At 43.2% G+C, this 143,006-nt stretch overlaps 5 protein-coding genes and 2 non-coding genes across 18 annotated transcripts; 6 read left to right on the top strand and 1 right to left on the bottom strand.

Annotated features, from left to right (window-relative positions):
* The first annotated feature begins 32,086 nt into the window (after positions 1-32,086).
* Positions 32,087-32,159, top strand: trnar-ucg (transfer RNA arginine (anticodon UCG)). The gene has a single exon. It is a non-coding gene; the product is annotated as a tRNA-Arg (tRNA).
* A 681-nt stretch (positions 32,160-32,840) lies between these two features.
* On the top strand, positions 32,841-32,914 carry trnai-aau (transfer RNA isoleucine (anticodon AAU)). The gene has a single exon. It is a non-coding gene; the product is annotated as a tRNA-Ile (tRNA).
* A 20,021-nt stretch (positions 32,915-52,935) lies between these two features.
* map3k5 (mitogen-activated protein kinase kinase kinase 5) lies at positions 52,936-113,404 on the top strand. Its single transcript, XM_069715442.1, has 30 exons — positions 52,936-53,946; positions 70,889-71,028; positions 73,734-73,757; positions 78,235-78,428; positions 80,561-80,729; positions 81,816-81,922; positions 86,922-87,092; positions 89,316-89,428; positions 90,880-91,039; positions 91,978-92,131; positions 92,260-92,367; positions 93,236-93,288; positions 94,866-94,961; positions 97,408-97,489; positions 99,217-99,350; positions 100,672-100,799; positions 100,917-101,053; positions 101,567-101,672; positions 102,921-103,078; positions 105,264-105,441; positions 106,251-106,268; positions 106,589-106,766; positions 107,386-107,554; positions 107,666-107,851; positions 108,775-108,880; positions 109,827-110,076; positions 110,186-110,298; positions 111,149-111,270; positions 111,411-111,487; positions 112,174-113,404. The coding sequence occupies exons 1-30, from the start codon at positions 53,502-53,504 to the stop codon at positions 112,232-112,234; spliced, it is 4,137 nt and encodes a 1,378-aa protein (XP_069571543.1). The 5' UTR covers positions 52,936-53,501; the 3' UTR covers positions 112,235-113,404.
* A 533-nt stretch (positions 113,405-113,937) lies between these two features.
* On the top strand, positions 113,938-121,712 carry lrp11 (low density lipoprotein receptor-related protein 11). Of its 2 annotated transcripts, none has more exons than XM_069715480.1 (9): positions 113,938-114,710; positions 115,799-115,989; positions 117,147-117,288; positions 117,365-117,490; positions 117,587-117,781; positions 120,906-121,073; positions 121,190-121,246; positions 121,343-121,435; positions 121,545-121,712. In XM_069715480.1, exons 1-9 carry the CDS (start codon positions 114,134-114,136, stop codon positions 121,697-121,699), a joined length of 1,704 nt encoding a protein of 567 aa, XP_069571581.1. In that variant the 5' UTR covers positions 113,938-114,133; the 3' UTR covers positions 121,700-121,712. The 2 variants fall into 2 exon arrangements, with proteins under 2 accessions (XP_069571581.1, XP_069571582.1); XM_069715481.1 differs by having other exon boundaries at positions 113,939-114,710; positions 115,832-115,989.
* Positions 121,713-123,810: 2,098 nt separating this feature from the next.
* pcmt (protein-L-isoaspartate (D-aspartate) O-methyltransferase) lies at positions 123,811-130,870 on the bottom strand. 3 transcript variants are annotated; one of them, XR_011311671.1, is made up of 8 exons: positions 130,786-130,870; positions 128,204-128,308; positions 128,052-128,083; positions 127,671-127,775; positions 127,435-127,555; positions 125,904-125,989; positions 125,569-125,809; positions 123,811-125,020 (listed from the first exon to the last, which is right to left on the bottom strand). XR_011311671.1 is itself a non-coding variant. In XM_069715494.1 (8 exons), exons 1-8 carry the CDS (start codon positions 130,838-130,840, stop codon positions 125,008-125,010), a joined length of 687 nt encoding a protein of 228 aa, XP_069571595.1. In that variant the 5' UTR covers positions 130,841-130,870; the 3' UTR covers positions 123,811-125,007. The 3 variants fall into 3 exon arrangements, 2 of the variants coding, with proteins under 2 accessions (XP_069571595.1, XP_069571596.1); XM_069715494.1 differs by having other exon boundaries at positions 125,640-125,809; XM_069715495.1 differs by having other exon boundaries at positions 125,684-125,809.
* A 28-nt stretch (positions 130,871-130,898) lies between these two features.
* Positions 130,899-135,087, top strand: nup43 (nucleoporin 43). 3 transcript variants are annotated; one of them, XM_069715487.1, is made up of 8 exons: positions 130,899-130,971; positions 131,860-131,982; positions 132,285-132,362; positions 132,598-132,760; positions 132,885-133,020; positions 133,154-133,305; positions 133,424-133,540; positions 134,621-135,087. In XM_069715487.1, the coding sequence occupies exons 2-8, from the start codon at positions 131,908-131,910 to the stop codon at positions 134,845-134,847; spliced, it is 948 nt and encodes a 315-aa protein (XP_069571588.1). In that variant the 5' UTR covers positions 130,899-130,971; positions 131,860-131,907; the 3' UTR covers positions 134,848-135,087. The 3 variants fall into 3 exon arrangements, with proteins under 3 accessions (XP_069571588.1, XP_069571589.1, XP_069571586.1); XM_069715488.1 differs by lacking the exons at positions 130,899-130,971; positions 134,621-135,087 and adding exons at positions 131,257-131,494; positions 133,669-133,865; XM_069715485.1 differs by lacking the exon at positions 130,899-130,971 and adding an exon at positions 131,259-131,494.
* A 519-nt stretch (positions 135,088-135,606) lies between these two features.
* On the top strand, positions 135,607-142,618 carry lats1 (large tumor suppressor kinase 1). 7 transcript variants are annotated; one of them, XM_069715444.1, is made up of 8 exons: positions 135,607-135,817; positions 136,365-136,874; positions 137,378-137,492; positions 138,052-139,526; positions 140,051-140,633; positions 141,060-141,242; positions 141,840-141,946; positions 142,065-142,618. In XM_069715444.1, exons 2-8 carry the CDS (start codon positions 136,530-136,532, stop codon positions 142,578-142,580), a joined length of 3,324 nt encoding a protein of 1,107 aa, XP_069571545.1. In that variant the 5' UTR covers positions 135,607-135,817; positions 136,365-136,529; the 3' UTR covers positions 142,581-142,618. The 7 variants fall into 7 exon arrangements, 6 of the variants coding, with proteins under 6 accessions (XP_069571545.1, XP_069571544.1, XP_069571550.1 ...); XM_069715443.1 differs by having other exon boundaries at positions 136,362-136,874; XM_069715446.1 differs by lacking the exon at positions 135,607-135,817 and adding an exon at positions 135,875-136,166.
* Positions 142,619-143,006: the final 388 nt, after the last annotated feature.

The following is a 143,006-nucleotide window of genomic DNA, read 5'->3' as shown; positions in this document are numbered from 1 at the left end:
GTTATTTCCGTTTTGCGAGCTAAAGTCGCTCCTTTTTTCTGGCGGTCCATCTGAAAATGATCCCGTCATTAACAAGACAAAATGCAATGTTTTTGAGGGCGTGTCTGTGTGATTGACAGGCTTTTGGTTCAGTCAGGTCATAGCTGTTGGTGGGCGGGACGTAGTATCGTTGGGTTTCCAATCAGATCCGGTCAGATCCACCCCTCGCTCACCCCCGACTTCTTCCAAACATGGTCACTACCGGCTATAAGCAAATCAGAACTAGCCAGATGGCGCCGGCCAAAATCCAAACTCGAGGCTTCAAAATGGCGACCGATGGGCGACGTCGCTGTTGGTTGCCACTTGGGAAGGCCCAGCCCATACCTTCACTGTTGTGGTCATCATACCTCTTAGATGGCTTTTATATCTGTTCTGGTTTTAGTCTATGTTGAGGGGCATCGCTTTTTAATTACCTAGTAGATTGACTGACTGCACTTTAAAAGGAATACATCACTTTTTGCACTTATTAGCTATCTTACCACAAGATTAAAACCGCTGTCGTACTAATTGGTTGAATATGATGCTGGTTGCCTGGCATTACACTCCACAGGAGCTCGTTTCCAGTCGTTGCATCTTACTGGGTGTAGACTTCTGCTTAATTTTGAAACTATTGGAGCAACCTTTAACCAATCAGCATTGACCACCGTAAACGCTGCAACTGAACCAGCTGCAACTACATACCGGAAAAACCACTGGACTTCAGTATTTTTTTTTTTTTTATTGCAGTGAATGCACACCTACTCTATTGAACTTGAGCTTGTGTGTGTGTGTGTATTATTAACTCTCTATTTACCCCTCCTCCACCCCCCCCGACGTCCACACAGTCCCCTGAGAGCCAGTTATTAGCCGTGTTCATTGTTGGAGGCATGCTTAGGTCATACCGCTTACAGACTCATAAACAGGGAGGCGAGACCTGTGAAAGGGAGAGAGGAACCTCACGGCAGGAGATCAGACATGAGACAAGAGCAACGGTCGCAGACAAGATGTTTCAATGGGAAGGAAAGAGAAAACTACTTCAGCCGAAACACAGAGAGCACAAAACTCAGAAAACACTCCACTGTGTGAGGAACACGACGACAACGGAAGGATAAATAAGGCAGCAAAATGACGCTGTTAGCATTAATCAAAACCACTCGTTGGTGAGTGAAATTGTTTTTAGAAAACACAACATCCTGCCAGGGTCATGAATTGATTTAAATTCAAAAGCTACATTTGCACAGTTTATCTTTAATCTTTTTTATTTAAATAAACAAACTATGTGGTTGTGCCCTCAGCTGGTACACAAACTCGGGCCCATATGGCTGCCAGATTTGGTTATGTTGTGGGACAAAGACTGGATGTTTATTTCGGTGGAGAATCAGCTCTAGTTTGGAGCAGGCAAGCTAAGAAAATGACAGTGTTTTTTTGTAACTGAACAGGTTCACAGCTTCAGGATTTTGTACCTTTGCGTGACGGCACTGTGCACATTTGGTCACTTATGTGTCAGACAAAAAAAAAAAAAAATTCACAACACAAAAGCAGATTTACCCCGAGAGTGTCTGGTATGTCGTCAACGGCCAACAGGAAATTTGTATCGTAAGAGCAGTCCAAAAGTCTGACATTCTGTAGATAAGTGAAACCCAGTCATTCAGCTATGGTCTCAGTCTGTGAGCTGCCTGATTTGGATTGGACGATTGCTCCCCGATTGCTACTTCCCTATCGTCTAGTAATACAGACATTTCTGCAGTTAGGTTTTGGGGAATCGTTCAAAAACTAGTCCTGATACTTTGACTTTATTGCCGGTTCCAGAATTTGTTTTCCGATACCAACTTGGTAAAAGTCCATTTTGAGAAAAAGAAAATTACACACATTATGGGTCCAAAATTTTAGTTTTCATGCATTTTAGAGGGGGAGATTGTAACCCAGGTTGTTTTCTGTAGCTACAATTTCCCGATGTTCTCCAAACGCTTCACATGCAAGTTATTACTACACGCTAGAATCACGATATTCCCGAAGCCCCTCATGTGCTAGACACTATGCGCACAGAGAATCATCCATTTACTGCAGTACAACCAAAAAAAAAAAAAATTGCTTAAAAAAAGGTAAATAAGTATGTAATGGAAGATTTATTAAGTGTACTTTACTTGGTCTGTCTGCACAAATAAAGGCTACTTGTGACTCACTGATGCACATGTGATTTACTCCTGTGTAAAAGTAGCAAAAGTTATGCACTTTAAGATGAAAATGTTTTACTGTGGATGGAGCCGAGGTATCAAAATTTGGGAGTGATCGAAAAGGCATTTTTTGACACAAGACCGTACCGAAGCGACGTATATACGTTCGGCCTTAGCCGGGGATACTGTCAGGATTAACCATGTGCTCAATTTTAAATTTGATGTGATTGTCACATCTGGTCCACAAACCCATTCAGCTACAACCTGATGTGTATCTACATAATCTAAAGGGAGTGCAAACAGAGAGGATGTGATCCAAGATATGAAAAAAAAACTGACAATCCAGACAAAGATTAAAAAAAAAAAAAAAAAAAAAAAAAAATGAGGGCTGCTGTTGATGTGTTATAGAAGAAGACAATGAGGAAGAAAACAGACAAACTATTGTATTGTCAGTTACAGATATAATAGGAATCCTTGCTTTGGCTCACAGACTGTGTGAGACAGTCAGAGAGAGCGATGTGGCCTCGGGGCAACGGAGGTCTCTGTTCAGTGTCTGAACAAAATCCCGAGTCTGATCGAGTGAGCAAGGCCATGAACTAACCATCAACCCCTATAGCATCCAGCCCACCCTCACAACACTTATAACACTGTGTGTGTGTGTGTGTGTGTGTGTCTGTACAACCAAGTGTGTGTTTGTGTGTCAAGGGGAGACGGATAAACCGAATCAGTTCTCTGACAGTTCCTCTCTAATGAGACACAGCCTGAGCTATCAGGTGTTTCAGTCTACAAAGCACAATTTCACCTTCGTAATACTGATATCAGCTGAGCGAAGTGAGTATCTGTGTGCGCGTGCGTGCGTGTGCGTGTGTGTGCGTGAGATGCAGGACAAGGAGACAAAGGGGACACTGGTGTGGCCGACGGGTTGCTTGTGTTAGTTCGGATGGCAGCGGCAGGGCTTTTTTCTTGACGCTGAACCAAGAGGACAGCAAGAGGACCAGCAATGACGTTCATCACATCTGAAGCCCCCATCTGTACTGGTGTCTCCCCACCAGTCAACTAGCCAACACACACACACACACACACCAACACACTTGGCTCTAATGTCTTCTGACAGTGCTCACATTCAGTTAGGCCCCACAGTGCTTCTGCATGTCACTGACCATAACCAAAACATACACTTCCTCTACAGGAGACGCAGCGTAGGACGCGTGGCGTGGATACCCGAGAAAATACCACAAGACAGGGGTGTGTGTGTGTGTGTGTGTGTGTGGGGGGGGGGGGTTGCGTTGCCAAAGTGTGTGTGTGATGGTTATGATGCGTGTTTGCGTGAAGCTTCCAGGGAAGGAGAGCAGATGCCTGCAGGTCATGTCATATCTCTGACATTAGGGCAAAGTCAACGGCGGCCGAGCCAATGGAAACAAAGAGACGCAAGTTAGCAAGCAGCCGGGCCGAGTGCAGCGTGAGGTCACGGCATCGCATTACCCTGTGAGGGTTGTTTTTTAACCAGTAAAACAAACTTTGAGACGTCTGGAACATCTTCAACCCTCACTGAACCTCCACGACTGGAGCCAAAAACCAAAAAGTTTCTTGGCGTATTATGGTCATTTGATTATAAATCATGTCTTGGTGCTGGATAAAGACGGTGAAGGAGTGAACATGCTCAATCCAGAGAAAAATGCACAGCCTGCATTCAGCAACCGTGCCGTTGGGACTTCCGAAAGTTTGTGATGTCACAAACCAACGCTCGTGTCATCCGTCTGCCCTCAGCAAGGCCGATCTTTTATGCGGAAGTTGAGACTGAGCGGTGACTCTGTTGTGGAGCTTACAAGCTACAAGGCCAAAGAAAACCTGTGGTTTGCTTTCACGTGTCACTCAAAAATCAGTCAGCCAATCAGAAGAAACTGACGTTGATTTACGTTAAAGAAACAGACACAAAACAGCCTGTTCTCGGAGAGAGCCAAAGAAAAGCTTGAAGAGATGTAAATCTCAAAACAAACCAGATCAAATTTATACAAAATTACAAAAAACATTTACCTTGGCCCAGACTGTCAGGAGTAAAAAATATCCTAAAAAAAAATGTCCAACAGCTGTAGTAGAAGTGTGTTAGCTTCAGATGGCTAGCTAAATGGCTAGTTTGGTTCACAGGAGACTGATCACAGAAAAACAAATCAGCAATCACAAAACAGCTCAAATAAAAGTATACCTACAGACAAGGGATCAAAAAAAAAAAAAGACTTTTTAAAAAGTGGATAAAATACCCGTGAATGAAGTGCCTGCTCACAGGTCTGACCAAACGGTGGGTGGGACAGAGTCAATTAACCTGTAACTGCTGATTGACTGTGACGTCACCGGTTGCTACCGACAACGGAATATTTCAAATGGAACGGAGACGAATGAAACTCGCCTTTCTGCATGAATTCGTCCAAAACCCAAACAAATATGGACGCCGCACATGAAAGCCCAAGTCAGTACTGGTTATTAAGACAAATTTGACCGTTGCGGTCTTCATGCTTCATAATGTTTCACCCTCAGAAGAACAACTCTGCAATCACACTGTCTTTGAGCTGCCAGAAGACTCAGTCAAGTATTAAAAAAATAAAAAATAAATAAAAAATCCACATGAATTGCGTTCATATTTCCATACCTCATCATTTATGTCCATTGCCAAAGTTTAGTGCCAATGCAGGAAGCACTGTGCCCTGCATTTACACGTTCATAAGGTGGATAGTATGAGTGTTCAGGTTCACATATGATGGACGTGCAGAATGTCTTACTAAGCATAATTAAGATCTCACCTTACTTATAACCAAGTGTTTTAATCACCTCACCTGAGACACACCTGCGGCCACTGGCAGGTGACCCATCGGGCATAATACAGCAGACCAGCAATAAATACTCACTTTATGAGGATTATAGCGTTAAGTTTTTAAATCTGATTGAGAGCTGTGTTGATTTATTTTAATGGTCTTTAATGCGAGACAGTAATCTGTGGTGCTGTTGAACTGCACTGTGCTCTACCGAGAGCTGTTCCTAATATTGTGTCACCCAAATTCACTTCATGGGGAAACAAGGAGCGACGTATTCCCATATCTTTATCAAAAGTTAAGAAAAATGATATTTTCAAAAATGAAGGAAATCATTTTCATCATGTTTAGAAAAAATATTGACACACACGCTCCCCCTGAGGTCGTTTTGTATTTTTAGCGACTGTCAAAAATGGTTACTTTAGATTTTGGTGCTGTGTTTTGCGTAGATGAGCTTCCAGTGCGAGTCCCTGGAGAAGAAGTTTGAATCCCACTGCGCCGGCTCTTTAGCTGCTGGCTGCTTAGTGAATGGAAACAAAGTCAGAAATGTTCCCCACCAGAAAGAAAAAACCAAAAAAAAAAGAAAGGAAAAACGACGGCGCTGTTTACAGACTGCGTTACAGCGACTCTACTCTCACCGAGTGATGCACAGTCGAGGGTGACAGGAAAGAGAAGATGGCATAAACAAAAGATATGACGCGAACCAAGAGCGTCGTGTACATGGCGTGTTCCCTCAGATCAATTATTCAGTTCAACAAATCCTCGTACCTAAACCAAAAAGTAGAACATTTGTCAGTTTATTCTAAAACAACTCCCAAAATTATGATAAAGTTTAGGCACCTTTAAGTACTCGGTGAGGTTTGGGATAAGATTACGTTCATGGTTAACAGAAATAAACAATGACTGCCGGAAGAAGATTAAATATAAAGGGATGCTTTTCAGGCTGAAAATAGCACAACACACAAACACAAACAAGCAAAGCTCCATTGTTTCGGGTGTGTTGCTGCAGGTACAGGTGACAAGATGAAGTATGAGCACTGTTATTCTGTTTGAGTAAAACATCCATACGTTTTAAGGTTTAATGAACATAAAAAAAATGTTTTAAAAAAAAAAAAGCATTATAAACTAGGCTACCCGATTCTGGATAAAAAGGGAAAGACAATTATTTTTGCTGAGAATTGAGATCCCGGTTGTTTTTTGTGTTTTCCTTTTCAATATAAATGTTGTTGTTGTTGTTGTTTTTAAACACTCATTTACCTCAACATAACGAACAATATGATGTCTGATATGGGACCACAACTCAACGTCAGCCTCTTGTCTTCTACGTAACTTTTGTACACACTTAATGACTTTTATTACAGTGGAAACAAAAACGGGCCTCACTTCAATACCACAAAACGTAGAGTCTGCACCGCTTAAAAAGCGCTCCACCTCACAGGAAGTGAAGCGAGCAGGGACATTTTCTTCAGGGCTGATGGACAGAAATTTTAGTGGCTAACGCTAAGGCTGGCTTTATGTGGCTTTTTTAAGTCAGCGCGCACACACACACACACACACACACACACACACACACACACACACACACACACACACACACACACACACACACACACACACACACACACACACACACACACACACACCAGATTGGACATTGATTGACAGCTCTGACCTGAATGTGCACATGGCTCTTTACCCTCAAGCTAAAGGCAAGTATGCGCGCGCGCGCGCACACACACACACACACACACACACACACACACACACACACACACACACACACACACACACACACACACACACACACACATTCATATGTCCAGTGACAAAACCATTCACTGTTCCATCTGCGTCAGTATGTGTAATATGTGCTATGATATACTATATGTACAGATACGTGTATCTATGCAGGTCATGTGCATTCATTCATCTGTCTTTAGTATCTTTCTGAAGCTACTGTGCCTCTAAAATTGAAAACATGACTTCCAGTGAATGTGGGTTTGTGATTATTAACAGTGTTCTGTGTCGAATGGCGATAACACATGTACAGTAATCTAAACATACAGTCGCGTTTCATCGTAGGAATTTTAAACATCAATTATCCACTCGTTATACGGTCTTAGACTGAGGCTCTTTCTGTTAATATTAAAAGGCACGCTTCATAACTTACAGCTCCGTATGGCATTAGCAAGTGCCGTGCAACTGCTAAAGAATGTTTTCTGTCACTTACATGAGGAGTTGAAGCCTCGACAATACTTTGAGTAACAGAAGTTCTTCATTTGCAAAGAAAAAATAGAAATACTGTTTGGTTAGTTGTGATACTATTAAAGCGTATAGTAAAGCTCTTCAAATGGATAAGGCTTGTGATATTCTATATTTTTTGTCAACAAATCCCATTAAAAGACCTAAAAGAAGGGCTCTATAGTTTTTACAAAAAACTAAAGCAAAAGTAAATAACACATTTTTCGAGGAGGGACTATTTTCAGCTGCGGATTTATACAAATTTAGTATGTGTGTGAGTATTTCCATTTCCAGGTGTATGGACTGAAAATAAACTACAGTGTCCATGTTATTCAGTGCAACAGCTTTGCTCTTTGATGTGTTTTAATAGTTTCTGGTCAACAAAATGTTTCATGCCAGAGAGGCATAATCTCTACCAGACTTTGGAAACATAAAACTCTTCTGAGTAGCTTTTGATTGTTTCTTCCCGTTTCTTTTCACGGGATTTGCTGACAATATAAACTGATGTAGATATAGAAAATTCCAGACCTATCCTTTTTTCACATATATATATATATATATAGTGTACATGGTTACACAAAGTCCAGACTGAGAGTTGTTGTGCAGTAGGAGCATTGTTTCCTCTCAGATCTTCCTTCAAATGAGCCACAGGCGAGTGAGTGTTAACAAGAGGAATACCAGCCACTTCCAGCAGTGAGCTTCGACTCGCCCGCCAGACCCAACAGCGGGCGAATATTCATCCCTGCTCACGTAATCATTCTGACTTCAGTGTGTTAGATCTGAGGGGCTGTTCTTATGACCTGCAGGGCCTCGGGGAAACTACAGCACAGTGACTTGTTTGGATCATGAGAGCTAGGAGGAAGTAGATATATATAAAAATAATAATAATGTGTCATGTCCAGTGGAGGAAATATTTACTTTGGTCTTTTACGACTTTATATTTCAACTTCAGCTTTAAGTTCTTGAGGAAAATGCCTCTGTTTCCTTAAATTAGCATTTTTATTAGCATCCACTGGATGTTTGGAGGATTTGAAGGGGAGCAGATGCAAACGTTCACTCCACGTATCCCAGTTTTTTTTTTTAGGCAAAAACGGGAGAAAATTACCGCCTCATTATCCTAAAATCACTTTTTAATTTGAATGAATTGACTCAGGCACAAAAATTTTACATGCTATGTTGCGACTGTGACATGCAAAGTAGTGATAAAGTGTAATAAAGCAGACATGCCCTATTTCTAACTTTTTTTTAAAACAGCGCAGCGTAGCATCCACACACACACGCACACGCGCACACACACACACACACACACACACACACACACACACACACACACACAGAGAGAGATAGCAAAGGCGGAGCAGGGAGTAGCAAAGCAGAAAGCGAGAGGAGGGCTCACCATCTTCTCCGTTAAGCCTGGCTGACTAATTCTTGCTGCTAATTTGCGTTTGGTTAATTAACTAATTACTGAGGATGTCTGAGGGCGAGGCTGTCTGTCAGCCTGTATCAGTAATTATTTTCATCGTTTTAATTAGACTCACACACTCCTAGACTCAATTTCTCCCTTCCCACAGAACACGAACACGAACACACACACACACACACACACACACACACACACACACACACACACACACACACACACACACACACACTGAAGCTTCCTGCACTTTGTAAACAGTATGGAGTGCCTATAATCTCTATATCTGGACTGCTGATAAGATAAAGGTTCATGATGATCTGCGTTTACAACACAGTGTGATACTTTATAAAGAAGAGGATTTTTTTTTTTTTTTTTTTTTTTTTGCTGATGGGATGTTATCAGCTCATGAAAGTACTGCAGGGACATCCAATTAGAAAGAGACAGTTTAAGTCGATGCCGCTGCCTCCCTGTGTGGTGGAGAGTTTGTTTTAGCTTTAAAAGGACTGGTTTGAGATTTGTTGTCAGAGACATATTCGTTCGGGTAATACAATCAATACCAGTCTCACATTCAACCATTTGTAATATGAAAGTGGCTTCTTGAGCTGGTTAACTTAGCTTATCGGGAAGTTTGGAAAACAGGTGGAAGCAGCTAACCGAGGTCTGCCTGAAGGTACTTGAGCTGTGCCAGCGCTGGAGAAAGTTCTGACGGAAACATTTTAAACTGAAACAGAAACAGTTTTTAAAAGAGGGAGCAGTCATGTATTCACGAACGATGTTGTGCTCCTTTTTTATGGTGCATTTATTATATATCAATGTGTCATATAATTGGTCGTTAACTTTTGTGTTTCGATTGTGTATGCTTATTGTTGGGTGCATGATTTGGATTGTCTCCTGTGAATAAGAGTCGTTGATTTTCTGTATTTTAAAGGTCCATGTAGGGACGGACATTGCAAATTAGCTTAGGCTATAAACGCTGTGGTGTGTCGCATTGTTTGTGCTTCATACTTGTCCCTACACAAATAAACATTAAATAAATAAATGAACAATATATCTTTATGGTTTAAAGGGGGTAGGGGAAACAGCTTGTTTGTATTGATTTAAACCAATCAGTCAGGCAGCGATAAGCGGTGGCTTTTGTGCGGCGGTGAGCCCCGGCAGCAAAATGGCTGCAAAAGAACCAAAGAAAACCAACCAAGCAGGCACAACTTGCTTTTTTTTCTGCATGTACAGTAGCTTGTTGTTGTTTCTTGTAGGAATTTCGAAGAACGGTAACACACAAATAGCAGAAGGTGGAGGAGAAATATCCGGCCAGCGGCAGGATTTAAAGCAACACCCTCCAACCCGGTGAGACGGTCAGACAAGCCTGAAGGGAACAAGTGCCTCTAAACTGCTGTAACTGTACGCAACGGCCCCAACGACACAACCAGCTGCAGGTGACATCACGAGCTGCCACTTCACGTGTAACATGTCAATGATATCAGTATTTTCCCCTATTTTAAATGATTGCATTTCACATCGGAAAATGTGAAAGAGGATCCAGGAAGTGCAGTGATTTAGTAATAAATCTGTCGAGACGGCAAAACACTGCGTAGTACTTCGAGACAGGGTTTTACAATTTAATAACTGTGTCGTCATGTGATGCCAAAGCACATGATTTCACATCAGCTTACGTCGTGCCCGGTTCAGCGTTGTTTGCCAGATCCGGAGAGAGTTTTTTTTTGTTGTTGTTGTTGTTTTTTTGCAGCATCCATGTTCTGCTTGTGCTGCGACCTCAGTGAACTTCATGTGTCTGAACAAAGCCTGGTGAGAATTTCTAGTTTCCTCACAACGGTCCAAATGGCAACCGGTTCTCCAATCTACAAGACGAAACGCCTTGTTTGTCAGGATCCTCGTAAATGTCACACATTCCCGTTCCAAAAATAGCCGACATAAGTGCTTCAACTACTATGTTGGAAACCATCACGATGACTGATTTAAAAAAAAAAAAAAGGGGGGGATGCAAAGTGCAACTCGTGCTGTTTCAACGCTTTTCTACGCCCAGAGAAAGTCCAAAACACAATTTTGGGCTTTTCGTTACAGGACAGACGGATGTTTGTCGAGTCAATGTAAACAAAGGTCATTCACGACGCAGACAATGAGCGCCGTCGCGTCTCCGGTGAGGACGGGCCATTTCAGAGGCTCGACCACGCTGACAAGAATCACGTCAGAGGGGGAATTCAATCAGCGCGACAGAAAAACGAGGGCGGCTCGGGTCACAGATAGACGCAGATCAGACAGGTGCGATGACTCCCGACTGCACATCATTGGAACAATGTGGCTTCTTCAGTGAAGAAAATCCTACGGAGCTCATTATTTCCTGCAACGCTCTGAACGTGCTTTACTGCTTCGGTGTTGAGAGGATTGTTATTGTGTTGGCCTGCGATGTTGTTGTTGCTGTTTAGATGTTTCATGCCCAGAATAAAATGCCTCATCAGCTTTCTGTCGGGTCGGACGCTGGCAGTGAGAGTGAGCGAGAGAGAGCGAGAGAGAGAGAGAGAGAGAGAGAGCGAGTAAATGCAGAGCAGATTTCTCTGGCAGAGCGGCCGCACAGCAGATTTCATCCCAAGAAGCCAACTTTAGTAAACAGGCAGAACTAATGAGGACACTGAATACACACACACACACACACACACACACATAGGCAGACATCCACACCCACATATACGCACACTCGCGCACGCGCACACACACACACACACACACACACACACACACACACACACACACACACACACACACACACACACACACACACACACACAACTCAGTGTCTGAGCATTTGGAGGCCCCGGGGCCCCGGGGCCAGAGCAGCCCAGATACCTGATGGGAGCAGGGACATCAAAGCTGCAGGATTAGAGAGAGGAGAGAGGAGAGAGCGCCGCGGGGAGGAAATGCTAACTTATTATCCGCTTCCCAGCTAATCCTGTTATCTACAGAATATAGCTGTGTTTAACCCCCCCTACACACCTCCCTCCATCAACACACACACACACACACACACACACACACACACACACACACACACACACACACACACACACACACACACACACCACCGAATTCACTGTTCGGGGGGTTCAACAGCCTCCCAGAGGGCCCCCCTCCTCCTCCTCCTCCCCCCTCCACCCCCCCCCCCCACCTCCCGTTTCCACACTGGACCCCCAAACTCCATCTGCCTGTGCATCATAGTTTAAGATCATGTAGATGCAGCTCGAACCTTCGCCAAGTCTCGTTCTTTCATCTAGATCCTTCCCAGCCAACCCGGTCAGGTAAATAACGCGCAACCAAACCGCTCTGGAGTTCCACGTCAGTGTTTGAGGGCTTCCAGGTGATGCAACACGCCCCCCCACCCCCCCGGCAGACATAACGGAGGTCCACGGGATCAGGGTCGCCTCCGGCCGAGTGAGGCACCGACAGCTGAATGCGATTTAGTTCCAATCCGTTTTCATTCACGCGCCCACATTCACAAACAGGTTTCAATACAGAATAGAGATTTAAACTACGTAGAAGTAACAAAGTGTGTTTTTGTTTAAGTCACTGTTTAATTGAACTGATGTTGAATTTAGCTTTAAATAATCTGTAAACAGTCATCAATCAAATCTATCCAAATTAAAGTCCTGCTTCAATTTTCCTTTTCCAGGGTTGCCTCGAGGTGAAAAGAAAAAAAAAAAAAAAAAAACTTCGGGCTTCAGGGGTTAAAGAGATGTTACCTGCACACAAACAAGTTTCAAACTGGAGTTTCAAACCGTGTCAAAAAATATTTAATACAAGCTCAGGATTTCAGTTTTGATCAACTCCCTGATTAAATAAAGATATATTCTTTGGAGTGATTTTTCCGCGAAATCACGTTTCTGCTTTGCAGAAAGTCGGAAGTTCCAGTAACAAAACATTTGTTTCAACGGTACAAAAAAGTAGAAACGCTTCACTTCGGTGGCGTTTTGGAACGAATGGACGAATCAGCGGTTCACGAGTTGTGTTAAACAATACGAAGCGCTTGTCAGTAGAAAAGTCTGCAGGTCAGATTTCGGCTTTTTATATCACAAACCGTGCAGGTAGATATTTGTCATTCTGAGTCTCTAGTGTCTCTCCTCAGTTGACCTCAGACGAAGCTTTTGTTTAGTTTGTGAACCAAATGAGGAGGAAAAATATAAAGATTCAAATGTAAGCGATACTTTAAAAGAAATATTGGACACGTGATTCATTAATCCAGAAAAATTGGAGAGTTTTATAGAAAAATTAAATTTTTGAATCTTTTCCGCTTGGCACCCACAGCGGGGTAACTTGAAAACTGCAATATGAAGATTCCAAAAATGATATCAACTATTCCAGTGATAGAAAATTATCTTTGGTCAGGGGCTCACAAACAACACAAAACCATACACCAATGAAAGATAAAAAAATTAAAAAAAATTGCTTTAGGATACAGACATTCAATAAGAAATAAGAACATTTGTGAAAAGCTTCATTAAAAAGTGTTTAACATGGATGTTGCGGTAAAAATGATCCGATTTTTGTAAGTTTGGGGCAGACGGTCTCTGAAACAACCGAGTAACGTAACCCTAGAAGTGAATTTGACTGTTTCCTGTTTAATTATAGGGGTTAAAACGCCTGAAAAGGTAATTACATACCAAAAGAACAGCAACTTATTTTCCCTCCATGCAGCCATGTTAGTCAAAGGTATAACGCCGAATGCTCCCGCACAGTAATTTACTGCAGGTACAAGAGCTTACTTCTGGCCATAATTAGTTCATTGTCCTTTCTGACCATAACACCTGTAAAATAAAGAGCAAAGAGGGGGGGGGGGGGAAGGAAGAGAGAGGGAGAAGATGAAAGAGAGAATTCCTTGCAGATAATGTTTATGTGAACAGAAGTCGTAAAAGAATATGGTGCTGCTAATACATGTAGATGAAGTGAAATTGTCATTAGGCTAATCAGCACTAAACTAATTGGGAGTCATGGACCCTCCTATCTGCTAATTCTAACCCTAAACCCCGGCACCATATCTGTGAGCAAATGGAGGAAGGGAGAGGGAGAGAGAGAGAGAGAGAGAGAGGGAGGGAGAGAGAGAGAGAGAGAGAGAGAGAGAGAGAGAGAGAGAGAGAGGGAGGAGGAAAAGTGGAGGGAAAGAGGCGAAAATGAGAGTGAGGTAAAGAGAGGAAGAGAGAGATGAAGCCTAATTAAGAGTGCTGGGATTTATGCAAATGAGACGGTGCTGATATGGTAATCAGAGCCTGCAGGGCCGTAACAGGCCGTGTGCTGTACACTGTGTGTGTGTGTGTGTGTGTGTGTGTGTGTGTGTGTGTGTGTGTGTGTGTGTGTGTGTGTGTGTGTGTGTGTGTGTATCTAAGAGGCTGACAGCTGGCTGTGAGGAAGGTCAGAGCCAATCAGGCTCTTACTCTAATGCACACTGCCCTCTGGCCACTGGAGCATCTCTCTCTCTCTCTCTCTCTCTCTCTCTCTCTCTCTCTCTCTCTCTGGCCTGCTCGCTGTTATCCTAACCCTCTCCACCCCCTTCCCTCCCCCCCCTCCCCTCTCTCTTTTTCTTTACATTTCGCTGCTCGTCTGTCATGATGCATCTTGACACAGCACACAAACCCAAACCTACACACAGCAATTGTTTTCACACATTTACTGACAATTGGACTTAAATTCACGTTCGGAATTTCCATCTGGTCTCAAATTTGTATTAATAATATGCTCCGATTTCTTTCTGCGTATGCATATGCATGTGAAAAAGGCTCATTCATTGCTGTAATTATGACTGTCGTCCATTCTGGCGACATACACTGAAACTACACTGTTCAAAATCCGCTGCCGTCACTTTGTGTAAATATGCCTTTTTTTTTTTTTTAAGTTCAATCGAAGTTAAAATGCAGTTTTCATTAACTTTTTTTTTAGCACTACGACTGGTCAATAAAACGATCTCAATAATTATCACGAGAAACAATCCTCTCAGAAACGATAAACTGATTTGTAATGAATTCATCTCTCAATTCAGCTGTCATTTCTCAATCAGGCCACAGCAGCACGTCAATTGTACGTGTTGGGCGAAAACTATGAAAACAAACACGCTTACAGATGGAAAAGTAAATAAGAGCAACCGTGAGGACAATTAAATATCATCACTACGATGATGCTCGTGATAACGACGATAATACTTTACTGTCAAGGCTGAAACAGCTTCATCTGTAGCATCACAAGGACTTAAAACAATTACGCAAAAGATACAACGATATATACATTTAAGGATGAGGAAAAATTAAGATGATAAAATTGTGGCCAAGTAAAAAAAAAAAAAATTACTTAAAAGGGTCTCAAAATTTAGCGAGAAGGTCACAAAATTTGCAACACGGGTTCATTTCAGAGAGCGATTCAAATCAAATCCTTTAGTTTTACGTAGTTATGAAAGTGAGTGATGTAAATAATAATAATTATACTAATACAGAGGTGTAAGACTGTTCGCCTCCACCGTCACCTGTTAGACCCGGAGGAGGATGTGGGGTTAAATTAATCGGACCCGAACTGCGGGTTTTTGGGGGGAAATTAACGACTGAAAAAATAAAATAAAGTTATAAAAATACACTTCTCACGATGGTATTTTCTCTCGCTAACTACCAGGTGCGGTTTTGTGAAGGAAATGACCAATTAAGAGTTTAGCGATCATGATATTATTAAATGGGGAAAATGTTTAATCTTTTATTTCATCGTGTGTTTAAATCAACTCTTAAACTGCCGTCCGACCGAGAAACACATGAGCAGAATTACTGGCTAATGGAAGGAGGTAAAACTAAATGCTAATTCGCTGTGATTGTCGGGCTTCCTGGGAGTGGAGGATGACTTTGAATGACGGTCTCGTCACTGAACTCGAAAGTCAATTTTCGGAACAACCCTTTTAAGTGCTGCGTCTTTAAAGCGTCTCTCTGCCTCGTCAGTCGGAGCGTCTTTACGTGTCACTGTGAGCTCTCCGGACCTCACAAGTGGAACGAAACACACTGCTTCTTGATAATTGTTAAAAGCACGCATATCTGCATGTGCGCGCGCGCGCACACACACACACAACACACACACACACACACACACACACATATCCCAGGGCCATGTGGTCATATCAACACATCTGAGTGTAATCCAGTTAACAGAGTATCCCAAATGACTAAATTAATCAGAGAAATACTATCTGGCTCATCTCTCTGTACGGCTTTGATGTGTGCACACACAAGAAACACACACTCGTTTACACACATGGATACACATATAGGGAAGGAATTAGTGTGGAACATTGGTCGAACTGAGAAATTACTTTACCTGCTCTGATAATAAGGCCTCAAAACCCCCATGGAGGGGCCTCAGAGATACTATCATTATACAGACAACCCCCCCACACACACACACACACACCCCCAGGGGCAAGGAAACACACACACACGCGCGCGCGCATGCGCGCGCACACGCTGTATTCATGGGAGTGAGAAAGATCAAAAAGACGCATTGATTCACAACTCCAGATAGAGAGTACAATAGCAAAGAAAAACAACAACCATAACTGCGTTTCTGCCGCTCCGCTGAAGCTCAAGTCGTCACCGGTGACATTACTCCTAATTGATGGTTTTGCTTTGTCGGTGGAAAAGATGTTATTGTTCCGTCAACAGAGCTCCGACTTCCTCATCCTCTTTCCTCCAGATGTTCCAGCTGCCGATCAGCAGGAACAAAAGGTGTCTCAGTTCTGTTGTGTTTTTTTTTTGTTGTTTTTTTATGCTACGAAATCAGAAAAACGACGCCGTGAAATGCAAAATTTTACACATTCGATCAGCGGTAATTAAATGTTTGTCGTTTAACCCCAAATTCACGGCACTCGGTGGTGTAACACAACGAGATTTGACAGTAGAAAAAAAAAAGTGTATTTGCGATGTTAAGAGAATTTTTGCGTTTTCTAATCCTGCTAATGTCAAATACAAATTTTGTTTAAGCCGTGTTTTCCAAATCACCGTCAAAGCATCGGGCTCCATTCAGCACCCAGTAGGCACCATGTCAAATTCCTTTAAAATAATAATAATAATAATACTTTCAATCAAAGTTTGTTACATTTTAGCGATTAAGCAACATCAACTAAAAAAAAAAAAAATGTGTCGTACCATCATCTGCCAATTAAGGCTGTGGATACATTTGATTAAGACTAATCAAAGTAATTAATGACTGCTAAGTTTCATGGCAGCTGTCCCTAAAATCTGAAATTTCAGTGTCATAAATTTAAAAAAACAAAAAACAGGATCTGAATATTTTTGAGGAAAGAAATTGACCCGGTGTTTAAAAAAAAAATGTTGGCACTCAAGATTTCAGGGTTGTTCAGGAAGTTTACATGTTGATATGATTTGGTGTGAAACTGCCAGCACATGTGGCGCAGCCATTTCCTGGTGCAAACTGAGTTCATCAAACGTGGGGTGGCTTTGAAATGAGGAGCAGGTTACTCGTGGATGGATTTGATTGGTCAAAAAACAAACATGTATTTCTTTCATTTTGGTATAAAATTTAAGCAGCTCTTCCGTCGGTGCCAACGCGGACGGGACTCTAATCAAACTTTTAATTACATGACAGAGTTTCGGTTCCCTTCAGTGAGCCTCGGTTTTTAAATGATCTGAAATGTTGCTTCCGAGGTGTTTTCCCTTCCTGCCTGTAAAAAAAAAAAAAAAAAATCGTTCTGGTTGGTCCGCTCGCGCTCCAGCTGACCGACGGTACGACAGCGTTGCAGCATTAGCATGTGATCCGACGTCTCTGGGACCATTTGGGGCTTTTCTGCATTGATTAAAAAGGAGCATGTTAGCAGAACCAGCTGGCTTTGAGCTAAACCAACACTCACGAGCAGAAAACCTCCATTCAAATAATGAAAGCAATAAAAGCAACAACAACAACAACAACAACAATAATAAAACCTTTGGAAAACATTTCATAAACCATCAGCAGCCAATTAGAGGAGCCGGCACAGGCTGTGCTGTGCTTTGTGTGTGTGTGTGTGTGCGAGTGTGTGTGTGTGTGTGTGCGCGCGCGTGTGTGTGTGTGTGTGTGTGTGTTGGGTATTAGAGCGTTACAGCGCCCAGCCCGGCTGTGCCCCGCAGGCCCGACCTTCTAATCATTATCTGTCTGTCTTATTACGCTCCAAACCGGGCCACTCTTAAATAAAATATGCAAAGGTTTCTTAAATGATGACCCGAGGCTGCGCGCGCCGCCGCTGCTCTACATGCTGTTAATCTGAGAAATGCAAATTCCCTTCATCTCGCACTCGCCTTTATTAACTTTTTTGAATTTAAAATTCCACGAACAATGAGTTCTGTCAGCTTCTGAAATGATATTTTCTCTCCTCTTTTTATGTGCGCACGGAAGCGAGTTTAGAGCATGAAATTACCAGGGGAAATATGAGCGGTTTCATCTCTCCCGCACAATTTAATTGGCTGCTTTGCAATTATTAGTTTTTGCTGCTAAAGTTTTTTTTTTTTTTTTTTTTTTATACTTTACTGTTACTGTTTCCTTAAAGTGCCAGCTCAAAACAGTGTTTTATTTTTCCGCGCACCTGCGTGCAATTCCACCGCTAACCGTCGGCGAGCCGCTCTGATTGGACGGCCGATTCCACGTGATTCGCGCTGCGATTTCATGTTCAGATTTCGAACTCGGTGATGCTGAGAGCTAATCGGGAAACTCTTCGGCAGATACAAATCACAGATACACATGTGGGCAACCACTGCAGATAAGCAGCAAGATTTATCTACTTTATGATGCACAACATGTTTCACGGCATCTTTCTTCTTTTCTTTTTTTTTCTTCTAAATTCAACTCAAATACGTTTTTGCCGCTCTTCACCTCCAGATTTCACACACGGGAGGATGTCTAATTCTCCAGTTTTTCATCACGCGCGTCTTTTCTCCTTCCCGCTCCGTGTCCACATTTTCCTCTTTCTCCATGACGTTATTCACCCGGTCCCTGTGTCCTCCGCCTCTCCTCCTCCGTCCCTGTCTGTTTCTCCCGCTCACAGGATCAAACGCAGCCGCAGACGAGCGTGAACTTCTCGCTTCGTCTCCACAGGCTGTCAAAGCAACGCGCTGATGTGTTCATCACTGCATTTTTCGCATTAAAATGATCATTCTGAGATTCCCATTCGTTTTAGCTCCATTTAGGACTCCCCTATAGAGTGTATATCAAAATTAACACGCAGTCTCTGGGTCTGAAAAGTGAAGCAAATGTGAAGTGCCTTAAATTGCATTACCACAAAGAGCCACTAGGGGGTGGCTAAAAAAATAAATTAAAAAAACATTTGTTTTCATAGACTCCCATTCAAAAAAGCGTCAACTTCACTTACAAAATACAATGTCATTTTTTTCCCCCCTCAAATCATTATGATGTGATTCGCAAAATTCACTCCTTCTGGTCATTGCTCTGGTGATACTTCTGAAAATAATTCAAAAATTGACTAGATATTAGGCCTCAAAGAGAGCTGATTGATGTTTGGAGCCATTGATTTGGAGCCAGTATGATCGACAGGTCTGGGGTGCAGCCAGGTCGCCAGGAGAAGGGGGCGGGGCCTAATGTCCTCAGATAATCCACCGCTTGCTCCTCTCCAGCTCGTCCAAATATGGTCACTTCTCGCTCCAAAAATGCCAAGATGGCGACGGCCAAAATGCCAAACTCAAGACTTCAAGACGACAGTTCACAAATGAATTCAATTCGATTTAATTTCATAAAGTTTTGCCACTTGCTCTGTGTTCACCCGCTAGTCGCTAGCAGCCACTGCTCCCTGACTGGATGGAGTTGATAAAAGCAGAAAATGAGACAAACCAAGTTGTGTGCCGCAAATCCAAAACAATGATTTAAATGGTGCAAAAAGGGCTCAATAGAGCTGAGGACTAAATATTCTCACATTGCACTTTGATCAACTGTTCATTCAAAACGAGTCTAACTTTAACCCGAGCATAAAACACTTATTTGTAACAGTTGAAGGCGCCAACAAACCATGTTTGGATAAGGCTTTAAATCAGAAAACGTTCAAATGTTGTATTTTGAAAGGCAACAGCAAATTTAGGTTTGGAGAACGTGTTGGAAAAAGACAACAGTCCCATTGCTTTAAAAATTTCTAGAAATCTCTGCTTTTCTTTACATTTAAAAACACAGAATTAAACTCAAGAGGTTTTCAAAACTTTATAAACCTGTTGATATGCTTCCCGAGCATCACATGAAAACGTCTTCGATGACGTGAAGGAATGACTTAAAAATGTCAAGTGAAACACTTCTATTCTGCACTAAAAATAATTTCATCCCGTCCTCTTCACCCCCACCACCGCCGTCTCTCCTCCACCGCCTCCTGCTGCTCGGCAGCAGAGGCTAATGGACGAGGTTATACATGTGTGGAAACACACACACACGCACACACACACACACACACACACACACACACCAGCTTCAGAGGCATAATGGCTCTGAACTAATGTTGATTAGAAAGAAAGAAGCAAACATAACGAGGACTCACGCTTCATTCCCCTTAATCACCCTCCTTGTTTACCTCTCTGCCAGAGAGCTCAGCTCATCTTAAATCTCAGTTTAACAGTAGCGGGGAAGGACGATGTACACTATAAAAAAGCATTACATATTGACATAATTAAGGTGATTTTAGGTCTCTTCTTCTTGCGTCGCGTGTTTCTACCAAATCCTTTCTCTTCAAAAAATGTGTTGTGCCCACGTTTTGGGGTTAACTTTTGATCACAGCACTTTCGTTTTTAAATAAGTGTTTAGATATAAATCGACTGAGATTAGGCTAAAATTTCACAGCAGTTGCATCTACTTTTTTTTTTTTTTTTTTTTTTTTAGAGGCATAAAATGAAGATGTTTGCATCTTTCCGATAATCCCTATTAATTTAAAAGTTTAAGGTTTTCGCTGTGGTTTCAGGGACAAGGATAAACACGCCGAAAGAGATTTGTGAATCTGATTTTTTTTTTTTTTTTTTTTTTTTCACAATCTTGACGATCAGAATCTGAAGATCTGTTTTCATGGGAAGAACAGTTACTTTTTCCTCTGTGTTGTAATGCAATCGCAGATATTATATTTAAGATTTAATATTTAATCAATGACGGAATTATTTTAAGGAGGACCACCAGAGCACTGATGAGCAGGAGTGAACTTTGCCGAGAACACCAACATGATGGCTTGTGGAGAAATGTATCGACTCATGAGAGCCCCTAGTGGCCCTCAGCGGTGTTGCACTTTAAGGCTCTTCGGTATTGTCCATTTGAATATCGAGTGTATGAGTTTGACTAAATACACAGTAAATTTACATTTTGGCGATCAAACCTACTACCCGAGGTCATAATACTAAGACAGTTCATCCACCCGAGAGATTTCACAGCTCTCATGACTTCCTTCTTGTGTGGTCAACGTCATTCCTGCTGAATGACAGAGTTATTTTTGGTAAGAAAAGCTGAAACCTGCACCATGAAGTAAAAACATTGAGGGTCAAGTGGGTATTTCAAGCGAAACCACTATTCGAAATTCGCTCTGAACTATTCGACTTTTTTTTTCAAATATTCGCATTCCCATCCCGAGTAGATAGTCACGTTTCAGCTTCCTGCACCACAAACAAAGAGTCAACCTCAACTTTAAGCAATCAAGTTGAAGTGAAGGCAGCAGAATGTCATCAGCGACAGACGATGAGGAAAATGATGCAAACCGTTTCAAAACCAAACTCACAGCACCGGACAGCCGAATCTCGCTCCATGTTCCCAAACGCCATGTACACAAAGACAAAAGCCCAGACCTCCTCTGTACCGTCTTGTAATTTCACTCTGCAAACATTGTTTCATCGTCGGCGTGACCCTCCCCCCCCCTCCCCCTCCTCCCAACAATTACACCATTTTCTCCGCTCTCATCAAACTCTTTCTTTTGTCCTTGCCGCACAACGCCCGTACTTCAAAGTATTTCACCCGCCAACCCACACACACACACACACACACCCACACACACTTCTCCGCCTTCCTCTTCCCCACAATCCATTTTGTTTTGCTGTCAGTGTTAAAAAAAAAAAAAAAAAAAAAAAAAAAAGAAGAACTTTCTGGCTGCTTTCAGACGTGCCGAAGATGCTGACGCTAATTCAACGCGGCAAAGTGAAGTAATGCTTTTGTCCTCGAAAACTGTGAATGACAGGTGCACACAAAATATGATATATGCATATCAGTTCTAACTTTTACAGGTCTTTGGAGCATCTGCAGATTGTTGACGGTGCAGCAACGGGTGCTGTGTCGCCGCCATGCAAGCAAATGAACGGCTGCCCGTTGAAGGATGTTTGTGTCCGTGTGTGATGGATGGTTGTGATGCTGCGGAGAGGAGTGCTTGATTAGCCCCCGCCATATCATTGCCAGGAGTGCGGTGCATTGTGGGTGATGGAGAGTGTGGTGTTGGGAGTGTACAGTGGCACATGCGCACAAACATTTTCACACACACACACACAGACACAGATTTATCTAGCCTCAGATATTGTTGGTATTGAATAATTCAATGATTTTATCAGCCTCAACCACAACAAATGACTTAATTATGGTAATCTGGGCAAGAAACTCAGAGACATGTGTGTGTGTGTGTGTGTGTGTGTGTGTGTGTGTGTGTGTGTGTGTGTGTGTGTGTGTGTGTGTGTGTGTGTGTGTGTGTGTGTCAGCAGGATTGACAGGAGCCTACAGGCCTTCAGCACCGAAACGCTGATCTGGAATTTCACATCCTTATCCTGAAAGCCTTAGGAGACACACACACACACACACACACACACACACACACACACACACACACACACACACACACACACACACACACACACACACACACACACACACACACACACACACACACACACACACACACACACACACACACACCTGCGCAAACTTGTTCTCTCACACACACACACACACACACACACACACACACACACACACACACACACACACACACACACACACGCAACACAGTCACTGCTCAAAGAGCCACCGGGCAATTAGCACTACCCTACCTAGAGTCTTTTGATTTGCATACCAAGTCAGAGAGAATTCATATCAGTGTGCAGCAAGTGTGACACACGGTATGCACAAGCAAAACACACACACACACACACACACACACACACACACACACACACACACACACACACACACACACACACACACACACACACACACACACACACACACACACACACACACACACACACACAAGGAATGTGTAAAGTGAACACAAAGCAGTTGTGAGTGCGTCGCTGGCTCCTCAGCGAGGTAATAATTCAACGTGATGGACTGTCTGTGTCTGCAGTGCATCACCGTGGGGCAGCATACACACACACACACACACACACACACACACACACACACACACACACACACACACACACACACACACACACACACACACACACACACACACACACACACACACACAGTCATGAGACAAACACCTGTCTGCTCCACACTGACAGAAGAAAATAAACTGTACATTTCTGGATCGTTACTTCTCTGGTGTACGGAGGTGAGTCAGGTGTTTGTGAGTCACAGGTGCAGGAAGAATTAAGAGACTTAAGTTGTATGAAATATTCCACTACAAGCACAAGTCCGGCATGCACACGTCAAATCAAAACATGTCCGCGTTAGCAAAGTGCACCTAAAGTATCCAAACTTAAAGTACTCACAATGCGGTGTGTCACACATCAGTGTATTATTATTAAACCACTGGTGCAATAATGTCTACGTAACATTTACAACTGATTGACATAAATAATTTCAAGAGCCAAATCGATGCCATCAAATATCCCGTTTTGTCCCACTACCCAGGAACCAAAACCCAAAGACTTCCGATGTATTATAATGTTATGATCCCGTCAACATAAAATACGCCGCTGAACACTTCTCAATATGATGCAGTTCACTGTAGTTATGTTGTGGTACTAAATTGTACTGGATTGCACGGGTGGTTCAATAAAGTGTTGGTGAGTGTGTGTCTTTAATTGAAAAGATTAAACAATTACAGCAAATTAAGCAATGAATGTCATATAAAAAGAGTATAAAGTAAAGTGATGTTTGCTTTTCAAGTCCAGCTCTGATACCAGTTCAGACAGGAGTTCGCTGAAAGTGGATCCTTTGAATCTTGAGCGCTCACAGAGGGAAACAAATGACTTTTATTTTCACAAGATAAGATGGTCAGCTGTATCAATAGAGACAAACTTTTGCAAAGTCATATTTATTGCAACATTTGTTTGCTTGTTTTTCTGTTCCTACTTAGATCATCGGTGAAGCAACAAGTGACTGGATTGGAGTCAAGATCTTGTAATGTGTCAACAGAATGCAAAGAAGTCGAATTTGCAGCATAACTGTTGGCCCATCTCTGATTTCAATAACAGACTTTTGTCCTCCTTCCTGTCTTCTGTTCTCTTTGTGTCCTGTTTTTACATCCGACCGGCCTGAACAGCTAAAAAAACACCCAAAGTTCTCAATACTGCCTCAAAGGGATCAGCATTATTAGTGGTGTCTGCACCAATGACGACTTCTTATTACTTATTTTTCCTGATAATTCTTGCTAATGTTGCTAAAATAAATAATAATAAACAAAATATATAAATATATATATATATATATATATATAGCTGAACTTCAAACACCAGAGCTCAAACACTACATAATTCATTCTTACCTTAAATTTAAAAATTTAAATACATATTTGTGCATAATAAGCAACTAATTCTCTTTTTTTCATCACTTTCTTTTACCAAAACTTATTTTCTGAGTTGGAAATATCGCATTCAGTATGAACTTGCGTTTCTAGCTGCAACAGGAAACTAGAAGTCCGCATGTGATGGGGGATAAAGTTTTAATAAAAACAAATCCAGAAAAGTCAGTAAAAACTGAAAAACAAATCATCTTTATATGGCAAGAGAATTTTCATTCTTTTTCGTATGCTTAGTCATGACGGATCTTCTTACAAATAAGTTGGACTGTCTGCTCTCTGCCTGTATATGTTGTTCTCCTGTTGAACATCCAGGACCCCTTCAGCTCAGTATGTTGTATACATCAACAGTCCAGCTGCACAGAAACGCTTCAGCTGACGGAGGCCACGAACGGTTTTATGGAAACCAGCTGTATTGAATCTGTTCCAGCACTTTTTTCTTTCCACCTCATGAATGAAATTTCCCATGCTGCACTGCTCCGGGCTCTGGCACATCTCGGAGGTAGAGCGCACTCTCTTTGTCTCTTCCCTTTTAATGCCTTCACACACCTTATAGCCGTTCGTCAATTACTGACACACATTTTGGCAACAAACACACCATTAATTGAAACATTTAATTAGCATTAAAACCTGCAGTAATTAACATCTTTTCTCCAGCGCTCTCTGAGCTGGGCTCAAATTCTATTAAGGCTTTAAGCAGCTCTGCTCTGACTTTTTTTTTTTTTTTTTTTTGGTAGCGTCTACAGATGTGTGTGTGTGTGTGTGTGTGTGTGTGTGTGTGTGTGTGTGTGTGTGTGTGTGTGTGTGTGTGTGTGTGTGTGTGTGTGTGTGTGTGTGTGTGTGTGTGTGTGTGTGTGTGTGTGTGTGCACTCAGGGCCCCAGGTAAGGAGCCTCCGTGAGGAGATGAGCACCAAGGCCGGGCCTGCTGGGTGCCCAGGGGAGAACAAGAAGAAAGGCGGCAGAGGAGGGCGGTGAAGACGAAGAGAGGAAAAAAGAAAAAGACGCGGGAGGAGGTCAAGAGGGAAGGAGAGGGAGTGGAGTGGGGGGGGCTTGAAAGGGGGACGAAGGGTTGAAATAAGGTGGGAGGCGAAGGGGAGACGTGAACGAGGAGGAGAGAAGGAGCGACAGAAGGATTAAAGGAGGAGGAGGAGGAGGGTTGTGATTGAGTGAAGAAGAAGTAGAAGAAAAAGAAGAAGAGGAGGTGGTGGGGGAGTGGGTGTGGAGAGGCGGCGGGGCGGGGGGGGGGGCGTGTGAAAAGACAAGCGAGAAAGAAATAATGGTGAAATATACACACTGAGGATTAGCCAATGCTCTCATGTGTGTGTGGCAGTGTGTTTTACATACAGTTTGTGTTTGCACATACTTCTGTGTGTGTGTGTGTGTGTGTGTGTGTGTGTGTGTGTGTGTGTGTGTGTGTGTGTGTGTGTGTGTGTGTGTGTGTGTGTGTGTGTGTGTGTGTGTGTGTGTGTGTGTGTGTGTGTGTGTGTGAGGCCTACTTGGAGCCAAAGCAGGGGCCTGGATTAGTTGCGTTTGCCAGGGCTGGGGGGCAGGATTAGCAGGCCGGGCTGCTGTCTGACGCCGCTCTACCACCACTAATGGCATTATTAATAGGCAGCTAAAAAATTCATTAAAAAATCCATTAAAAATAAATGTGTTTTACATAAGACTTTGCCGCAGGTAGAAAGGATGGGGAGGCAGGGGGTGAGACGGGTGCACGAGGGAGAGAATAGTGTGTGTGTGTGTGGGGGGGGGGTACGAAATGGGTGACTGTTAGCTTTGAGGTCAGCTGAACATCACAGTTCAGATGGAGCAGAGAAAAGCAGCGAGAAGTAAATACACAAACACTCATCTGACTGGAAATGATGTTGGATTTGGGATAATGAGGCTAAACCAACAACACCGACACACAGCTCAGAGAAAAGTCTACAGAGCCGATGTCAAATACACAAGGTTCGAATGTTAAATACAGGTCGGCACGCTGTCAGTCTTCCTGTCAAGCACTGACACGTCAGAAGCGCTGTGTAAATATGCCTTCAGTCAAATGAAAATGCAAGTTAGACTCAAAATATATCGGATTTGTGTATTTGTCCACATAATTCTGTGGCAAATTTGACAGGTCTGAAATACAAAATATTGGGCTACGTTGAAATGCTAACTGTGCTTTCCTGATTGGATTTGGGTCAGAAACAAATTGTTGACTGTCATTCCTCTTCTCTCTCAGCTTGCCTTTGAATGAAGGCAAAAAGGCAAATCCAAAAATCCACAAAAATCTTTATACACCAAAAAAAAAAAGCTGTGGCTAGACAGCTCAGTTCTTCTTCCATATTTTTCCAAACCCCCAAAAAACATCTATCTCATCCTTTAGTAACTTGAGAAAAGACAGATTTTGAGGGTTTTTTTCAACAATTTTTCAACAATGTTTAAAAAGTCTTTTCACCGTTTCTCACAGTTTTCCCTCGGGATCTTTGTTGGTCTGGGATTGTATATGTTCAAACTTTCATTTGTCTGTTCACGTTTACGGATTTCTTGTCTATTTTGACAGAAGAAAAATAATCATTTCATCGTCTAAATTTCCGGGCCAACTATGCAAACTCTCTAAAAAAAAAAAAAAAAAAAAAAAAAAAAAAAAGATCAATGCAGGTCTGGTTTTGTGATAGTTTTAGTGACAACAGCATATTTCACAATAGAAAAGCTAGAAGTGCACTGACAGCACAGACTTCCGTCGAGGCCAAAGGCTGCTCTTTTATAATATACAAATCTGCAGCTGCAACCGATATACATGTGTGGATATATTTTATTATTACAATCGAGGCGATTGTGCTACAATTGCATCAGTTCCAGTTAACGACTGCTATTAAATCCATATGCATCCCAGAGGATTACTGGTACCCGTAAAGGTGTCACATTTCAAATATGGCCTATGTTGTTGTTGTTTTTTTACTATTGAAGTGACCATCTACTGAATTTAAGATGTACTTGGATTCTTCCCTGGCTCATGCTACACCTTTCCAACAAGTTTGATTAATTTTTTTTTTTTTTTTAAATGTTATTTATGGAACTCGGCTGACAAACAAACCGCACTGAAAACACAACCTCCTTAAAGGTAAACAATAATAGTAATATCAGTGATAGAGTGTGTATTCAATTTGATTTTCTGAGTCAATCATAAAGGTATTTGCATATCACACATCAGGTGCATGTCAGCAAATGTTCCACATGACGTACATAGAGTTACAACTGATTGACTTGAGACGGGATATTATTCTCAGCAAGAGTGTTCAAATAGAGAAGAAACTGGGCTGAAAAAAAATTCCCCACACAAAGAAAACACTGGCGCACTGAGCTTACGTTCACACGGTGCCCCAGAATATTATCTGTATCAAAGTTCTTAAACTGATTAGCCTCTTCAAACGAGCGAGACGGTCGGGGATTAATAACTGTGAAGAGAAAAACGATGAGGAGGAGGCGGGTTAAAGGTGAGGAGGTTCTGCTTTGTGTGTGCCCCGGGGACATTTAACCAAATCAGATTAACAACAATAGATGCATCTACCCATGCATACGCACGCACACACACACGCACGCACGCACGCACACACGCACACACACACACACACACACACACACACACACACACACCGATGTGGATGTATAAAAGAGTGGGCGTAGGGGCCTCACAACGTGCCCAGGGGCCTTTGCTGTAGCCGGAAGGGAATCAGATGTAGGTAGAGTCAGGAGGGGGAAGGGGGGGTGGAGTTTCTGGCAATTGTACGCATACTAACTCTGTGACATCTCTCAACACACACACACACACACACACACGCACACACACAGACATATGCATCCTGCACATTTGAATGAACAAGCAATAAGATGCAGCTTCCACAGCAATCACGCAGATTCATTTCCATCAGGTCGCGCTGCTGCTCGGCCTGCAGCACATCACACTGACGTACGGAGCGACACTCGGCACACACCGCTGTTCAGTCACACTCGCACTGTCGACCCATAACAGCCGCCAGGTGAAAACTTATCGTCGCGTTGTAAAAAAATTTCAGGACGTGTAAAAATTCGTACTCCCATTTATATATTCTACACGCAGTCACGAGAAGTCAGCAAAAAAAAAAAAAAAAAAAACGGCAGCGGTAAGTTATCATGGATCTGAAATAAAATGGAAAAATGTAAGATGTGAAGCTCTTGAGAGAAAACAGATGATGCTGACGAACTTAATCAGATTTTCCCATTTTCTGTAAATATTTAAACATTGTTCGGATATTAGTGCGACCGTCCGCACCAACAAGACAGCTCTAAAATACATGGATGTGTTGCACAGATTTTGTTCGGGGTTACCAAGGCTGTTTGAAAAAGACACACTCGATGTCCAGAAAATTCTGACGGCGTCAAACGTGCTTATCACAAAAACAGTGAGCTAAGTAATCAGTGAAATCAGTGCAGTTATGTAACCAGCAGCGCCTCCCCTTGAGCAACAAAAGAAAAGATAAAGTCTCTGCTCACACTGGATTATAGCCGAGTTTAGACAACATCTCGACTCTACGTGGTTTTCATCAGGTAAATGGCCAACATGACACGTGATTTAGGTATATATATATATATATATTGCACAATTATGATACCATCCCCCAGAGAGCGTCAAAAAGTTAAAAAGAAGAAAGAAATGACAAAACAATACTTTAAAGTACTGTTCAAATGGGATTAAAAGGAAAGTGGGAATGTTTTCAAAAAACTATGCCATGAATAGTTGTTATTTATCAATTAACTCCATACAAAGTCCAGTAAACAGAAAAAAAAGAAAAAGAAAAACTCAAATCAATATTTGGTGTGACAACCCTTTGCCTTTGAAACAGCACCTCTCCAGGGTACACACAGTTTTCAAGGTATTTGGCAGGTAGGTTGTTACAACCATCATGGAGAGTTTGCCACAGGGTGTTTTTGGGGTCACTGTCGTGCTGAAGATTGAAAACTGGATCAGTCACACGAATCCCTGATGGTACTGCGTGATGAATAATATTCTTTGTCTCTTTTGCGGAGTAATATTGTGTATTTCTAGATATATGTCAAACCCTTTTCACAAAGAGGGATAAATCAGAAGATGACAACACCACACAATACGCAATATATGGCACCAACTACCAAACAAGTGAAGCAAAAAATGAAACTGTTAAGTTGTCCTTTAGTCAGAGAAAGATTTAAAACAGGCAATTTAACTGTTGACAATGAAACTGGGTACAAAAATCCAAAAGAGGCACGTAAAAAAAAAAAGATGGATTAAAGTATCCTGCCTGTCCCACTTTATCCAGCACGACAAAGTGATCATTTAAAAACATTGTTGACCCCTTGACAAATCCGATAGCGATGAATACCAGCTTTTCATCTTGCATAAAGCAATAATAGTATTGAGTAACAGGCTATTTCTATGCATCTTTTTCTACATTGAAATGTTCTAAAACTACATGTTTTAATCAAAATAAATAGGCTGTTATTCCTACGCATCACTTAGACTTGAGATCACGTCAATCTAATTTGGTTGCTTTATTTTTTAAAGTTACTAAAGGAGGAAGGCATGTTGAGAAATGCTAATTATTTGTTCCTCGGCATTTTGCGATAACTTGCGTTGACGTTGTGACCATTTTTTTCCTCAAATATTACATTTTGAAGCAAGAGGCTCTTCCGCAAACGGACAAGAAGTTAGCAACATGGGCTAAGTTTGTGAATGTATGTGCGCAAGAGTGTGTGCTTGTGTTTGGGGCGAGGGGAGGGGCCAAAGGAAACCATCTGCACCGGGGCACAACAAGCACCGATGAAGTTAAGATACTGGTCGAAGAAATGCTAAATAATTCATGAGCAATTAAAATCAACATCAAGTCAAAATCCCTTAGACGGACCGCGCACGTAAAACAGACTGATTGGGGGAAAATAACCCAACATAAAACCATAACACTGAATAATGACAGGAAATACAAACTGGCAAATGAGGATATTCAGGATCTGAAATCAAACATCTCAGTGGTGTTACTTAAGAAGTTTCTGAGGGCGAATTTTTACTGATTCACAATATTACATTTCAAAGAATTTGTGCCACTTGGGGCAAGAATTGAACTTGGCCTCCTCCTCCTACATCATCACCCCGCCATCAAATGCTTGTTGAGTAGATATCATGAGGTGATTAAGAATATGTCAGCAAAGGGATTCTGAATCAGAGCCGGAAAAAAAGTAAAACGCAACTTACCAAATTTGGGCGAGGAAGGGCAGAAAGTAAAAGGCAGGAAAGAGCACCTCCCGCTGTGCAGAGAAAAAGACAGCAAAAAGTCAGCAACATTCACACTCAAAGCAAACATCAAACATCATCAAACACACAGAATGAGACACTTTGATCTCCCTGGCTCCACAGGAAGCCAGCATCTTTAGAAAATCCTCCAAATGTAAATTAATTTACTACAGAGAGAGATCCCGAGGCGCTGGTGTGCAACCGAACATCAGACATCAGAGGGTTAAACCCAAACTCGGCAGCTCGGCCTACAGAGACAGCTCAGCCCTGGTGAGAAGATTTTAACCCTGAGCCATGTACGTAGGTCCCCACCGACAGCCAAGCTAACACGCATGACTGAATGTTACGTTACTCCTGAGTCGGTTGCCAAACACACTGGAAATCTGTTTGTGTTAGCATCTCAGCTCATCATTACTGATGATGAAAAACTGTTTTTCCTCAGCAGACTGCGTTTCCAGCAGAGGCCTTTTTTTTTGTCACTGCTGAATGTTGGATGAGAATTTAAGACGTGGAAGCAGACAGATCGCTGCAGGCATTTAGCGAACACTTCAGTTACACACCCAGATGGAGATTCTCCTCCATTGCACGATTTCGTATTGCATGGCAAGTGTGCATTAATGGTTGTGCGTTTGTACAACAGTTGTCGGCCTGCAGTTAAGCAGCGGTGCTAGTAACACGTACCAGCTAACTATTGCATGATGGAAGAAATATTTGAGTTTTAAAAGTGGGCTAAAGCCGAAATGAAAGGGGTTTGCCACCCGCTACAGTGTGTGAAGCTTATATTCTGTATTTATAACTAGTTTTCAAATATTTTAGTGAACGTTATCTCTTACAGATGATTCATTTGCAGGTGATTCTTACCTTTGTTCCCTTACACAGGTTCTCTGGCAAAATAACCTGAAAAGTGGGAGAGCTTGCCTCTTAAGCCCTGCCCACAGGAAGTGGAAGAGACCAAGAGTGAGATTCAGGAGGGCGGGGGGTGTCTGATCAGAAGCGTGAGGGTTCAAATCCTTTTGTGGTTGGTAATTCTGCTGGTTGGAAGCAGGATTGAAAATGTAAGCACGACTTGATACTCTGATGTTCTGACTTCAAGGTACACGAGCCGTCTCATTTAAGGTGCTGGACCCAAACGTCTTTTGGAATAAAAATGGCCTAAAAAATCAGTAAAACAAGGGCAGTTAGCTCAGATTGTAAGAGTGAGTTGCTAATAACACCAAGATCATGGGTTCAATCCCCATACTGGCCAAGAACCAGCAAAAACCTCAAATTTCTTTATCCAAGATTGTCTTGCATTTGTTATTTATTTCATGTCTTGCATACTGATATTTGTATGTGGTGTACTCAAACTTGACGAAAGGATTGTGCTATAAAAGGGACCACGTGGCCTAAAGGATAAGGCGTCTGACTTCGGATCAGGAGATTGAGGGTTCAAGTCCCTTCGTGGTTGATAGATCTGATGGTTCCCTAAATGCTTTAAAAGGGACTCAGCACTTAGTAATCTGGAAACATGTCCTCAAGGTAAGGATTTCTTGGTCCCATTTTAGGTGGCGGACCTAGGCTTCTTTTAGAATAAAAACGGCACGAAAACCTTGAAAATTAAGGCTGGTTAGCTCAAATGGTCAGAGCGTGGTGCTAATAAATCCAAGGTCATGGTTCAATCCCCATGCTGGCCAAAAACCTCAAATTTCTAAATCCAATATTGTCTTGCATTTATTATTTATTTCATCGCTTGCACTGATATTTGTATGTGGTGTATTCCAACTTGACAAAAATATGCAACTAAAACCAAGGTCATGGGTTCAAGCCCCGTACTGGCCAAATTTCTTTATCCAAGATTGTCTTGCATTTGTTACTTATTTTGTCTTGCATGCTGATATTTGTATGTGGTGTACTCCAACTTGACTAAAAAATTAAGCTCCAAATTGTACCATGTGGCCTAATGGATAAGGCATCTGACTTCAGATCAGAAGATTGAGGGTTCAAGTCCCTTCGTAGTTGGTAGATCTGATGGTTCCCTGAATGCTTTAAAAGGGAGTCAACAAAAACCTCAAATTTCTTGGTCCCATTTTAGGTGGCGGCCCTGGGTTTGTTTTTAGAATGTAAATGACCCAAAAACCCTGAAAATTAAGGTCGGTTAGCTCAGATGGTCAGAGCATGGTGCTAATAATGCCAAGGTCATGGATTCAATCCCCATACTGGCCACATTTCTTTATCCAAGACTGTCTTGCATTTGTTATTTATTTCATGTCTTGCATACTGATATTTGTATGTGGTGTACTCAAACTTGACTAAAATATTGAGCTGCAGATGTAACCAAGTGGCCTAATGGATAAGGTGTCAGACTTTGGCTCAGAAGATTGAGGGTTCGAGTCCCTTCGTGGTTAATAGGTCTGATCGTTCCCTGAAGGCTTTAGAACAGACTTAGCCCTTGGTGCTTTGGGGATTCATCCTCAATGTAAGCGTTTCCACTTGATTGACAAATAGCACATACTGCAAATTGTCATAACTTCTTTAATTTAAAGCCTCTCCATTGGTCCCATTTTAGGTGCCAGACCCAGGTTTCTTTTGGAATAAACATGGCCTACAAAAACTAGTAAAACAGGGCCGGTTAGCTCATGGTCAGAGCGTGGTGCTAATAACCCCAAGGTCATTGGTTCAATCCCCCCAAAAAAAATTTAAAAAAAATTAAAAGTCTGCCATAAAAGCAGTTAATTAAGGTTGGTTATTCTTCAAGACAGTTACCAGCTCAGTTTGGGTCATTGTATGTGTACTGTTCTTTAGAGCCACTGCACAGATCAGTCACATCATGATTTAAAAACAGGTGAAAAGGGTTACAGACAACATCACTCCACATCACATCACCTCCAACAGGATTTCATCAGGGGAATGCCCTGCTTTCTGTCTAAACATCTGTCGCTCAGGTTACGGTCAGGCATGAGCTTATCCTTCGCTGACTGACATGCTTGTCTTTGCCCTGTCAGTGTAGAATAGCAGGTAAATGTGAGAGCAGGACACTGTTTCTCTCTCCTATACCTCTCCTTCACACCGAGACACGCCACGGCCCCTCTGCCCCGCCAACCTGCCTCAAGGTCCTATAATCTTTTTACAATGTGTTGAAACAGAGCAATAAATCTGTTAGCTTACAATCTAATTTCCCTGGCCTTTTCCAGAAATCCTCATAAACTTTTGGCGCCCCCATTAACGGCCCTATTGAATCAGAGCGCTTAATCTGCTTCCAGGTGAGGGGTCAGAAAATGAATGCTTTGAGATCCATCACGCTGACGGGAGCAGAGAAAACTGGGCGAGGGAGAGCGCTGGGGAAAAGGGCAGCGTCTCTTCCTCATAGGTCAATAGCAGCCAAGAGAGTCAGTCATTCACTTTTTCCCTCAGCGCCGCTCTCATTTTCCATTTAATATGGACATCCAATTAATGTGAGCACGTCTGGGGCGGCCCGGATCCACATGAATTATGGCCCATCATCCCCCCCCGTTATGGCTCGGCAAGAGGAGAGGAGAGGAGAGGAGAGGAGAGGAGAGGAGAGGAGAGGAGAGGAGAGGAGAGGAGAGGAGAGGAGAGGAGAGGAGAGGAGAGGAGAGGAGAGGAGAGGAGAGGAGAGGGGAAAAAAATTATGAGAAAAAGAAACCAGGAATTAAAACAATGAATAGCAGTAAAAGAGAGTGGGTGGAAGGGGAAGAAATTAGGAAAGGAAATGAGGAGAGAAGAAGAGGAACAGAAGAGGAACAGAAGAGGAGAAATAGAGGAGAGGATAGAAGAGCCTTACAAGAATTAGAGTTAATTGATTGGTTGTTGGGGGAGCAATGGCTGCCACTGATTGGCTGCTGGGAGGAAGAGCCAGATTAGTTTCGTAAGTGGTGCAACAGACACCTGAGTTTTGTGTGTGTGTGTGTGTGTGTGTGTGTGTGTGTGTGTGTGTGTGTGTGTGTGTGTGTGTGTGTGTGTGTGTGTGTGTGTGTGTGTGTGTCCAAACAGCATTACACCAGGGCCTGAGATATTAAACCTGGATAGCAGCACCTTATTGTTGCAGCAACAGGGATTTGTCATTGTGCCTCATTATCCAATTAACACCATATGGGCCTGCAGCCAAACACAGACACACACTCCCGCATACACACACACACGCACACACTAGACCTTCCTCTGAGTGTCTATATGTGTGATCCTGTGTGTGCGTTTCAACAAAGTTAAAACAGGAAATGTTGGAGGAAACTTTTGGCTCTGCTACTAGTAGCTGCTAATACATTCAGCTCTCTGGGTTTTTTTTTTTTTTTTTTTTTTAATTCAGGACACTGAAAGTAAACTCCTGACTTTAGAGAGGGGCATGGATGAGTTCAGTAAAACCATATATATCAGTGACCTACACTTTCACAGTGGTTGTATTAAGGCTGGACTCGTCCTCACAGCATCTTGGCACGCAGGGCTCAAAGAGGATGGATTGAAACCTTAAGTGGAGAAAAAGAGAACGCATGAAAAGAAAACAAACTAATAAAGAGCATATCAAAATATGGGTCATCCCCGCATTTCCCTAGATTTGGAAACATTTCAAACTAAATGGAAAAAATGTGCATTTCATTAAATGCTAATATCTGCAGACTCTCCTTCGCTCGTTGCGTCTCTGCTCACAAAAGAGATCTCTCCCTCATTTTGGAACAAAATACGGGAGTTATTGCAAGGATACAGGAAGTATTCCAGTGCAGAGCCCCCTAAATCCTGGTGTCAGATGTTTTATTATTAAAACTCAGTCCACTCTTTGCAGTTCTCAGAGGCTCAAAGACGGAGAGGAAGAGAGAGACGGGACAGGCTGGAGTCGCTCGTAATGCCTAATACAACAGACTCACGTCTCAACTGATCATCTACAGAAACACCAATAGAAATGAACACTTATATGAAAAGACAGTCGCAAATAAAACGTTTACATCAATGAAATACCTTGTATCTCTTGAAGTATATTACATTTTAAAACGGTTTTGCCTTCTTGCTCATATTTCATAAGAGGCAGGCAGGAAATGTGGAAAGAGAGAAGGGATGAGTTCCTTGACTTTCTGGACGTTGCAGCAACATTTGACCACAAGATTGCAAAACATCAAAATGTACAAATTCCAGCAGCTTGGATTTGATTATCTTATTGGTGGCGAGCAGCAGCGTTAGCACCAGTTAGCCCAACAACATGTTATGTTCACCACTGTCATGGAAATTCTGGATGTGTGGTGATATTCTGTGTTTTATAACTGTCAATACATTCCATGAAAAGTCCAAATATGTATTGAGTGATTAATCAAAGCCTGATATAGTTTATTCCTCAGTACAAAAGACTTGTTGTCCAGAAACAACTGAAAACAGATCACTGTTGCAATATAATGTGTTTTGCTGAAATATGGCCAGCATGGGTATTAAACCTATGACGTCAGCTTTATCGGGACCAGGGTCTAACCATCGGTGAGGGATTGAACAATCTATGTTGGGAGGTTTCACAGCACAATCTAATTGACCTTTTCTGCATGAACTGTTTGATCAAAGTTTCTGTCATGAAGCAACAAGTGCTTTTTTTGTCATAAGGATTGCTGTGACTACGGCGATACATCAACCACGAAGGACCAACCATCTGAGCTAACCGGACCTTGCGTTACCAATTTTTCAGGCCAATTGTTTTTAGTACAGAACTGGATCGAGCACCCAAAACATGCACGTTGGTGAGGGACTGAACAATCTATGTTGCAATTATTACCATCTAAATTTAATATAGGATTTATTTTTTTTTTCTATAAGCGGGAAGCATAACATCAACGTTTGTATGGTGTAGCAACATGTGCCTGTTTCGTTATGATGACTAAAGTCACTATGAAAATGCGGCAACCACGAAGGGACTTGAACCCTCAATCTTCTGATCCGAAGTAAGATGCCTTGTCCATTGGGACACACATTGAATAAATTCAAAAGTTTGTAGAAGTTTAAAGGATCATTTTTTTGTGATTATTAATACCACAAAAATGGACAACGCATCAAGTGCTCCCTCCATTTTAAAGCCTTCAGATACAGCAAACACGAAGGGACTTTTTAACACCTGAGCAGCATAAACTCATCATGATTGTGACTGCGGACTACCTCAATATTAGAAACACAAAGGGATTCGCAGCCTCAATCTTCTAATCCAGAGGCAGATGTCTTTCCCATTAGGCCACAAGGTCTCATTCAGCATCAGCTTGTTGTGATTAGCACCATGTGCTAACCATACATTCATTTTCTTTCCAATATCAGGATTCAATTTTCAACTACAAAGGGACGTCAGAACGTATTTAGAAACATCCAATGAGTTTAACAATGTTCAACATTCTCATTTTCTTTTCTTCATGCAGGATATGCAGAAATGCACAAAATATTGACTCCTTTTTCAATGAAAGTGGTCATGTACGTGGCGTTATAGCGACATGGACTTGGTTCTGCTTTGAAGGGAAATACAAAACACGCCTTCAAACTATGCATGCAGTCATTACATTTTTTAGTAACACAATTATTTTCTTCTTGCAATTATTCTATTGTTCATTTATGCAATTTAAAGTTGTTTGGTGAGCATTACAACCATACCTAGAAAAAAAATCAGTCGAAAAAAGTTGTACATCATCCATATACTGCAGTGTTCTGCTTGTTTACGATGATAAATAACATCGGGCATCAACTTTGAGAAGAGACGAGAAAGGATCAAGTTAATGTTGCACGGGTGAGAAGTCAAATGACATGAACTAGTGATGAAGAAAATGTAGAGATGCATGGCATTCATTTAGATTTGGCATACTGTGGAGACTGGAATGGATTATCAACTCAATAAGAGATATCCTGGCATGTCATACACTGAACTGGTTTCCGGTTCAGAGCATCAAAATGTTACAGTAATCCAAAAAGCAAATTAGTATTACAAAACATTACATACTTGTTATGCATTTGAAGTTGTGACTGTTCAGAAAAGGTGATTCGACAAAAAGGGAAAAACTAGATGTGAAATAAATAAATCACAGTCCCCTACTGCACACAAAAAAAAAAAAAATCTGCACAGGAGGATTGCATAACTATTATGGCCTTGGAGGAAAGTGGATGGGACTACAGTTGAGAGAGAGTGTGTGTGTGTGTGTGTGTGTGTGTGTGTGTGTGTGTGTGTGTGTGTGTGTGTGTGTGTGTGTGTGTGTGTGTGTGTGTGTGTGTGTGTGTGTGTGTGTGTGTGTGTGTGTGTGTGTGTGTGTGTGTGTGTGTTGTCAGTGTGTGTCTGCACTGCATCGTAGCTGTGTTTTTAAAGGCCTAATGTTTCCTGACATCCCACAGTTAAAGTATCATAGAGGCAGAATGATCGCCCCTGGCTAGCGGGAAAGAGACTGCCTGGGGCCTTTCGCTCTGGGCAAGAGTGTGTGTGTGTGTGTGTGTGTGTGTGTGTGTGTGTGTGTGTGTGTGTGTGTGTGTGTGTGTGTGTGTGTGTGTGTGTGTGTGTGTGTGTGTGTGTGTGTGTGTGTGTGTGTGTGTGTGTGTGTGTGTGTGTGTGTGTGTGTGTGTGTGTGGTGAACGGCCTTTCAACATGCAATATTCTCTGTGTCATCAGCTTAAACAGCTAAACAGGGTGTTCAAGGGAGAGAGGAGGAGGAGGAGGAGGAGGATGATGAAGACAAGGAAAGGGGAGGGCAGAAAAAAAAGAGACAGAGAGGAAGAAAAGCTTTCACAGGCAACGCACGGCATTACAGCCTGGCTCCGTAGCAGACTGCTCTTCTAATGAAGGGAGGAAATGAAGACGGGGGGATGAAGGAAGAAGAAGAAGAAGAAAGGAGGAGGAAAATCCTCGTTTTAAGCCGACTCTTATTATCTCATTATGCTTCCCTTTCTTTTTTCCCTTCTCTCACACTCTGCCGTTTCTTTGAGTGTGTGCCTGCAACGTGTGCTGCGATCTCCATCAGCAGCGACGCCGAGAGAGAGAGAGAGAGCTGTGGTGTTATAACCCGTTTGTTGTCGTTCCTGAAATAATCAAGGGGATTTATAATATTCAGTGCTAAATTATTCAAGTGTTTCAGGCTCAGAAGTTTGGGCAAATTCCTTTATATTTTTATATTTTTTTAAGTGCAGGAGTGTTAACGATGTGCACCGCCGGTTCTCAAAGTACTCTAGGCCCAGACTCGAGGTCTGATCTTCTATTAGCGCTCCCTTATTCCCTTTTTAGTTGCTTTTAAAGGTTGACACCTTCAGCTCCTGTGAATAGCCAATTAACATCAGACCTGAGACCAACCGGTGTTATTTAAGAGAATCTCACACTGCAATTAAAGAATCAGGCTTTTTAATACTCTTAATGTCAATGTAGGTTAAAGCTGCCGGTGTGGCTAATAGAAACACAAAGTAACACCTGACAGATGTATTATTAGGACAAAGCTGTGATGGGTTTTTGGCCCGTAGCTGCCAGCGTGCAGGGCAGAGTGAGGGAGGGAGGGAGGAAGAAGGGAGGGTCAGGATACAGTGGTGTATAATGGTGTCTAGTGTGAGTCCACACAACAGATGAAGTCATTTCACACTCGTCTGTGAATGAAATGAGAGCCCGCCGATACGATCTCCACCCCCCCCCCGCGCCCCGCTCTCTTGCCAGCCGAGCTTTTGATCTTCCCGAGCGGCGCTGAAATGATCTTCTGTCCGAGTTTTCTTCTTTTTTTTTTTTTTTTTTTTTTTTACAGCGAATCAGTGCCGGACAATTCTCTCCCTCTGTCCCCATTTTCTGTCTCGTTCTGAAAAAGCCGCCGAGCCAAGAGTTCAAAGCTGGAGCCCAGATGAGATGAGCGCCGCTCGTGAGGAATTACATTAGCGCCTGACTTGTCCCGTGTGCCGGCACGCAATACATCAGAAAGAGAAGAGAATATTTTCGGAGACTTGAGGATGGCCTTATGGTGTTGCAAAGGCCTGACAGAGCGTTAGTGCGAGAACTAAATTCCTGCATCCTCATCGATCAGACTGTGATGGAGCAGCGCAAAAACAGATCTGTGTGAGCGATCAGAGACACATTTGAAAAATAAAAGTAAATCAAATAAAGAAGGCATCAAAGATTCGAAGGACACATTTGAATTGTCTGGATTTTAAACTGCTGTCAAAATGATCACCTCTAAGGAATCAGGTCACTCGGAAAGTTACTGATCTCCTGGAGCAGCCTGTCCACACTAACATGTGCTGACTGTTTAGTTCATCATCTCCAGTATACTGGACGTCTGGCTGTCAAAATTCAAACCTCTTGCGTCATTTCCCAAAATGTCAAAAATAATCTTTAACAATTTGTGTCCATTTTGGTCATTTCATCATCTTCATTTGCAATTGTGGCCTCATAACGTCATATTTGCTAAACAGAAGAACAGGGCGAACAGGAAGCTAAAAAAAAAAAAAAATAGTGTTATCAGAAAAATAAAGCTGAAAGACACTAAAACTGAAGGAAAACTGTGTAGTCATTCTGTAAAGTGCCAGTGGACAGTTCAACGTATAATTTTACCTTCTATCTTTTTTTTTCTTTTTTTTTTGAATTTGGAAAACCTGGAGTTTTGTTTAAAACCTCTACAATTGATTGTCTGTTTCTTGCTTCCGTTGGACTATTTCTGTTTGACAGATCGGTGATAATAACGATGGCCAAAACGAGGAAAATAATGAATAAACACTGGAAAGTGTCAAAACATTTAGAGGTCAGTTAGTCGACGTGAAGTTCTCGAGAGGAGGAAAAAGAAGAAAATTGTGTGTCCTCTAAAAAAAACTACAAAGAGAAGTACAAGCTTGTGTGTGTTAAAATGTCGAAGAAGAAAAACACACTCACACTGTCTTTTTCTCTTATATACCCCCCCCCCACACACACACACACACACACTAACTGTTCATTTGGAGAGAAAGCAACATGCAGGGAGGGAGAGTTGAGCCATGAATCATGACTATTATCATTAGGTTAAGCACCAACCAACCCCAAAGGCAGTGAAAGCCTCTGTGGAGAAACGGCACTCTAAATGAGCCTGATTATTATTATTGTCCTCCAAATGAGAGTGATTAGTATTGATGTCTAAATGAGCACTGAGGTTATTATTGCCGTGATTATTATTATTATTATTATTACTATTATTATTGTTATTGTGGCAGCGTTATGAGGAGCAGGCCGCCTCGCTCATCTTCGCTTCATTCACTTTTAATTCCACAGGCTGCCTCTTCCACCGACAGCAGCACCGCACGGCTGCTGTGACACACACACACACACACACACACACACACACACACACACACACACACACACACACACGTACTGAACAGCTACGTGTTAAGTTGCAATCACGGGTACACACGCGATGCAAACTCGTACAGACGGGCCGACATGCATAATGCAAATACAGACACTCACACTTAAAATATTGGCATTAACCTGCACTAACCTGGAGGAAAGGCGCGCGTGCAGCGAAGCGTCGGTGTCTGACGCAGCAGATGGTTGCGGTTCCATTCCTTCCCTGAAACAGAATAAATTAATCATCACTGCATCTGGACAGATTACAGATCGGAGGAACATCACGTATGTTAATTCAGTTACCGTGATGGACGTGAATGGGGGGAGGGAGGGGGGCCCCTCCCCATCATCACCACCACCACCACCGTGTTGTTTTTATGGAGCTGATCGTAGCTGCTAATCTGTGAGTAAACATGGCTGCCGTGGTCTCAGTGCTGTAAATGTGTCGTTATAGTTTACGGTTATTTAAACATCATAAAGTAGATTGCAGTCCTCCAAATTTAGATTAAAAAAAAAATGTGTTTTTTGGCCTAATGATCCATTTTAAAAGGTGGATTCAGAGTCGAGAATAGAATTAGGCCTGTCTGTGTACAATCGTTACTCATCTGTGAAGGTGTATGTTTGTGTGTGTGTGTGTGTCAGGACAGCTGTCAGATCACTTCGCTGATTGGCCGATGTGACAGGCATCAAAAAGCGCCGTGGGAGGCGAAAGGAGGAGGCGGGCTGCCGGGATGTCAATCACTGTCAGTCACAAGTCCAGCTCAGCTAACAAAGCATCACCTGGGCCCACAAACACTCCAACACACACACACACACACACACACACACACACACACACACACACACACACACACACAGATCCTTTTCATCCATAAATCTCCATGCACACAGCCCCAAACACACAATAGAACATTCACATAAAAAACCACCTTGTACTGCTTTGCACACACGTTGACCAACTCTGCTGTATATCATTCATACACACACACACACACACACACACACACACACACACACACACACACACACACACACACACACACACACACACACACACACACACACAGTGTCGTCCGTCTTAACACAGACAGGCATTCAGTTTGACAGTGTAATTATGACGTCCCACTCTGAAGGAGCCGTGGGCTGAAAGGTGAGAGTTATCGATCCCGCACAGGAGGAAATTTATCAATGTCCAACCGCTCAGCTCTGACAGGAACCCAATCCAGTTAGAGCGCAATGTTCAAACTGTTCAGGTCGGCTCAGAAAACACACCTCGGCCGAGGGGTGATGGGTCGGAGGGTAACATCGGATCACTGTTTCTCTCAAGCTGCCTCTTCTTTTTCTGCAGTTTATTATCATTATTGCTTTCATAAACTCTGAGGAGAGGCGGCTGTTTTATCACCGAGTTCTGGGTTATATTTGAAGGCCCTGCTGCAAACTCAAAACACATGTCCTGTGGTGATATTGCATTCTGGCCTGCTTCCGCTACTATCAGTGCAGAACTATTACTATTATTTGAGAGGAAGTAGGACATGATCTGGTCTTCTCTTCACTGGATTCTCACGGTATGATTGTTGAACATAAAAAAAAAAAGGTCTCTCTCGATCTTTCTTACATCAAAAGATTATATGTATTTATGATGTTTTATACGTCCCATCGGAAACCTCCACTACCTACGAGGGGCGATCAAAATGTTCCAAGACTGCTCCTGTTGTGCACGAATGGGGCGCAGCAGAGAAATGCAAGTGGAGCCGGGATAAGCTGTGACCGTCGTAAGTTTTGTAACTTGCGTTGCTCGATCAGCATCAGGACCCGAGTTCCAGACATTTTTGTGACAACGCATTTTTTTCTGTGTTTTTCTGTGGCAGAATATTTTTTTGACGTGTCCTCCAGTTTCCAGTCCAAGGTGAAGTCGCAAATGTGAGCAAACCACTGGTCACAAAAGTGCGTATAACTCCGGTAATGATGTTGATCAAGCGACGAATAATAATAATAAAGGTTATAGCAGCCTCCTGCTCCGTACCTTCGTGATCAGTTCCCTTTTGTAAAGTCCCGCCTCCGAGTGACTGCAGGTAAAAGTCCTTAATTCTTACATTTACTTACTAAAATTTATGCAAGCGAGTGTACAGTATATATTAGTGTGTTTGTATGGCTGTGGATTGTCAGGCTTCCTGTTGTGCCATCCATTCATCCGTCCTCACTTTACTTACAAATATTTTACCATTATATGCCAGTTGGAAGAAAGGCTGATGTGATAAATGCACCGATCACAGTCTCCACTTCCGTTTTAATGAAATACACTGGGAGTCGTTTGTTGCCTCTCTGTGTGCCCCCACAGTCTGAGCTCCGGGTCTGTAGCATTTTGTGTTCTTCTGAAAGCTTGTGTCAAAATATTTAGACTGCTTTCAGAAGCTCCCCGTGCCCATGTTGGCTGGAGTCAGTAACATTCATCTTTGACTGACAGATCAAGGCATTAAACTCCGGCTTACCGCAGCTTGAGAAGATTTTGATATCAAGCTTGTAACTACAGAGCGGGATTCTCGCCACAGGAATACTCTCTCCAATTTTTACAAGTGAGGCAGTGAAACGTCGAACTGCTGAAACCAGAGATATATACGAGCACAGGCTGCATGTTTTACATTTAGGAAATGTTTGACATAAATCAAAAAAATATAACAACATTGGGGTTACGCAGTGATGATGGCCCACATCTTCTACAGGTTTCAAGACAATAGTCACAACTTAATGCAGAAAACTTCCATTTTTAAGTATAACTTTTATTTTTTTATGTCTTCTTGGGTAAATCTGTCTAAACCCGGATTTAGACAGTTTATCCCATTCTTCCTGATAGATCCTCTGAAGTTACATCAGATTAGCAGGGATCATAGACTGTATTTAAAAGTGGATGCAGCTTCCCGGTCTGAATAATGAGGCCACTATGGAAGTGCCTTAAGCTGCAATACCACCGAGTGCCACTAGAGGTTGGCTACTAAAAGACTCCGGCTCCACAGACTCTCATTCAACTTCAACATCAATAATATTTCTCCAAAAGTTATCTTGGTTTTTCCAGCTAAAGTCCCTCCTTCTTGTTTTCTGGTGGTCCATCTGAAAAAAAATCCCATCATTAATTAGAAAATAAGATGTGTTTTTGGGGGCGTGTCTGTTTGATTGACAGGCGCAGTCATGTTACGGCTGTCGGTGGGCGGGACGTAGTATCGTCAGGTGTCCAATCAGATCGAGTCAGATCCACCGCTCACCCAAATATGGTCACTTCCTGCTCCAAACCGCTCTGAACTAGCAAAGATGGCGCCGACTTGGATGGGAAGCGCCCGAGTGGCCATCTTCAGGTTATTCCTAAAATGTTCGTTGGGGTTTCAGTCTGGATTTCGTCTCGGCCACTCAAGGGCAGTCAGAGAGTCCTGAGGCCGCACTCCAGCGTTATCTTCGTGGTTTTCTCCAAGTCGTTGTCGTGCTGAAAGGTGAACCGTCGCCTCACTCTCACCGCTCTCTGTAGCAGCTTCTCCTTTGAGGACCTCTCCGTATTCGGCGGCGTTCACGTCCTTGTCCCTGCAGCTGAGAAGATGCTTCCACCCCTTCGCCTTTAAGCCTCGTGTTCACCAGATTTAGTGCTTGGAGGTGCGGTTGTTCTCTCTCACCAGCCCAGAGACTCTTTTTCTCCTCGTTCTCAGCGTCCTTTAAAAGCTTCTTTGACAAACTCCAAGCAGGCTGTCAGGTGTCTTTAACTCGGAGTGGCTCCTGTCTGACCGCTCTACCTTAAACACCTCGCTGACGGAGGGCTGCTGAGATCGTCATTCTTCCGGCCAGGTTCCCACATCTTTGCAGAGGATTTCTGATGTTCTCTCAGAGACCGCTGGGTTCTTGTCACTTCTTAACCAGTGACTTAGTTTGGTCCGACAACAAACTCTAAGAAGAGCTGGAGGTTGGAAAACGTCTGCCATCCTGTAATTATTGAGGTCACTGTGCATCAGTCTGGTTCTCTATCAATCCTTTTGTTGGTTCTTCATGGAACATTTACGTTTTTATTACGACAATATTTTGATGTTGAATCGATGGTCGTTAACATGATTTTTGTGCCATTATGCTGACGATGTACAACACGGTGTGAAAGGAGTACAGTATGATATTTCTCAGGACAATTAGCTTGAAAACCTTTAATTTTTTTAAATAATTTAAACATCAGCAGATGACCATTCTGACTGTATGTTTGGATAATAATAGGATTACTCGACCCGGGTGGTTTTTATTTCATGTGCTGTAATACATGCAGATAAGAGCTCCTATATTTTCACAGCACGTCAGAAAAGGAATCAAGATGCTCTATTTATCTCCTTGAAACCATTTTTAGCAATTTTCTGGATCATAAAGAAACAGATTGCTCCCTCCATTTATAGGAGGTTGGTCAATGTTTCTGTCAGGAGACTGCTTTCAAAATGAGACTGTCATGAGAAAGGCCCGTTGACTAAAATGTCAGCAAAAGAAGAAAGAAAAGTGTGGTGAAAGATACGCCCATTAGGGACGTGTGTGCGTTTTAAAGTTTTGATCCGATGCACACTACGGGGGGAAACAACAGAGTGTGCACTCCGTGTGTGCGTCCACGTGTGCGTTATTTGTCTCATCGACTCGACCGTCATACCGGCCGAGCACCTGTGGACATCCTGCCGGCAGCCCGGGGTGATGTCCACGCCTTCATTTTTCTCAGACAACGAGTGGAATCATTTCCCCACCCTCACGCCCACCTCTCCATCATTATTGACACGGGATTATTGATCGAGGCCTCGGCCGCTAAATTACAAGCTATTAGTCAAAATCTTTCCCTCGGATTTGAAACGACCAAAAGGCGGAGTCGGTTGATCGAGTGAGATTATGGAGAAGTTTGATGGTCTGCGAGCTGGTTGACTCTGCTGACTGCTTATTGTTATGTTCTTGATGTTCCCGGTGGGGTTTTTTTTTTGTTTGTTTTTTGGCCTGTTAAGGAGATTTATTAGTCGAATGCAGATTAAACGGCCGACGGCCCGGCCCCATTCCTCAAGGTGCCGCTGCCACTGAATCAACATTAGTTCAAGGAAGCCGAGGTTCCAGGTGAAATCTACAAGACTGAAGTTAGAGAGCACACAAGCCTCAGTTAATTTTTTTCTTCTTCTTCTTTTTTTTTTTTTTTTTTTGGGGATGTTTTGCCCGAGGGCTATCCTACTAAAGAGAAGTAATTTGGCTTATCTTATCCCGGAGACCTAGCAGCTGCTTTTTATTCTTTTTTGTGAGGTCTTTTTTCTCATTTAGTCCAACAAAGATTGTCCTCATAGATTGACCTTCTCCGTGCCTGCAGGCCGTTGCCCTCATGCCAGTAACTAGATAACACACTCTATCAGAGATTTGAGAAAATCATTGGGAAAGCAGTGGGGCTGATAGTGGCATCAATCCTAACCTGACACCAGGCTGGGTCAACCATTTATCTCTCCACACCGCCTCTGGTCACAACAGCGGCCATCTTGCTCGGCTACATCCTTCTTTAATAACCTTGGCCATGTCTCTTTGCAGACTGAGAGGATAAGGCACTCCTAGCGCCTCGCCTGATTACCGGCCGTTTTGTTTGCATTTTTACCCGTGAAAATCGCACCCGGCCGCGTGCGTTTTCAGATCGACAAGATTCCCCGACACGAGCGCTCAGGCGGACGAGGAAGCGCACGCACGCACGCACGCACACACACACTTATACGACGTGTCTAACAAGAGGGCCAAAGCTCACAAACTCGTTAGCATAGGAGTTAATGGCGACTCCGCTGTCATTAAATCCCCATGGTGTTCGACTTAAATGCTTCTATATTGGCGGAGTAAGAGCTTCCCAGAGACCTCCTAGCGCTGAGATCGTTGTTTTTCACTTACTAACAATGAACTTATGATCAGAGCGCCGCGGGGCTCTTGAAAAAAATGCCCCATAGGATCATTACAGACCCTGTGTGTATCTGTGTGTGCGTTTGGTGCCGATGAGGCCGGCGGAGCAGCGTGTCCGAGGCTCATCTCGGTGCTCCGTGGTGCAGCCGGGATGAGTGGGGAGGTTAAATGGGGCGTCATCAATCTCAATGAAGTGCAATTATTTTCTCACTTATTAATCATTGCAGGCTAATAGCTGGTGGCAAAGCGAGGCCAACCATTTGTCAAACTTAGCAGATTTCTGTAATTTTGTTTCCCCGTTTCCCTCTAATGTTTGTGTAGACTTTGGCAGATATCTATGGAGGGCTGCAATAAGTCTGTGCCTCCAAGTATCTATCTCCTACCTGCACTGCAGAACTAACCGAACTTCTCGCCGCGTCTCCGTCTGAGTGATTCTCTCCATTTCAGAGCTGAGTGACTATTTCATGGTCTGTGGCAGAGCAGAATAGGAAAGCTTTATTTGCGCGGTGCAGCATGGATTGATGGTTAGGTTAACTACACGGAAACCTTCAGAAACTTCACACTTCTCTCCGGACTGTAGGCTGTTTGTTTTACTCCGACATGCACGTGTTTACTGTTAAAAAGACTTTTGAACAAATCCGGCGAGAAGAACCCAAACATTTTACACACTTGCATGTCGCACGCAGCGGCACTGCTATACATAAATCTAACTTGACATTTATATTAAAAGGTCACGACGTGCATTTTTATCGAACAGGATCCATTCGGAACGGCGCCTAATAAAGTCGCAATTAAAGAGGGCTGAGCTGAAAAGCTTTGTTTAACTGCACTTTCTTGTTGGCTGTAACTCTATTGCACATCTGGCCACACCCCGTGATGTCATAGTGTGCTGTGCCAGACGACCTCTGACCTCTGCATTACTGCACACAGGTCACGCGTGTCGTCAAAAAATCAGATTTTCACCCGTTTCTACACTGATATGTAAATCTGCACTAATAACTTATTTTTATGTGAAAAATGCATCGCATGGCTGAGTGTAACGTAAACAACCAGTTGGAGACTCCTTTTGAGTATAATGTGGTATTCAGCAGCTAAGGACCCTCATATTTCTCTCGAGAACTGACGACGGAGCAAAAACCTGAGTGAATATTAGACTTTTAGGTAACAAGATGGACAGAAAGAGTTGAATGCTAAATAAACCGTTTTTTGACAAATTCTCCAAAATGATTTTATAAGGTGAAAAGTTGTTTTTGTGAAATACAGCTTTTTCTTTTGCCTCAGAACTCCCAATGAAATCAGTCAAAGTTGTTTCAAAATCTTTTGAAAGAAAACTGTGTTTATACAACTTCACCTCTCATAAATTATGTAATCGGGAAAAGAAAATATAAGAAAAACCACTCAGGTTGCTCCAATACCAAGACTTGTCCTACTAGTTCAGCCACTTTTGGTTATTTCACATCAGATTGGAGCATTTATGTTTTTGTCTGTGCTCGTCTCTCTGGGCCGGAGTGGGCGTGGCTCTGTCTGAAACAGCTGATGTCACATTTTCTTAAACCAATCAGAATTTAGCAGTATGACAAAACAGAACGAGGACAGCTGTGAACAAAACACACTCCATGGACAGAGTCCATGGACAGGACAATTATTAATATACCGTTTTAATCAACATCTAAACATGAACTCCAGCTGTTTTTGTCCTTGCTTTAATTGTGATTCATGTTTATTGAAAATGACTATTTAATTTTAGAGGAATACTTAAGTTGTATCACTTAAACAAAGTTCATTCATCCGAGAGCTTCCTCCGTGATAAAGGAAGGAACTCGAAGTGCATGTGGATTTACTGAAGGCAAAGGGAAGCTTCTGTGTACTTGTACCCAGTAGTTTCAGTTATTACAGCCCAGTGGTACTGACCTCGCATGTCATGGAGACCTTCGAGAGCCTGGTTCGGACAGCACCTCGGGGCCCTGATGAGGAACTCCCTGGACCTCCTGCTCATCAGCGTGGACGATGTCGTCATCTGCCTGCTGCACAGGGTTTACTCCAACCTGCGGAGGCCAAGACGGACGATGAGAGTCATGTCTTTCAGTTCATTTAACACCATCTACTCCTCCTGCTTGTAGAGAAGCTCTCTGCAGGTGGACCACGACACGGTTGGACCGGACTACGGGTTATTTCACTGACAGGCCACGGTCCATTTGGCAACCTGTCAGATGCTGCGGTGGGAAACTCTGTCTCACTGCAAGGACGCGTCCTTTCACCGCCTCGCCTCACTGTCTCCACCTCGGCCTTCAGCTTCAACTCTGGAACTTACCACCTCAAGAAATGCTCCGATGAGTCCGCCATCGACGGTGGCATCGGTGAGGAAGATGAGGAGGAGCTCGGAGGGGGTGATAGGGAGCGTCTTTAAAAAGGTCAAAGGTCACGGTGACCTCAAAAAACACATTCGTGGCCAGAACTGAAGAGCGAATTGGCGAGAAGACAAATTTTCCCACACACGTCTAACGGGATAAAATGATTAGGTGATTACATTTTATATCCAAAAGTTCAAAGGTCAACTTCAGTGTGGCGTCATAATGTTCCTGCAAAAACACTTTTCTAGTCATCAGTCGACGCCATAACTCAGGAACGGAAGGAGAGCTGGACCATATTTCACATTTGGTCGGATCCGCTCCGTATTCATCTGGACGGATATGGATTCTTGTTGCTCTACGACACATATCTGTTGTAATTATGACAGCGTTTATACGGTTATCTGAAAGAGGCTCATGTAATACAATCCCAAAAAAAAAGTCAAAACATGAGACAACACATAAAATCCAACCGTGTTTGTTCATTTAGAATAACACTTCACATAAAAAAAACAAAACTCTAATAACCAGCTTGCAAACAAAACATTTTTAGAGACTACACAACCAGCAGAATACGAAAAGCTAAACGTAGCTTCAGCTGGACGAGCTGCAAACTAAATTATTGCTCATATTTTTTTTTAAATTAATATGTAATAATATGACAGAGAACATGCAGCACAATAAGTACTTTTGACATTTTAAGTACATGTTACTGATGATACTTCTGCGCTGCTACAGAAGTATCATCATAAAGAAACTTTAAATCCTAATATTGATACTTTTAGTCATAAAGGATTTGGATACTTCTCCAATCGCCCCTTGATAATAACCACAACAATGATATCAACAAAAGAAAAGTTTACCTTTCAATTGAAACATTGCTGGAAGCACCTTGTCAGACTTCTTTACATTCTGTAGCACCTTAAAAACGGGAAGCTGCGGATCCCGACTGACTGCCAGCGGCGAGAAGCTTTGAGGCCCGTCTGCAGGATGCAGCGGCTCAGCGGCTCAGTCGGCCAGATGTGTCGAGCATCGCTGGCTGGAAGACACACGGTGCCGAGTGTTTAGTGTGCAGATTTATTTTTTTTTTTTTTTTTTTTTATATAACATTTCATCTTCGTGGTGTCACTGTGTCTTCATTGTTTTTAAGAATTTAATAAAGGTCTCTCAATTATTGCTTTTATTTTGTTTTCATTAGTCCACCTGTAAGCGCAAACAGGTTTATGTTAATTCATTAGTGAGAAAATCACAGAAGAGGGACACAAACGAGAGCAGCAGTGAGTAAAAAGTACATTTCCAATAATAAGTCATTTGGCTCGACAACGTCACCTCGTCGCCCACTCCACTTGATATTGAGTGTGAATGAGAGACGCGGCGATGCATGAATGGTCGGTGTGATCCGGTAATTTGCCCACAGCTAAATGATGAAGACCAGACAGATGCGTTTAAAGAAATCACACAGCCCTGTGGATGTGTTTGGTTTGGCAGCGTTTTCTGTGAAAACTGAAGGAAGCGGAGGGAGAAAAAAAAAAAAAAAAAAAAAAATTCAAAGATGGTCAGCGTGAGACATCTAGTGGCAGAAAGGGGAAAGTGCACTCCAGTGTAAGAGACTGGCCTGTGAGGTTTTACCTTTATTCAGCCGTTTCCCTGAAAATTTAAATCATTTAAATACGGTCCTGTTTAATATTGTGCAGCAGTGACTCTCAGTAGTAGAAAAACTACAGTGAAAGTAATGGATTTGTCAGAGAAGCAGCAACATGTATAGGATATATGTTTAACTGTCAAAGTAACAAAGTTCCTAACTAATAAATAATCATAAACAAACAAAAAAATGTGCTGCCAATCATCCACCCGTGAACACAGTATACGGACAAATCAACGCTGAATATCGTCCAATAGATACAGTTGCAGTCGTGTGAATAATTTCGTATTGAGGCTCCATCACATGAAAAGGTAAATGTGACCTTACGGTGCTGAAGAACAACGCGTTCATGACGGTATAACAACAAAAACTACACTTTTAGCAGCTACTATCACTATTGTTTTGTTCTTTTTCATTCTTAATGTCAAACAAAACGTGTCATTGTTGCATGTTATTTGAAATTAGGCGTCTTACAGGGTTGTTGTTGTTTTTTTTTTTTTAAATTAATAGGTGTCACGTGTGTTTTATACGGAAAAGGAGCCAAAAACGCTCGACGTTGATTCGGGCTGTTTACTTACAAAGAGGCGTTGACATTTGTAACTGACAGGAGGGTCCGAAGCTGACATGATGACGTAGAAGACAAAAAAAAAACAAAACAACAACAACTAAGGCTTAAACTCAGATGAAAACTTATGACGCTTCAAGTTCGCGGCAAACTTGGGAGTAGATCCACTGATTGGCAGGATGGCTGCAGGTGTGCCCGTGTGGGATCAGGCGAAGTGGGCGTGGCCAGGTAGGAGAGGTGAGCATGGAGAGAGAGAAAGAGAGAGACACGCTGGCTGGCGACCTCTGGCGGATGGAGGGATTATTACAAGGAGGAAAAAAAAATGAATAAGGGAAAAAGGCAGAAAGACCCAAACCGTGTATGGTTGTTGTTGTTGTTTTTTTTGTTTTAAAGATATTGCAGATGTATTCGTGGAATTTGAATCCAAGTGAACAAATGGCAAAATTATTGTAATTTACAAACACAACTTAATGGGCATGTCATATTTGATGGCGATATAAAATACACAATAAAACGCTGTGTCCGTGCAGTCATGTTTCAAACACATGATCAGATTCTCTTTAAAAAAAAAGTAACTGGTAATCCTTTTTAATTGACTGTGGATCTAATTTTGCGGGGGAGAGGGGGGTTGTCGATGTGACTAAGTAATATACAGTACAGTACGGTTATTTCTTATCACAGATCACAGATCTTCCAGATATTTTGGAGATTCATATTTTATTCCAGATATACCTTTAATTAATAGTACTCAAAATATATATCTGATGTATTTCTTTCTTAAAGTGTTGTATGTTAATAAATTTTTTAAAAAATGCAGTTGTTTTTATTACACCTACGTATGAATATGTAAATATTTCACCTCGCCCTGACCTGTAATATCACGTCTTTACCACAAGAGGTCCTCCTTGCAACACGAACAATAGGGTTTTAAACAGATGACAAACAATTCAAATTTTACTTGAATTAATTAAATCAGTCCTGAGTTAAGAGAGCTCCAATATTTGTTTAGATCGATTACAAAGTCAAATTATGCAGTGTGTTGCTCTTGCAGGAGGCTGTAACTGTCGTCAAATCGGTTTCATAATTAAGCCTGCTGTGCAGCATAATTCGTTTGGGTCAAATAAGATTAATGACGCAATTAGTTTACAACATAATGAAAAATGCTTCGAGTGCACAGTCTCCTAAAACATGCATCATTACGGAGATTAATGTCCAATAAAAGTATATTTTCCTGGACTTTTCCTTCTCTCGTTTTCTGTCAATGCGTTTATCTTATCAGACGATAAATCGGTGACCCAATTGGTTTCTTAATTTTCACTCGTTGGTGGGAACAGCTTCAGATGAAGGGAGAAAGTGCTACTTGTATTTTTTTTTTTTGGTGAACTGCTCCTTTCCTGAAACAGGCTCCACAACTCCACATATGGTCATGATGTCTCCGCCCAGCACCAGCAAGGCTCCCACCGTCGTCTCTCCGCCCAGCGCGCGAGACGATCTGCACGAGAAGATAACAGCGGAAACTGGGTAGGGTCGGCCGGCACATGAAAAGCAGCCTCGGAGCGTGCACGGTTTACTTCGGAGACCCGACGAGCCGTTGCGCCGCTGCGATCCCTTTAACTTGCGCCGAACTTCGACTCGGTGGTGAGATCTGTGATCCCTGCGGGCGCTGCTTGCACCGACGCCGGCGGTGTTGCTCAACTTCGAGAAGTAGGTGGGTTTGCTGCGAGCTGAGACGGAATGCGCGGATTTTTGGTGGCTTGTTCTCCGGTGTTTTCACCTTGCAGCGTTGTCGTGACTTCAACCAGGATACCGTGGATGTCGAGTGTTTTTCAAAGCGCGCAATCTGCAGCGAGCATGCAGCATGATGTGGAGTTGCACCGCCTGTAACAGACTGTTTACCTGCGTGGAAACGGAGCGAGGTTGCACGTCGTGCCCGTGCAGAGGTTCCACGGGTAGCCGCCGTGCGTAACGCTGGCTCTCCATGGAGGACTGGCGGAGAAGCCGCTCATCACAACCCACGCTTTGAGAGAGTGACAGACACTTGCAACAAGATGAGTCAAGACCAGGACGGGATATCCTTACCGGTGCCTTGCTTCGGTGTCTCTCCCGCCAGAGAGACCCTCACCGGGGAAAACACCACCAGCAGCAGCAGCAACAGTGGAGGAGGAGGCGGCGGTGGCGGCGCCTGCGGAATCCCTGCAGCCGGGACTTTCTGGCAGGACTCGGTGGTGGGAGGCGGGGTGCACAGCCCGACCCCAGGTAGCTGCCCGTTGGACGGTGGCGGCTTGCTGTCCACCGGCAAGTCGGGCAAAAGCAGGCAGGTGACGGTGGCCTACGTGGTGAACGGAGAGGCGAGCCAGCCGAATAACGCGGAGAGCATGGCGCTGCAGTGCCTGAAGGACGCCTGCGACGCGGTGGGCAGCCGGCTGGAGACCGTCAACTTTGGCAAACTGGACTTCGGGGAGACCACGGTGCTGGACCGCTTTTACAACGCAGGTGAGTCAAAAGTGAAGGACGCCTCTGAAATCCTTCTACATCCAACACCCCTCAAAAAAAAAACTTCCCAAACTGCATTCATCAAGAGAAATTCTTAAATAAAGAAGACTGACATCACAGAAACATTATATCAAAGTAATAACTTTGTCTAGATGTGTTAAATCGTGGTCCTAAAATCGGCCCGTTTGTTTGGATTTACTTTTATTTTGATAGATTTCATAGGAATTAACTTAATATTTGATTAAGCCACAAGATATATGAGGGAAGAGTCGGCGTCGTTGCGTCATGGGACACAGGAACACCTTTCCTAGAAACTCCACTCAGGGGTCAAAGGTCACATGTGCTGCATGCCTCTGTTCTTGGAAACTGTTGGGCCAGTGGGACAGGTTGCTCAGTGCTCCTCAAACACAACACACAGCTGAGCATGTCAGGGCTAGAGGCTCATCATGTCACACTTATTTCCACACCGCAGTGAACAAAGCTGGAACTCATTGGGCAAAAAGAGCACCATTTGGGGAGGGGGTGGGGGGGGGGGGCTTGTTTGATTTTCTGCTCCACAACCTTGGTGGGGAGGGGGGTATTGTCGTCCTCCCCCCCCCCACACACACACACACCAACACACCAACACACATATAGTTTCCCTCCCTAGTATTGTGCTGCAGTGTCACGGTTTGGGCCGTGAGGTTGGACTTTCCACTGGAATCGACTCGCAGAGAAACAAACTTGAAAGCACTTTCCACCTCTTATGTATACTGTATTGTAGTAGTTGGCGTCTAATCCCCACTGGAAATGTTCAGCTGCATAAGCTGAGAAAACAACAAAAAACTCCCTGGAAAACCGACCTTTAGGCGATTTTTTTTTTTTTTTTTGGTCAAATAAAGAACAGTTGGGATGTTTGTACAAGGTTAGCGAGCGTGTTGAGCAGCAAGTGTCTGCATTTCACTGAGATAGTCGGTATCAGGATTTGTTCAGGCTAATATTGCAGAAATAAAACGACATAGCAGAGATTCTTATGGTACTATAGGTACTTAAAGGCTTGTCAGTGGTTAATGTGTGATCAGCAATAAGCCGCCGATAAGAACAATTTAACAGATTAAGTCATCAAGTGTTAGACGGTAATAAAAATCAAGACTACATACAAAGTCAACAACCCAAAACTTCTTGGTAATGTCTGACGGTCTTAGAAAAATGATCAAATAGGTTTAAATGTTACAGCTGATGAATCCGGTCACTTACTCGAAGGAACTAAACTAAACATCGAAGAAAAACAAAGTCCAGTTTTAATTTAATCAGCGTCTACTGGAGATAATCGAGCTCTCGTGATTCATTAATAACCAGAAAATAACCTTGCTGGTGTCCTCGCCAAGACGGTGTTACAGAAGCGACAAAAATAATTCCAAGACTTTGTTGTTCTTTTCTGTGCTGATGATTAAGTTTTCTATCGTTTGTACTTATCTAAAAAAAAAAATTTTTTTTAAAAAGTCCACATTCAGTTAAAGTAGAGTTAACTTGTATTTGAAAGCCATTTAATTTGACCTGAAATAACCTCTCAAATGCTAAAGTTAAATTGATTATTTGACTTGCATCAAACCATTAAAAGCCTTCCTAAGAGCGCACCAGTGGCGGTTGCAGAGCCTGTTCCTCCTAGAGAGGCTCGTCGCTTCTCATATCATAAGTTGTGCAAACACATCGAGTTCTCCGTATTCGGTTTGGTCTTCTTTCTCTCAAGTACTGTGGAATTTTCTCATAATACACATGGGAGAGTTGTGGCTTTTTCCCAGAAACTCGCCGCTGCCGCTGCCGCTGCCGTATCGGTTCAAACACACACTTGTTCATCCTCTTCCTGCACAAATGTGTGTTCCACAGATGAAGGCCAAACAACAACACAAACAAAAAACAACTTTAAACAATGAGCTCAGAGACTGACTGACAGCGTGTGGGTCCCTGTTAATTTGGAGGGACGTTTTTTTTTTTTTTTTTTTTTTTTGCCAGATTTTGAATACAACGAGAAGCTGTCCCCGACTGTCCTTAAATGTCCTCCTCACACGATGCTGTGGACAAAGAGGGCATTTGGCTGGAAGATGGCAGAGCCTGATTGCCAAACCCTCGGGCCATTACACAGGAAAAAGTGAGGAGAAAAAAATGGTTAATCGAATCGAATTTAATCACTGGGGGTTTTGTTCCCGACGACGGAGCTGTTCAACACAGATTCTGTTCATTGAGTCAGATTCAAACATAGTGGAGGATCTACAGTTTATGCTCTGGTTTCAGTTATTAAAAAGAAAAGAACCATGACTGAAAAAAAGTATATATATTACATATCTGCCAACTACATCCTCCGTTAATCACTTAAGGGAAATGTCCATAAAAGTTTACAAGAACCCGTCGTGACATCTTCCAGGGTCTTGTTTTATCGACCAACAGTTCCAAATATCGCGCGATGGTTCGCTCAGGCGCTTTGAAGGGCGGACCGATCGCTGACTCGTGGGTTTGGCCGAGTGCAATGACGTTGAAGTCAAGCGTTCGTTTCTTAATGTCGTTCCAGCGATAGTGGAAGAGTGGTCGAGCAGGAGATGGAGTGACACAAACTGTTTGAAGCAGCGCAAGCAAATATCGAGAAATGGAAGCCGTAGCAAGAACAATGCACCTCGCGTCTTTAAATTTACAACATTCAGAATATGGTGGTCAAAGCTGATTGGTTAAAGGCACTACCGTAGTTTCATAATTAACCCGAGGCCTACGCCCATTTAGAAGAAACGCCTGGAAACAATCTCCAAGACCCGGGAACTATCCACAAAGGGTATTTTGGGTCTCGTAAATATTGAGCTATTATTTAACTGGTAACATCAACTGTAGTTTGTTTTTTTAATGTGGAAGTAAAGTTATGAGGAATTTCCATTTCCTTTGCACCGCTGCCTCATGCAGCAAAGACTGACGGTGATATTTGGTGAAGCAAAAATATTCACATTTAATCCACCTGCTGATAAATGATTTTGGCTGCAGTGAGTGGTTTCTTCAACTGTACTTAAAAAAATATATTTTTATAAAAGTTGCACACAAAAAAAAAGCTCTGACTTTGTTCCTGTGATAGACTGGTTTTGCTGGTGGAAGATACAGACAGGCCAACAAACAACGTTTGTAGTCGAGCATTAATTTTGAATTTGGTGGCAGCACTCCCAGAATCCAAATGCTGAAAATTATCCAAGCAAATTTGACAACAGATGCACGCATGTAGAGGCAAAGTAGAAACGACCGACTTATTGAAGAGCTCTGAAATCAGAAACGCACGACGTGTAGTTGAAGGCTTTCGGAGGTGTTTCCGTGTTTTCTAAAATGTTTTTTTTATTTTTTTTCCATATTCTACTTTGGATAAAGAGTCGGGAGGAGGCAGCGGTTAGTTGTGTCTCACTGGATCGCCTTAATGGAGGATCAGGAGAAATAAAATGGATCGATGGTGATGAGCCTTGTAATGCACGGCAGCAATGATGATGCACACGAGTGGAAATTACTCGCTATGTTTAAGTGACACGGTTACTTCAATCGGCAGGGTAATTGCCGAGCGGACAGCGACGGGCCTCCGCTAATGGATCGTCCGCGTCGACTGTGAACGGCATAGAAAGTAATGGATTCGTCAATGATTGTTTCGATAAAGATAACCCGTCTCCTCAGCTGGATAAATGAGTGATAACACAATGGGAATCTGTTAAAAAAAAAAACGGCAGCTGGTGTTGGTATTTATCGGAGATCAGCCGTGCAGACTTGCGCCGGTCCGCATGTTTTAGCGGGTTTGAGCGTCGGGTCACAGCTTCGGTATGCAGAGCTTTTATCTCCCCCGTCGATCATTATTCTACATCACCGTGTCATTTATAGGCAGCACAATGAGTTTCTGAGCACTTCGAGAGCAGCTCCGCCTCTCGCTTCGAGTGTTTGCTTACCTCTCGTTTTGTGCTGAGAGCTCGACTCCGCCGCTCTGCACAGGTACAAACTCAACAAATTGTTTTTAGGCGGTCCACTCGTGGTTTTTTTTTTTTTTGTGTGTTTTTTTTGTTGCTTTGTAGTAGTGCTGGGAAGGCTGAGAGGAACACGGTGTCGAGCTCTCGAAAGGTTTTTATAGCATGTTAGCTTCTGCGAACCCATTGTGCCGCCGGTACATCGTGTCCGTGTGGCCCGCTGTGACCCCTTAACTTCTTAAACTTTACATTGACGTCATTACAGAAGCAGTATTTATCACAGAACGGGGAAACGACTTGTGAAACAAGCAAAGATGACGTGTTTCCTTCTTGCTTAATATTGCGAGGTTCGTGCTGGAACAGGTTGTTCTTTGTTTTTAATTGAACAGGTTAACAAATATTTTGCCCCTTGCAAAAGATCATTTTATTTTTGCAGTGAATTGAAATATGTTTCTGAATTTCACCCGTAGTTTTTCTTTTTGTTCCAGTAGGGACATGGAAAAGCAGTAGCGGAAAGTTTTGTCCCGAAAAACAGTAAAAAAAAAAAAAATTAAAGTACAAAATCACGTATTTATCCACTCAGTGGACAAGTTGAACAGCAGAACCCGCCTGCATGTCGTCACAAAGCAGGCGAAACATCTCACTGCTAGATGGTGACATGCTGTGGACATGTTTTGAGTCCCTTTTCCCGTTTGCAAAGTACCTGAGCACGGGTACATTGAAAGAACTGGAAATAGCACTCATGCTATACTCGTGCTAATTTGTCCCAATATTTTAATACACAATCCCTGTTGCAACAGAAGGATGTTTAGAACAGTGATGTCGTCCAGTTTCAGTCTCTCCGGCTCTTTCCTGCAAAAGTCAGCTTCTGTTTCTGTTTATTCAATCTGGTATTAGTTGATATTTAATGAATCTCTCCTCCGTGGTATGCATCCAAAACGGTGCACGGACGCGGTCCCTGCACGGTGAGTGAAGTCCCGCTATGTCCAGTGTCGACACCGCCGGGCGTCAGCTGACGGCTTCTTCGGCGGTAAGACGGTGCACTCGGGAGGCCACGCCGCTCCGAAATCCCATCAGCTGGCCCTCCGCTAAGTTGTTTATCCTCCCCTCCTGTTTACTCTGCATGCTTGGCTGCTTCTCAGAGGTGAGAGAGCACAAGGTCAGGAGGAATTAGCCCACGGGCCGCTCGCCGGCGTCTGGGGAGAGAGCTGCCTCCCCCCCCCCCTCCTCGGTGGGAGAGGTTGGCTGCAGGCGGAGCTGCCAGTGCATGTTGTTTTATTTCATGCTGCTGTTTCCCAACAGGATGCGGCGTGACTCAAAATCAGAAGCTGACATTCGTCGTCGCTGTGAAAGCCACATTACAATGGAAATATGTCAGTGGTTCGAACACTCAAGCGGGCTGTTGCATCCCCTTAAGTGCTCTTTCTCAGACATCTTTGCATGTTCCGCCGAATAATAACGGTAAAGCGTCCTCATGTGTTTCAACATGAGACAAGTCTGTTAAGAAGGGACTCCTTATAAAGTTTTTGTAAGCACAGTATAAACCTCGGGCTAAACCTCTTAAGTGCTCTTCAGAAAAATGACAGGAGGTGGAGAAGCGCAGTATCAAAGCTCCCTTTCAGGGCTGATCAGGGTTCATCTGAGGCTGCAGGAGGGGGAAGCTGGCGTCTTTGTGAAACCGGTGTGAGATCACGATATCATCATGATAAGCGGTGACTGGCTCCGAGATCTGGATACAAGATTTATTTTTGATTTGTTTTGGACGGCAGCTTCTCCGTCTCTGTTAAGTGCTCGACTCTTTCTCGGGTCAGAACCGCTGTTATTAGACGCTTCTTTTCCCTTCCTGCGAACACGCGGCTCCGTGCGACAATTTGACGACGCGCTCTGAGTATCTAATTCTGACATCGTAACCAGGCAGCGGTGCGTCGCTCAATTGTCCTTTATAGTTTGCCGCTTTTGTCTGACTCGTTTCAGTGGTTTGATTCTGCGAACACAACGCAAAGGTCACTGAGTGAAGTGGGTGCAAAACCGCTCGGGCGGCTGTCGGGAAAGAAAACAATGTTTTTGGGTGGCAAGAGTTTCATTTTACGATATCGGCTACGAGCTGTAGAGTGGGTGTATGCGTGGGAAAAGTTCTCTCGTTTTTTCTTCTCATAATAATATGTCTGGTCTCTTGGAGGGTTGCTACACACAGCCTACAAAACAAAAAGTCTTGTTTTTTTTAATTGCGTTCACGCCTCTGGAGTTTTCAATGACTACGAAGCTGGTTCACTTCTTACCGGGATGCATCGCCATGGTAACTGATGCTGCAGACAGAACCTGCTCCGGAGTACCAGTGCTGTAAAATCCAGACTTAAACCTGAAGTTACCTCGATTATCGCAAATCCAGCTTCCTTGTACAGGCCTCTGGAAAAGCAGACCAACCGTGGCTGTGCTGCAAATCCATCATATGCTGTTTTAGCAGCTAGTGTGTGACAATATTTGACTTCTATAAGTCAGTAACATACACCCGAATCAGCTTGATGCTGTACCTGAACCTGGTGAAGTGACAGTTTGGACTCAAAACACTGCTCTCCTTGTCAAACATGCTAAATCTAACAAAGAAAATGATTGACAGTGGCAGGGGTGAGCCTCCCCCTCTCTCCTCACGATCAGACTGCAGCAGACTGCAGTGTTGTGATTACCTTTTGAAACAGAATGTATGAAACTACTGTACAATTTTATACCAAGAGAAAATGATGCAGTGCGTGTGTGCCGTCGGATGGGAATCAAACTGCAACTTTCGGAAAGCTACTACGTACTGCCGACTTTGCAAAAAGACATAAAAGAAAATGTTCCTCGTGTTTATACTTTTGTTGCAAAGGTCTTTTTTTTTCCAAACTACTTGCAGTTCCACCTCAAAAACTCTACAGTTTATATAATTCTTCAGATGCGAGCTGCTCCGCCGTTTCCTGTCACAATATTTAGTCTGTCTGATTTGAATATGTTTCCAGTGAGAACACAGGACATGCTGCTCATAACTATAATGTAGTGCGCTTCGGGACACGGAGGATCAGTCGGGGATGTTTAGGAACGGCGGTCCTTTGAGTTGAACGCTGATGTGTGCGTGCTGATGGGAATGTTATCAGCTTTACAAGCGTTTGAGTTGCTAATTTGCAGTCGACGTTGACATGTTTAACCAGTTGAGCCAAGATGCTGCTGATGGCGCAAAAGTCAAAGGATCAACAGAGTTATTAGGATTCACCTTCTGGCTAACATGCATGTTTACATAACATTTAATGGCACACCATCAAACAGCTAAGATATTACAGCTCGGACCAGCATGGTAGACCAGATCACACTGCCATCCCCGAAAACCGGGGTGTTTAAAGGCCAAATAAACCTTTAAAACTACCGCACGTAACGTCCTCACATCTTTTATGTCCTGTGACTTTTAAAGTTTTCAAGAATTGCTCCAAAAATACCAAGAAATCACGTGAGGAGTTTTTTTTTATCGACCGTGCCGCCGTTTCGGGACGAAAAGCTCCACTTTTCAGGGCGTTCAGGTGTGATTTCACTCTCGTTTCTGCCCCGTGCGGCATAATCATTACTCAATCCCACCCTGTGAAGTAACGAGATGAGGTTCAAACACTGAATTGTGTTCCACTGAAAAGCAAGCAGGAAGTACGTGGAGTAGACATGTCACGGCAACTGTTGGCGCTGCACGGGTTTCTCCCCGTGTGTCCGTCAGCTGTGGATGAATTCACATTCTGTTCTCGGGGAGTTTCCTCCCCTCTCCTCCGGGTCATGGCACTGCAGTTTGTAAAATATCTCATGTGTGTGAAAAGGCAACAAAGTGGACCAGAGGTAAAAAAAACAAAGAAAATGTAAAAAAAAGAAAAAAGGGACTCCAGCGTGCGATGAGAACAGTTTGGGGACATTTCCTGCATCATGGTTTGTTCTTGGTCGTTCCTTTCGAGCGCACTCGCGTCTAAAATTAAATAGAGCATTTAATATCTGCTGGGCGGGGCATCGAAACTTCTGAATAACCATTGTCTACATTTCCCATGTTATCCTCTGGGAGATGAGATGTATTTATAGATAGACATATTTAGCTGAAAGCTTGTATGGTGCCTTTTTTTTTCCCACCATTCCCAGGATTGTTTTTCTGGGAGACTGCTTCTTAAATCCTTTTATTTATTTTTTTATTTGGCCACACATGAAGCTGAATCAGATTTGAATCAGATGTTTGACCACCTGAAGAGACAATTTTGACCTCAGCTTTTAGTTGTCACATTCGTCACAATGTTCAAAGTCCCCATTTATGGCTTGAGTTTGTACTTTTATGCTTCTTTTTACCCAAAGTTTGACATAGTCCAAATAATTTTTTTTTTTTTTAAAAGGGCAACAATAAAAATTTCAGTCCACATGAGTAATGGATACTCCCTGAGGAACAGGCACACACAACTTGTTTTTTTTTTTACCTGGAAGTGCAGCATAGCTCATTTCCAGTTTTGACCCTTCCAGAAAATGGTGAGTAAAAATCTGATAAATGACACCTGACATGAACGCAGCCCGCAAGTCCTCAAAGGAAATAAGACAAATTTAGACTTTGGTGCATCATTCAGGAAAACTAAGTACCTTCAAGTCTGACATCTATGGCTCTAATATCTTGCATGTTACTCTAACCTGATTTTTTTTTTTTTTTTTTTTTTTTTTGGCACAAATTTGAACACACACTGTACAAAGATAAAATAAAAAAAAAAAAAAAAAAAAAAAAATTCTGTGCAGTGCACGAAGAGGTGAAAGAAAAAAAAATCACAGAGCACTTATCTGAAGCCTCGACCTAGATAGCATAAAAAATTCAAAGTTATAGAAAACACAAAGTTTACATACAGCGATAATACTACCACATAAAAATAACGTATATGACAACCACAGCAAAAACAATAATATCAATACAAAAGCAAAAAAATATGAGTATGACGATGGACGGAACCTTATAATTTTCTGTAATCAACTTGGGGTTCAGTGTCGTGCCCAAGGAAACCTCAGCAAGTAGACATTAAACCTCCAACCTGCTCGACCAGCTGATCCACAGCCACCCCAGAATTTGGACATTATGCTCTTTTTAAAGGGTCAGTTTTTCAGGGGACTTCTGGAGTGCATGAAATGATTTCCAGTGGACCTTTAGAGACAGTAAGTCCACTGTCTCTCGCTGTGTCCTCTGTGTTTGGAAAAAGCTGCAGCCGCTGCACTGTGCCCCACTTACGACAGCCTCATTCCCTTCCTTCTCCATTAGAGATAAGAGGAAGAAGGAAAGAAAAAAAAAAAAAAAAACTCAGCGGCTATACACACTGATGGCTTCAATCGCATCACTTACAGCAGCTTCCTCACTGGAGTCGCCATGGTTACAACATCTTATGTGTAGCTGTTATGTAATTGGTTGTAACGAGTGCTTTATTTACCTACTGCACCTCCGCTGCTCGAGTCCAACAGTGGCCCTCACAATGAAACCGCAGGCCTACACAGCCGGCACCTGGCTGACCACTGTATACACACAGTCGGTAATGTAATTGCAGGGGCTTTTTGGCATCGGCATGCGCTGACATTTTCACGAGTATGAAGTTTTATAAGGACCTCCGGTCCCTGATTGGTCAATCCTTCAGAGTGGCTGAGCGAACCTTAACATAAACAGGGTTTCCAGAATGTAATCGCAATAAACGCTAAAAACGTTTGAGAGATAGGCGGGCGGAGCCAAGCTGACATATTTATGCAGCATCTTGATTTATCTTTTGCAGATACCGGTATGAACGTTTGACTTGAACACGTCTGGATTCCTTCATTTTGATGCAGGAATGAATTTTCTGCAGTGGTATCTTAGTCATGAAAATTTAAAAGCCTCTCCAAATGTATGGCGAACACAGCCTATACATCATTTATAAACCACACGTGTACGACCGGTTTAGATCGCTGCCGTCTGGGAGGTGTTTTCTGATGCTTCATCTCTTACGCATTAGGAAGTCCAAACATGTCACGGCTTTTAGCACTTTGACTTTTGTAACTACTTTTCTAGAAAGCCACCATTTGCTTGCTCATCGGTAGTATTTGTTTGACTGTACTTGTAATTTTGATGTTTGTCATGCCCTAGTTTTACATCTACTGTGTTTCTGGAGACATTTTGATAATTATTTAATCATTCAAGTACTTTATCAAGCAAAAAATGAAATGTTTTTAGCCTTCTCAATTTTTATGTCACTTAGAATTCAATATTTTCCTGTTTTGGACAAAATACAAAGTTTGAAAGTGTCATCTAGGGATCTTATGAGGAACATTTTGTATTAGGTATTTATGTGGCGCATAGCCTAGAAGATGTATCAATGAATTAGAAACATAAGTTGCATATTTTCTGATAAAATACTCAAGATTCACTCTCTAGCTTTCCTCTCCGCAGCGAATGAAACTTGCTTCGGTGTCATCACGCTACCTGAGCCACAGATGAAGAAGGCTGTGGGTGATGCTCGTAATAAGACGGTAAATCTTTACCATAGAATATATGAATCTAATCTTAAATTTGCAGATGAATCACTACTGATAATAACTGGTAGTTGCAGGTGTAGTCGTCAACATCCATTCAGTCAAGTGCGCAAACAAGTTGTTTTGTGTTACGCATACATATCATGTGGCTTTAGGGATGTTTGGTGTAAGTGATGCACACATTATCAGTGTTGTTTACAGCTGAAGGCTGGTGGGAGCGACTGTTTACATTTCTACGCAGCCCACACTCATTAAAATAGATTTCTTTGTGTCCAGATGTATGCTCTCCGTTTGGCTCTGGGCACGGAGTAGACGGAGACTTTGTGATGCCGAAATAATCCATTTCCACTCGAACAGTCTCCAGTGCCATTTAGATCGTGCTGTGATTAAAGTATTGAGCAGACCCCCTCCGAAACGAGCATGTGGAACTGACGGAGGCTCTCGGGAGGAGGGCTGTGTGGAGGATCTATAAAGAGGAGCCAACGGACACCAGAACAATCTGCAGTAAATTCATGCAGCTCTCTGAGCTGCTCGTCACCCATTGCCCTCCTCCCGCTCGCCTCTCCCTGATTCTCCCCCCTTCAGAGGCACCGCGGGGCCCGAGGAAGCTGCAGGCCGAGTGCTGCTGAAAGCCAAACAGTGTGAGAGAGTATTGAATTATTTTCCCTCCTCTGCTTTGAGCAGTAGGCGAGGGAATCAATTTAGTTTTGGTCAACAGAAGCAGGTCCAGTCGTAGGAGGTGCAGCCGGATTATCAGGCCGTCGCCGTGCGCGTTTTGCTCCCGTTTTTATCGGCCTGTCTTCCTCACCCCTGACGCATTTCGGTTTACCCGTGATTTAAGGTGAACGCAGAGACTTCCAACAGCAGCCGAGGTGAACGCGTGCGAGCAGGTGGCGGCGCCTGTGAAAAGGGTAACTGGGTGACTCAAGTTACTTCACGCATCCTTCTGTCAACACTATGCTGGCAGGTCTGCCATCACGTTGGCATGCTCTCAGCTCTGCTGCTGCATTGGTAGGCAATCAGGACATCTGAATGTGCTCCAGAAATATTCACAGGCTCTTGAATCCAAGTCTCTGTGTGTATAACACTTCCTTTTTCTGTCCTGTTTGTCCATGAAATCAATATTTTTGTCCTGAGCTTGGCAAAAAGCCCGTCATAAAGGCGAAAACACATTTTGGATGTAGCGTGTCATTACCGCTGAAGTGTGATGTTTTACTAGCACGTACTCACGTCATGTCTGGAGCGCTTTCTTTTGAACTGTGAAGTATTTCCACCTTTGGTTCATTTATTGCTCATTAGGATTATGTTTTAACATCCTTGCAGATGTAGTTGCAGCGGGTCTAATTGTATGCTGTATATAATAAACACGGACTTCACTTTATTACAAGGCACCAGCATCCCTGCAACTGAGGGCAAAATAAAGCATTCAAATTGGGTCCCTCTGGCATAAAACGGTCCATTTGCTTGTGTAATACCATTCACAAAAGTCACATGGTGTCGGAACAAGAGCCAGCATAGTTTCAACAGGACACCTCGTAAGCTGCTCGGCAGCCCGGTCACTCATGCCTTCGATGAACTTTGCTCCTAATTTGCTGAGTCATGCATTTAAATAAATACAACTTTAGTTCCAAAATATACAAATATTAGTGAAGTTGTTCAAATTAAAATAGTGAAGTATTCAGCGAACATCGCTGACAGGAAACTGTAAGTAAAATACATTCTTCCATGAGAGAAAGTTCAAATGAAAAGAGGAAGCTGTTTGTGAAATGAAACAACTGCTAAGTTCTGTTAAACATAAAACATTTCCTCTTACAGGGCTGCAAGCAGATTCTACATTTGTACAAAATAAGATGTACCCTTCAAAATAAAAGTCTCTCTTAAATTCCATGAAGAATTCTTTTTACAGGAATTTATTGTGCATGTTGGCACAGCAACATCCACCTTACGATGACACCGCAGTTTATTACAGGCGATAAAATAGCCAACTCGGTACCAGAATGTGATGTCGGTTCTATGAGGAGACGCGTCACCAAGCTGCTGTTGTTGCTTTTAGACACATAACAATGTGTTATCCTGTCAGGAAAATGAAGGATTTAAATGGTTCCGTATCGCCGCCGCGCAATGTGTTATATTCTTTATTATTCAGCCCGACTGAAATATACACACCACGCCGACGACATCGTGCACCGCTAGTCGAGTGTTGTCAGCTATTGTTGGGGGCTTTGTTGCGAGTACAAAGCACTTATGAGAACTGATTGCTATTCGCGACGCGCTCCAGTCTTGCCCTTTTCTCATATGTTAACACAGTTGGCTGAGCTCTTTATTCATTCCCCGTATCAGACCTGCCTTGTGACCGAGCAGCGAACGTTTTCAGGTGATGTTCCCAAGCTGAGCAAAACACAAAATGAGCCGACCCAAGTCACCGCTGCGCCGTTACAGCCGAGCTGAGTTGCACCGTTGCCTTTTAATGGCCTGTTTGCATTAAAATCTCGTTCGGATGTAATATTGATGGGGTCGACAGCCAGCACAGAAATGAGACAAACTTATCTTTTATTCATCAGGCTACCTGTGCTGTCTGGATGTTGACATTCAGTTGCACCTTGTGTGCACAAGATAGACGACGAGCTAAAGAGCCTTTCATCATGTGCAGGATTGTTGAGGTTTGCTGCGAGATTAGGCGTGGTTTTCAAAATATTTGTCTAGTTTAAACGGCCAGCGATCGTGACGGTGTCATCGACGGGGTTGCGTCACCGACACGGATGTAACGAGCGGTTGTTAAGCGGCGGCCCGTCCTGGTGAGGATTAAGGTGTACTTTCCCTCTCCGCCTTGTACGTCAGAAAGTGAAAACCCAGCTTGCGCTCGAATCGGAGAGCAGTCGTCCTGATGCGAAGACGCTGGCTGCTCATCCGGGGAACAAAAAAAAACAAAACCCTCTTGATATTCCACCATCTCTGCAAAGAGCCGCCGAGTTTAAAACCCGTCGCGTCCCGACCTCCCTGTGAAAAGGAGAAAAAAAAAAAAAAAAAAAAACGAGGCAGTTTTCCGGGAGCTCGTGTGAAACGGGGATGTTGATGATGAGAAACCTCTGACGCCAACAATAAGTACCTGTTTCCTGGTTGAATTTGCATATGCTGATTATTATCATCGTCGCTGATGAAAAGCTCTCCACCGCTACAACCGGCCCGACTCTTGGTGGGCTTGGCGCTGCGGCGTCATGCAGCCGCCCAGCCGCTAAATTAAATTGACTGCTTGATGTTAACCGTGCACTCAAATTGTGAGCGTTCACATGCTCGCTTCGAGTAATTTGCCGTGATGGATTGGGTGCTGTCTTGGGCTTTACTGTAATTGCGCGCACTTTACTTAGTGATCTACTTCAAATCCTCACGTAATGAGAGTGTCACTAATTTGGTGTTGTATTGGAATAATGTTATATAGCTTCCACAGCTACTTGTCAGTCAGGAGGGCTACATTACTATATTACAAGGTTGTTGTTGTTGTATTTTTTTTTTTAATTTTTTTTTTTAAACCTGTCAGCAAAGAGTCCCCTATTGACACACACAGCTTTAGCTTTTATTTAGAGTCATGTCTCTGGCCATCTCGCCAATTAAAGTCCAATATTCCCTCTGGTTTTAGCTTGTTTGATTTCTACCAACTCCTGAAACATCTCTCTGGCTGGCTGCTAAGTGCTCTACTACGTTCACCGGCAGGTTTCCAAAGTCTGAAGCGTGATTATCAGAGCTTTTTTTTGTTGAAAACAGCTGGAATTGACGCTGATGAGAGCGAATCAGAACAATAACGTTTTTGACTAAAGAAAAAAAAAAAAATTAATTACGATTGGCCGTGGTGCAAATATTATTTTTGGGCCCCTCCACAAATGAAAGGGAGCAACATCACAATCATGGTTAAACTAAACATTTCCCAGCATGTGTTCTTCCTTTGGAATAAAGCAACCACATTAACTTCCTAAGTTACTTACTTCCTAAGTAAAGGAAGAAATAACAGCCTATTTAAAACGTGTAGTTTTGAAACGTAAAGACAAATTAAAACTCAAAACCATAAGTGTCGTACACATGGCATGTATGGCCAAGACAGTCAGTCATGATTCTAGTTTTGCTGTTGAATGGTGATGAAGACTGTATGAAATGATCTGCGTCCAAATTGGCCGGCTCTGAAATTCTCAGCTTCGCCTATTGAATTGTCGCTAGTTACGCCGAAGACTGAGATAATCAATTTCAGTGTTTGTGAGGCAATTCATGGTGTTAAACTAAAGAATGTAACAGCATTTAATCATTTTAGTAATAACAAATCATTCATATAACTTTTTATTTTAAAGGAAAGTCCACCAGGTCAAGACTTCAGGCTTGAATGTGTTTTGCTCTTTAGTCTCAGACGAGTCTCAAATCTTCATTCTTTTAACCTGAACGGAGATCACGGCTTAAAAAAAATGGGGAGCAGCTTCAAGTCTGCAATTACAAGCCGAGTACCTGTCACTTTTCAAAATAAAAGCTGTAGAAGCTGTAACGATGATGGTAAACTTTGGTCTGTTTTGCGCTCGTCAGGCTTCCTTAAAAACATGTTCCTCCTGAAATCTTCAGCCCATCGTCCGAGCTCACCCTGGCGTTGATTTATGCTGGCTGACTGAATGTTTTGGTGCTTTCCCTCCAGCTGTAATGAGCGCCTGCTTAAAACCGCCCATCAGACGTATAAAGATTCTTCTTTTTAAGCTCCGTGTTGTTTGTTGACACAGAGAGGTGTATAGTTGGAAACAGATAAAAAAAAAAAAAAAAAAAAAACAGGGAGCGGCTTTATCTCTGTGACTCTCCTCTGTCATTACTGGAGCGCGGCCACCGGGCTGATTTGTTTTTGTTGTTATCGGTGGCTCGAGGTGGCCTCAGGGACGGCATGTACCGCCCCGCCTCATGCGTGGGTCTCCAGAACGTCATCGGGCTTTAATTTACATGTCGATGGGTGCGTCATCGGAGTGCAGGAGCTGAAGGATTTCCAGGCGGTTGGCAGGCTCCTGTGTGGTATTTGTTCACTTTAACAGCCCACCAGTCAGTTCAAATACTTGCACAACGCAGCCGTCTGTTATGCTGCTACAAGCACTGGAGTTTTCTTTTTGTTGAAGGCTGGGAACTCTCCACCCCTTCACCAGGAGCCCTGCTGGCTGGCTTGAGTGACAACGGGCAATATTGACTCCCCTTGACCTGTTGATCTCGATCGTTCGTGCGAGTTCAGCTGGAGTCAGAGCGGTACCGAGTGTGTTTGTATTCACTGGCGGGTCGAGTCGCCTTCATCGATGGGAGTTATTTACTTTCTTAAAGCCGCTGCGCTCTGAATTAGCTCCACTTGCATCTCTGAAAGGAGACTCTATAGCTGACGACAGACTGCAACTGTAAGAATCACCTGTAAAATACCTGTAGTTTGTTGGCGTTTACGAGAAGAGTTTATGTTAAAGCCGCCCTCTTGTGATATTCACAACGTCGTCATTTTAAATTATTCGGTGCGCCTGGTTTAACGAATTGTGACGTGTTTGCTGACGAAATGGTATAAATGTGCATTTATTGTGCTGGTGTTCTCGTCATCATCAATCTGCTGGCTTTCACGAAAGGAACAAGGTTTCGAACAAGTAGGCATTTTCTGTTTTACTGACATAAACAGGGACCATAATAACATGTTCTTTTCCTGAGTTTGGTTGTGTACGATTTTCACAAGCAAACACAGAGCCATGACTTCAACCCTCTGTTAAATGAGTCAGGTTTTATCACCCAATATTAGTGACTGGGTTTCACCCTTTACTGACAAGGCTCCACCTTTTCTTGCAGACCTCACACAGTAGTACCATATTATCCAAATGGAGTCCAGACTCGTTTGTGGCTCCTACAGTTTCTAAAAGTGGAAAAAGTTTAGCTTTCAAGCCCCCGTCCCGTCCACCCACCTCTCAGTTTGGGTTCGGGAGGCAGACGCCTTCCCTACTTTTAAGACTCAAACTTTCCTTTTTAAAAGATGAAGCTTATAATTAGAGCCGACATGGGGAACCCTGAATGATCCTTTCGCTGGGCTTTCTTCTACTCTCTATACATTTACATCACACAACTGCATGTTGTTTGAACAGTTCCTCACTGTAATTATAGGCCATGTTCTGTGGTGATTTTGCATCGATAAATTGATCGCTTCAATGGGTTGAAATGTGGTTGAATGGGAGTAAATCACCGCATCCAGGTTCCATAATCTGGTGTAAACCAGAAGAGTGGAAGGCTGTTACAGCGGCGGAGTAATGCTCCTAGTTTTAGAGTGAGATGAACTGTCTCCGGTATTTTTTTTATCGGTCTTCAAAAGCTCCTGATATTTGAATTGATGTTACTGAATACAACTGCTGGAAGATAAGTCAGGGACTTGCTGAGCTTCAGTGGTACTCTTCCCTCGGAGGACCACACTGACATCTTTGACGCCTGTACCTGTCTCTCACCACCAGACATAGCTGCGGTGGAGATGACCGATGCTTTCCGCCAGCCCTCGCTCTTCTACCACCTGGGAGTCCGAGAGAGCTTCAGCATGGCCAACAACATCATCCTGTACTGCGACACTAACTCCGACTCCCTGCAGTCGCTGCAGGTAAGCAGAAACCAGGACAGTTCGGCTCTCATCACTTTAACGCACAATCCAAACAACCGCGGCGGTTCATTGCGAGGTGGTGATTAAAGGCTATATTTAGGAGGAGGGTGACATCAATTACTTGATGCGCGGAAATGAATTTATGAAACGTGCTGTGGTAGGAAGTGGACTGAGGGTGAAAAGAGAGTTTAATCAGGAAACACAATTGTGTTTTCTGCCTCTTTTTTTTTTTTTGATTAGTTACCAAACACTTTTTAAAAGTGCTAATCTATCTGGATCATTCTGTGTTTATTTTTATTTTTAGTCCTCAAGAGGTGTTTATGCTCTCCTTCATTTTAATTTTTTTTTTATAAATGAATGAAAGTGTCTTTTTAAAGGATCGCTAATCGTTGAAAAATAGAGAATTTTTGGAAAATGTTTGCTGTTTTAACATGAATCTTAATATTTCAAGGAATATTTATTACAGTGACATTAGAAATACAGACAAGAACCATAGAAAGAAAGAAGGGAACAACAAGGTCCCTGGTCAGAATCAAACTAATAAAATGACCGCATTATTATATTAATAAAATAGCTAAATAAATTTAGAAGAGTGCATACCTTGGTGTCCCATGTCAGCGGTCTTTGCTCATTTTAATTGCAAATTTCTTTTATTATTCCACAATTTTCCAAGACCTAACAACATGTTTTAAACTGGAAAGAGATTCTAGACAACAATAAAGTTGAAATTGTACACCGTCAAATCACTAAAAGCAACATGCAATGACAAAAACTGTATATTTACTTAAAGTGTCAGTGACAGTGAGTGTGTTGAAGCAACTTTATAGCAGAAAAGCCATATTTCACGCAGTCTGAGGCTGACAAAAAAAAAAAAAAAACTCCCACTGTAGGCGACTTGTAGCAGAGGAACACATTTCTCCTGGCTGGTGCAGCGACAGGAGTCTGAACAAACTCTAGTCATCCTACAGCAACAAACAGTTGGAGGTGTAAGAACGAAACTCGGCTGTATTATGTGTGTTCTTCGTGTCGGGAAAATTGCTGAAGGTGGCATTTCATTCCTGCTCTAATGCAGTCTGAAAGCTAAAAGCAGTTTTCACTTCCTGTGGTCCGCCCGCGGTGCCCACCCGTCTGGCTGGGCGATGACTAGCTTCTCCTCACCCTGCCCTGAAAACACCACTCCTCTCTGGCAGTTTCCTCGGATTATCTATTCAGCTGCTAAATTGTTTGAAAAGGGTGCTGTTTTTAAAGTTTTCTTTGCGTAATGGAGCTTTTTTTTTTCTTTTTTTTTTTTTTTAAACATACACCAAGATCCTAAAAAGAGCATTCATGCACTCGGTGCACCCGTCATGCTTCTTTTCACTGCAGCATTTTTCCTGAAGAATAAAATAGTCCCAATGAACAAGACTTTCATTTATTTGGGATTATTTTATGGATACACAATTTAAAATGTCTTCTTCTGGATTAATTTTAAAACACAACCAGCATTAAGAAACACTCTTATCGGTTATAACACATCGTAGAGGTCATCTTACAGAACATACGAATATGATATTGATGTTCTGCAAGCACTCGCTACTGCCTTGTATTCTTCAGGGATAGATAGACATTAGTAGTACTCTGCGCTGTGTCGTGTTAGTGAGATGAAGTGATTTATTTCATCATTTTAATCGCTCAATTCTATCCTATTGATCATTTTATCCAGTGAGTGATAAGTGGCCTTCGTACTGAAAGTCTATTCTTTGCACGTGAAGTTACAGCTAGAAAATTCAGATTTTCCTTAAAGTTGTAAAACGTGTAAAGACATGCTAAAGCCCGCAAAGATTATTTAAATTGTTAGTTTAGATGTAAAAAAAAAAAAAAAGACAGAAGAAGGTGCTTTTAGTTGCAGAAAATCCAACACGGGGTGCTTTAAATAAACACATTCATAGGTGTAGCCCGCCTGCTCAGTTATAAAAAATAGCCGTCATAGAGATGGAAAAGACAACATGGAATTGGCACTAAAAGGAAACTTTGCACACCTAAAGACATTCGTTTCTGTAATTGGTTTTACATACAAATGTGACTTTAGTTTTTGTGTTAAGAATGAGGAAAGAGCTTCAAACCGTTAGTTTAAATTGTTAAACTTTTCACTTCCTCGTAACTGGCAAATCTCTGCAGAAAGTCGACGTGACACCAACAGCAACCCTCAGACTTTCTGTTGAAAGGGGATTGTCAGACACTTTCAAATGATCCATCAAGCACTTACTTTGAAGTGCATTTAGTTGTGTTGTTTGCACAGGCGGGGAAGCTCGACGCGCAATGACCCTGAAGGGCACTGAAAATTGAAAAATAAAGTCGAAAGCTATCTTTTGAATAAAATAGTAATCTACTGATTTAGAAAAGGCCAAACTCCGCTGCTAGCCTGAAGTGTGCAGGATGCACCGGGACCTGTGCAGAGTGTGTTTAATATTTAATATGTGGGACAAGTCAAGTGCTGAACATACACATTTAAAGGTACTTCTCATTGTAAATAAAGCCTTTAGATCAGCTCGTAGTCTTCTTCTCTAATTGCATGCAGACGTGCAGCGTCATCTCTTTATGTTGCCGTCTCAGGCCTGATGTTTGTAGGATTGTTTTTATTCAGCGTCCAACACAAAATTGCCCCCACGGAAGAAAATGTCCTTGTTGAGTCTCAAAATGTAATTTATTCTCTTCTCTTCTTTCAGGAGATAATTTGCCAGAAGAACACTGTAAGTACACTTAAGTATTTCTTCCTTTGCCTCCGCCTTTTCACACTCTTACTCACCCAGCGCTCACACATCACACATATTATGTGGTGCAAAGAATATGTTGTTGTTGTTTTTTTTTGTTTTTTTTTTGTTTTTTTTACAACGTGCAAACAGCACAGTATCTAACACCTTACGTTTCTCTGCTCGGTGTTGTAAAGGGTTTCATCTTGTTGCAGCCCACTTTTGTTTAGAGGCTGCGATACACGTCGGGTTCGATGCAAAACGAAGGCATGTTCACTTCCCACTTTCGAGATGAATTTCTCAGGCGACAGCTGTTCCACGAGCTGCACAAGAAGACACGAGCATTTTGAAAATTTGACTTGCAAAATCTGCAGCATTCAAATAAGGTGCAGCCTTGAAGCAAAGGAAATCCTGTTCTTAACTGACTCAGATACGACTAGTTCTTCATAAAAAAAAAAATCAATGCACTGATTTAGATTTACCCGCTAAAACACATTAGATATAAATATTTACATTTTTAGTAAAGCCACCTCTGTTTTAAGTTAGAAACGTATATTATCTTACTAATTTAAGGGAACCTGAGGATGGTTTTCTCTGTAAACTCATGAGCCTACAGTAAACTAAACTACATGCTCCATTAGCTAATTTTTTGGCATTCAAAAAGCCATTCGAAAATAAGCCCACGGTGACATCTTCAAATTCCTTTTTTTCTTTATCTGCAGTGGAAAACTGAATATAATTCCATTTATTTTGATATAAAACAGACAAAAGTCGCAAATTCTCTCATTAGAGAAGCTGAAAGTTCTAAACTTTCTGCATTTTATTTTTTTCTCCATAAGCGCCTCAAAATGTTTAATTGCTAATCGGACTTTCTGTGAGCGGACCAATCTGTCTCTCGACGTGTCATGAAGACAGAAGCAGGCTGAGGCTAATTGTCCAGGAGTCCTTGTTCAGGAGTCAGAGGAAAGGCTTAGCTCTCCTAAGTGGCTTTTCAGAGTGGGAGGAGTTGGCATGAAAACGTACCGTTCTCTGAAACGTACTCGTACCGTGTGAGGAGAGCTGATAATCACGCGCAGCATCAGAGCGTGAGCTCGCACATCTTCCTCATGGCCACTTGCTGTCTTTGTTCCCGCTTGTATTGAGGCACTTTAATGGCCTTTTGCACAGGTTCATGTGCTCTTAACTACCCCCGTGTGCTGGGAAAAGTGCATTTTAAGTGCAAATTCTGAGTTTTTGATCATAACTTTTTTTTCCCATCCCTTTGATGTTATTGCAGCTAGTTTTTTTTTTTTTTTTTTCCCTGCATGCACCTTGATTAACATCTTTCATCTATTGGTTATAATCAGTTTCATACACATTCGGCTCTAGAGATGATATTCATGCATGCATTCAGAAAAACTGTCACAAAGAAACTTTTGGCCAATAGTAACCTGCCTCCTGCAAGCACAGGTCGACACACAAGGCGTGACACTTTAGTCCCCCGTAGTCTGTGGAATTAAACCTATTAATTATGCTCAAACGTTAATATCCTTCATAATTAACCCCTAAAATTAGGACCCTCCTATTCCTGCAAGTCACCTATATTATATTCAGACACTCTTTATTTCAACATTGGAGGCAATTCAGGAAATTAAAAGACAAACAACACTTCATATCCATAATAGTTTTCAAAACACCACGTCACATTGAAGTAAACAACAACACGCATCTTATCTCCAGCAAATATTGTCACCAGTTATTACGACTTTTGACATTTTTTTCTAGTAAAATGTAATTAGCTCACATATGCTTGAATATTTTGTCCCCGGCTTACTTTTTAATGTTTCCAGCCAACTCATTATGAAACGTGATCTCGGAAAACAAGTCTTAATACATGTCCTTTCATGTTATCCTGCCAACATACTTGTAAGACATGCAAATGCAGCTTCTTTGAACTTGGATTGTAGATTGAAGCTGATAAATTGGACTTCTTCCATCATTTATGGAGCAACATTATCACTCCTTTAGAGTTTAGTTTTTAAGCCACCTGTTGAAAAAAACCCAATATTCACACTGTGTTGGTGTGTACTACGTCCTGAGGGAAAACACATGTTTTGTTTATTAATACCTTATACCGACATGCTTCCCTTTATCCACCAACTCCTCACTAATTGTCTGCAGTTTGGTACCGAGCAGGTAGTTCAGTGGAAAGTCTTTAGATGTTTTTTTTTTTTACTGCAAACAGCTGCCTGGTAATGAGAAAAACAACCAAATAAATGACGAACAATGAAGTTGCTGGCTGGACAGCAAAGCAGTGACATGAAACCCGCTGTAAAGAACTATAAACTTTAGATTGAGCTGCTAATTCTATATATTGTTAACAGTCAGGTGCTTTTAACTGCCACTTGCATTGATGCAAATCCACTTATATTTTTTTTTATCATTGCTTAAAAAAAACACTGCAGGTGATTACGTGATCATTTCCCCGTGTTTGAAAAGCATGTGTTGCTAATTATGTTTCACGCAGTGCATTTAACTCCCCGCCATGATAATTGAAATCCAGGTAATTGGCCTCTGTTTGTGTTTATCTAATTACGACTCCTTACCGTACCCGAGCTTTGAGGCCCAGGTTGGAAGAAGCTGGGTCATAACTGCCTCCTCAGTGGGAGCGGCCGTAATAAAAATGAAGCGTTAACATTAAGCCGTGTTCGTCTCCGGTGATACGATCCTGCTGCAACTGCAGATGGACGGATGGATCATCGGCGAGGCTGAACAAAAACAACAAAAAAAACAAAACAACAACAACCCGGATGACTCACTCGCTTGAATAACTGACTCATTCTCGGTGCCATTCGCCAAATTCCCCGCGAGCCAGACATGCATGTGTTTCAGCTCAGAAACTCGTTACCTGCGAACGACGAGCAGAGGTGAGCATCAGGTGACCTCTGAAATATGCATCGGCCTGAGCATGTGATCCCACACGCAACACGAGCTAAATATAGCCTGAGTGGGTTTTTTTTTTGCAACCTGTCTGGTTACAGCTCACAGAAACAGGTGTCACGGGTGGATTTCTCAAAGGCCTGCGTTGCTGCTGCAGGAGCTGATGATGTCATGAACCGCTGGCTGTTGCACAAGGAGGAAGTAGTTATCTGCGGATGGCTTTCATTGCTTCAACACTTCCTTTTTTTTTTTCTTCTTCTTCTTCTTCTGCAGCAGCAGCAGTGTGTTTTTCTGAAAAGCTGAAACCATGATAGAATATTAAAGCCAGTCAGGATGCAGCTGGGTAGCAGCCCAACCGCCTTCAGATGCTTTTTTGTTTTTGTTTTTTTGCGCACATCTGACATACTGGGAATAGCTCTCCTTCAAAAGACCTCGACTGCTTCTTGAGGATATCAGTAGTGGATTTCCTGCTTCTCTCTCTCTCTCTCTCTGCTGTCCGTAAACACCACACACACACACACACACGTGCTTCCTCTTTGTTTATTCAGCAGCGGCGGGGGCCACCGCAACAGGAGCGTCGAGGCCCGCTGCCGGAGAATAGTGTGAAGTTAAAACAAATACAGACGCAGGAGACGGAACAAATAGAGGCGAGACACACAGATGTCTTGAATTAGAGCGAGGTAAATAAGGAAGGATGCTTTTGGTGCAACAAGTGCAGCTTAAAACTGAAACAGACGTGAAAGTAAATGACTCCCGAAACGCCGGGCTGCCTGAACGCTGCTGGAAGTGTCGGTGGTTATGAGAAAGCAGCTCCTAATGGGCCTGTCGCCCCCCCGCCCCCCACCTCTCACCTCCCTCCTCTTTCCCCACTGATGCACATCTGTCCTCCCGGCTGCTGCATGTTCAGACTGGAAGATAACCACGTGAACAGAGTTGTGTCAGATCAGGTATGAAGCTCGGTGTTATCACCCGAAACCGTCTCAAACAGCTCAGACTTCCTCCCCTCAGGTTTTACTCTACGCCGTCTGCAAGAGCAGTTGTAAAGAGAGTTTGTTGTATAATTATTCAATGAGGGGGTGTGTGTTCTCTAGTGTAGATGCACACGTTGTACCGCCAGGTCACGATACATTACACTTTAATCTCAGTTATTAAAACATACGCCTCTAATATTTGCATTAAAACAGGCAGCGAGTCTATATTTCTTTGGTCGCATTAAAATGCATAAATGTTTAATGACAGAGATATCGACCTCACCAAGGATACGCATCATATAGAGCTGCCCTCGATTGCTTTTAAAATTACACTATATATATATTTAATGTGAATTTGTCTTGAGCTACTCCTAAATGCACCATGTCCAGATGTGTCGTACTGAATTGTTTTTCGTTCAAGACGACATTCGCAGATCTTTCAAAACGAGGCGAAAGGTATTTTCGGGGGGCTATTTTCCGAATGATACCACCCCGTTTCGCCTGTGACGTCGCTGATGCCTCTTTTCCTTCCTTCCGCTGACATTTAAATGTGCTCACGTCCCAAACTGCGTGTCTCGTGTTGCCAGACGTGCTCGGCGAACTACACCTTCATCCCGTACATGGTGACGCCCCACAACAAGGTGTACTGCTGCGAGAGCAGTCTGATGAAGGGTCTGACGGAGCTGATGCAGCCCAGCTTCGAGATGCTGCTGGGGCCCATCTGCATGCCGCTGCTGGACCGCTTCATCCAGCTGCTCAAAGTGTCGCAGGCCAACTCCCAGTAAGTAGACCGGGTCAGCAAACAAACGGCCGTTTTATTCGAATTAGCATTTTCATGCTGTTTATATTTGTCACTCTGAATGTATTTTGCTTATTTGTATATTTTTTCATCACCTATATTTGACATTTGAATTGTGTAAAGCTTAATTGCCCGCATCCTAGTGATACTGGTGAGCATTGTGAACCCCCCCCCAAAAAAAATGCACACATACTGCACTATGCTTTTGGATAATCTTCACCAAAAAAAAAAACTACTTCTAATAGGTTACTGTGTGTTCTGTATCTCTGGTATAGTATCTGCGTAATATTAACATTTAAAGTATATTAAAATCAATAAATAATCGACAAGTTGATTTGAGCCCAGTTCAATTTCCACTGTTGCTTACTGTCGCAAAATTTGCAAGTTAGCTTCATCTTTAGCTCAGGCCAGCTTTACTTTAGCTGCGCTGTTTAGTTTTATTCTGAAATTTTACCTTATGTTTTCACTAAAATAATATATTTCTATTGCAAATAATTCTTCTACAGTAAAACTAATGGCAAAAATTCCTCAAAATGCCTCAAATTTGAACTTTATACTTCCTGCATTTTTGTTAGCGCTGCACTGAAGGCCTAATGAAAATGTTAAAAAGGTTTTACACTCGGCCGCCTTCTGTAACTGTTAAAGGAAACGCAACAAGGCATTGTGTTTGAGAATAAGGAAGCAAAATAAAAATATGTTACAGGAAGTTATTCGTACAGGGCCGTGAAATACCCAAAAAGTCATTGTGGGAAAACAATGTTCGACTGTTCGTTTTATTGTATGAACGCAAACTGAGGTGACTTGACATAAATGAGGTACATCACAGATGAGGAAGTTCCTGCGTAGCGTGCAGGTGTACATGTTTGAGCAGCACTGGGACAGTTTTCAGTGAACAGGCTTTTAAACAGTTCTATTATCCCACTCGTCCTATTTATAATTTCTGTAATTATTTTCATGTGTGCATCCCTTTACCTTTGACTCGCGTGGTGATTTGAAATAAATAAATAAAAAATGTAAAAAGCACTAGCTCTGCCTCGGTTGCTGGGGTAATGTTTGAGGCTCTCCTGCCAACAGGCGATGCGGCAGCCAGTCAGCGCTCGGCTCCAGGAATAGTGACTCAGGTTTTACAGGCGGAGAAGAAAAACGGGCGCTTGCATGATTGCTTTGTCTTCTGGAGACCGAGATACATCAAGTTATATGGTACCTTAAGGAAAATACGTTCTGTTCGCTGTGTGAAGGCCAGGATTTATAATAGATTACCCAGGAAATGTGTTCTGTTAAAGTAGCAGGAGATCGCTGCTGTGAGGTGTTCATTTTGTAATAGTGTGTAATGATTTTGGGTGGATGATGGTCATTTGACACCCCCCCCCCCTTCACCACCCACTCACATATATTTGTTGAGGCTTTAACCTTGTTCAATACAAAAGAGAGGGAAGACTGGCAATACTGATATAAAACCCGGTACGTAAGTCAAATTAATTTTTGTCGGCCGACAAGAAACAGATCTTCTTTACAAAAATAGAGTTTGTACTGATTATCATCAGCATCAGCATCTTTTCCCCCCAAAAAAGTGTTGACTGAATATGAAAACAATAATAATAAATAAGAACAAAATCAATTGATTTAAATCACATACTGTCCGAAAATAGAATAAATTAACAAAATTATGAATCGAAACAGACATTCAGTGACAACTTTATGCTTTTCTAGGCAGACTAGCGTAAAAGGACCTACCTTTCGTCGTGAGGGTAATCGCTTTTAAAAATAGAATTGAAAATTAAGTTTGAGTCCCTATTTTACTGGAAGTGCGTAGCGATATTTAATTAAAAACATTTCCTTTGAAAACTCATTTAAGAAGGAAATGGCTCATGTCTCACTGGAGAATCATCTGAAATGATGTAAAACAATGGGAGAAGGCAGAAAATGAATCAGCTCCAGTCATGTTAGAATTAAACTTAAACTACTGAAAACATTTTATTTTGTCAGCTGTTAATTACATGCGTGTATAAATGCTGTTTACTTTCGATAAAGCTGCCGTTATAGGTAAATTGCTATAACGTATACTTTCAAGCTGCCTCTTCTATGCGTGTGTTTTCTTTTTTTTTGTCCTCCAGCCAGTATTTCCGCGAGACGATCCTGAACGAGATCCGTAAAGCTCGGGAGCTGTACACCGGCATGGAGCTGGCCGCCGAGCTGAGCCGCATCCAGCAGCGGCTGGACAACGTGGAGTGCCTTTCAGTCGACGTCGTCATCAACCTGCTGCTGACGTACCGGGACATCCAGGTACCGCTGCTGGGTGTCGGCGCTCTGAACGTCAACGTATCGCTGTCATTCGTCAAATTCATTGTACTTCCTGTGGATAGTTAAACCAGAAAGGTTGTAGTAAAGACAAGTGGTGTTCAAAACCCCTCAGTTTGAGGAAGTTTAATAAAGTAATTGAACTGTAACAAAATTTACATTCATTATTTGGTTAATAGCAATATCATATATGTCAAAAATGAATTGTGTGAGATTGAACATGAGGCCAAAAGAAAACAAGTAAAAATGGAAAAAAATAAGTGTCAGCAGTTAGATCAGCTGGTGCATTGATGGTTACCCATTTGGGTACTCAAGTATTTTTTTTACCCTTTTACTTTACTGCATTTTCCGTGATGACATTTGAACGTTTGGTAGAAAGTCGTACGAGTAGCATTTTGCCTGCATTGACCGAAATGAGCTGACAAGTGTGCGTGCGGGTTGTAACTCAAACCTCTGAAATGCAACACGTGACGTCTACATGAGGATAATTTAAAAAAAAACTATTTCTTGTTTATGACAGAAAACAAAGAGGAAGCTGCTGTACAAACCTACTGTACTGAGTCAGAGAGGGAGGTCGCTGCCTTGGCATCCATCCGTCGGCGTCGCTCCCCGCTTCGCGCCGCCGCAGACCGCCCGCGGAGAGCTGCAGGCGAAAAAGCTTTTGGTCCGCTCGTCTTAAATCTGCCGCTCTTTTCCGCTGTTCGGTCGTCGGCGCCGCGATGCCGCTCACCGTCCAGATGCTCCCGCTCACCGCGGGCGGCACGCAGCCTCATGAATCATTCAGCAGAACAACAAGCGATGAGGACGTCGTGAATTATTCAGCAGGCTTTTAGGTGCAGCGACAAGTATAAGAAACCAAAATATGGGATGAAGAGGCCTCTCAATTATTGAAGTGCTTTCGGTGTTGAGAGTGAATGAATGGAGGCAGATCAGAAACTGTCCCGCCGGCCTCCACACGGCAGCTCCGCACCGTGATGAGATGGAGGCTGCGTTTGGAGGCCGTCTCGTGCGGAGACGCGTGAAAAAGCGCAGCGGCAGCTTCATCAGCGTGTTCTTTACTCTGTCGTCCAGGATTACGAGTCCATCGTGAAGCTGGTGGAGACGCTGGAGAAGCTTCCGACCTTCGACCCCGTGGCTCATCCGCACGTGAAGTTCCACTACGCCTTTGCACTGAATCGGTAAGATGGAGAGCATCGGTGGTACACTGCTGGTACCTGTCCACGGTCTGCACGCTTTTCACCTACGCTTCTTCTTTTTTTTTTTCTTTTTTTTTTGTGCATCGGCTCAGCTCCCTCGGAGCCTCGATGGAGGTCACACCGAGCATTGTTCCAGGTTTTATCCACAACTTTAGCCCAATTGGAAAAAAAAAAAAATGAGTCAGTATCGGTCGTGGAAAAGAGGCTTCAGTGACACCAACTACCGCCCAAACCTGCATTTTGTGAGCTCATCCGCACAAACATGCATATATTCAGTTTGACTCAACTGACTTGTGATAAAAAAATATATATATATTTTGTGTCCCTTGATGCGACTTAGAGCCCAGATTACCTTGTACTTCTGCAGTACTTCTATGGTGTCTTTTTTATTTTATTTTTTTGTATATTTGTCAATATTGACATTTATTTATCCGTGCATTTATTACCGAAATGAATCATGTTTTATAATCTTTATTTGTTTCTGCTTTATGAACTCGTGTGTGTATTTGTTAACCAGGGCTGTGAGCTGCTGCATACAAATCAACCCTCGAAGGGTTAAATAACGTTTTAGGTTTTGTTTTTTTTACGTATGAACAGTAAACCAAGATAGCAAAATCTAAAATCTGTATACAAGAGTATTATTGAACCATAGCAATGATGCTTCCCGATGATTTTGTGTTACTAAATAATAACTTTCACTGAAACTGGCCTGACCAGGTGTTGAGCTCTGCTACACTACAGGACAGCAGACTACTGTTCAAGGGAAGGACAATAGTCGTTTCCATTTAAGTGCCTGCTTTAGAAAGGCGATTACACACGCCAGGGTCTCTTGATACAGAAGTAATGACTTTCATTATGCTCCGATTAGATATTGGTTTCAGTAGTTTACATGAGGAAGTTATCATTTACACAGTTTATCTTCTGTTAACAGAGCTGCAGTGAAGTCTTAAATCGTTCTCATATTGTCAGTATTAGCTCAGGTAGGAGCTTTAAGTGCAGCAACAAGAGGCAGAATTTCCTTTTATAAAAAAAAAAAAAAAAAAAAAAAAAAAAAACGCAGCGATATTGTTAGTAAGTGTGTTGCTACGATGCTGAAGCAGACGGATGTACGACACGGGAGGTTTTGGCTGCCTGTTTCTCACCAGCTGCTGTTCTTGTAAACTTCCTGCGGTTTTCACGGCGCGACCGCTTCAAACAGCAATAAAAGCGCACTATTCTTTAATTTGGCAGCAAATGGAAAATGTTTCTGCGGGGCGCCAGGACGCCCGGGTGCTCTCTGCTACTATCAGGACCATTCCCTCGATTGGGATATTGTGTTTGCGAGATCAAGCCGGCGTAATGACACGTTTTACGAGACAAATTCATGCAATATGTATTAATGGCAAAAAGGCGGTCCCTCGGCTTCAGAAGAGGACGACATGAGCGGAGTCGCAGCTATAGGAGGGCGAGTGTTTTCAGTTTATGGATTCAGCTAAGCAGGATGAGTCACTGTAACCACAAGAGCTGTTAGAGGAGATCTCTGTCATTGGGTGGTGGAGCCGCGTTGTCTGATTTGGTATCGTCGGGGAGAAAAAAAAAAACCTGTTGGAGTGCTTGAGACCAAAGTTAATTTGGTCGGTGATGGGAGAGTATTCAGATGTCTCACTTCAGTAAAGTAAATGCAAAGCGTTGCGTTCAAAATGTTATGGAATTAAAAGTACAAGTATTAACGTGAATATATACAAAAGAACCAAAAGTAAAAGTTCTTCTTTTGTAGAATAATGTTTATAATATGAAACTATTTAGTCAATTATACGGCAGAACTGTAAACATTGTCCTCACTGGAGCTTCTGTCCATCTTTAACCCTCCTGGAAAAAAAGTCAAGTAAAAATGAATGGCGTTAACTAATATATTTATAATTACTCTGATCATTTCTTTAACCCGTGAAGAGACAGATTCAAAGCTTGAATACAAAATGACTGCTATTATAACTGCCGTTAAAAAAATCCACAGCTGTCAAAGGTTAGTTGCCGTCTGTATTGGCTGAACGTCAGAAAATCGGTTTCGAGTGTGAGACTGAATGAATTCCAAACTTGAAGTGGAGTTGTATAAATCATTACCTTGAATTATGACTCAGCAGCATGCTGAGATTACAGATATTTTAATGTTAATAAATGCCTAATCATCGATATGAAGATGGCGCTCTGCCTCTAAATGAATCTGAAGTGGCTTCGGGGGAGGGGGGGGAGGGGGGAGGAGGGGGGCGTCGCGTCGCAAAGGTCTCGCATCCGAGAACCGTGACGGGAGAAAGAACCTCTTCTATCCAAATACCCATCAGCACTCTGGAGAGAAGAAGGAGGGAAATGCAATGAGGAGGGAGCGGGTCTCGTCTTCCCGAGTGCTCGTCCCTCTGGACAGTCTCCATGGTAATAGTTGTCAGCTCATATGTTTTATTTAACCTTCATGCCCTGGAGAGGAGCCACGTTACATTGATCAGGATTTTTTTTCTTTTCACACATTGTGTCCGTGTGACGTGCAACTTTGCACGACAGCGCCTCTCATCTCTTTCTGAGGTCTTTCTTCAGTACAATCTGTAACTGGAAGAACCGAGTGTGACTCGAATGTCTTACCTTGAAATAAAAACTCACCCAACAGAGAACATGTTCTGACAACAAAAAAAATGAAGACATTTACATAATAATGAGCAAAGTGATTTTCCTGAAGCTCTCACTGACCTGAGTTTGTTGACATTAATACTCAGTATGTTATATAAAGGCAAGTTTCTTGAGATGTAACATTGAATTTATGTATGATTACAGATTAATATATTGTATGTCGATCCTATTTTTTATTGGTTAGAAGTCATTTTCAAAACATTCGTGCAACAATTCCTCCACATTCAATGGCGAAATACTTTTTTAAAGTTTGTCCGTCCTCTCCACAACAGGGTGTTTTCTGATCTCACGTCTTTATTGACGGCATCATTTGTTTGTGCGATTACTAAACCGTCACCAATATCTGTTGACAAATACCTCTCTTATGATTTCACAATATTGCGGTTAAGGTTTGGTTTGCTTCAAGCAGGACGACTTGGTTCGGTTTTTAAGATGGTGGTTCCAACAAATGACCATATACTTGATTTAAAAAAAACAAAAATAATAAGTCTCCCACCCCCATACGGCCGTAAAGGTCACCTCTTCCTACCCTCGTTGTTGCTGAACCAACTCTTGGTTGAGGTGCTGAAAAGAGAACGGTTTTGGCCAAAATTATGGCTTGAACCATGTCGTGCAGCAAAGTTACGACTTCCTTAAACTCCCCGACCTTCGCTGTCATGGCAACAGTAAACACGTTTTTTTTTTTTTTTTAAACACTGTCCATTGGCTGGAAACTGCACAGAGGTTCGCTGTTGTGTCGAACCATGAACCCAACACACCTCCTCCCGGCAAGGAAAACTCTTTATATTCGCATCGTTTTAACTGCGTCACTTCTCTGAGACATCAGATTGTTGTTACTTAGATGACCAAGAGAGGTGCCGTGACTTCAAAACTTAACCGTTTGTCGGATTAAGCTGCTTTCAGAAAAGGAATATGAGGTCGTATTTCTTTGGAGACGGACTCCTTTTGAACATTAAGGTCGGATTTACTGCGGGGCTGTTGCATCAAAATTACATGTACCTAATAATAAACAGTAAATTTACAATTATTATTATACGCGTGAGTCCGATGATTTATTTCTTCTCAAAAATAATAATAAAATTGCATTTAAATTAACTGTCCTCATTTGATAGTTTATTGTCCGAGCCTGATTACTCATCCTACCCATCCATTGCGGTTTTATTTTTCTATTCTTTTTTCTAATGAAGCCGAAGCATTAAAGGTGTCTTCTCTTGACACCGAGTGAATATGAAACGTAAAAGCTTTCATAGACAGACATTCATAGAATTTAAGTAATTAGCACCTGAAAAGGTTGCTGTTCCTTTCCTAATACAAAGTCCCTTTTTTTTTTCCCTCTCTTGGTTATTTTCTGATGTGTTACTCATTATAGAACCTCAAATTATTTCCTCACATTAGTTTAAAAAAAAATGCTGTCCGACCTGAATGAATGATCGCCTGCAGCACAGTTTGAAGCCTCACAGCGCCAAATAAAAGTGGTGGTTCTGTGAATGAACCCGGTAACCTCTGTAATTGAAGTCAAGCTCCTAATAGCCTCCTCTGTTCCTGGCATCGCTGTCCCACAACAATAGCTGTGCAGCTTTTCCCTAGAAACAGACACAAACACACACACAAGTCTGTGCTCACACACGACCTCCACATGATGCTGGTGATGCTCATTTTAATTCAGTGTGTTCAAATCAGCGGTTATTGTAATTATAACATTGTAAACTGTTTAAATTATTCTACAAATTGTATTCGTTTGGTCATCATGCAACATTTAAAATTAGAAATACTGTACATTAACATGCAATTTTATTACGCAAGACAATTTTATTTTGTTTTATGAATGAAATTTATCCAACAAAAATCACTTATTGGGGAGCTCCGCTGATTTTACAAAGAAACATGACAAACATGAATCATTTTGTATGTATTTAATTGTCTTTCCAAATCAGCCTTTTAAATCCTTCTTCCTTTTTTCCATAAACAGTCACTTTAGTTTTATCTTTTTTTGTCACACTGATCGCTGACTTGTTCAGCGCACTTACTCAGACATTATATGGGATTATCGTCCCCTGGTGATATGGTTAGTCAGATTTGTGTGTCATCTGAATAGTTGTGGTAACATATTTGTTGTTTTCCATAATCTGAGTCACTAAAAAGAAGATAGGAGGCCCCAGAATGGAGCCTTGGGGAACTCCGGATGTAATTTTTGTCTGCTTACGTTTGAACAGATGCTCAGAGCCGATTAATGTCTAAATGTCTCGCAACAGTCACAAAATGTCAAAAGTTTAATTCCTTTCTGACTCGTCGCTTTCTGTGTTTCCTCTTGTGTGTTGTTGTGTAGGAGGAACCTGCCGGGCGACCGACAGAAAGCCCTGGACATCATGCTGCCCCTGGTGGAGGGCGAGGAGCAGGTGGCATCGGACATCTACTGCCTGGTGGGACGCATCTACAAGGACACGTTCCTGGAGTCCCACTTCACCAACACACAGAGCAGAGACAGCGGCACGCTCTGGTGAGAGAGCCGGGCAGGATGTCGCTGTGCACCTGAAATTTCTGCTCCGGCAAACAGCTGGCCGCTCCAGGCGCCAAGTCACCTGTAAATATTGTTAGAAGAAATGATGGATAAGCTGACTCACTGCATTGCTGCAACCATAACATTAAGAGTTTCCCATGAATGGTGCCATCAGTACAGGATTACGTAACAGCTGATGGTGAAAGTCATTGTTAGCAATGAGAAGTCTCATTCAAGGACACGGGCTGCAATGATTACAGGCTACACGTCAGCAAATTACAGCTGATTTACAGCCGTGGTATGCAAAATGGCATTTGCACGACTTGTCACACCTTAAAGAAAAACAATACGAGAATAATATGAGGAGGATCTAATCCTGTCTATTAAGACCAAATGAGATTACAATACCAAAATGAATGAAGATTTAAAATGACATTAGCAGTGACAATAGATCGAGATGCTGAAGGTCAATGGCAGGTTCATTTCTGCATCGGTTCTGCCTGCTGTGTCGGCAGTGGTGGGAACATGAAGAAGTGGTGACATGGTAATATTTGTGTGGTTTATACTGCCAATCAAGTTTTATTTGGATTAAATAAAAAAAAATTAAAAAGAACTATTCAAATCCCACCCTTCTGATTTAATGAAATATAATTGTAGTTTATATTTCAGTTCACACAGTGTCCAAACTATTTTTAGGATTATTCAGAACAGTGAACTAACTTCTGAAATATTTCAGGGGAACCACAAAACGTCTATTTAAAGATGCTTTATCACTTCTCTCAACCAGTGACCAGAGGGTTGTGAGCCTCTAAATATTTTAGGTTAAGGTTGTAGTCAGTCTGTTGTAACTTTATCAGACTCAAATCACATATTGTTTTGACAAATTTAAGAGAAGAGTATAACTTTAAAGCTAGCTTAAGTGACTGAAAATATATTTCTGTATTCCAGTTTGGCCTTTTTTTTTTTTTTAATTTATTGGACAATTTTCTCAAATGATATTCTGTCATGTCTCAAAATGTCCCAGCTTCCAATCTATGTTTCAGAACAGATATTAAATGGCGGAAAATTTCTAACGTCGACCAAGAGACATATTAGAGAGGATAGTTTATCAATTCCATCCAGAAACAATATCCAAAAGAAATTGGAGTTTCCTGCCAAATATCATGAAGATCAGTGTTTATTTCTTCTTCCTCGTATTTTTTTCCATTCATTAGGAGATTTAATATGTGCTCTTATTATGTCTTCATTATAAGCGTTCATCTCCGGACTCTAATAGAGACGTCAGTGTCAGTAAAAACTTGTCATTGGTGTTGCTGCAATCACCAGAGATTAAAAAAAAAAAAATTTTTTAAAAAGCAACTGCAAAAACCTAAAATGGGAGCGTGGCATATTTTCTTCATGTTGAAACGAATCGATTTTTGTTATCAACGTCTTTTAGGCCATTTTTTGAAAGCATGATTGTAAATTTAGTTCAGATTTAACCTGGCAGAGATCTCTGGGCAGCGATAGAGCTGGATCGTCACAGCTTGAGTATGCAACCAAAACACCACAAACCCAGCGTGATGGTGACGAGTCAGCTCATTGTGAGATGCACATGGTGGGTCTCTCCAACTTCTTGGCATTTGAAGAAATGTCAGACTGCTGGCTACAAATGTCGAAAGTGGTTGTAAACATAAAGGGGAGGTGTAACTCCACTTTGTCATGTCCTAATCGTTGTCATGTTAGCACACAGGGGGCCAGACTTTAATAATAACACGAGGCTGCTGATTGTCATCATCTGGCAGTCACTTTTTAAGACCTCATATCTTTTGTCAGCTGAATATGCTGCTTTGTTAATCAAGCTCCCATCTGACTGTTATTTTCAGTTCCCTGTCATAACTTGGCACCGGGCTCTAATAACGTTCACACCACCCACCCACCCACCCCCCTCCCCCTCCGTCAGCAGTGCAGATTGCTCATTAAAGAAATGAAATTTCTTGTTTTGTGGGGGGGTGGGGAGGGTACTCACAGTTGCTGTTTGCCGTTCTGTGGCCCCAACTCAATATGGCTGTAATTGTTTTTTTTTCTATCTTGAAGTGTCTTAGAAAAGCCGGGGGAGCCCTGCGAAGCCATTCGTTATCTCGGAGATGCCCGGAATGACGCATTTCTTGGAAGAAAAGTGTTTATTGGAGTAATTTCTTTTTTCTTTTTTTTTTTCTCTCTCTCTCTCTCTTGTTCTCTCAGGTTTAAAAAGGGGTTCGAGTCAGAGCCAACACTACACTCTGGTATCAACTACGCTGTTCTACTGCTGGCAGCTGGACACCAGTTTGACACGTCTTTCGAGCTCCGCAAAGTGGGTGAGTGGACACCAGATTTTGATATTTGTACGTCTCTGACCCAAATATGCTGCTTCTCATTTATGACATTCAGCCTGCTGACTAACCACTCAGCAGTTACACTCTAATCTCGCCTTCCTGTGCAGTAGCCCTTTATGATTTAATTTGTTTACCAAAGAGTAGCTTGTACTTTACAGGATTATTACCATCTATACGTAGAAGTCAATACTTTTGTGTAACTTGAGAGGTGTCGCCCAGAGATATTTATCACCTGTCTCTGCAGTTCACATCAGGTCCAGACAGCGTTTTGGCCTCTTTCAGCTCGTTGTTTTGGTGTCACAAGCTGCAACTTGGTCTTACATCAACCCCATTTCCAGCAGAAGCAGCAGCTGTTTTCTGTGAAAAACCTTTAGTGGCAAATCCACTTAACTGCAAGCTCAGCATTAAACCATTTAACAGCAAAAGAACAAGACATGTTTCAGAGTTGATAGAGACCAGAAAAGAGGGTGAAAATGAGACGTCATTCATTCTAGCAAGAAACAACTTCAAATATGAGGTAATGTTGTTTTGTGTCTGTTCTTGTTGTAAACGTTAGCAACAGTTTGTCTAATATGCTCAACATATCAGCTGTGACAATATGTCTCTTAACAACAACTTAACAACAACAAAAAGTAGAGCATTCACTTTTCTTTTGGCTCTGTTTTGGTCTCCAACGCGTTAGGAGGGAAATATCTGTCACTTCAGCTGCTAACTGTGTCTGTCTGACATTTGGTGCTGAGCAGGTAGCATCCAGTTTTGCTGTTGGAGCTCGTTGGTGGAAAACAGCAGCCTGCAAGCTGAGTGTAGCGAGAGTACTATCGAACCAAAGCAATAACCAAACCAAAACAATCAGCTGAAAGAAGCTTTGAAACTCCGTAGAGCAAAGGGGGACCTCTTTTCATATTTTTTTTAACATCGTAGTTGTGATGTTATTATTCTAGCTGCTGTAATATAGTAAAATGTAATAATTTATAGTAGTCTTTCCCTTTTTGTTTTTGTCAGGCAATCATGTAACTAAGCCTTTGCTCCAATTCTTTTTTGTTGATTCTCTGAAATCTGAGGCTCAGAGCAGCTCAGGAATGTGAGAAAAAGAAAGGGCAGTCCTGGGAATTGGCCTGCAGCTCCCAAAATTAACCCCACCCTCCGTCCCTCTGTACCACCGCTTACCCCCGAGCTTATCCCTACGACCCCCACTGCCTCTCCAAATGGCAGGTTTCTGCAGCAGGCTGTGCAAAAACATGTAGTGGCAGCTTACCCTAGCAGCTCGGCTGCAAAACAACCCAAATAAAAACCTGCTGTGGGCTGCAAGTTGTGACACATTCAAGGAGAATATGAGCTTCTTCTTTCGTGCTGTAATCTTTCCTCAGCTATCTTGTTGTTGTGGCAGACAATAAAAGACAATACTTTCACGTACCTGCTGCGTTGTTTTCTAGGAGTGAAGCTGAGCAGCCTGCTGGGTAAGAAAGGCAGCCTGGACAAGCTGCAGAGTTACTGGGATGTGGGCTTTTTCTTGGGCGCCAGCATCCTGGCCTGCGACAACACCCGGGTCATCCAGGCCTCCGAGAAACTCTTCAAACTCAAAGCCCCCATCTGGTGAGACTTTCTTCCGACTGGCACGCCGAAAAAAAAACAACCCCAAAAAGATGTTTTCTCCACCTCCATCACCAACTGCTCGTGTGTCGTTGGGATCTGAAGCGTGCTCTGCTTTCCCTCAAAAACCACAGCGGCCATCTGTGGCCATAGTGTGTGGCCACATTTGGTGTATTTCTTATTGGAGAACAGAAAATATCAAAATCTCTTTGCTCATTTGAACAGCACTTCTATCTTTACACGGATCGCGACGGATATACCAGCTTAGTGTTGTGACATCTTGTGGAGTGTTTAATGTGTAACAATACAAATAATTGGTTCTGTGGAGGGAAAATGAAAGAAATGCTTCTCCACAACAGGAAATACAGCAGTGAAGTGTCTAATTTGACTTTTTTTCCTTTACATTAAAATGGTTCAGAAGTTAGTATAGGTGACTAAACATAAAGAAATATTGTCAGTAATCCACTCACTCAACTACTGAACATTATCCTTTTAACATTTTAATGTGAGCAGCACATTCAAATTCTCACATAATCCTCTCATGGTGGAGAAACAGATGTCTGCAGGACATAATTTCAGACTTTTCACTAACATTTTCTGAGACTGTATCAGAACTACAACATGTTGAGGGGGGATTTTTTTTTTTTTTTTTTTTTTTCAGTGCATAAAACCATGCTGTTATTTATTTGTGTTAGTGCTGTGAAAACTCATCAAATTTCCATTAATGTCACAGAGCAAAATGTCTCCCAGCATGGAAACACAATTGAAATGCTGTTGTTTGTTTTTGTTGATCTTTCTCGAACTGAGCTCGTGGCTTTAAATCTGTAGAATATGAATGCAGATCATCTTCCATCTGGCGAGAAGTGGTTGAATAAATATTTTCTTTGCGACTTTCTTAAAGGGTTGTTCTTCCTTGTTTTTGTACCTCTGGTCGGTTTCAGGTATCTGCGCTCGCTGGTGGAGACCATTCTGATTTACCAGCACTTCAAAAAGCCCTGCACGGAGCAGCCAGCGCCCAAACAGGAGCTGGTGGACTTCTGGATGGATTTCCTGGTGGAGGCGACCAAAAAAGACGTCTCCTCAGTCCGATTCCCTGTAAGTGACTCCGGCCAAGGCCACAGATAAAACAGCCGAGATTCAATATGTGCAAACAAAAAGGCAAAGGCCACAAAACTTTCACTGTTTTCACTGTTAAAAATACTGTTCATGTATCCCTTCTGCAGGTGTTGATATTGGAGCCCACTAAAGTGTACCAGCCTTCATATTTGTCCATAAACAAAGACGTGGATGACAACACGGTGTCTATCTGGCATGTTGCTCCTGATGACAAGGTGGGTGTCATTATTTACAGTATATGCTCCATCTATGACCTTTAAAATTCAACACTTTTGTTTAGATAATACTTGATATTCCTCGAAGAAGATCCTTAATGCCTTTAGGTAAGTATAAAGATAATAACCTCCATGCTTGGGTTGGGTTTGGTCACTATTTTGAGTGAACAAACTGACAGCTAAATGTGTTGAGTCAGAGTGTTTTGGTGTAAAATGTTGCTAAGATACACGTGAAACTGTTTGGTGACGTCTTTCAGTAGGACGAAAAGGTGGATGTGGAGATGATGGAAATCATATCGTAGCCACAGAGAAGAAAAAAACACTTGTCTCTGATCAGCTGATGGACATTAAATCATTAAAAAAAAAAAAATCACACATTTCTACACTCACACATGGTTTGAGCTGGTTTCAGAGCGTTTAATCAGTCCTCTATACCGTGCTGCAAGTCGTCATAGCAACAGCACTGATGCTTTACATTATCGTAATGGTTAAACTAGATGGTGTTTAAACTAAAGATGTTTATCACGTATTACAGATATTAAAAGATGGGTTGTGATGATTTCACCTTTTCTGTGTTTGTCACCTTTAATTAGATGTTGTGATTCATAAACTAATGAAGTTCTTTACATCTGTATATTTTCTCATGTTGTAGCACAGTATTGCTTACCTGCATGGTATATAAATAAAATCATCAGTAATTGATCCGAGGAAACGCTCTACATACGCTACAAAAACAAGTATTTAAATATTGTGTTATAAAACCATTTTGTTTTTCCTTATTTTGCTGCCAACGCCATAATGCGACACATTGATTTAACTTGTAATGATAATGTTGTTTGTTTGTTTTGTTTTCGTGTCTGTCTTGCAGAACAAGGGGTTCCACGAGTGGAACTTCAGCGCCACGTCTGTACGAGGCGTCAGGTGAGCGTCAGCCGCCTTCAATGCAAAACTAATACAAGTCTCAAGTCTTCTTAGACCGAGGAAGAGTCATATGTCTCAAGTCTTTTCAAGTCTACAGTCTTTTTTAAAAAGCTGTGTGAAAAGCAACACAGTGAGTTTCCGTCTGGAACATGGTCGTGTTTCTGTATAATTCTGCTCCTGGTTTGATCTGTGATCTGTGATTGGTCAAAGTAAAACCAGGATCAGTGACATGTAACATTTCAGCAATGGATAAAATGCTTTGTCAGCATAGTGCATAGCATGTGAAACTACTTTCTTAAAAACAAACAAGCAGAAAGTCGAGCTTAACTGGCAGCTCTTGGTTGTGTAATTTATTGACTGAAGTTTTTTTTAAATTTATTATGATTAACATTATTATTATTATTGTTATAACAAGTGTTATAGATCATTCTGTGCCAGTTCAGTTCAGATTTTAAGGCAGTGGCCACTTCTATTTCATTAATACGGCATTATTTTTTACAATGTAGTGTCCACAATGATAGTGGTGCTGATTGTGAACAAATAAATGAGTGACCCAAATGCACGTTTTAATATTACATGTCATGAGAATAATATAGAGGAATAGAAAGCAAAGGAAGGGGGAGATCTCCCGGAGTCTTTTTGTGACCATGACCTTGTCTGGCAGTCAGCTCTGACTCTAAGGAATCACTGCGGCGCTCCAACCTCCAGGCTACGAAGAACATTTTTCCAAAATGTCAAACTATGCCTTTCAGAAGCAAACCTTGAACTCTAAATCCCTGGTTTGTGATTGGCTAGAGACCTATGCTGCTTGTCATACCCTAATTTCACTCCCAGTGTCTTGTTTCTACTGCTGGATTACACCACAAGAGGAGTAAAATATCCAAATGATAAAAAAAACGAAAAAGTCTAACCAAGAATAAAAACATCCTAAATACATCCGCACATTATTCTTAAGATATACATATGTACCAGAAATATATGTATTATGTTTGAAATGCATACAAAATTAGATTTTAAAGACCTTCCTTTGCGACATTAAAGACATCAAACATAAGAGTGTGAGTTAAACAAACGCAATGATTTCTTGCTTTCACGATGTCTTGCTCTGAGCCTATTTTTCCACGGTCCTCAAAGGAATTCAGTGTCAGACCGGAGAGAAGCGAAGGGCTGCGCTCGCATGTTGCTAGGGAACGACTCTTTCTCTGTGCCCACTCAGCCTGCAGACAGTCAGCGGGACACAATGGCATCTCTTCCAGCTCCAATACGACCACACACACACGGCACACCGTTTGTGTGGCTCGGCGGCTGCGGCCTCGGTGGCGCCCACGGACGAGCGCTCGCTCATCCCGCCGTTCCAGCTTTTGTGCCCAAATTCAGCAGCATCATGCGAATTTGACGGTTTGGCAAAACAACTCTTGCGTTTGTGTCAGATGCCGATTTTGTTCTGTAGATGAGACGCGTCGCGGTTACGACACGCGCGCACGTCCCGCGCGTGTCGCGTGAGTCCGGTGAAAGGCTCGATGCGTTCCGGGTCACGATGTTACCACACAACTAACTTTTGCACGGTTTCTCCTCAGCATCTCCAAGTTTGACGAACGCAGTGCCTTTCTCTACGTCCTTCACAATGCCGAGGACTTCCAGATCTACTTCTGTACCGAGATGCACTGCAAAAGGTCGGTCCGTCTTGTCCTGTTTCTCTCGTTGCACCTGTTGTGTGATGAATGTCTTGAGATTTTTAGGAGCCGGGTAACATATTAAACACCCCATTAATGTGATCGCAGTTGCAGGACCGCCCTCTCAAATGATTCTCAATCAATATTCCTTTTTTTTTTAACATTTATTAGCCCCAAATTAGCTTGAAATCAGGGCACGGATTTGTTCATCTCAGCATGATGTCTGGAAAAAAAAAAAAAGGATTTAAATGTGTCTTATATGGTTATTAAACTTGCTGATTCATGAATAATCATGCTGACCGCATGCTAACGTGCTAACAAAGTTCACTGAGGCTGATGGCATTGAGTTTGACTTTCACAGTATTGCTGTTTTTCTGAATGAGTGTTACATTACATTACATTATTTAAACTGTAACTGCAGTTAATTAAGACCTCATGTTGTACCACTTTGCGACAAGGCACGCTTTATATAGAGGGTCTGTAAATTGGAAGCAATGGGTTTATTAATTGTTTATATATCATCAACAAAAGCTTTACAAGTCGCATACGAACCATTAATGAGAATGGCTGCAGACCCAAATACATTTATTAACAACTTGTTAATTATTTATAACTGCCTTATCAACAAAAGGAAGAGATGAAGGAGTGTTTCGCAACCTAAAATCCATCAAGTACGAGTACATTTTGTCGGTGAAGCCATTAAAGTACGACTTTTGAACGTGTTTACAAAGGAGATGGCGGTACTAATATTTCAACATCTCATTCCTTTTGTCCAAAGTGACCTGCATATTTTTTTTTTTTTTTGGGTGCAAGTTCAACACTATGATTAATACGCAACCTTTCCTCACGAGAAGACTTTTTAATTCCTTAAAACCTGCTCGCTACTGAATAAACGTGAGTTTCCTGATGACTTCGGGCCGTGAAGATCGGTGTCGGACAACATTTCCTCCAGCGGTTCGAGCCCTCTTGTCAGCCACGTTCCCGTCACCGCGAGCACACCTCGTTTCTTTTTCGACGCCGCTGAACGAAACACCGAGCGTTCAGCCTTGTGACTCTCACATCTGAGCCTCCCGAGCACTTGCAGTTCCATTATCTGGAGTGTGACGGTCAGTGAGTCACGCCGTCTGTTGTTGCGATGCTGCTTTCATTTGAGCAGGAGTGACGAAGTGGGAGAGGGAGAAGGAGGGAAAGAAGTAGTAGATGTAAGGCGGTATAGAAAGAGGAAGAGACCCGGTCCGATCCCGCCCGCGCTGCGTATGTTTGATTGGCGCGCGCCCGAGCGCACGTGGTGCCGCCGCTCGGACACCTGCGGCCGTGCCGTGTGACAGCGCGACGGGGCGACCTGCTAATTCACAGCTTGTGTGCGGTGAGACTTCTAAAGGTCACCGTACGTATGTATTCGTGTGGGAGGTGTGCATGTAAACAAGTTTGTAACCTCGTCTGGAGGAGGACAGCAGCTCACCGACACCGCTCGAACCCAATACGTATCAAATGGACCTCCGACAAAACGTTAAAGGACTTTTCAATCATTTTAGACCTTAATGATTTAAAAATGTCTCTATTTACTGAGGTTATCCGTTGGATCAAGGAATATAAGAAAAACATGTGTGCGCGGGTTTTAAACGATCGACCACAAATTGATTATGTTGTCTAATCCAGGGGTCGCCACCTTTTTTTTTTTTTTTTTTTTTTCTCTGGGAGCCACTTTGACGAAATGAAAGTGTCCAAGAGCGGCTCGTGTATTTTTCGGACACTGTAACATTTATTCACATAGCTGAGCTCCACCCAGCCAGCGGATGAAGCTGCTTTTATGTGAACAATAACAAATTGATACTCAACACACTCTAGTCTAATCCATCAAGTCATTCATTACATAAATTGTTGTGGCGTAAGATTTTTAAAAGGCTCCACTGCTGCATTACTTCACAACAACAGTAATATTTGCGTCTTCAAGTCCTAAATAGGCTCCGACATGCAGAACAACTGGTGCGGTTCTTTTAAATGTCGTCAAATCTTTAATTAAAACTCATCAGTCGGGGCAGGACTTCTCTTGTTCTGCATTATGTTCTGTTTTCACGCAAACATGTGCGTTACTGCAGATACGTCTGATAGGCCAATATTGGCCAATCAAATTCATCAAATCAAATTCTCTATGAATACTTCCACCAATAACTCTCAACTCTTAGTTATTATTTTTTTATATTTTAGTCTTTTTTGTTGTTGTTGTTGTTGTTTTTACCTCTACCGCCCCCTTTCCTGTATTTTATGTGTATTACGTATAAATCGTCATTTTTGAAGTTAAAATCGAATGTGGTGAAAGTTCAAACAAACTGTCACTGTCCTCATAGTTACAGAGCGTGTTGTACAGTTTGAACTGCCCTCATGAAGCTGTGTGTACATACATGCTGTCTGTTATCTGTATCCTGACCCGACTTTCCTTCGGCAGATTCTGTGATCTGGTAAACAGCATAGCCGAAGAAGCCTGGAAAGGTCCCGAGGAAGGTGACTGTGACACAGATGCCTTAGAGGTGAGACGACTGAAGTCTGTTTTCATTCGCTGTCAGCCTTCAAAACTTTGCTTTTATCGGAATGTTTTTCTGAAGTGGTTTTGTTTGTGTTTGGTTTTTTTTGGGCTCGTGGCACATTTCAACCTCAGCTGTCATTTCTTGGACTAAAATAATAGTCCGTGTGGGTTTTAAACATGTTTATACTCCACAGGCTTCTCTGTGAAGCCTGTAATTACCACGAGCGACTCAAGTGAGGCAGAAATACATACATAAACATAACTTTTCCTGAATCTACATCTGCAAGAATATTTTAACTCTTTTTTTAATGCATTGATACCAAGAAAAATTGTATGCGTTTGTTGCTTTTCATTGTTTCGCAACATCCTGTTCTGTTTCTAAAGAGCACTTTGCCTGCTTCTGTAATGTCACAGAAAACATGATGTGCTTTTGCTGTCTCCATCAAAAAGATTGAAGTGCTGAAGGTGAAAAACAAAGACAAAAAAAACATATTTCAACATGTTCTTTGTTACTGACTGTTTTTCATGCAGAATGTATGATTTATTTATTGAACAACAGATTTTTCAGTGCGTTTATTTGCTCTTTTATTTATTTTTTATTTTTTTATCAGATTTTCCATTTGGTTTTTGTAATCCAGTTCAGCACAGTAAAAAGGGAAGTAAGTGGATCAAATCTCAGCTGCAAACACTCAGAAATGAGCAGCGACCTGCTGGGAAAAAGCCTGGATTTGGTTCGTCTGCTTTGTGTGCTTTGACAGTGCAGAACAGACACCTGCTGCTGCATTCACCTGTCTTCCCAGCAGAGCCCGAGGAGAAAGAACAGCTAATTATGCAAAATGCCGCCGTGCCCTCTTTGACTCAGCATGACACGGATCAAATGTCAAACAGGTTTCTCTCGGAGGGATGTTTATACACGTGTCTGTTAGCTGAACGGAGGGACGCTCAACTGTCTCCCAACAACACAACTTAAAACTGGAGTCTGCTTCCTTGTAAACATGAGTCACGTGGTTCAGAAAGAAAGTATATTGTAACAGAGCAGCTCTTGTTGAAGTTTCATCCTCAAGGAGTCGTTGTAACCGGTTTAAGGCGATCTGATCTAATCGGGTTTTTATGGATAGAAAAGAAGTGCTGATTAGTTGGATTTGAGCAACGGGTGAAAGAAAAACAGCAGCAAAATGGGTTCAGTAACAGCAGAACATTCATCCCGCAATGAATTGAAAAGTAACACAGTACAAAAAAACACAGAATAAAGTGGGTTTGGATGTGTTCAGATTTACCTTAACACGGATTTTAAGGTGTAAATAAACAAAGAAACAAACATGGAATCACTGTTTTATTGTACTTTTCATCTTTTTGTCTTTATTAAGGGTGACAATTACATGTAAGAATTTTTTTTTGTGTGTAACAATACAAAGAAAACATGTTATATCTATTGAATTTAAAAACAAAAAATACAGCTATTTTTATTTGATTTAATCTATTTAGATTTGAGATGTTCTTAAAGGATGTAAAAATTGATTCAAGTTGTCTATATAACAACCCAGATTTCTTTATTATTATATTATTTTAGATTATATTAGCAAAATGCAATAAGATTGATGATTTCAGAGAATCCGGTTTGCATTAATCTGTGATTAAATACTACTACCGTTGATCATGTCCGTTACGTCTTAATATTGAGTACCGTGTATCACTTTTAAACGACTGCGCGTGTTTCTTTTGTCTCCGCAGTACGACTACGAGTACGATGAGCACGGAGAGAGGGTGGTTCTGGGAAAAGGCACGTTTGGTGTGGTGTACGCGGGCCGGGACCTCAGCAACCAGGTCCGACTGGCCATCAAGGAAATACCAGAGAGAGACAGCAGGTCAGACAGAGGGCTCTTTTTCTTTTCTTTTTGTCACTCTGCAAAGTTTCACACTGTCGTTACCACAGAAGAAGTCATGTGATGTAAGCACTCGTCTCGCTCCGCTTATTCATGTACAGAATATTTAACAGTCTAACCGGCAGACTGACGTGGATAAAGTTTTGATTTGAATCCATCTTTGGGACATTTATTATCAGTTGGTCGTACAGTACACAGACTGAATCCCAGCCTCCATGTCAACAAGCGTCCGAGCCGTTAATGCCGTCGAGCATCATTCAGAAAAGTGCTGCTTTTTGTCCCGCTGAGAGAGATCAGCAGTGTCCCCCGGTGCTTTCTGATATTCAGTTTGAGTGGCTGGTTAGTGGAGAGCTGTGAAGCCAAACTCCCACCCTCTGCCTTTTTTTTATTTTTTTTTGTTTTTTTTATTTCCATCACTGTCTCCGCTCAACAACAAAAAAAACGCTCGTCTCCTTCGCGGTTCCACCTACTCATCTCAAGACTACGAGACTTTCTCGCAGACTCGATGCTTTCCGCTAATCACATCAGCGAGTCGGCGGGGCGCTCAGCTGCGAAGAATGTGGAGAATCTGGGTAAATAATTCAGGAGTGGACTGAAATCTCAAGACGGGGAGAAGACGAGAAAGAGCGAAGGTGTGATTCATGCAGAGAGCTGAATGTGAATATAAATTGCTGGCAGGCATTCTTTCATATTTCAGAGGGACGTGTTCTTCTGGTCAGATATCAGGATTCCCGTGTCTTTAACTGGTTCAGTGTTTTGTTGTCGAGTTTTGGATTCCTGTGTTCACGCGTTTTAAGACAGTGACATGACATCCTCATTAACATACTTCTGCCAAAAAAAAAAAAAAAACATATGTACACATATGTATACATATCAAGTGCAATATTCTCCCACAATCTTAAATCTGAAAATCCACAAATTTAAAATGAAATTTAATTTGTCAATAAGTACTCAATTAAAATAGGAAGCCCTCCTCTTTTTTTTTTTTTTTTTTTTTTTTTTTACATATGAATGATTGCAACCAACTTCACCGAAAACAAAAGTTCAGCTCCTTCAAATCCCAACAAAGGTGAACAAAACTGTGAAAAATCTGTGGAGAGATTAAAAAAAGAGAAACATACTATCTGTATTTATTTTTTTTAGAGTTCAGAGGTCCTCAGTGCTTCACCTCCTTTAGTGCTTTAACATCCTACATTGGTACTTTTTCCAGCTCCATCTACACACAGTATCTGACCTGCTTCCTGGTGGTGAAAGTGTTCAGCTTTTCTGCATTTTAAACGGGTGGTTGTTTTTTCCGATGCAGGTACTCTCAGCCGCTCCACGAGGAGATCGCCCTCCACAAGCACTTAAAGCACAAGAACATCGTCCAGTACCTCGGCTCCATCAGCGAGAACGGCTTCATCAAGATCTTCATGGAGCAGGTGCCAGGAGGTGAGACTGCGCCTGCGACTCTCCGAATGTGAAGGCCGAATCGGTCCGCTGCTGCTCATCTGTATTTATTGAGCGTCGTATTGATCGCTGTTGCGCTTTTGTCCCGTCGTGTTCAAGGGAGCCTGTCCGCGCTGCTGAGGTCCAAGTGGGGCCCGCTGAAAAACAACGAGTCCACCATCGGCTTCTACACGCGGCAGATCCTGGAGGGGCTCAAGTACCTGCACGACAACCAGATCGCACACCGAGACATCAAGGTAACTCGCAGTTTTTATATTCTTTTATATTTTGGCACCGAGAGGAAGTTTCACAGTAAAAAAAAAAAATTAAAAAAAAAAAAGATTCATAGCCTGCAGAGTTTTTTTTGTTTTAAAAGTTTGCGGTAAATCCCTCACCGCACGTTCAAACTCGGAAAACGACTTTTGGTAAACAGGAAATTAGATTTGTCTAATTTGTCTAGAGCTGCCCACAGCGTTTCAGCGGTTTTCTCCAGAGCTTATTGGCTCCGACAGAAATCCCTTTCTCTTAAGTAAGACCTGTTTTATCTGTGTTATAACAAACAACACTGATAACGTCCCCATCACAGACGCTCATTAGGGTCAGCAGCCCGTCCCTATACCTCCACCTCATTTGACAGCTCGGTCATGTAAGCGTCATTAGTGGATGTTAATCACTTTGTTTTGACTGGGCCGAGCCATCGTGATCATCAGGTATGGCAGCGGGTGGATGTGTTCTCATCGGCTTCTTCTTTTCTTTTTTTCACTCCGCAGGGCGATAACGTCCTCATCAACACCTACAGCGGCGTCCTGAAGATATCCGATTTTGGCACATCCAAGAGGTTGGCTGGGATCAACCCCTGCACTGAGACGTTCACAGGTACGCCTCAGACACTGTCTCCTCTTCTCATGCAACACAAACATCTGAACAGGCTCTGGAGAGAAGTCTGTTGAAACGCCCCAGAATAAACCTTTTCCTGAAACAACTTCAGACTAAACTCTGCTCTGTAGTGGCCATAAATAGAAGTCGAGTTAAACCCCGGACAGAAGCTGCTGTGTCTTTGGCTGACACTATTTTCAGAGCAGTCTCGGGTCCTCGGCCAGTGGGTGACATCACTGAGAATAGCTGACTGTTCACAGACGCCTGGTTCAGCCCCAGGCTGCGGTCAGACCGTGGCGGGTCTGGGGCCCCGTCATGTCAGCTGATTGGTGCAGACAGGGACTTACCCTGAACGGTGGAGCTCTTTCAGGAAACTGGGCTACTCCTTTTTTTTTTTTTTTTTTTTTTTTTTTAAAGCCCACGCCTGCTATAAATGTGTCACTGTCCATTTTTAGCTCAGTGCTCGAGCAAGAAAAGCAGCCGGTGGGCTATTATTAGAACAAAAGAGTCCTTTCAGAGGGGATCTGAAGATTGTTACTTTGGACTCAGCTGTGATTAACTGGCAACCCTGAGACTCTTTGCTGGCATGAGGCCTTAAGCCTGGTGAAGCTCCTGTAACCTGATTGGTCACTCGCAGGAATTGTGTCATCACCTAGAGGCAGAGGTAACTTAAAATTAGGTCTTATTCAAGCTATTTTTGCCATTTACATCAGTCCATTCACAAGCAGGTGAGGAGATGTTTACCTATCGCACACTTTGTACCTTGAATATTTATTCAAGTGCACTTTGCACACACGAAATGCAGGCGGAAGTTATTTTTAGCGGTTTTGTAGACGCACTTGCAGGAAAGATTATCTGCAAAGCTGATTTGATCATTATTTACAAAAGTGCAACAGAAGGCAGGTTCGACAAATCATTGACATGTGTTAACTGCACGTAGTTAATCCAGAGTTAGCTTTTTCTTTCTGCACAAGAGTTAGTTGTGAAGACTGACACCACCTTCATGTCCGGATGGATAAATCTTATCACTACAGCCAGTTAGCTTTGCACTGCATAAAGACAGGAAGCAGCAGCAGACAGCTCATCTGGGTATCTTCACTATTTGCAGAATCCGCCCACCATCAACATGTTGACATTTGTTAATTTTGTTCATTTAATCACTACAAAGAAGTTTGCTTTTCTACGAGGGTTTTGTGCCAGTATTTTTTTTATGTTTTCTTGGTGTTTTTTTTATGTGTTGTTTTTCAGGCACATTGCAATACATGGCTCCTGAAATCATAGACAAGGGTCCTCGGGGATACGGCAAACCGGCGGACATCTGGTCTCTGGGCTGCACCATCATAGAGATGGCCACCGGTAAACCACCTTTCTATGAACTGGGAGAACCACAAGCTGCCATGTTCAAGGTGAGAGACATTAGCAGGTAACGAGTCTATTTTTAGACAGCAGGGTGTGGCGAGTTGATTAGCAGCTGTTTTTAAAGCCACATCTTCCACCTTCTTGTGTCTTGTCAAGAAAACCGATAGTTTGAGAGCTGGTGATTGCGATCACTTGATAAAGTGAAGTGTCTAATGTGTGCTAATTTTTTTTTTTTAAGGTTGCGTTAACTTAAAAGAGTTGACCATCAACTTCCTGTTGTTACCATACCCAGCGTTATGCATAAAAGAAACCACATCATCCTTTTGCATTCAGTGCACTGAAACTTGAGGTTTTTTTTTTTCTGGCATGAAAATGAGGTCAGACAAAATGCTCCGTCTCTTCGATTTCTGAGGAAGGTAACTGCGGTACGTTACCAGGGAAACGACTGTTGACATGAAGTCAGCTGTTAATGGTTAGCAGTCAATCATGACAACAGGCCAGACCTGCAATACTGTTAAAGTGAAATGGTCTGAAATGGCCCTAAAACCTGCAAAATCATGCAAGAAAATATGCAAGAATTAATCTAAAGCCGAGATAAAAAAAAAAATTAAGTAAAACGCACTGAAAATGCTTATTGTTTCTTAATACTTTTCCACTTATGTAATTATCATTGGGATTTTTTTTTTCAGTTTTTTTTCCCATTATTGCGATCCTATTGAGCCTTTGCGTAACTATTCACTGAAAAATAATAAATATTATAACAAAAAAAAAAATCCATTTCCAGACTGCAAAGTCATGGTTAGTTAATGAAGCCGACTCAGCTGCTTTTCACATAACATGAATATTAAACCAAAAGCAAAGAGCTGTGGAGGAGGACTTGCATTGAGAGAGGCCGTGCAGCCGTCTGGAATAAAACACTACCTCATGACACCGCACGGCCTTTCCAACCACCGCAATTTGTTTCAGGTTGTATTTTTTTTAATTGGCTGATTAAAGCTGCAAATTGTAAACGGCTGCTTCTCCTTCAGACCTCCACGATGGCACCAGGCAGGAGCATTTGTCAAACCTCACACAGACCCGTGGCTGTTTACGGAAAACCTCCCGTACATGTAAACTATACCAGCTTCATAGGGAGCGTCGTGCAAAGCCTCCTCCACCCGCCCAAACCTTTTAAAATCCACTTTATGTGAACTTGTTAGTTCATTCATTGCCTTAAAAAGATACTCATTTTAAAAAGGCGTCGAATGAAATAATCAGCAGGTGTCGCATCGCTTCCCCTTTTTCGATGGAAACGAAACCATCAAAGTCAGCTGTTCTGCACCTGCAGCCTGTAACGTGACGGAGCCCGGCAGAAAACTCCAAACACCGTCCGTGCACGAACGGTTCGTGTGAGCATAAGCAAACATTTGCAGCCCGGCGAGAAGCGGAAACCTTTCCACGGGCTCGCCTCGTCCTCCGCCGTGCACGTGTCTCTGTTTGAAATCTTCCCAGTTTACACGGCACGTTTGCTCCGGACGGAAAAATGTAAAGTGAATTATCGTTCTGAAGCCATGTGCGGCCCATTAAGGGCAGTGGAGATGTTTAAGTAATGTCTGGAAAGCATTACAGAGCTCCTGTCAAAGCCCCCCCCCCAAAAAAAAAAAAATCGTGGAATTTTCCATATTATGCGTTTTAATTAGAGGGCTGTGTGAATCCAAACAAGGAGGCGTATGTTACTGTACCTCATATAGCTCGTAGTAAAGTAAACATTAAAGTAGAAACTTGGATGTGCTCACAGGTTGTCTGTGTTTGGGTTTTTTTGGTTGTTTTTTTTGGACAGGGATCAGAGAATTTATGAAACAAAGCAAGTACAATCCCATCATCATCATCATCATCATCTGAAGGAGATCCGGTGTCACGTCTGGCATGTAGAGTCCTTTTAAACAGTCCTGCTGGGCTCTTCACTCATACTTGTGGAATGTCTCATGGGAGCGGCATCTCCCCGCTAATCTTATATCAACATTCCTCAACATCAATAACAGGAATTTCTCGTGTTCGTCTTGATGCCAATGACAGTCTTTGTTGCTCTCAACTGCCGCCTCGAGCTACAGCTGAGCCCGAAGCGTCGTCTCGTATAGTCAAACTGCGTAGACGCTTGTCTATACCCTTACTCACTTGTTACTTATTACTTCAGACTCGCCTGTATCTGGAAGTTCAGGCTCAAGACGGTGTGCGTGTGTCGTTCGCTTGCAGGTGGGTATGTTCAAGATCCATCCCGAGATCCCGGAGTCCATGTCGCCGGAGGCCAAAGCCTTCATCCTGCGCTGCTTCGAGCCCGACCCGGACCGCCGGGCCACCGCCCTCGACCTGCTCACCGACGAGTTCCTCACCGTCACCAGCCGCAAGAAGAAGAGCAAGGGCAGCTTCACCGGTGGGTTTCGGCTCCCGTCGATAGCCTTCTTCTGAACCCGGTATTGTTTTTTTTTTTTGTTTGGCGCCAATGCTGAGTTCATATGGGGGTCGTATTTACCGCGGACACGAGGGGAGTCCGTGTGAACGGCGCCCCCTTGTGGTATCCACGACGTCGAAACCCGAATTTGTTTTTATAAGCGTCGAGGTTAACGAGTTGGGACGTGTTCGCTGACGTTTCCGGACGCGGCGGAGGACAACGAAGTACATTTTTCGTTGGGTGTTCAGTTAATATGTTTCAATTTAAAAAAAATAATAATAATAATAATAATTAAATGTTTTACTTTTTAATGATGATCTTCCCAACAGTCTCATCTTTGTATATATATATATATATATATATATATATATATATATATATATATACCTGAACAACAGTTGTATCTGAAAGATCGTCCGTTCACAGTAAAACTAAGTTACTTTATTTCTGAAATGTCACGTTGAGTCTCCTTTAGATGAACCGAGACCGGAGTTTATTATTCGGAGCTCCACATCTCGTAAAGCCCTCATAGTGCAGCCTGTTTTTTTATCTTTTGTGACAACATCCTCTTCCTCTTCCTCCTCCTCCTCTTCCGTGTCTGGATATCTGGAAGAGTCTCTCTGCTCGTTTCCACCCCACAGCAGCGATGCCCTCATGTTCCCCTGCTCTTCTGCAGCTTGAGCCCCGCTGCATGCTGGGAAATGTTCTCCTGCCAGTCTTACATGGAAATCCTGCTCTGTTTTGTTGTAGTTTTTAATTGCTGACACATATTTTCTGTTTTTCCACTGCAGCTCTATCACCGGGGTCAGGTGAGTCATTTTGCTATCTACACCTCTTCTCTTTATTTTTTTTGCACCACGAGTGGGACGACTTCATGAACTGCATGCCAGTTCCATGAAACATCTGCATGCTTTGCTGAGGAGTATTCAGGCTACAGTTTATTATCTTCCTCCTACCTTGTATTACTCGGCCTCTGCCAAGGAACTCTAAACAGACTGTACACAGCAAGATGTCTTTAGATTCCGTTTCATAAGTTATTCATGACGGTAATTTCCTGCCAGATGCATCAGAGGAAGGAAGCCAGTAGTCCTTAAACAACGCTTTACCTTGCGTTCGCTGTGTCCCTCAGAGTACCTCCGCAGCATCTCCCTGCCGGTGCCGGTGGTGGTGGAGGACACCAGCAGCAGCAGCGAGTACGGCTCCGTCTCCCCTGACAACGACCTCAACACCAACCCCTTCATCTTCAAGCCCAGCGTCAAGTGCTACAGCGAGCGGGACGTCAAGGGGCCCCGGTCGCTCTTCCTCAGGTACAACGACTGCCACCTTGACGGGGTTTTGTCGAAGTGAAAGGGGGTCACAGAGGCCATTTACTTAAACATCTTGCTTTGTGTTAGCTTGACTTCATACAGTTGTTGTATTTATCACCTCATGGTTGTAGTATTGATTTACACTGAGCCAGTTGTCTACAGTATGTGAAGCTCAGAGTGTTTGTGTCACAAGATGGTCGACTGTTTAGAAACGGCTCCAATTTAAACAGTTTAAATATCAAAATAAGGCAACATGTTTGAGCTGTCAAAGAAAAAGAAAAATTAAAACCCTAAAGCGGTCAGTTACAGACAGACTGCCTTTCAATGGGAACGTTTTCTATTTCAAATTTGTTTTAAAAATAATTATTGAAGCACCACTAAGCTGCAGTTATTGTTTGCACTGCTCTTTAGAGCTCGAAACTTCAGTATTAGCAAGTCAAATGTACATGAAACTTGCACATGCAAAACACTCAGCTTTGTAGTCATGTTTTTGTTTGCAAAAGACAAAGAAAGAAAGAACACATCATTCAATTAGACCTGACCTCAACAGTCAGAGACTACCAACTTCAAACTTTTAAATCCAAAATTTTGATTTTTTTTTTTTTTTTTTCCTGCTCAGCATCCCAGTGGAGAACTTCGAGGACCACAGCGCCCCTCCGTCTCCCGATGAGAAGGACTCTGGCTTCTTTATGCTCCGGAAGGACAGCGAGAGGCGAGCCACGCTGCACCACATCCTGACCGAGGACCAGGACAAGGTGGTGGCCAACCTGATGGACGCCATCACGCAGGTGGGAACGGGGGAAAAAAACGGGGAAAAAAACCCATCAGTGTAGTCAGACGGAGCGAGATCCACAACGTACAACAACAAATGCTTGTTCGTGTCGCTCTCCCGCCTCCAGGGCTCCGAGGAGATGAAGCTGAAGCCTCAGCACATCTCCACCCTGGTGGCGAGTCTGGCCGACTTTGTTCGCATGGCGGACAGGAAGATCATCGCCAACACCCTGTCGCAGCTCAAGCTGGAGCTGGACTTCGACAGCACCGCCATCAGCCAGCTGCAGGTCGTGCTGTTCGGCTTCCAGGACGCTGTAAGTGGGAACACGAATGAATACCGTTGCAGAGAGGGGTTAATACTTTTTTTTTTTTTTAAAAAAAGAACAGATCTGAGCTGCATTTCATCTCACGTCTCGTATCAAACAGGACAACCGAAATACTTGCTGCAACCAGTTTTGGTTCATAAGTAAAATAACAAGCTGTTCCTCCGAGGAATTATCTGTTACTGTAATTCCCCTCACAGGCTGCTTACCCAACCCCCTCCTGGCTCCCCTGTTACATGATTTCCTGCGCTTTGCTTCCAGCCTGTGAATAAACGATGGGCTCCGAACACGTCAGTGCAATTGTTGTCATTTTACAGACAGCATCAGGCCGCCTCGTCGCTGCTCCTGCCGTACACACACGCGCGCACACACACACACACACACACACACACACACACACACACACACACACACACACACAGAGACAGACAGATAACTGTGAAATACTCCTAACCTTTAGGTGAGGCGGTAAAAGGGGGAGTCTATCAGGAGTAATTACACCTTCTGTAAAAAAAAAAAAAAAAAAAAAGAAAAGCTTTCATCTGCTCTTCCCCTCAGAAATGCAGTTATGCAGATGACATGACACCCCGCACAAGTGGTTGTTTTCATATTTGAGAGGGGTATTGCATAATCCTGGAGGAAAATGAGGCTCTGATGCCCCCTGGTGGTCATCAGTGAAAAGAGTTTTAGAGTAGACGAAGGTTCATATTCTGGTTTATCGTATATGATAATATAATAAAATATTAACAAACAAAAAAAAATGTGGTGCTTTAAAAAAAAAAAACCTTTGGGGATGTTTTATTAATGTAGCAGATCAAATAAAGAGAAAACCGTGAAAATTAAATATAGTAAAGAACGCAGCAAATAAATCTCTGAAAGGAAAACGATCAAATATTCATCTTCGTGTTTTCCAGGTGAACAAAGTGCTGCGAAACCACAACATCAAGCCTCACTGGATGTTCGCGCTGGACAACATCATCCGCAAAGCCGTGCAGACGGCCATCACCATCCTGGTGCCAGGTAACATCATCAGGACCGAAGCGGCCGGTAGTGTGGTCACGGCTTTTAGCTGCAGAGTTTGAAGTTGGGATGTGAAGGGACGACAGCCGAGATGCACGATAGACCTTTAGTGTCGGGTGACAGTCGACACGCAGAGAAACTGGAAGAACTTCGTTCAGTTCGTAGGAGAAGCTTTTGACATTTTGTGGTTTTTATCACAAGAGTTAAATTGTTAAAACACTTCCAGGTGATGAGTTGACTTTTGCATTTGATACCAGACGATACTCTTATTTCGCCTCCCTGTTTGCGTCAGCATTGTGCGTTAACGCCGACAAAGCCGAGTGTTTGCATCGCTATTACGTTTTTATCTGATTTTTTTTTTTTTTCATGCTTCAGACTATTTATTACCTGCTTTATGAAGTAACCCAACATCTTGTTTGAGGTTCACCCGACAGGACATCTACTGTCATCAATACCAGATATTGATTGAAACCTGTGATAAATATAGTTTAAAGCAAACGCTTGGAAGTATTAGATTTTATTGTGGATCAAAAAGCTTTTTAAAGCTAATTAGTGATGATTAACTTGTTACCATCATAATATTGAATGAGCCTAGAACTAATGAGTCATTTTCATGATTGATTAACCTGATTATTTTTACTGTTAATCTATTAATCATTTAGTCTTGAACATGTCAAAAAATATAAATCACGATTAGTAGCTCAAAAATGTCCAACTAATGATCCAAACCCAAACATTTAGGTCACAACTTCATAAAGATATAAAAAGCTGAAAATCCAGACGTTTGAAAACCAGTTACTTTCTTCTCAGTCAATGATGAAAAAGATTGATGAATAAAATTGCTGTATTTATATTAGGATCTACGTAATCAGATTAGCTACGTCTCATCCATCCCGCCGCTTTCGTGGAGTTTTAATCCCGGCGTGTCTTTAACTCCGGCGCTCAGAGCTGCGGCCTCACTTCAGCCTGGCCTCGGAGAGCGACCCCGCCGATCAGGAGGACGTCGACGACGACGGCGAGCCGGACAGGAACTCCTCCGCCCACCAAAACCGGGCGCCTCCCGTCGCCGCGCACGACGACACGGTGGCCACGTCGGGAATCAGCACGCTCAGCTCCACCGTCTCCCACGAGTCCCACAGCAACGCGCAGCGCTCGGTGAGCGTGGAGCTGGGCCGCATGAAGCTGCAGACCAACAGGTTAGACGTCATTCGGCAGCCGGAATCATTTCACCCAGTCAGCTTTGACCCATTCGTGATTCTTTCCTGTTTTTTGGTGATCACGTCTTTGTGTTTCTTTCTCTTCCAGGCTGTTGGAACAGCTGCTGGAGAAGGAGCGAGAGTATCAGACCGTCCTGCAGCAAGTGCTGGAGGAGAGAGAGCAGGAGATCCGACTACTGCGGCTGCGATCTGAGCCTGCAGGTCTCTACTTTTACTGAAACGCACCCTTTTTTTTTTTTTTTTTTTTTTACACCCTCTCTCTGTAAAACCAGCTCCACCTTTTCTGCTTCTGCTGCTACTTCCTCCGCTTTATAAAAGTCACGACAGGAACAAGACCGGAGCTGTTTCTTATCACCTACCAGAGGTGCTAATTGGGTGACTTCTGCCTCGAAATTGGCTGCTCTGATCAGCGGTTCCGGTACCGAAGCATCTCCACCCGCTGACGTGGTGGTGTTGCTGTGTCGTGCAGCGATGATGGGAGCCTTTCTGTCAGGACAAACTCCCTGCGCCGACATTGACAGTGCTCGTGTTGCAATTTAAATGAAGCTCAACTCAACATTTTGAACTTCAAAATTTAAAGTGGTCCTCCTCTCAATACTGAATTCTTCATCTTCCTACAGTTGAACGTTTGAGCTTAACTGTGCAGAGCGATTCGTGTGCAGAGTTTAAAACTCTCGTTTATCTGCCGACGGAAGAAACTTGAGAATCAGATTTTAAGGGGCGGTACTAAGATTTGTGACATCACAAAAAGTTTGGAAGCTGATCCTACTACAGTATTTAGCTTATACAGATGTGGTGCTAAAGCTTGAAGCCTCAAAAGTACACGAACAGTTCACCTGTGCTGAACCAGTGTCACGAAAACGACGTTACTCGTTGAGGTTACAGTCCCGGTGCTGCTTCCTGTTTGTACACGACAGGAGAGCCGTCTTAAGAACTTTTGGATCTTTGTACATACGTTACGTGAGTCTGGACCGATATGACGGTAAACTGAGTCATGAAGCTGTGGACGTTGATAAATCAGCCGAGCGTGCTAAATTATTTTCTCCTTTAGACGCCCCCACATCGTCAGAGGGCCCGGAGGAAAAGAGGAGTCAACCTGCAGAGAGACGTGAAGACCCAGAGCTGACCGGCTGGCTGAGGCTTCACGGTGCGGACCAGGACTCCATAGACAGGGTGGGTGTCAAACAGCGTGTGCTTTTCAACTAAATTAAAGTAAACTGAGCTCTAAAGAACAGCAGGTAACCAACCTGAGAACATTTGACTTGGTTTTTTTTTTAATCTCATGTAAAAATTCCTTCATTATGTTTCTGTAGATACTGAACGAGGAGTATACACTGAACGACATCCTCCACGATGTAACAAGAGACGACCTGAAGAGTTTAAGACTGAGGTAGTAAACCTTTTTTTTTTTTTTTTTTGCAGCTTTGTGACAGTTTCACTTCTGCATTCAGTATTTCGTCACCAATATAGATGCTGGTGAGTGAGTCTAGGCAGAACTGCACACAGCCGCCTGTATCCAGCAACTGTGCTGTGACACGGGGGGAGTTTGTGACATCACAAACTCCCCCCGTGTCACATGTCCACCCTGAGCAACGGCTCACCGTCCGAGCTTTTTTTTTATGCGTTCGATCGCAGCGCTAACGAACTACAAGACCAAAGAAAACACTGTGGTTGGCCTGGGCGTGTGTCACTCAGAAAGGAGTCAACCAATCAGGAGAGAGGGTCACTGATATCAATGCATCTTAAAGACACGGAGGCAAAAACAGACTGTTGTTTGGTGGACCTCCACGAAGAAGCTCAAGACGAAAAAGGATGTTGATATAAAAATATCTTCTTATAGATATCAAGAGATAAAACACCCAAAAAGTGTCTAATATGGGACCTTTAATCGACAATGATGACTTTTGACTCCTGGGACCATAGAAACTATTGTGTTGTAAATGTTATATTTAAAGGACGTGCAGTGTAATTTCTGATGTTGTTGGTTTTTTTTGTGTGTGTTTTTTTAATAAATGGTTAATAATTCACTGTGCGCTGTAACCTAACTGTGTTTTTCCTCTCTGCCCGACATGTCAGAGGCGGGGTCTTATGTAAACTATGGAAAGCCATCACAGACTACAGGAAGAAGCCAACCTAAGGCCTTAAGTGGCGACAACCACTCAGAGAAGCCAGGACATTTTTGTTCCAACGACTCAGCACTCTCCTCTTTACCTCAGTATTTATAAGAGCAAGACTTTTAGGGAGAAGAACCGGCGTTCGAGCGTCGGGCGCGGAGCAGCTTTACACCCACACGAGATTCTCCCGGTGTATTTTATAATTTCCAAAACAAGGATTTTGAATCTTAGGTCTTTTTTTTTTTTTTTTTCTTTTTTTTTTTGGAAGCAAGACTTGCTAAGAAGTGCCACTAGTTTTGTTACGCCTGATGGACACGACGCAGCTTTTGTTACAGGTGTGTTTTAAAAAGTGACAACTGATGTAAAAAAAAAAAAAAGTAAGTTCGTAAAATCCTGAAAATTGTCCCAACAAAAAAAAAAAGTCTCCTGTCTTTAAAAGATGTTTACAAAACTGGAGACTGACCGTTTTTCTAACCCAAGCCTGAGATACAAAATACTACATTCAACAACATGTGAACTAACATTTTTTTTTTTTTGTCATCTTATCACTACTTTATTTAAATGTTTTAATTTAATAGTCATGGTAATCTGAAGGATGTCAGCGCATGCCCTGTTTTTGGTTTTTATTTTCCAATCCAAACTGAGACTTATTTAAGCATTTGTCTGTTTTTTGTTTTTGTTTTTTTTCCACATTTCCTTTTATAATATGAACCTACAATTTTATTTTTAAGAATTTTATCATGTAAATATTGTGTTATAGAATTCTATGTGAATGACATTTATGTCCTTTTAAAAAAGATATTGCTAATAGTGAATTGGACCAAGTCTATAATGAACACGTGGAAAAATGAATTGTACATTATTGTATTTTCTAGTGTCGCGAATCATAGGAGATAATATTCAGTCAGTCGGATTTTTTTTTTTTTTTTTTTAATGTTGTACACTGACAAAATTGTGTTTATCTTGCTTGTGTGTAGATATGATCTTTCAATCAAGATGCGTGTTGCAATGAAAAAATCTGAAATTTCAAATGGAAGAGCCTTGACCTTTTTTTTTTTTTTTTTTTTTTTTTTAAATTTTAAACTATGATGTCAGAAACAAGGGGGGGATAATCGGGAGCTGTGTGTCCGTTTTGTTTCATATCTAAAAAAATATTCAAGATTGTTGTGTTATATTGTTAAAAAAAAATAAAACTTTTCATGATGAAGCTGTGAAAAAAAAAAAAAACGTGTTAGAAAAGTTCTTGAAAAGTTAGTTTGGTGGAAAATGTGGCACTGAGAGGTGATTTAAAGGTTCGTACTGGGGTAAGGATTTTTTTAATTTTTTTTTTATTCCTAAACTACTCCCTGGCTGTTTTTATTCCCAAAATGAATAATAAAAACTGGCATTATGAGCATGCAAAAAATATATATATATATATTTCCACCATCATAGAGGCTTTGGGGTTTATCATCTTAGTGTTACTCATTAGGCAAGACAAACGTGCAAAAATGTTTTTATTTATTTCCATTTTGTGTGGCTCATTTCCCTTTAAATGTCAGAAGCATTGTTCCTTCAATGTTTCACCTGTCCGACAGCTGATTGTGGGGTTTTGCAGCGCTTGCATTAAACGGCAGCATCAAGCGGGGAGGACGGATGATGGGAGCCGCAACAGGTGCGCTGCTCTCCGCCCTATATTTGTCCATCGTGGTGACGTCAGTGGGTCTTTCCGCCAGTCCCCGCCCTCACCGTGACAACGTCAGATTTTCAGCATCGTCAGAGGACTTAACAGTCACCTCCGTCGCAGCCTGAGTATTATGTAAAATAGCGTGTTTGGCGGTGGCACCGCGGAGGTTTGTTGCATGTAGGACGGCTCGTCTGCGCTGAGGGACGAGGCCGTCCGGAGGCGGAGGGAGACGCCGCCGTTTGACTGCGTGAACAACATGGCTCTGCTGCAGCACCCTCGGCTGCTGCTGCTGCTGCTGCTCGCCGCTGTTGTGCTGCTGTTGGTGGCGGAGCGCGTCGACACCCGGTCGTCGCCCATATCCGACCTGAAATCCAAAATATCCGGCGTGGAGGAGCTCTTGGAGGAATTCCACAAGCAGCTGCAGCAGGACCAGGCGTACAGGACGAGCGACGCGGTCGACTCCTGCGTGGGCGACTTCAACGCCGCCGGGGAGCGCATCATCCGGGCCAGGGCCTCCATCGAGCAAGGGGCCACCTTCCTGCTGGCCCCGGACCGGGTGTACACCTGGAAGGACTGCGTGCACGCCTGCTGCTCCCAGCCCCACTGCACCGTGGCGGTGGTCCAGGAGGACCTGAGGCAGACCGGGGACGGACTCGGCTGCTACCTGTTCAACTGCACCTACAGGACCAAACACGTCTGCTCGTTCGCGCCGCAGAAGGGCTTCACCACGTACAGCCGCGCTCCCAACGCGACGCAGGGACACCCCCCCGTCCCACCCGGCGCCTCGGCCCGCAGGACCGGGGAAGGGCTTCCCGAGGAGGGTGAGACGCAAGGTGAGAGAACCTGCTGACGTGTATCACTGGCACATATTACGCATAGTGTCTGTTCATCCATGTTATTACAAACCTGGAATAAATTGAAGTTATGTGAGTCACTATTGGTGCTGTATTATAAGCATGTAAACATGCTGGTTAGTTGTTTATGTTTAACTAATCAATAAGGTTGTAACTAAGTACATTTACTCAAATGCTGTACTTACTTACACATTTTAGGTATTTGTACTGTACTATAGAAATGTCCGCTTCATGCAACTTTATTAAGAATATTGAATAGTAAAAACTGCTTTTATCTTTTGTATAAAACTGGACACTGTGAGGGCCGTAATAAAATAGACTCCTGTTTCCAGTGTCAGTCTGCACAGGTGACGCCTCTAAAGCTCAGCTGTTTGTGGATCTGAAACTAGAACAAACCTGGAGCGCTTGTACAAGGGTGCCTTGAATAGCCGGGTATATTGCTGCAGACCTGCACCAGTGGAGACCGTCCACCTAAAGTGTACAAGGTGCAGTGTGGTACAGAGTCCTGCAGTTTGAAACAAACATTAAAGCCGCCTGATAGAGCCAGTCAAGTAAGGTAAGGTATAACTGTAACTCTAGCTGAGACAGAAAGAGACCTTTGAGCAGATGTTTATGAGAGGATGGGAAGAAGGAGGACTTTTTATATATTTATTTAGGCAGTAAAACACGAATACGTTTCGTCTGTGCATCGATGCAGAATCACGGATGGCTCATACTGGTTGCTGGGAAGTCAGTTCTGTTCCCTCAGCTGCATTGCTCGTCAGGCAAAAAAAAAAAAAAAAAAAAAGAAGTTGTTTTTCACTTATTTTCTGACAATTTATATACCAAAGAAAGTAACAAGGGAAATAACCTGCAGCTTAGAAGATTGTTAAAATAATTATAATTTGCCACCAAAAGACCTTCGAACTTTTATATTTAAATAAAGATACCCCCTAAAAATATTGAAACACGCGCTGTTTTTGATAATCGTACTTATTTGACTATTTTAACCTGCCGCTGAATAAAACAAGAATTACACATTAAAAAGCGGCAGAAAAGTTCTAATAAATCAGACATTTTGTTCCCAGCTCTTTCGTATAACCCGGGGTTTGTCTCCGCAGAGGCGGACGAGCCTCCTCGCAGCGACGCCGGGCAGGACGTGGTGATCCAGCTGCCCACCGACTGGGCCGTGCTGGACGGCCGCGACAGCGTGGACGACCACGGCATCGGCATCTACGAGTGGGCTCTGGTGAAGGGGGACAACGCCGTCAACATGAAGGTCGGCGTTTGAACTTGATCCGGGTGCACCTGTGTGTGACTCTCACCGGTTCGTCCGCAGCAGCAGCTCCTTTGTTCTCTCCCGTTAAGGGTCGGGTGTCTCTACAACGTCTGAATAGTCACCAATCCACCTCGCAGACTCCGGAGCTGCATTTGCGTGTTTGCACTACGCGGCCTTGTGTGCAGAGCTCGGTGATACCTCGCTGGATCGACAGAGATAAGACTTTATTATGTCCAAACCGCCCCGAAGGAAAGCAGAGACACGAGAGCCCGTCCTCTGTTCACTCATTCTCAGGCTGTCGCAGTCATAAAAACGTATTTGACAATTAATTGTCACAGATAATTGCAGTAAAAGATTTGATTGTCTTTTTCTTTTCATTACATTTGACTATTGCCTCAACATAGTTTAATAACACACACACACCTTATGAAGAAGAAGAGTAGTTGTTTTCGAATTAGAATTACATTAGAATAGAATTAGAATACATAAATAAAAATGACATTTTTATTTGCTTTTTAGGTTTTGTAAACCAAAAAAATGTCCTGGGCACGTGACATAACTTCAATACACAGAAAATATTACTGAAATATACAAAGAAATTACTGATAATAAAAACAAACGGTGTCCTATGAGACGCTAATCTTCCTCTTGTGTGCCTTCAAACAGAAGAAGCAACGAGACGATATTTTTACAACGAGGGAAAGCGACGTGTAAATGTTGGATGGAAATGTGACATTTTCTGTTCCATTACTTCCATTCAGCTGTTTTTTTGTTTTTGTAAAGATGAATGGAAACGATTCTGACGATTATAGAAAAACAATCACCTCAAATAGTTGTGATCCGGCAGTTCTGCGATATTCGTGACAGACATTTTTTACCACGTAGTTTACACTGGTACCATTTGACTTTTATTGTATACATTTAATACCATAAAAGATCAGTGAGGTAATTGTCAGCGATGTTGTAAACTAATGATCAGGAAGGTGATAAAGAACTCGGTTATTACTTGCATTGATTTGTCAATTAATTCCACCAAAAAAATGATGATATAGTGAAATACTATGTCACTATATAGTGAGATACTGTTCTCAGGATGTTATAGCAGACTTTGTGCCCCTCGGAGACCTGATTTTTCTTCTCGTGTGTGTGTTTTGAAGGCGACCCATCCGGGGCTGCTGAAGATCAGCGGCCTCCAGCAGGGCGTCTACACCTTCCAGATGACGGTCACCGACATGGCGGGACAGAAGAGCTCCGACAACGTCTCCGTCACCGTGCTGGCGCCCAAACACCAAGCAGAAGGTGACCAACTCCCGTTTTTTTTTTTTGTTGTTTTTTTACCTGGATCCTTTACTAACTTCGTTACCCGCGCCCACAGTGTGTACAGGTCACTGCTCCAACTACCAGTTCAAGTGCGACGACGGCTGCTGCATCGACATCACGTACGCCTGCGATGGGAAGCAACACTGTCCAGACCGCTCCGATGAAGACTTCTGCCCGAACTGTAGGAGACAGTCGAAGTCTTACATGATCTGGATCACTGGATTTCAACCACCTGACACAACCGAGTGCTTTTTTTTGTGTTTGTTTTTTTTTCTAGTCGAGAGCAGCAGGAAGTCGGTGACCCACCCCGTGGACCCGCCCGGCCCTCTGCAGCCCGCAGCCCAGACGGAGGAGGCCGACGACGGCTCCATGCTCCAGACGCCACCGAGGAAGACCGTGACGCCACCAGAGGTGAAGAGCAAGGCCGCTCCTCCGCCGAGTCCCAGCGAGCAGGAGGCGGCAGCCGGTCAAGGTAGGCTGGTTGCTTAAGACCGGAAGAAAACGTCTACAGTCAATCAAACTTTGTTTATGTCGCACTATTTGTACTTTTTTTGGTTGCAGTTCAAAGTGCTTAACATGATGATTGACAGGTCCAATAATAACACAGCGTTGAAGACCAGAAAATTAAAATACATGAGAACAATATAAAAAAAATTCAAAGGGAGCACGAAAGATAATAGAGATAACAGTAATGTAGAAGATAGATTAAAAGATAAAATGACAATGACAGTGTTAAAATAATAAAAACGGAGATCGGGAAGAGCAATAAAAGTATGTAAATGTCACTGAAAGGACGTTGAAAGGTATGAAAGTGTAAAGGAAAATAAAGACATGCAAATAGATAAAAAGAAACTTTTAAAAGTAAATATAACAAAATTAAAATATGTCTATTTTAATTAAAAGCAAGGCTGAAGATGTTTTAAAAAGTTCATTTTGTTCTTGTTTTATTAGTCTGTTTGGACAGTCCAGAATAATATAACATGAAATTAGAGTGGGGCACCCAAACAACTGCAAGCTTTTTCCTTTTACTTCAACTCGTACTTGTTAAAATATTTGTTCAACAATATGATCCCGTCTCTTCGCCGTATTTCTTTGCAATAAAGAGGCCGACAGGGTTTCAACAGTGCGTCTGGACGAGCAGATGGAGCCTGTGGGCCGCCGCTGAGTCATCACACTCGGCTTAAAATGCTGGCAGAGCTCTGCATTTCCCTGGGAAAGCAGCTCTGGGCCTGCATCCCCTCTGAGTGGCGGAACAAAGCTCTCCTCTGTCGTTCCCCCCCCCCCCCTATTCCCTTCGGCCATCTGATCCACGAATCAGGCTGAGACCGACCAGAAAGGCCTCGTTACCGTAGGTGGATGTATTCTCAGGACTCTTTTCTTCATGTCACAAATGTTCAGTCCAAATGCTCAAAAGAAAGAGAGAGAGAGAGAGAGAGAGAGAGACTTCTGTCAGAGGAAACGGCAAGACGAATGCGCCACATCTTTGTCTCGAGGGCTTTGACCTCTGCACTCTTACAGTGGGTACGGAAAGTATTCAGACCCCTTTACATTTTTTACTCTTTGTTTCATTGCAGCCATTTGCTAAAATCAAAAAAGTTCATTTTATTTCTCATTAATGTACACTCGGCACCCCATCTTGACAGAAAAAAAACAGAAATGTAGAAATTTGTGCAAATTTATTAAAAAAGAAAAACTGAAATATCACATGGTCATAAGTATTCAGACCCTTTGCTGTGACACTCATATTTAACTCACATGCTGTCCATTTCTTCTGATCCTCCTTGAGATGGTTCTACTCCTTCATTGGAGTCCAGCTGTGTTTAATTAAACTGATTGGACTTGATTAGGAAAGGCACACACCTGTCTATATAAGACCTTACAGATCACAGTGCATGTCAGAGCAAATGAGAATCATGAGGTCGAAGGAACTGTCCAAGGAGCTCAGAGACAGAATTGTGGCAAGGCACAGATCTGGCCAAGGTTACAAAATAATTTCTGCAGCACTCAAGGTTCCTAAGAGCACAGTGGCCTCCATAATCCTTAAATGGAAGAAGTTTGGGACGACCAGAACTCTTCCTAGACCTGGCCGTCCAGCCAAACTGAGCAATCGTGGGAGAAGAGCCTTGGTGAGAGAGGTAAAGAAGAACCCAAAGATCACTGTGGCTGAGCTCCAGAGATGCAGTAGGGAGATGGGAGAAAGTTCCACAAAGTCAACTATCACTGCAGCCCTCCACCAGTCGGGGCTTTATGGCAGAGTGGCCCGACGGAAGCCTCTCCTCAGTGCAAGACATATGAAAGCCCGCATAGAGTTTGCCAAAAAACACATGAAGGACTCCCAGACTATGAGAAATAAGATTCTCTGGTCTGATGAGACCAAGATTGAACTTTTGGCGTTAATTCTAAGCGGTATGTGCGGAGAAAACCAGGCACTGCTCATCACCTGCCCAATACAATCCCAACAGTGAAACATGGTGGTGGCAGCATCATGCTATGGGGGTGTTTTTCAGCTGCAGGGACAGGACGACTGGTTGCAATTGAAGGAAAGATGAATGCGGCCAAGTACAGAGATATCCTGGAAGAAAACCTCTTCCAGAGTGCTCTGGACCTCAGACTGGGCCGAAGGTTCACCTTCCAACAAGACAATGACCCGAAGCACACAGCTAAAATAACAAAGGAGTGGCTTCGGAACAACTCTGTGACCATTCTTGACTGGCCCAGCCAGAGCCCTGACCTAAACCCAATTGAGCATCTCTGGAGAGACCTGAAAATGTCTGTCCACCAACGTTCACCATCCAACCTGACGGAACTGGAGAGGATCTGCAAGGAAGAATGGCAGAGGATCCCCAAATCCAGGTGTGAAAAGCTTGTTGCATCATTCCCAAGAAGACTCATGGCTGTACTCGCTCAAAAGGGTGCTTCTACTCAATACTGAGCAAAGGGTCTGAATACTTATGACCATGTGATATTTCAGGTTTTCTTTTTTAATACATTTGCACAAATTTCTACATTAGTTTTTTTCTGTCAAGATGGGGTGCTGAGTGTACATTAATGAGAAATAAAATGAACTTTTTTGATTTTAGCAAATGGCTGCAATGAAACAAAGAGTGAAAAATTTAAAGGGGTCTGAATACTTTCCGTGCCCACTGTATATCACTCGCACAGCGGCTGAAACTACTGAGGGATTTCATCATTAATTCATCTAGGTTTTTTTTTTGTTTTTTTCTGTTTGATTATTCAAGTCAAAACCAGCCCAGCATTTTTCATTTTTCATTATACAAACTTTAATTTTCAATATTTAAACCGAGGAAAAGCAGCAGTTTGAGAAGCTTGAACCCACTTTAAGGCGACTAACTGTTTATCAAAACCATTCAAAATGTATATTTTCACAATCGACTTATCAATTTATCCGATTACAGTCTGAAACCTAAAAAAAGAGAGAGAACGGAAACTTACATGAGCCTGCAGAACAAAAGGGAGTGAATGTGTGCAGTTTCAGGATCGCTGTGTGATTCTGTGGATAAAAATTGTCCCGACGACCTCATTTATATCAGTAAATTGTATTTAAAGATGTTTGTTTGTCGTCTCCGCTCCCGTAGAGCCGTGTGCTGCGGCTCCGGTGGTCGGACCCTGCAAAGGCACCTTCCCTCGCTGGTACTACGACCAGAACGCAGGGGAGTGCAAACACTTCCTGTACGGCGGTTGCCAGGGAAACCACAACAACTTCCTGCAGGAGTCGGACTGTGTCAGCGAATGTATACAAAAAAGTAAGAGAACTTTTTATAACCTCCATATTTTATTTTATTTTATTTTTTTTGATGAATTTTGTTTCAAATGACAACAATTTTTTTTTTTAATATATATTATTGCAAACGTCTTTTAGGTCCAGCTTTCAGACCCGCGAGCGTAGCTCCTCCCGTCACCAAACAGACGGAGATAGGTACGTTTATTTATGAAAACACATATCAGTGTTAACAGCTGGATGTTATCTAATCTTTGTTATCTTTGTATTATTATTTTTTTTTTTTATCTTAAGCTGCCCCAAAAGGGTCCCAGAGCCGAGCAGAGAGCAACACCCCCGTCTCCAAACCGTCCCCGGCGATGGGAGGACATCCGGGGCCGGAGTCAGGTCAGAACCCGCCGTTCATACGAGGAGCAGCTTTCTTTCTGGGTTCTGCTCTTAACTCCGTCGTTCTCCCTCGTTTTTTTTGTTGTTGTTTTTTTCCCCCCTCCTCCAGGCGCCATCCTCCCCCTCGCGCTCGGCCTCGTCATCACCGCCCTGCTGCTGCTCATGATCGGCTGCCGTCTCAAACTGGTCCGCCACAAGCTGAAGAAAGCGCGACCCCTCACCACCAAGGAGTCCGATTACCTCATCAACGGCATGTACCTGTAGCCGCCGAGCAGGGGCGGAGGTCCGAGGAGGAGGGCGGCGTCACCGGGGGTCTGATCAGAAAGCCTTTTTTGTTTTGTTAAACCGATCCCCTCCGACTGGTACTGTACATCCGCTGCTGAGAGACACATCACTCAGACGCTTGCGCTTTCATAATTTATGTTGTCTTAAGAATTTTGACTCGATGATTAAATCTCAACATTCCTCGTTCGCTACGGATACGTACGATAAAATGGACCCGTCTCTCTCGTTAATTGTATTCCCTAAACTCTGGTTATTTTAACATCAAACGTGTTTATTTTCACTCGTGATGTGTTTTACTGCACAAAACATGGCGTGTTTCTGCCACTGTGTGGCACTGACATGCCATATTTGTGCAGTACACCTGAAGGTAAGTTGCCTCCAGGGCAGAAACATGAAGCCGTGTAAAGTTTCAGCACCACAGAAATCAAACATAAATTATTCTTAAAGCTTGTCGGAATCGTACGAAGCCATAGCAGATAATATTGGTCAATTTTATCAAAATTTCGTTGCATATTTTTTTCCGTTATAAAGCAAACATCTATGAATTATGTACTGTATATTGTATATTTGCGCAGGTGTATTCCCTTAAAGTGGTCTTTCATGTGAAATATTAAAGTTTATTATATATAAAAACTAATTATTGGTCAGATATATTGACAACGATTTACGAAAATGAACTATTTTACCAGAACCTACTTTACCATATACTAATTTTGGCTAAAATATCGTTATAAATTATGAATGTTACTTTTATTCGACGATAGCTAACATTCATTTAGAGTCGCCATCTCTACATTTTACCATTAGAGTGAAAAATAATGTGAATTAAAACTGCAAGCAGTGATATGCGGGCCCTCGCAGCTCTACGTCAGGGAGCCGGCAGCCCCGACCCGCTGGATCCCCGACGTGAAGCTGCGCGGGTCGGCATATTCCCGCTTGCAGTTTTATTTTTTTTTCTCGATCTTGTTCCTTATTCTTTTTTTTTTTTTTTAAAGGCTTTTTTTTGGTGGCTTTAACATCTTCAAAAACTCACGAAAGTTGGTGCCTGACGCAAGTTTCATGAGGTTTAGAGCATCGTTTGACCTTAAACATCAATTTCCTGTGTCACGGCGAAACATCAAACTTAGCCGCATCGCCCTGGCTACACTATGTACTATATACAATATACTCCATACTATATACAATATACTATATACAATATAATCTATACTATATACTCTATACTATATATAATATACTCTATTCTATATACTCTAGACAAAAATGAATTTTGGGTCATTTTTGGATGACATGTATAGCATGACTTTTCTTTGAATGTTTTGGACGACATACATAGAATATTTTGGATGACTTTTTGGAGTTTTTCTGAACTGACATGCATGCCTCAAGTTACTTCTCAGTGAGGCAACTTCAATCGCATTTGAATGAATATTTGAGAACGGTGGAGTTATAGGTTGCAGTTAACCAAAAATGTGTCACAATGCAAGTTTTCTCCTGGGAAGACTGGTGGTGCAGTGGTTCGCAATGTTGCCTCCCAGCTAGAAGTTTTAGGGTTCGAGCCCCTTGAATTAAAAAAAAAAAAATGAAATCATACTATGGCAGTTCATCCGAATTATGAAAAAGAAGTCGTACTATAGCAAAAAGTGACCCAAAACAAATTTTTACAGACGGGGCATCTGTTTAGGCGAGCCATTAGGCCACGCCTACTTGCGACTACACTAAAATATTACATATTTTGCCGGGAAAGACGTGTGTACCAACTTTAGTGAGTTTTTGAGTATGATAAAGCCTCCAAAAATACAGTTATTTATGGAGAATAATAATAATAACGGTGCACCATCGGTGCTCGGGCCCTAACTATATTATTTTCCCCATCAGATTTATATCCGTGTGGTAATGATGCATTTACACCACCACTAAGATAAACGCAAAAATAATGACAAATCAAGAAACTTTTACAAACGTTTATGGACTAATCGCACATTTCTTGAGTGCGAGTTTGTTTGAAGGGAATCTATAATATTTGTTACACGCTGGCCGGAAAACTGAACACAAAAGAACCGAGTAACAAAAAAAAAACAAGACAAAAACATAAGCATCTCTTTATTTTCACGTGTCATTCCAGAAACTGTGAAAGCCAAATATCATCCATCGACTTAGATCAACAACCCAAAATAAAATATCCTTTTTTTTTTTCATATATATATATATATATATTTTTCCTCTTCAAGAAAACAAGACATTCATTTGCTTCATATTTGTTGGAGTTTATTTTGGCAAAGCAGTGCCCATCCCATGTAGTGTCAGTCACCATTGGACTCTGCACAAACACATGTTAATGGAAACCAGCAGCAGAAAGCAGCAACACGTCACCGGGTGAGGAAGCACAGCCCCTGCGTGTGTGCGTCAGGTGCGCTCGCGTGTGCGTGTGTGTGTGTGTGCGTTGATGTCTTCAGTGCTTCGCTCTCTCCGGAGAGCGTTACGATATGATCACGTGTGTTGCTTATTTTTACGTGTCGAATGGCCAAAGAGTGCTGCAACATCAGGATGTGTGTGCGTTACGTCAGCCATTGTGTTTGCCCGTTTGTGCGCGTGTGTGTGTGTGTGTGTGTGTGTGTGTGTGTTCCTAATACTGCTGGCGGGGGAAAACAAAAGCTCATATTTTAGCAGAGAAGTCTACAGTTAGATGATTCTCTCACACACACACACACACACACTCTCTCTCACACACACACACACACACTGTAGCTGGGTGAGTTATCTAAAAGGCTCAGGCGCTCGTCGTCTTCGTCCGGCGTTCCTTCGACATTCAGCCTCGATGCTGCCGAGATGTGATGCTGGAAAAACGGGCTGATTGCAATTCAAATGGTAAAACCACAGAAGAAAAACAACAAAATCAAACCTCAAAATCCAGTGGTTAAAAATAAAAACATAACCAAAAGGATGCAGGCCTGAAAAGAAAAGAAAAGAAAAGAAAAGAAAAGAAAAGAAAAGAAAAGAAAAGAAAAGAAAAGAAAAAGAAAAAGCCCTCCGTGATATTTTCTGTTGCTGAACTTGAAGCAGTCTTTCTTCCCGAACCCTTCAGGGCCGTCATCAACGAGATACGCCAGTCCCTCTTTAGACTTAAAAACAAACAAAAAAGACCATGTTTTGTTTTTGCTTTTGAACACACAAAAAAAACCAAAAAAAAAAGTCACGGGCTGTTTGGACCCCCCCTTCCCCCTCCTCCGATCCGAGATCTCTCCAGGTTCAAACTTAAAAGGTGGATGATGGACGAGTCTTCCTCTTCAAAGTTCATCCCTACGAGAGGAGAGAAATAGAAGAAAAAGAAAAACAAAAAGTCAAGAAAAGAGAAAGCAACCCGGTCGCCCGCCCGTCCGTCATGCAAACAGTTAGGAGTTAAGAGTCGCATGCAAAAACATGTTAAGAAACGCTGTGAATTGTGGTTTGTGTCGACGTCTCAAAGAGAGGAAGATCAAATCAAAGTTGTTGTTGTTGTTTTTTTCCCCCTTAACGTCTTAATAAGCATCCAAACTGACAAAAGCCGTCATGCTCGTGAAAACCAAGCGGATGCCTTCGAGCTGCCGCCGCTTTAGTATTTGCTCTCGCGTTTGTGCGCCGAAAATATTAAATGAAATTAGTCGGGGCGTGTTATGTTGAGCCGATGTGGGATTTTTTTTTTTTTTTATTGTGTTAAAAAAAAAAAAAAAACATAAAAAAAAAAAAAAGAGAAGATGAAAGGAAAACGTGCAGCGAAGTCGCTATGGTATGGAAGAAGCAAAAAATGTCAACAAGCAGCAAAAAACGCAGCCCCTTGTGATCCGTTGCTCCGAGCCACACCATTTCACCTTTGCCGCTGTGAGAAGGAGAGAGGGGGAGGAGGAGGAGGAGGGGGGAGGGAGAAGGAAGTCACTTCCACCTGGACCACTGCTTGTCTCTGTCTGTTAAAGGCACATAAATCACCCCCATCAAGGGCTTCATTTTGGTGCTGCCGTCCTCCAGCTTGTCGTACTGCTCCAGCATCTGGTTGCCTCCCGCCGGGCCCACGGGCAGGATCAGCCGTCCGCCGGGCTTCAGCTGGTCCAGGAGCTGCGAGAGAGAGCGAGAGAGCGAGAGAGCGAAAACGTTAACGTGTCCGTTGCTTTCGAGGGAACCCGAACGGAAAGTGTTCGGAGAGACTCACGGCTTGGGGGACGTTGGGTGCCGCCGCGCCGACGTGGATGGCATCGTACGGTGCCTCGTCCTCTTGGCCCATCCGCCCGTCTCCAACTGAAAACACACGGGACCTCGCTTACAGCCGGATCGCACTTCAAACCGAAGGTCGTTATTTAAAAAGTCCCGCGTTGCAAAAACGTTGCGGGTGCTTCGTAAATACGGTCAAAGGGTCAACACGGAGGAATCGCGCCTGCGTTCGGCACCCCCCCCCCCCCCCCCCCCCCCCCCCCCCCCCCCCCCCCCCCCCCCCCCCCCCCCCCCCCCCCCCCCCCCCCCCCCCCCCCCCCCCCCCCCCCCCCCCCCCCCCCCCCCCCCCCTTATTCCGTTTTTTTTTTTTTTTTTTTAAAAAGAGCCGTTTCGTGAGTTTATGACATCACAAACTCATCGATCGCATCATACGTTCGGCCTCTGCGCGGCACCAATCCAACCAATGAGGTGGAAAGCGCCGTGGGGTGGGGGGGTCATGAAGTCATGAAGTCCAAAACAAAACCTGTGATTGGCCCGCGCGTGTGTCACTCGCCAAAAAAAAAAAGTCATCCAATCAAAAGAGAGCGTCACGGATATCAATGCACCTTAAAGACACGGGCACGAACCAGCCTGTTCTCGTAGAGCTTCTGAGAGGAGATGAGAAACTATACTAAGATGGTTTTTGGTACTTAAAACCACAAGAATATTTTCTTATAAAGACTGAAAATAAAACACACGAAATGTATAAAATACGGGACCTTTAATCTGAGAAATTGCTCAATAAGCGACAAAACTATATTCCAGCACTTTCCCTCGGGGATGTGAGGATGGTATCTGGCTGCTCATCACAGATTAAGTACACAGACAAGTCTCCTGACTCTTCAAAAGGTTTCTTAAAATAGCTTTCTTATTCTGACATCTGCCCAAAGAACAAAGATGCTCTTCTTCTGATGTTGTTGGTTTTTTTTTTTAACATATTGTAGGTTGGGGCTTTGTAAAAAAAACAAAAAAAAGGGGGTGTGGGTGAATTAAGCTGAATATTCAGCCTACGCCCTTTCAATCTGTTCGGTCTCTGTTCTGCTCTTTTATCGTCCTGTTGGGAGTCATTTTTCTAGTTTTGTGTTTTTTTGGCCTGATATTTTCTATAAATCGCCAACGGACCAAAACCATTTAAAAATTCGAATTCCTTCCAGTGCATGTGCAGAACATGTTTGCTAATTTGGCAAAACTACCTATAGAGCTTGAATTCACAAGGGAACACAAATGTGTACAACAATCCCCAAAAGAAAAACCAACCAGAGTGACTTCTTTTATTTATAGCCTCGGTTGTAGCAGCGCTTCAACCCTCCAGCAGAGCAGGTGAAAGTAGGTTCTCGCCGCTCAATTATTCAGTGGTGCAGTGTCTGCTGAGCTGCCCCAGTGTTTTCCTGCACCGAGGAGCATCGCTCTTGGTTTTTTTTCAGTTTCATAAGATGCAGAAAGCTGCCATTTCTGCACTTCCGACAAAATTCCCAATAAAGACAAAACCTCACCTATTAGCTTGACTCGGCCCGATGTTATCAAACTGGGGTCGTCTTTCTTCACGTTGTTTATAGAGTCGTCTACCAGCTCCTTGATGTGATCGATTCCTAGAACTTTCCCTTTAGGACCTACCTGTGAAGCGCACACAAGGATTAAACGTTAAACAAACTTCCATCTGATTTCATGTCGACCGGTTGACGCTATTTTCACAATCGGGTAATGAATGAGAACGGCCCGTGCGGCTCACCATTCGTGCGAAGCAGACGGACAGGATCCCGCTGCCGGAGCCGACGTCCAGAGCCTTGGCTCCCTCGTACAGCTGGTCGTGGAGGAGCTCCAGGGCGTAGGCGTGCTGGGTGGGGAGCGGGGGAGAGGGCGTCAACAAGGACACTGCGTTGTAACCCATCAGTCTGAAATCATACTGCGGCTAACGGACGCCCGCTGTCCGTCAGCGAACACTTCCGACGGCAAAATGCCGGCGTCGAACAGAAATACCTTACACTGCGACACTTTGGATATCTTCTGTCCTTTTTTCTTTTTTAAAATCGACTCCAAACAGACGGATTAGGAATGAGGGAGGGAGGTACAAAGAGTGCAGAAATGTGTGGAAAAGTCTTTGAATTCCTACCATATGTGGGGCGCTGATGGTCGCTTGGTAGCCTTTTGGTGAAAAGAGAAGCACAAGGTTGGTTAGTTCAGCCGCCTTCAGATCTCATGGTGGTGTTTTTTTTTTAAATTCTGTGCGCGGTGATGCGTGAATGATTCGAAGAGCAGACGTACCTATTGACTGCGGCGAGTCCATGTAAGGATTACACCGAGAGAAATGCGATCGGTCTGTGGCCAGCATGACTTCGTAGACCTTGTCGGATTTAATAATGCCATTTTCTGAGGGGAGGGAGGCAAAAGAGTTTGTGTCACTTTGTGTTTCGGGGAAAAACTCGAGCAGAGAAACACATTACGCAATCTTGCGGCAGAATCAAACGGGGACAAAATACATAAAAGAGAATCACACCGACGGGGGGGGGGGGGACAGGGACTGAAGGTCTTTAACGACAAACTACTTCAACTGTCCGTGCCGTTGAGGCGTTCGATGTCTCGACGGCCACCGGAGTTGGTGCTTATTCCGTTAAAACTCTGAGGATTTTAGACGATCGTGGGAAATTTTCCAAATCGATGAAGCTTTATTTCAATTTTTTTTTTTTTTTTTAATTTTCGCGTCAGTGTGTTGATTCGTCAGGCGGTGAAATCGACCCATCCTGTCCAATCATGTGATTTTATCCACGTCTCCAACCCATATGGGAACAGAAAATATAAATATATATATATTTTTTTTTTTAAAGGAGAATGAAGATGAATATGCGAGGTTAATAAACACTGGAACACACTGACTGAAAGGAAAAAGAAAAGTATGAAACTTGCAAATCGCAATATGTCCGCGAGGAAAAACACGAGGAATATTCCAGAAAGGAAATCGCAAGACATCAGCATGAACACAAGGTTGTGCCGCACCGTGTGCTGGTGACACATGGCTGTATTTAAGCAACAGAAAGGTGTCACATCTTATAAAAAACATAAAAAGTCATGGAAGACGCAGGGGAAAAAAAAAAAAAAACTCCCCCAAAGACGCGGCGGCGTCTTCAGAGTAAACGCCCTGCAAACAGGTCCCTGCTGCGGTTATTGCCAAAAGCCAACGACAGCCGGCGTTGCTCTCGTTACCGACTCCCCTCGAACCTCACAGCCATGCAGGATACATTACAAATAACCCGTTCAAGCTGCCAGATGGACACTTACGAGTGATTTCTGAAATTTAAATAAGCCACGCTGGCACATTTCAAGCTGGGGTTTTTTTTTTTCTTCCTCGCCTGAAACATTCTCCGATTTGTTTTTGCCAATATAACCAACACCAGCTTTTTCATGCTGCTTCTGAGCTAATTCGTGTTCAATTTGGAGGCCAATTTTTTTTTTTTTTTTTTTTTTTCTCCTCCTGCAGCAAAAAAAAACAACAAAAAAACTGGGTGCCAAACTTGGAACAAGTTGCCGAGGCGTTCGACATTCAAAACGTCTATTTACAGCCTGTCCTGACCGGTCCCCGAGTGCTGACCAGCAGGACGGAGACAATAAGAAAAGTCCTGAATTAGCATTCATCCTGCGTGTGACCTGCTTAAATGCAGCTTATACAAACTCTGGGTTAAATTTAAGCCACTGGCCTTTTCTAAAATGGGTCAGTGTCCAGCAAAGTGCACCAAGTAGTACAAGACGCATAAAACACTATGGTTTAAACCTCCTTTTATCTGGTGCATTGTTATTTATTTTTTTATTTTTTGTAATTATTATTAAATCCACCACGTACAGATGCAAAATAAGATCAATAACAAGATGAGATTTCCTGCTGGAATCAGATCTCGCATCACATCTCTCAGACTAAACGATGCAGATTTTTGTTGTTGTTGTTTTTTGTTGCCAAAATGCTTTTGCATCTTGCAGCAGAGAATATAAATAGCCCTGCGTGATATTTAATATTGAGCTCTCGAGTCTGCAGACCAAAATGAATGTTTAGTGGCCGACGTGAGTGCGAGAAACACCTTACGTGTTTTTACAGCAGCCCGTCTGATCACACGTGAAACCACGTGGCCGCAGATAACAGCTGACTACACCGAGTCGAGGCTTTTATTGCGTGCAGCTCAAAAAAAAAAAAAAAAAAAACCCAACCCGGATCGTGACAAGGCAAGTTGTCATTTATCAAATCACCAGCTAACAAAGCCCCCCTCCTCCTCCTTCTCCTCCCTCCGCTGCAACAGAAACGAGCCTCACATTTGCAGCTGCTACCGTCATTCGTGTTCAAATTTTTAATAAAAATAAAACCCCACAAGTGCGCTGAATGGTCCGGAGAGCCATCGGTGGATGTGGGCAGGGCAGCTAGCGGCTACCTGCTAGCTTACCTGCTAGCTCCGCGACGTCCCTGAATGACGCACATCGGAGCTAGCAGGCTAAAGCTAACGTCACTCAAAAAAAAAACTGTTAGCAGCGACAAATTAAAAACAAATAAAAAAAAAGAAGTTTAATTTCTGCCTTTCGCGGTTACGTTTTTTTTTAAATTATTATTATTGCTCTGCGGCGACGCAGGCGTGCAGCTGTTCCTCGTGTTGTTGTTGTTTTTTGAGGGGTGGGGGGGTTGTTGTTAGAGGTAACGCTAGGTCAACAACAACACATAGCTTAGCAACCAGGTAGCCGCCGCCGCCGCTCGCGCCGCCGCCGCCTCCAAACTATTCGCGGGTTTTTTTTTGTTGTTTTCCGGGTAAAAGCTGTTTTTATTTTTTAATTACATTTATTTATTTATTTTTTACAAAAACATTCGCACTTACTGCGGAGATTGTTGACGAGCTCTGCGTGGCTGGCTCCTCCAGATTTCCAGGCCATTATTAAACAGACTTTGCGGAGTAAGTAGACAGCAGCTGTCAGTGCCGCGCCTGCGCCAACTGTTCTGCCGATGAAACCGACAACCTCCAGAACAGACGGCGGAGCGGCGGCTACGTCACCGGGCATCGGAGGTGGTTTTACTTGCAAATAGTTGGGGGGGGGGGAAACCGCCTTTTAAAAACACGCCCTCATAACGGAGCGGTGACGTTTTATTTTTTTAAAAAATAAAAAATTAATTAAATCTGTTTAGTGGCTGAGCTCATGTTTTTTTTGCGAGGAGAAAAAAAATAAAAAAAAAAAAAATTCCTCCTCATTTGTGCTTTATCAGATTTGCCGCAGTAACATAGACGGCAGCCGCTAGGGGGAGTGCGACGCTAAATTATAATCGCAAAAAAAAAAACCGCAGGTCTTGCTCGGCCACCGTAGTTACGTACGACGTGGTAGGCGCGTTTATGTCTTGTCGCCGCTGTGTGCTAAGCTAACACGTCCGCGTAGTTAGTTGGTTTTAAGGTTGCGGAAACTGTTTCTGTTTCCATGGAGAGTATAAATGCTAAATACGTGTCCCAGAAAATCAGCAAGACGAGATGGCGGCCGGTATCGTATTCGTCGTTGCAGCAACCAGACATCTTTGCTACCGGCTCGTGGGACAACGAGGTGCAGTTCATATTTACGCTAAATGAGATCGAAGCGGATCTCTCGCCAAACTTCATGGAAAAATGATGTCGTTTTGGTGTTTTGGCAAAGCGGCGGGGCTTACACACTCTGTAACGGTCAGAGTACAACTTAATACCCGTCATCAAGCCTGATGTGTCTCTTCGGCACGCTGTCACTACATAAACAAACGCGACAATTTACAGCAGGGATGTCAGACATCTTCTCCATCACCATTTCTGGCACCATCCAGTCTGGCAAAAAACAAAAACAAAAAAAAGTAACTTGATACGCGGTGATGTTATTTGGTCAACGTATAATAATAAACCTTTGTTCAGATTTGACGTGTGTGTGTGTGTTTCTTACAGGACAACAGGATTTCCATTTGGTCCATTGGAAATAATGGAAGCTCCGGTATGGAGGATGGATTTGAAGGAGATCCGCAGCTTTTACGTGAACACAAGCACGATGGAGATGTTCTTGACCTTCAAGTGAGTCACTCAGTGGGATATGGAGCTCATAGACCAGCCTGCACAGTAAAATATTCACAACACTGCACCCAGTGTTGTGAATATTTTACTGTGATGATTTCGATATTTACTGTGAGCACATGAAGCCGTTCATTGTGAGTGACACTTGGTTTTGCTGAAAGAAACAAGATCACGTTGCTCTTAAAGATTATTACATTAATTTGTCACGTTTATTTTTTGCAGAGTCAAAAAAAATGTATGCAGCTTCTCTGTTTTTACAAAATCGGATGACGATTTGCTTCTATTATATTATTCGTTTACAGTTTTTGGACCAAGAGAGAATCGTCACGGCATCGTCAACTGGAGCCGTCACCGTCTTCCACCACCACCAAAACAGTCAGGTACCCAAATATGTACTCGGGTTTTTATACAAAATATTCAAGCAAAATGAATTACATAAAAAATATATATATAATCATGAAATATAACAGTTTTATAATTGATATTTAGGGATGTTCCACCAGAGACAAGGATAAATCTGTGAATTTTTAAGAGGAATTTAAATAAAGATAGCAGCTAATCTCTGACTCGCTGGGACACAAATAGTTTAATTTGCCTTCTTTCTCTCGACTGTAGACCATATCAGTTTCTAAGCACTGGGCGAGAGCACATCGCTACCCCTGCGACAACGCTCCCTGCACCGGCGTCGTGTGCAGCAGCCCCGAGATCGTCTCAGTCGGCGAGGACGGCAGGATCATCGTCTTCAGAGCCGACCAGGAGGCAGCGGTTCGAGTCATAGGTGAGATTTGAGGTCGAACCATGTCATAAAAAGAAATTAAAAAAATTACATCATGAATTTTTTTAAGTCGTGTGGAAAAAGCATGAAACTAACATGTTTACTGGACTCTTTAAACCTTTGGTAGAGAACGCAGACAGCAGCACAATTCATGCCGTGACTTACCTGAGGACAACAGAGATTTTGACGGTGAACTCCATCGGCCAGCTCAAAGTGTGGGATCTCCGACAACAAAGCAGCTCACCGTCTCAGATTCTCTCCCAGTAAGATCTCAAAATTAAAAAACAAACAAAAAACCTTCAGATCTGTTTTTCCCCCATCCTTCTTTGAGTGTATTTTTTTTTTCTCTTTAGATGATTTGGATTAGAAATGAAGCTGATAAGTTGTTTCTTGCAGGTCAGGGGACAGAGTTCCTTTGCACTGTGTGGACAGACATCCCAACCAACAGCACATAGTGGCAACGGGAGGCCAAGGCGGGATGCTCTGTGTGTGGGATGTGAGGCAAGGCAACGCGCCCTTCTCCCTTATGGAGGCCCACTCTGCTGAAAGTAAGATTTTTTTAATTTTTAATTTGCAGATAAGTAAATTTACACTTGTGGAAAAAGTGCATTTCAAAGATGTCGTGTGTGTAAAGAATTTTGACAAAGCCTTTGGCTTTCTGGACAGTGTGGGAGGTTCACTTCCACCCGACCAACCCGGATCATCTGTTCACATGCTCGGAGGACGGCTCGCTGTTGCACTGGGAGACTCATTCGCATTCAGAAATGCCCTCCTTCTTACAAGGCAAGTGAACTTTATCATGAAAGTAGGATTTTTTATTATTATTATTATTATTATTATTCTGCCTCTGACACTTAAAAAAGCTGCTACATGCTGCAAAGAAACAGCTTCCTTTTTCTTTTTTACTACAGACAAAGATGCAGTGCAAAATCTATAAGTGCAATAATCGAGAAGTTGCCACCCCAAAAATGTTTCATCATACATCTTCAATGCTCACCAGCTATGTAATCTAAGTATTACAGGATATTATGGTTGTCAGGTCACATTAAAAGGTGTGAAAACAGTTCTAACATGATGCTGCATTGTCAGATGGAGCCAGTGTGTATGAGATTATGTGTGTGTGTGTGTTGTGTGTGTGTGTGTGTGTGTGTGTGTGTGTGTGTGTGTGTGTGTGTGTGTGTGTGTGTGTGTGTGTGTGTGTGTGTGTGTGTGTGTGTGTGTGTGTGTGTGTGTGTGTGTGTGTGTGTGTGTGTGTGTGTGTGTGTGTGTGTGTGTGTGTGTGTGTGTGTGTGTGTGTGTGTGTGTGTGTGTGTGTGTGTGTGTGTGTGTGTGTGTGTGTGTGTGTGTGTGTGTGTGTGTGTGTGTGTGTGTGTGTGTGTGTGTGTGTGTGTGTGTGTGTGTGTGTGTGTGTGTGTGTGTGTGTGTGTGTGTGTGTGTGTGTGTGTGTGTGTGTGTGTGTGTGTGTGTGTGTGTGTGTGTGACGAAAGAAAATACACGGTGGTTATTGAGGTTGCTTTTTTATATATATAAATTGACTAGCACATACATAATATCGTTGCACATGTGTTCATTGTTACAATGGGAAGTTTATCAGTGAATGGATCAGTGGTGGACTACAAATTAGAGTTACCTAAAAAAAATTATATATATATATACAAAATTTTATATATATATATATCCATTTCTAGCTGTCAACAGTGACTTCTAGCTTCCCAAAACCTGAACCAGTAACCAAACTTTAACGAGATAACATATCGGTATAGCTACATGTTAAAGTCTGTATATTGATATATTAACAGCACAGGTATCTTAATAATCTGATATTATTGTTAATGTAACACGTTTCATTCTTGTATTTCCCAGGCGGCAGGAACAGCAGCCTGATCTCTCGCAGTGCGATGGCCCCCGCCGGAGGGAACCCGTCCCTCAGCGTTTGGCTCAGCGGAGACTCCAGCAGCGGCCGTCTAGAGACGACTCACATGCTGCCCAGCCAGACGCTGTCCGTCAACAGCCTGGACGTACTCGGACAGTGTCTCGTCTGCGGGACCGACGGAGAGGCTATTTTTGTCAACCGACAGGTCCCAGTTTAAAAAGACACGATGCGGATAAAGACGTTTATTTGCTGTTAATTTCAGGCACGGCAGGAGGCTTGTTGTCTCTTCAGGGCGTCAAACGGCTTTACTTGTGTATTTGCCTGATGCAACGCTTCATTCGTGAGTTGCAGCGATGGATCATCACGTGTCAAAGTTTTTGAAATTCATTCTGATACTTTTTTTTTTTTTTTTTTGTATGGATGACATTTAAAACAGTTATTAAATAAAATAACAAAAGCTTTTTGTACAAATGTGTCAAGGTTCATTAACCTGTTTTTCTATCTCTCCACCTAATTTAGCCGTTATTATTATTATTTTTTTTTTTAGTGATGACAAAATACAACAGCTGCTGTATATAACGTACATAAAATCTTCACCTGTTCGGGTCAGCGGTGATCACGTGATCCAGGTGAAGGGGTTGAAGGCGCAAAAACAAGCAGCATCCGGGTAACATGTATGAAGTTTTCCCAGGCTTCCGACAACAATTCTCTCAAAGAGCACATCCGGTCCGACTAAGTCCTTCGAGAAGTTTTACGAGCAGACTCGGTAGTTGTCGCTAATTATTACTAAAGAACACGTTTTAAATATAAATTGTTTATATTTCGGTGTTACAAATACTAAATCTTTGATACCGGACGTGTTTTCGCCTAATTCTCAGAAAATACACACGCAGAGAACTTTATTGTGAAAGGTACAGCGCCCGGAAGTAGATGACGGTAGTTTGTTTTTTTGTGTGTGTGTGTGTGTGTGTTTCTCGCCGTTGTACTTGTCATTCAGACATCCCAGGAATTTCAACGCGACTGAGAGGAAACCAGCCAGTTTTCGGCACCAACAAGGACACATTTTTGAAGTTAAAAAAAAAATAATAATAATTAAAAAAAAAAACCCGCGTCCTCGCGGCGGACGGAAGGTCGAGCGACATTTATCGGCCGTTGGAACGGGGCACGTGACGAGCTACCGACGGACGGTGAGTTTTGGTCTCGCGCTGCTCGACAAGTTAGTGTCGCGAGCTAACAGGCTAACCTGTTGGACGTAGCTTAGCAGCAGCAAATGGACGCCTCGGACACACGCAGGCCGCGGAGGCTCCGCTTCTTTATTTATTTTAATTTAAAACGCAAATTATGACAAACTTACGATTTCAAAAAAAAAAAAAAAATCACGCGTCGATAATTCGTGGAGGTTATTTATATTTCACGTTTATCGTCACCGCACCTGACGCAGGACGATTAGCGTTTCGATGCTAACGATGCTAACAAAGTGGATGAGGTGTTGGTTCGAGAGTAAATGGGTTTTAATCCATCTTTAAAAGTATAAAGGTAATGTAGTGAAATCAAACTCGTTCAAATGAACGCCCATAAATGACGTGTGATCTTACGCATGTCGTGTAATGGTTATCTGGTAGTCTCTGTTTATTATTCCCACATGTTCAACCTGTTGGGTAACATGTCATTTACTCTGGATGCTTGTTTATCTCACTGTTGTTGTTGTTGTTTGTTTTTGTTGTCCCGCAGCAGCACCAGCATGCAGATGTGAAAGTCGGGACAGTCGGAGACCTTTTATTTATTTTATTTTTTTTGGAGCAGTCATTTGCGACCCTGGACTTTGTTGACGTCCCCTTCATCAACCCCCCCTCCCACCCTCCTCTCCCCCCTTTCATCGTCACCCGTACACGCTCGTACATGAAGAGAGGGGAGAAACCCGAAGGACACCGACAGATGAGACCCAAAACGTTCCCCGCCAGCAACTACAGCGGCAACAGCCAGCAGATGCTGCAGGAGATCCGGAACAGCCTGCGCAACCTGTCCAAGCCCTCCGACCCGCCTAAGGTGGACATCGGCGGGGCCGGAAAAATGCACGCGGAGGACCCGAGGCAGCAGGGGCGCTGCAGCAACCCCAAGAACCCCTATCACAAGGCCCTGCAGGAGATCCGCAAGTCCCTGTTGCCTTTTGCCAACGAGCCCAACGGCTCGGATGTAAACAAACACCCGGCGCCGGACCCCCCCCCGTGCGCCGGGTTCGAGGAGGTGAGACGGCACCAAAACAGGGTGTTGTGAAGGATCGCGGGACGAGTGTGTCTTTCGATACGTGTCGCCGTAATTGAAGATAATAGCCCGGTTGCACTTTTTTGTTGTTTAGGGGAGAAATATTTGGAAAATTTCAGGTATGCAAAAGTGGAACGACGGGCTCGTGCGGTCGACGCTACGAATGTGGTTTCTCGGCAGGCAGATGCCGCTTGTTTTGATTTCAGGCGTGTTCGACTGTAACAGAGGATTAGAAAATGAACATCTCTGCGGGGAAAAGTGCTTTTTGTTGATTTGGGTTCCACTATTGTGATGACCGACTCAAATGTAGGAAAAACAATTTAAGCGCAAATCTCCCCCCGTCCCCAAATGATCCAAATAAATCGATATTAAATCTATTTACAGCTCATTCGCATCTGACGGCACAAACTCTTAAATGTCACTTGGTTCTGTTTGTTTTTTTGTTTTTTTATTTGTTTTTTTTGTTTTGTTTTTTGCCTCTGAAGCCGAGCGGCAGTCGCGGCGTGGCTCCGGAGTACATGAGCAAGGTGAGCTACCAGGACTCGATGAGGGAACAGATGGCCGTGGCCAACCCCAACTCCACAGGCCTGAAAGCCTCAGGTACGTAAACCCCCCCACCCCCCGCACTCCCCCCCGTCCCCCCGCAACACCCCCCCGGATCAACTGTTTGGTTCTCCCTCTCGTATCATCCACCATCATTCAGCCCTCCCTATTGTCCGCGGGAGTTGGGACCTTTGCTTAAAGAAAAATGACAATGCGTGCTGACAAAGAGCATGAGTCACTGAGTCGCTGAGTCACTGAGTCTCTGAGTCACTGAGTCTCTGAGTCACTGAGTCTCTGAGTCACTGAGTCACTGAGTCTCTGAGTCGCTGAGTCGCTGCGTGGAAAAGTCGACTGGAAGGTTTTCATTCACCGTGGCAGTCGTAGTACATTAAAAGACGGGCTGCTATGTGTTGATCATCAACAGCTGTTTGTTGTCTACCTTTTTATCTACTCCAAAAAGAGAGCATGTGTGGCTACGTATGCGAGTTTCTATATATTTTAACAATAGACCCGTGACAGAAATTCGTAGCGAGGCTTTGATTTTAATGATGTTGTTAATAATTCAAATCGTTGTGGTGGTGTTGTTGTTGTTGTTGTTGTTTTGTCGTGCGTGTAGGAGCTCCTCATATCCAGCAGGCTGTGCTGAGGAGGCCGAGCTGGAAAGGCTCCAAGGAGTCTCTGGCTCCTCGACACGGTCCCCTCATGGTGGACGGGATGATGTACCGTTCGGACAGCCCCGGACCCCCTCCGGCCTTCCCGCAGGGCCACCCCGCCAACGGCCAGAGGGTCAACCCTCCGCTGCCTCCGCAGGTGCGCAGCGTCACGCCCCCGCCGAGCCGCGGCGCCATGCCTCCGGCGTCCTCCTGGGACAGCAACCCGTCGACCAAGCGCTACTCCGGCAACATGGACTACATCGTGGCCCGCATCTCTCCGGTGCCGCAGGGCGCCTGGCCCGACGGGTACCCGGCCGCCGCGCCGCAGAATCAGCGCGGGATCAGCCCGGTGCCCGTCGGCCACCAGCCCATCATAATGCAAAGCTCCGGGGGGAATAAGTTCACCTTCCCCTCCGGCTGGTCTCAGAACGGCTCCCCTCAGCCGGACTACATGGCGGGGGGCAGCAGGCAGCCCCCTCCCCCGTACCCCGTCAACCAGAGCAGCCGGCACAGTCCCACCGACCAGCAGCAGCAGCAGCAGCAGGCGGGCGGACCCGCGTCCTCTCCCTCTTATGTCAACGGTGGAAACATCCCTCCGTCCATGATGGTTCCCAACCGGAACAGTCACAACCTCGACTTGTACGGCCTCGGTCCTCCTCAGTCCTGGTCGCCGGGTCCTCACGGCTCCAACCAGCCTCAGTCGTCCTCCGGCAACAGCAGCAACCAGGATCTGTCGCCGTCGTGGCAACACAACATGCCGGTCCGCTCCAATTCCTTCAACAACCACCAGCTGAACGGCCGACCCGCTCACCCGTCCGGCTCGCAGCCCTCGGCCACCACGGTGACCGCCATCACGCAGGCTCCCATCCTGCAGCCGGTGAAGAGCATGCGCGTCCAGAAACCCGAACTGCACACGGCCGTCGCCCCCACGCACCCTCCGTGGATACAGCAGGTCCCTCCGCCGGCCGCCGCGGCCGCGCCGGCCTACCAAGAGCCCGCCGCGCCCGCCCCCGTCGTAGCCGAGGTGCCCAGCTATCAGGGCCCGCCTCCACCTTACCCCAAGCACCTCCTGCAGCAGCAGCAGGCCTCGCCCGGCCCCCCGGCGTACGACGCGGGGGCCAATAAGCTCAACGCGGGCAGAGAGGAGCCCGGCGAGGAGGACGGCGGCGGCGGCGGAGACGCCTCCAGAGACAAGGCGGCGTCAGAAAGCGCCGAGAGCGCCGCGGCGACGGAGAAGGAGAAGAAGCAGATCACGACGTCGCCGGTTCCCGTCCGCCGCAACGCGAAAGACGAGGAGCGGCGAGGCGAGTCCGGACGAGTGGCGCTGTACTCGCCGCAGGCCTTCAAGTTCTTCATGGAGCAGCACGTGGAGAACATCCTGAAGAACCATCAGCAGCGCATTCGGAGGAGGAAGCAGCTGGAAAGCGAGATGCAAAGGGTGAGAGAAATATTCCTGGACGACGGCTACGAATGACTTTTCCTGTTTTCCAAACCTTTTTTTCCCCGTTCTTCCCTCAACTGCTCTCTCTCTCTTTCTTTCTCTCCTGGCTGTCACTAACAGCTGATCTGAAAGGTAAAAAGGTCTCCGCTGTCGTGCGACGCAAAAATAGTCCGTCAGTTATTCACGTGAGGTGTTGTTGGGTGGTGAATGTATTTTTATTTTTATTTATTTTTTATTTTAATCGTTCTGCATCTTCTGATAAAAGCATGTTGGTCCCCGAGGGTGAAGGAAATGCACGACACCTCCATCTAAACATAACGACACTACTTGTGCATTTTTGTTTTGGAGTAAAATAATAATTAACACTAATTTATTGTAAATGTCGAATGCATTTTGCACCGGTGGGTTTTCGTTTTGTTTCTCTCGATGCCATTTCTAATTAACCTTTGAGGTTTTGATCACAGCTGGTGTTTGTTTTTTTTTTCTCCGTGGCTGACGTTGGACTTTGGTCTTGTGCTCAGGTGGGTTTGTCCTCAGAAGCCCAGGAGCAGATGCGCATGATGCTCTGCCAGAAGGAATCCAACTACATCCGGCTGAAGCGGGCCAAGATGGACAAATCCATGTTCAAGCGGATCAAGACGCTCGGCATCGGCGCCTTCGGCGAGGTGTGCCTGGCCCGGAAGGAGGACACGGGGGCGCTGTACGCCATGAAGACGCTCCGCAAGAAGGACGTGCTGCTGAGGAACCAGGTGGCCCACGTCAAGGCCGAGCGGGACATCCTGGCCGAGGCGGACAACGAGTGGGTGGTGCGTCTCTACTACTCCTTCCAGGACCGGGACAACCTGTACTTCGTCATGGAGTACATCCCCGGCGGGGACATGATGAGCCTCCTCATCCGCCTCGGCATCTTCAAGGAGGAGCTGGCGCAGTTTTACATCGCGGAGCTCACCTGCGCCGTGGAGAGCGTCCACAAGATGGGCTTCATCCACCGGGACATCAAGCCCGACAACATCCTCATCGACCGAGACGGACACATAAAGCTGACCGACTTCGGCCTCTGCACCGGTTTCCGCTGGACGCACGACTCCAAGTATTACCAGAGCGGTGGGTGTCGACGTTTCGTTGTCCGACTTCGCCCGCGGTGTGAAATCTGCTCCGGACGTCCACGCTGACAACAAGCCTGCAAATGATAATTGTTTTGTTTTTTTAGGTCGGGTTTTTTTAGGTCGGGTCTGTAAATGATCAGAACATTGTTAAAAAAAAAAGGAAAGAAATCCCATAATAATTTCCTGTAGCTCTAGTTGATGCATTCAAGATGTTTGTTTAGTCCAAAAGGAAAGTTAACAATCCTCGAAAAATCTGCAAATACTCCCTTTTTTGGGGGGGATTTGGTTTTTTTTGTTTTTTTTTGTCGGTTTACGAACCGTCGGATGTTCCACGTTTAGCCCGCCGACACGGTTACAGTCTTCAAATCCCCCCCCCCCTTTCCTCCTCCCCCGATCTCAGTATAACGCCGTGATTTCTCTGCAGGGGACCACGTGAGGCAGGACAGCATGGACTTCAGCAAGGAGTGGGAGGATCCGGCCAACTGCCGCTGCACCGACCGCCTGAAGCCTCTGGAGAGGAGGAAGGCCCGGCAGCACCAGCGCTGTCTGGCCCACTCGCTGGTGGGGACGCCCAACTACATCGCACCGGAGGTGCTGCTCAGGACGGGTACGGCGGACCGGACCTTCAAAAAAAAAAAAAAAAAAAAAAAAAAACGGGCTCCGAATTTAAATAATTGCCGCTAATTTGATTTGCTTATTTACGCCGTTGGTAGCTTTCTTTTTTTTAAACATCCAGATTTTTTTCGCTCTTGCGCGACTGCTGGCAAACAAAACAACGTTGAAGCAATATGACAACAGTCACAGTGGGAGAAGTTCAATTTAATCTGCAGATTATTTCCACAATTCAGAGATGTTGTTGGTTTTTTTTGGGTTTTTTTTCGTCGATGATATTTGCTTTACGATCATTTTATGGAAATAAAAAGCAGCTTCGCATTCGGGATGCTTAAATCAGCAATCGTTTGACTGTTATGCTTTAAAAAAAAAAAAAAAAAAAAAAGGTAATAAATTAGCTGTAGATTAATTTTCTTTTGACCTACAAGAGAGTCAAGTCGATTTTTATTCGTGAGCATCTGACCGGTAATAGTTCCTCGTATCCTCTGTGGAAATAAAATGTAAACTAAACGAGCCACAGAAGCATCACAAGCTCTGCTAAGAGAAGTTAAATACCTTTTTGTTTGTTTGTTTGTTTGTTTTTGCCCCGCAGGATACACGCAGCTCTGCGATTGGTGGAGCGTCGGCGTCATCCTGTACGAGATGGTGGTGGGTCAGCCCCCCTTCCTGGCGACGACGCCCCTGGAGACGCAGCTGAAGGTACGAGAGGCGGAAAAACAAAATACCCCCACACACCCCTCCTCCCCCGAGCTCTTTTTGTTTTCTTCATGTTGTTGTTGTTGTTGTTTTTTTTTCCCCTTTCCCGCCTGAAACTCAGGTGATAAACTGGAAGACCACGCTGCACATCCCGCCGCCGGCCAAGCTCAGCCCGGAGGCGTCGGACCTGGTGGTGAAGCTGTGCCGCGGCCCCGAGGACCGCCTCGGCAAGAACGGCGCCGACGAGATCAAGGCGCACGCCTTCTTCCGGAGCATCGACTTCTCCAGCGACCTGCGGCAGCAGGCGGCGCCCTACGTGCCCACCATCGCCCACTCCACCGACACCTCCAACTTCGACCCGGTGGACCCGGACAAGCTGTGGAGCAGCGACAGCGACGGCGAGGACGACCTCGACGACACGCTGGGCGGCTGGTTCCGCGACGGCAAGCACCCCGAGCACGCCTTCTACGAGTTCACCTTCCGCCGCTTCTTCGACGACAACGGCCACCCGTACAGCTGCCCCAAGCCCATCCAGTACGAGGGCTACGACCAGGACCAGGAGGACCCGGAGGGGGCGGCGCAGCGGGAGGAGGCGGCGGCGGCGGCGGCGGCGGGCCGGGACCTCGTCTACGTGTAGAGGTGTGTGTGTGTGTGTGTGTGTGTGTGTGTGTGTGTGTGTGTGTGTGTGTGTGTGTTGAGGTGTGTGTGTGTGTGTGTGTGTGGGGTAATTTAAAAACATAGGAACGTATGTTTGTAGGAGCAGCACGCGGTCACGCTACGAAGATAAAGGAATAGTTCGACATTTTAGGGAAGAGGATCCTAATTATTAGATCTAAACGTTGGAGCTCAACAGCAGTCGCTCAGCTCAGCGTAAAGACCGGGAGCGGCGACCCCGTCGAACAGATATCAAAGTCTCGTTATCGTAGCGTACAAAACCTTTTTTTTTTTTTTTTAAGTTCTTAACATCACTGCGGCAACAGCTGCTTATTTTATAACTGGAGCACACGCAAGTCAAATCAATTTAAAAAAAAAAAAAAATTGGCCTTTTGAATGAAGCCTCGCC

This window comes from Brachyistius frenatus, unplaced genomic scaffold, assembly GCF_029030835.1.
Source record: "Brachyistius frenatus isolate BFR_SWC_R1_liver_20210118 unplaced genomic scaffold, ASM2903083v1 Contig_143, whole genome shotgun sequence".
Taxonomy (NCBI): Eukaryota; Metazoa; Chordata; class Actinopteri; family Embiotocidae; genus Brachyistius; species Brachyistius frenatus.
The sequence above is the reverse complement of the archived record's forward strand: the minus strand, read 5'-3'. Positions and strand labels throughout refer to the sequence as shown.

Excerpts from the sequence above, each read along its gene's own strand:
- map3k5 (XM_069715442.1), top strand. The coding sequence starts at position 53,502 with ATGAGTCAAGACCAGGACGGGATATCCTTACCGGTGCCTTGCTTCGGT. Across the intron at positions 71,029-73,733 it reads ACTCCCTGCAGTCGCTGCAG|GAGATAATTTGCCAGAAGAA; the intron begins GTAAGCAGAAAC and ends CTCTTCTTTCAG. Across the intron at positions 92,368-93,235 it reads ATGTTGCTCCTGATGACAAG|AACAAGGGGTTCCACGAGTG; the intron begins GTGGGTGTCATT and ends TCTGTCTTGCAG.
- lats1 (XM_069715444.1), top strand. The coding sequence starts at position 136,530 with ATGAAGAGAGGGGAGAAACCCGAAGGACACCGACAGATGAGACCCAAA. Across the intron at positions 136,875-137,377 it reads CGTGCGCCGGGTTCGAGGAG|CCGAGCGGCAGTCGCGGCGT; the intron begins GTGAGACGGCAC and ends TTGCCTCTGAAG. Across the intron at positions 141,243-141,839 it reads GGAGGTGCTGCTCAGGACGG|GATACACGCAGCTCTGCGAT; the intron begins GTACGGCGGACC and ends TTTGCCCCGCAG.
- lrp11 (XM_069715480.1), top strand. The coding sequence starts at position 114,134 with ATGGCTCTGCTGCAGCACCCTCGGCTGCTGCTGCTGCTGCTGCTCGCC. Across the intron at positions 117,289-117,364 it reads GCCCAAACACCAAGCAGAAG|TGTGTACAGGTCACTGCTCC; the intron begins GTGACCAACTCC and ends CCGCGCCCACAG. Across the intron at positions 121,074-121,189 it reads CAGCGAATGTATACAAAAAA|GTCCAGCTTTCAGACCCGCG; the intron begins GTAAGAGAACTT and ends AACGTCTTTTAG.
- pcmt (XM_069715494.1), bottom strand. The coding sequence starts at position 130,840 with ATGGCCTGGAAATCTGGAGGAGCCAGCCACGCAGAGCTCGTCAACAAT. Across the intron at positions 128,309-130,785 it reads GCTCGTCAACAATCTCCGCA|AAAATGGCATTATTAAATCC; the intron begins GTAAGTGCGAAT and ends CCCTCCCCTCAG. Across the intron at positions 125,990-127,434 it reads GGGCCGAGTCAAGCTAATAG|TTGGAGACGGGCGGATGGGC; the intron begins GTGAGGTTTTGT and ends GTGTGTTTTCAG.
- nup43 (XM_069715485.1), top strand. The coding sequence starts at position 131,375 with ATGGAGAGTATAAATGCTAAATACGTGTCCCAGAAAATCAGCAAGACG. Across the intron at positions 132,363-132,597 it reads ACCACCACCAAAACAGTCAG|ACCATATCAGTTTCTAAGCA; the intron begins GTACCCAAATAT and ends TCTCGACTGTAG. Across the intron at positions 132,761-132,884 it reads GGCAGCGGTTCGAGTCATAG|AGAACGCAGACAGCAGCACA; the intron begins GTGAGATTTGAG and ends AACCTTTGGTAG.